This window comes from Bufo bufo, chromosome 2 (assembly GCF_905171765.1).
Source record: "Bufo bufo chromosome 2, aBufBuf1.1, whole genome shotgun sequence".
In the NCBI taxonomy this organism is placed as follows: Eukaryota; Metazoa; Chordata; class Amphibia; order Anura; family Bufonidae; genus Bufo; species Bufo bufo.
Window position 1 is genome coordinate 777,494,382 of NC_053390.1, and position 144,179 is coordinate 777,638,560.

At 45.1% G+C, this 144,179-nt stretch overlaps 2 protein-coding genes across 3 annotated transcripts; both read left to right on the plus strand.

Moving 5' to 3' along the window:
• The first annotated feature begins 3,225 nt into the window (after positions 1-3,225).
• MAN2B2 (mannosidase alpha class 2B member 2) lies at positions 3,226-64,519 on the plus strand. Of its 2 annotated transcripts, none has more exons than XR_005776409.1 (19): positions 3,226-3,365; positions 9,263-9,409; positions 11,036-11,141; positions 12,805-12,977; positions 14,668-14,783; positions 16,052-16,229; positions 18,653-18,848; positions 20,916-21,106; positions 24,927-25,080; positions 25,895-26,016; positions 36,763-37,010; positions 38,256-38,447; positions 39,432-39,684; positions 40,531-40,641; positions 40,724-40,916; positions 45,925-46,068; positions 47,782-47,893; positions 57,975-58,092; positions 63,967-64,015. XR_005776409.1 is itself a non-coding variant. In XM_040419118.1 (19 exons), exons 1-19 carry the CDS (start codon positions 3,246-3,248, stop codon positions 64,053-64,055), a joined length of 2,955 nt encoding a protein of 984 aa, XP_040275052.1. In that variant the 5' UTR covers positions 3,226-3,245; the 3' UTR covers positions 64,056-64,519. The 2 variants fall into 2 exon arrangements, 1 of the variants encoding a protein (XP_040275052.1); XM_040419118.1 differs by having other exon boundaries at positions 45,925-46,062; positions 47,784-47,893; positions 63,967-64,519.
• A 27,493-nt stretch (positions 64,520-92,012) lies between these two features.
• Positions 92,013-135,598, plus strand: LOC120991812. The gene is made up of 5 exons (XM_040420572.1): positions 92,013-92,076; positions 95,737-96,117; positions 116,885-116,986; positions 126,995-127,078; positions 135,425-135,598. The coding sequence occupies exons 1-5, from the start codon at positions 92,034-92,036 to the stop codon at positions 135,541-135,543; spliced, it is 729 nt and encodes a 242-aa protein (XP_040276506.1). The 5' UTR covers positions 92,013-92,033; the 3' UTR covers positions 135,544-135,598.
• The last annotated feature ends 8,581 nt before the right edge of the window (positions 135,599-144,179 follow it).

Below are 144,179 nucleotides of genomic sequence, written 5' to 3' on the forward strand. Positions count from 1 at the left end.
ATGAATGATTATCTCTATTTCAGTATAGCACACAACACCACTGAAATCAAGGGGTGCCCAAAATCTGGACCCCACAGCAGTCTTCCCATGTTGCAGCAGCTGATAGGAGGACAGAGCATGCGCTGTGCTCAGGTCTTGTGGGGCCCATTTAGTGAAAAGTATGTGCCCTATAATGTTGTGGGGCTTGGGCCCTCCAGCCAAGAACAATTGTGGGTGGGAGCCAGACAGGCTTTATGAGCAGCCTAATGCTATACCTAAAATAGACAGCGGGTGCCCCTATTTATCTCGCCGTGGGTAAGCCACTGAGGGTGTCCTGATGACGGCCCTGCTTATATGGAAAATTTTCAGCCAGGGCTCAACCCTTTCCTTTACATAGTAAAGTATAACTCTCCTAGTAATATCACAGCTCTGATAACTGCACTGTAGGGGTACGTCCGCATGGGTCATAAACGCTGCGGATTTGCGTCACGTTTCAAGGTGTCAGCAACGTGTATGAGATTTTAAGAAAATAAATCTTCATTGCAAAATGAACTGTGGTACAGAAGTCCACAGCATGTCAATTTCTGCTGCCGATTTCCTCCGCGGACTATACTTTTGCAATGCAGAGGGTGCTATCCACAACTAATTCTGGGAAATTCTGCTGCGGAATTGTTTCAAAATCTGCAGTGGAAATTCTGGCGTATCTTCTGCCCTGTATAGTTGTGCCCAAACTGGTACTATGAGGGCACCTGTACATCACGTGACAAAGACAGAGTGTTATCCGCTAGAAGTAAGCAAAATGAAAGTTCTGATTAAACGACAGCAAGCAGAGATTTTGCAAATTGATACACAAATGATGTTAGAAAATTGTAAATGTTTTCATTATACATTTATTTGCTGAAACCAGAATACGTCTTTTAACCAGCCATAGCATCCGTTAAGGTCAGGTATTTCTCTCCTTCTCTATAGGGAAATGTTGCGTAAAATAGTGGTAAATAATGGCGCACACCTGTTTGCGCCATCATTTACGACTTGTCACAGTTCATGCCACTTTTCCAAACTGATGAAAAAAGCTGGTGTGAACTATAGCTAAATTCCATACCAGCTCTTAATAAATTTGATGCTGCTCACCCCAGTGCACAGGGGACCAAGATGGCCGCATGAAACTCCAGTCTTGGTCAATTTCCTCTATATCCTCCTCCGAACCAGATATCCTATTAAATGGGTTATCGAAGACCTATAATGCCCCTCCATATGCCAGGGCCCCTCACACAGATTGTACTTACCCTGCTCCCCGGCACCTATATTGCCTCTGATGCCGGCATGGCCGCCGCTGCATCACGTGGATTAAAACACCCGGCGATAGGTGGGGGGGGGGGATAGCCAATAGCAGGCCACGACGGGAACGAGCCTCCCTAACATCGTGGGTGATGCTAGAGAAGCTCGGTCCTAGATGCTGCGTTGGCCGTGCGGGGATCAGAAGCAATGCGGGTGCTGGGAAGCGAGAGAAGTACTATCTGTGTGAGGGGCCCGGGCATACGGGGGGGCACTATAGGTCTTGGATAACCCCTTTAAACCTTACTGATAATAACAACTACCTGTGAAATGAGAACAAATATTACTAAAAATTGGATATGCATATGCCCTGTATATGTGGAGGGTGGGCCCTCAGACCCATTTCCTCTGGTGGTCCCGAGGAATACCAGTCATGTGCTGGCGGTATGGAACAAAAAACAAACCCCTTTTTATGGCACTTTTTTTGTTCAGTCAAAAAACAGCACATCTGTGTGTGAGGCCTCAGGCACACGACCGTTGTTCTGGTCCTGCGGCTCGGATGCGGACCCATTTACTTCAATGGGGCGCAAAAGATGCGGACAGCACTCCGTGTGCTGTCCGCATCCGTTGATCCGTTCCGCGGGCCCCGCAAGAAAAATATAACATGTCCTATTCTTGTCCGTTTTGCGGACAAGAATAGGCATTTCTACAATGGGCCGCCTGTTCCGTTCCGCAAATTGCGGAAGGCACACGGGCGGCTTCTGTGTTTTGTGGATCCGCAATTTGCGGACCGGTCGTGTGCCTGAGGACTGAAGGAAAAATAAAAGTGCCAGGAAATCGGTTGAAAACTGCACCTGCACGTATAGCCTCTATAGGTGGCCATAGACCTGTAACAGCTCTTCATCCCAGCTCATCTATACACATACACGCTCGGTTTGGCCGAGCATGTATGTATTTTCAGTATGGAGAGAGAGAGAGAGAGAAGAAAGACGCTGTCAGTGACCTCGGTTGATAGCTTATCTCTAGGGATGAGCGAATTTCATGTTGTGAAGTTCATTTGCGTTTCGTTTGGTGGTAAAAGCAGAATTGCCTTATGGATTCCGTTATCACGGACCACAACGCAATTCTATGATGGAATGCCTTTAGAGGGATTCCGTTATTCATTCCGTCATAATAGAAGTCTATGGGCTGCAAAACGGATCCGTCCCGTTTCCGTTATGCATTCCGTTTTAGAACAGTGATTTGGCTGGGAAAAAGTCGCACGTGACTTCCATTAAAGCCAATGGCAGAAAAGTCACACACGGCCTGTAGCAACGTGTGACACAACGTCCGGATTTTTCGCGACTGTTGCATCACTGCGACACCACTGACAATCATTTATACAAATGTTGCTCTAAATCTGCAGGGTGTCAGCATATGCTGTCAGTTTCCACTATGGATTTTACTACACCTTTTGCAATGCAAAAAAAAACCATGTAATGTAATTTTTCCTGTGTGGACGTTCCCCGGGACATAAATATCACACACATTGGTGGACATTTATCACAACTGGCTCAGTCGCCCCTTAACAACCAATCAGATTCCACCTTTCATTTTTCAGAGCTCCGTTGGAAAATGAAATGTGGCATCTGATTGGTTGCTGTGGGCAACTAAGCTAGTTCTACTTTACACCAGTTTTGATAAATCCCCCCTTTAGATTTTCCACAGACTCAGTTAGAATTCACCTTCATTTGAAGAATAAGGTCCATTGAAGTCGTTTTCTTGCTGGGCTTTGCTCATGTACCTGATTTATTCCCCACAATGCTTTCCTTTCTGTTACCTTTTATGGTTTAATAGGGACTCTATCCTCCTGGTGCTCTCGTTTCCAGAATATACAGTGGCCCTCACCTTGGAAATATCACAGAAGCCAATCTGAAGGGAAACGCGTTTGAGTTCTTTTGTCTCCTGCGGCTCGCCGTCCACACCCCCGGCTTCCGGGTTCTGGCGGCAGAATGTGGCCGCTGCTGCTCGTCCTCCTCTCCGTGTGTGGAGCTGTCACCTCTGCAGACCCCATTCATGTCTTTGTCATCCCCCACAGCCACATGGACGTCGGCTGGGTGTATACAGTGCAGGTACAGGCCGTGTATATACATCCAGTATATGTTATCACTGGGCAGTCAGCTGACACCAGCCTCAGGTCACGTGACTCAGGGCACATGACGTGGGGAGATGTTATATATATACTGCAGTACATGGCTGAAGTGTGCCTGCTGGGAGTAGTAGTGCTATACATGGCAATCTCTTAGTTTTGGTATACTGGGAGGCTTCTAATATACTTTATGCCAGTGCTGGACCCTCATAATCAATTTGTAAGGTGGCGATTAGTGTCGAGCGAATCGAACCCCACGAAGTGGACTTCAATCCGAATTTCAGGGAAAATCTGATTTGCGCACAAAGCCAAATTTCCTCATGCTTCGTGGTAGTGAATTGCTTTTCCCTGAATGGCGGTAAAAAAATCAAAAAGATCATACTTAACGCATCTGTTTGAAGATCTTAAACGAAATCCCGTGCGTGGTCACTAGAGATGAGCGAATTTCATATTTTTGAAATTTGTTCGTGCCTCGTTTGGTGGTAAAAGCAGAATTGCGTTATGGATTCCGTTACTGCGGACCATAACGCAATTCTGTGACGGAATGCCATTCCGTTATACATTCCGTCATAATGGAAGTCTATGGGCTGCAAAACGTATCCGTCCCGTTTCTGTTATGCAGGAGAGGACTCAGGATGAGGAGAGGACTCCCCTGCATAACGGAAACGGGACGGATACGTTTTGCAGCCCATAGACTTCTGTTATGACGGAATGAATAACGGAATGCCTCTAAAGGCATTCCGTCACAGAATTGCGTTATGGTCCGTGGTAACGGAATCCATAACGCAATTCTGCTTTTACCACCAAACGAGGCGTGAACGATTTGCTAAATATGAAATTTGCTCATCTCTAGTGGTGACGTACAATGTCACCACGGGCCGCGTGAGATTTTGCGCAAGATATTCAATCAAGACGGCGGCAGCCAGCTCTTTACAATCAAATGGATGAGGTAAGTATGATTTTATAAATTTTTTAAAACATTTACACTGTATTATCAATGTCAGCTATGAAGGTGGTATCTGGGGGGGATGGGGCGACTTACAAAGAAATGCGTCACAAAGCTAATTTGTTGTAAAATTCGGCAAAGCAGCCGAATCGAATTTTTGAATACTTGGCTCCTCACTAGTGATGATTGACCAATCCTCCACCCCTCGCCCCTTACAAGAGATGTCTACTTTATTTCCTGTGCTTTGGCCATGTACGTCCCGGGTGCTGGGCCTTTGGCAGTTCCCTGCTGATTGTGTGATATATGTGCCCATCATAAGGCAGGCATCGGGGCTGCACTGTTTTGGTCACGGGTGCAGAATGTGGTGCCACATGAGCTGTCTCGGGTGCTACGTGTGGAAAGGAGCGTGCACACATCCGATATCCATGTTTTGCGCATCCTTAGTTTGCAGATCACAAAACACTTGTGCATGAGGCCTCACTCTATAAGGGCTCATGCACACGAACGTATTTTCTTTCTGCTTCCGTTCCATTTTTTTTTGCGGACCATATGCGGAACCCTTCACTTCAATGGGTCCGCAAAAACGGACATTCCGTTTCCGTATTGCAAAAAAGTAGTACATGTCCTATTATTGTCCGACAAATCACGGTCCGAGGCCACATTCAAGTCCGCAAAAAATACTAAACGCACACGGAACACATCCGTATTTTGCGGATCCATACTGTAGAAATGCTATGCTCAGCCCATATTGCTCATGTGTTTGGTGATTAATAAGTTACTCTTTACGTTTCCGATCCTTAAAAAAACGGATCAAATACGGAAACCATACGGATATGTTTTGTGGAATAGCGGAACGGAAGAGGACTTAAATCAGAGGGGAAAAAAACGTGGATACGAAACAACAAAAACGGACCGCAAAACAACAATGGTTGTGTGCATGAGCGCCCCTACTAATCTGCTGACATACTTGAGGCCCCCATACACATTAGAATATTGTCAGCTGAGAATGGTGGGTTCAGCCAACACTTTAATGTATATGGGGGACCTCTCAACTCTGCCCCGACAAATGAGGAGTATATTCGCCCTCTCCTTTTGTTCTCCTCGGAGATAGACAAGCCTTCGTCAGAAGTGTCTGGCAGCAGCTTTCTCCACTCTCCTCCTAGAGTACACTTACATATTCGGCCGATCCCTTGGTATTACCGTCTAGGACAAGCTGGGAGTGGAGTCAGTTAGCTGGGGGTCTGACTGTGGTCTCAGCGAGCGCTGCGACTGCTTCCTCTGATGTCACGTCCATCAGTCCCATTATGCAGCTCAAGCCCAATCAAGTGAATAGGAATGAGCTGCAATACCGAGCATGGCCACTGTACAATGTATAGCGCTGTGCTTGGTATAGTATGAAAAGGCATTGGTGCTGGGAGTCGGACCCCACCAATTCATATTAATGACCTATCCTTAGGACAGGTCTTCAGTATTTAAACCCCTCTGAGCATTGTCTTATATAGCTGCTCAGGATATAATTAAAGGGGTTGTGTGCGATCAGGCAACCTTTTAATATCAGAGCCCCATGAAAAAGCGAATTTTGTTAGATTAAAGGCTGTGTACACCTTCGGAAGCAATTTTTGTTTGTGATTGCATTTTACTCATTTTTGGCTAAAAATCATGTTTCCAATTGGTCTTTATTAAAAATATTGATCCATTCTGTCACAAAAGGTTAACTGTTTTTCTAGCTGTGTGACTGGTACTTTCACTTTGTGTCGGCCATCTAATAAACCTTATCTCTAATCTACTAAGAGGTCATAAACGCTTATTAGTAAGATAAGAACTGAGCTATAATGAGTGTTAGGAGATCGGAGATGAGGAGCCGTCAGCTGAAACAGAGTGAAAATTCAGATCCTGCTACTAGAAAAACTCAAGGCTGCACAGAGAAAGGGGCTCAACATTTTTAATAAAAACAACTGAAAAAAAGATTTTTAGCTCAAAATGAGTACAATGAAATAATTAAAAAAAATTCCTCCCAAGGGCTCATGTACACAAACGTATTTTCTTTCCGTGTCTGTTCCGTTTTTTTTTTTGCGGACAGTATGCGGAACCATTCACTTCAATGGGTCCACAAAAAAACCTGGCAGTTACTCCGTGTGCATTCCGTTTCCGTATGTCCGTATTTCCGTTCCACAAAAAAATAGAACATGTCCTATTATTGTCCACATTACGGACAAGGATAGTACTGTTCTATGAAGGGCCAGCTGTTCGGTTCCGCAAAATACAGAATGCACACGGACGTCATCTGTATTTTTTGCGGACTGCAAAATACATACAGTCGTGTGCTTGAGCCCCAAAGGTGTACAGTAGGTGTTTGTGAGATTGTGTTTTCAGCACGACAGCGTCGCGCTGATACTCGGCGATGTGGTGCCGAGATCTCGCACTCACTGGGATAGCGACAGCACATCCCAGCAAGCGCGTCATAGAAGCGACGGGAGATCCAACTTGGATTCCCGCCAATTCTACACGTGTGCGGCGTTTGTTATGAATCCTGAGGGGGAAGTCCCCGCCGGATTTTAAATAAAAATCCGGCCTGGGTCCCGCCCTCAGGAGCATACCGGGCCCTTAGGTCTGTTATGGGTTGTAAGGAGAGCCCCCCCTACGCCGAAAAAAACGGCGTAGGGGTCCCCCTACAATCCATACCAGACCCGTATCCAAAGCACGCTACCCGGCCAGCCAGGAAGGGAGTGGGGACGAGCGAGCGCCCCCCCCCCCCTCCTGAGCCGTACCAGGCTGCATGCCCTCAACATGGGGGGTTGGGTGCTCTGGGGCAGGGGGCGCACTGCGGCCCCCCCACCTCAGAGCACCCTGTCCCCATGTTGATGAGGACAGGGCCCCTTCCCGACAACCCTGGCCGTTGGTTGTCGGGGTATGCGGGCGGGAGGCTTATCGGAATCTGGGAGCCCCCTTTAATAAGGGGGCCCCCAGATACCGGCCCCCCACCCTAAGTGAATGAGTATGGGGTACATCGTACCCCTACCCATTCACCTGCAAGAAAAGTGGTAAAAACACAAATAAACCACACAGTGTATTAAAATATTTTATTTTTCTGCTCCGGAGGCCGCCCCCTGTCTTCTTTATTAGCTCTTTTACCAGGGGGGGGCTCTTCTTCTTCCGATATCCCGACGGGTCTTCTCCGCTATCCGGGGGGGTCTTCTCAACTCTCCGGGGTTCTCCTTCTGTCTTCTCCTTCTGTCTTGTTGTCTCCTTCTGTCTTCTGTCTCCGGGGGGGGCTCTTCTTCTTCCGATATCCCGACGGGTCTTCTCCGCTATCCGGGGGGGTCTTCTCAACTCTCCGGGGTTCTCCTTCTGTCTTCTCCTTCTGTCTTGTTGTCTCGGCGCACCCCGATTCTTCGTCTTCTCTTCTTGTTTTCGCCTCTCTCTGTTGTTGACTCGGCGCACCCCGGTTCTTCGTCTCGCGAGACTCGGCGCACCCCGATTCTTCGTCTCGCGAGACTCGGCGCACCCCGATTCTTCGTCTCGCGAGACGAAGAACCGGGGTGCGCCGAGTCAACAACAGAGAGAGGCGAAAACAAGAAGAGAAGACGAAGAATCGGGGTGCGCCGAGACAACAAGACAGAAGGAGAAGACAGAAGGAGAACCCCGGAGAGTTGAGAAGACCCCCCCGGATAGCGGAGAAGACCCGTCGGGATATCGGAAGAAGAAGAGCCCCCCCCGGAGACAGAAGACAGAAGGAGACAACAAGACAGAAGGAGAAGACAGAAGGAGAACCCCGGAGAGTTGAGAAGACCCCCCCGGATAGCGGAGAAGACCCGTCGGGATATCGGAAGAAGAAGAGCCCCCCCCTGGTAAAAGAGCTAATAAAGAAGACAGGGGGCGGCCTCCGGAGCAGAAAAATAAAATATTTTAATACACTGTGTGGTTTATTTGTGTTTTTACCACTTTTCTTGCAGGTGAATGGGTAGGGGTACGATGTACCCCATACTCATTCACTTAGGGTGGGGGGCCGGTATCTGGGGGCCCCCTTATTAAAGGGGGCTCCCAGATTCCGATAAGCCTCCCGCCCGCATACCCCGACAACCAACGGCCAGGGTTGTCGGGAAGGGGCCCTGTCCTCATCAACATGGGGACAGGGTGCTCTGAGGTGGGGGGGCCGCAGTGCGCCCCCTGCCCCAGAGCACCCAACCCCCCATGTTGAGGGCATGCAGCCTGGTACGGCTCAGGAGGGGGGGGGGGGGGGGGCGCTCGCTCGTCCCCACTCCCTTCCTGGCTGGCCGGGTAGCGTGCTTTGGATACGGGTCTGGTATGGATTGTAGGGGGACCCCTACGCCGTTTTTTTCGGCGTAGGGGGGGCTCTCCTTACAACCCATAACAGACCTAAGGGCCCGGTATGCTCCTGAGGGCGGGACCCAGGCCGGATTTTTATTTAAAATCCGGCGGGGACTTCCCCCTCAGGATTCATAACAAACGCCGCACACGTGTAGAATTGGCGGGAATCCAAGTCGGATCTCCCGTCGCTTCTATGACGCGCTTGCTCTCCATCGCGGCAAGCCGCGATGGGGCTCGTATGTGCTCAATCTCGCCGAGAAATACAGCGAGATTGACACAAAATCGGGTTCACCTACTGTACATAACCTTTAAGCTGTGGTGTTCTGATCATTTGAAATGTAATAAATGGATGGACCGACCCTTCAGAGCTCTAGGTCTTAGAGGGAAAGGGGGTCTCGAGCAACATAAAAGCATATAGAATCGGGTTGAAAAAACTGGTCTATTAGTGATAACCTTGGTCTCGGTCAGTTTTCTTTCCAGCCCTTACTCCGCTGTGGCTGTTCTGCGACGTCTTCCACTCAGGTGACTACATCGGCAGCCCTTTGCACAGATTTTCTTTATTTCATATTTTTTGGTAGTAATAAAATACATTGATATCATTCCAGGAGAGCATGCATGCCTACGCTGCCAACGTTTACACGACAGTAGTGGAAGAGCTGATAAAGGCCAAGCATCGCAGGTTTATTGTGGTTGAGCAGGAATTTTTTCGCTTGTGGTGGGATACGGTGGCCGGAGAATTTCAGAAGCAACAGGTGAGCCGGTGATAGAGAAATGCTAACGAACGGGCCTTCTACATGAGAGGAGGGGGAGATTTATTAAAACTTTGCCTAGAGCAACCAATCAGACCTTTCATTTCCCAAAGGAGAAAAGGTGCAATCTATAAGAAACGGAGTCAGTTTTCCCTTACACCAGTTTTGACAAATCTCCCCCCCTGAGTCTCTTATGTTACCCCTGAAGGACTGATTTATACAGCTTTCATTGAACGCCATAGCAATGCTGTCTTCATTAATCTCTTCAGCTCCCCCTAGTGGTGGCCGCAGTTGAATGGAAATACGGTACTTGCAGCCCTGTGACAAAAAAAAACGCTGCCCCCTATTAGTTGATTTTCAACATAGAATTTGGGACCTATTTAGTTTAGATGTTAAATTGTGGTTCCTACTGCCGAAAGCAGAGCTCCTTGTATTTGACGTTTTTTAGAGGGTAACCTGCAATTAAGAAATAGTTCAAACTAGACAACCCCTTTAATCTTTTATATATATATATAACTATTTACGGACCACCGGATGACTTAAAACATGTGAGCAGTCCACGTAAGTGCCTGCATGTGCGCGGACATTGTGAAGCTGCAGGAGCGGGAAGCCAGCTATCGGTGACAGTCGAGCTTGCAAAAGAGCGGTCCGAACCTCTGTTTAATTGACTCTTAGGCATCATGCACACGGCTGTTGCCTGGCCGTGCCCGTGTTGTGACCCATTCAATCCGGAAGGTGCGGAGTGCTTCCATTGGTTTTCTGTCTGTGCCTCCGCACCGCAAAAAAATAGAACTTGTTCTATTTCTTTGTGGTGCGGATGGATCACGGAACCCATTCAAGTTGAATGTGTCTGGATCCGTCTGCGGCAGCCATGCGGATGTTGCCCGTGCATGGGGGCCTGCAAATTGCGGTCCCCAATGCATGCAATGGCTGTGTGTATTTTGTATACCATTCAGGAAGCAGCCATGACACTTCCTGAGTAGTCCCCATATCTGCAGGGGCTGCTAGGTCTTACTAGATCCAGATCAGCTCTGCAGTGAGTCTTCAGAGGCTATATTATTATTTTTTATTGCTGATTTACCCTCTGACTGTTGATGTATTAGACCCTGTTACTATAGAAAATTGGCGATAAAAATATAATGTAAAGTTAATAATCTCTCCTAAGGCCTTCTCTGAACTTATGGGGGTGCAATGTGTAAAATTAATGAATGAGTGGAAAAAAAAAAACTACTAAAAAGAATACCACTACCAGCCCAAACTGCAGCTTGTAACCCCATCTTCGAGGACCATAAACTATATATCCCTCTATATAAAAATGAAAAGGAAAGAGTACACAATAAAATAAAAAATAAAGAAAGAAAAAATGTGAAAAAACCTTTTCTCTTTCATTTTAGAAAAAAAAACGTAAAAGTACTAAAATAAAAATGGCATAACAATAAAGCTCAATGTAACTGAATGGAAAAATGAGGCTTTCAGACACGCATATATGAAAACAGAATGAAGGATTGGTTCATGACCCACAACCTCTGTCCATATGCCCTGTCAGCTTGTATGGACGTCATATATGAGGGGTATATATTCACACATTAGGCACTCTACCCTATATAATATTTCCTCTGGTGTTTGCAGGTGCATCAGCTGGTACGGGAGGGACAATTGGAGTTCATTATTGGGGGGCAAGTGATGCATGATGAAGCCGTGACCACAGTGGATGATCAGATCATACAGCTAACAGGTACTCACTGTATACACCATGGAAGAGATTTATCAAAACCAATGGAAAAGTTGCCATCACAACCAATCAGTTTGCTGCTTTTATTCCTCAGAGAGCTGCTGAGAAATGAGATCTGCAATCTGATTGGTTAGTAGGGTCCTCCTGGGCCTTACTACAAGATCAGTTACAAGGCCCCGGCCTACCATGTGCCATTTATAATAGTGCTAATTTCTTAGGGTACTTTCACACTTGCGGCAGGACGGATCCGACAGGCTGTTCACCCTGTCGAATCCGTCCTTCCGCTATTTCGCCGTGCCGCCACTCCGTCCCCATTGACTATAATGGGGACGTGGACGGGGGCGGAGCTCCGGCGCAGCACGGCAGTGCACGGCGAAAGGCCACCGGACTAAAAGTCCTGCATGTCTGACTTTTTAGTCCGGCGGCCTCTCACCGTGCTGCGCCGGAGCTCCGCCCCCGTCCCCATTATAGTCAATGGGGACGGCGCGGCGGTCCGGCGACACGGCGAAATAGCGGAAGGACGGATCCGACAGGGTGAACAGCCTGTCGGATCCGTCCTGCCGCAAGTGTGAAAGTAGCCTTATGCAGCAGTAGAGCCATTGGGCCTTCTTAGGAAATAGGGATACAGTGTGACCGCTTCAGTATCCCACCCTTAGGATCTGCATCTACCTCTAGAACAGAGCTCGAAAAATGTAGGAGAGCAGACCGCGCAGCCGGCTTTCATTAATTTCTATGGGAATCCTGAAACTAGCCGAGTGGCGCATAGAAATCCCATAGAAAGTCCCATAGAAATTATTGGGAAGGGCACCACGTAAGCGCAGCCACCGCTCCATTCACTTCTATGGGGCTGATGGAAATAGCCGAGCCAGTGCGGCAATGCAGTCCACTCTTCTTTATTTTGCGGGCTCTGTTCTAGAGATAGGCGCACCTAGCGATGTGCCACTCCTGGTTTTGGTTTCAACAACTGCATAAAAATCCCACATGTGTGGCCAAACCCTGAAATGATAACATTCTGGCTGTCTGCAGCCACCACTAGAGGGCACTCAAAGTCAATAGGGACCGTGTTAATACACAAGCATTACGGTTCCGATGGTGACGTCTGCTGGTGGAAACACTGTATAAACGTCCAGCAAAGATTTACAAGGGAGAGAGGTTAAAGGGACGATCCTGAGAATAGGTCATCGATATCAGAACAGTGGAGGCCCAACTCTCAGCACCCCCACCTTTCAGCTGCTGGAAGGGTCTATGGCGTGTGACGTCATCAGTAGGCTAGGTCAACAATATTTAATTACCGTAAAACCAAATAAACCCTGCAACCCTTTTATATTCCCCTAGGCAGAATTTCAGAATTGATATACAGCATGTATCTAGGCAGGAGCATACCGAAATTGTGTTAAATGAAGGGGTCTTCAAAATCTGGACACGTAACAAAACATTGTGCCTGGGATGCGTATGTCAGTGCCGTCCTCTGGTCTCTGATGGGCCTGTGTCTGCACTAGGCTTCACTGACATTGCATCATGTGGCTACTATGGGCATTGAGGTCTGGTCCCTATACAGGCCTGGCGGTGAGGGTCCTGCTAGTTTTCACTGTTTTTGCAGCCAGGTTATTATGTAGCTGTGCTTGGAAACTAACGAACATTGAATAATACATATGTCTGTACACAGAGGGCCATGGATTTTTGTATGAAACATTTGGAGTAAGGCCCCAGTTTTCTTGGCACGTGGATCCCTTTGGAGCTTCTGCCACCTCACCTACCATTTTCTCCATGTCTGGATTCAATGCCCACCTTATTTCCCGCATTGATTATGACAGTAAGGCTGCCATGCAGGATTCCAAGGTATGAATGTAATGATGTTATTATTATTATGTCAGGGTGTGTATTAACCTATATACAGACAAATGCATTGCAATCGGATTACTAACTTTCTCTCATAAATTAACATCCTTTAATTTGGCAAACATGGTACTTTGAAGGTGTCGGATTATCAGACGTTCTGGTTTATTGGACATTAAAGGGGTTGTCCACACCTGTGCTGTAGATTGCCTGTCCTCAGGATAGGCCTTCAATATCTGACTATATACGGTATATCTATTGGCTCGGGTCTGACACCCTGTACCCCCACAGATTAGCTGTTCTAGGGTAGTTTGCAGAACTACACAGCTCCGTCCATCAGTAGAAAAGTATTGGAAAAACCCTTTAATTTGTGCGCTTTTAATGGTCACCCAGCGGGTTATGTTGCATGGGCTGTCATGGAGGGTGGTCTAAAGAAATAGCTGTCGGCTGAATGAGTGTTTGATCGGTCACTGTCTAAATATTTTTATGTTGTCTTTTTTATGTATTTTGCCCCCTTCTGCTTATGTTAGGCCAGAACATTGCCCCCTTGTGGCTGCTGTTCACACTTCAGAATGTCGCCCCCTTGTGGCTGCTGTTCACACATCAGAATGTCGCCCCCTTGTGGCTGCTGTTCACACTTCAGAATGTCGCCCCCTTGTGGCTGCTGTTCACACATCAGAATGTCGCCCCCTTGTGGCTGCTGTTCACACATCAGAATGTCGCCCCCTTGTGGCTGCTGTTCACACATCAGAATGTCGCCCCCTTGTGGCTGCTGTTCACACATCAGAATGTCGCCCCCTTGTGGCTGCTGTTCACACATCAGAATGTCGCCCCCTTGTGGCTGCTGTTCACACATCAGAATGTCGCCCCCTTGTGGCTGCTGTTCACACATCAGAATGTCGCCCCCTTGTGGCTGCTGTTCACACATCAGAATGTCGCCCCCTTGTGGCTGCTGTTCACACATCAGAATGTCGCCCCCTTGTGGCTGCTGTTCACACATCAGAATGTCGCCCCCTTGTGGCTGCTGTTCACACATCAGAATGTCGCCCCCTTGTGGCTGCTGTTCACACATCAGAATGTCGCCCCCTTGTGGCTGCTGTTCACACATCAGAATGTCGCCCCCTTGTGGCTGCTGTTCACACTTCAGAATGTCGCCCCCTTGTGGCTGCTGTTCACACATCAGAATGTCGCCCCCTTGTGGCTGCTGTTCACACATCAGAATGTCGCCCCCTTGTGGCTGCTGTTCACACATCAGAATGTCGCCCCCTTGTGGCTGCTGTTCACACTTCAGAATGTCGCCCCCTTGTGGCTGCTGTTCACACATCAGAATGTCGCCCCCTTGTGGCTGCTGTTCACACATGAGAATGTCGCCCCCTTGTGGCTGCTGTTCACACTTCAGAATGTCGCCCCCTTGTGGCTGTTGTTCCCCTGATAACAGCAGTTACTGGACTGTGTGTGAATAGCTATGAGGATTCTTCATGTGTATGTGGTAGTCTTTTATGTTCCCCTGTGCAGGTCTCTCGTGGGTTCCTGGGCTAGGGGCCAGTTTTTTCTTCTGAACTAGTATTTTTTTCTGCATGATTTATTAGTTGTTTGTTGTAAATGCCAGGACTGAATCCTCACAACAAGCCCTAATCTCCAGGGTACAAAGCACCATTATCTGTGCGGATCTTGCATTATTTTCTCTTTGCAGAAGCTGCAGTTTGTTTGGCGAGGCTCTCGCTCCTTATCTGAGAAGCAGGAGATCTTTACGCATGTCATGGACCAGTTCAGTTACTGCACCCCTTCTTACCTGCCGTTTACTAACAGGTACAGTCGTATAAAGAATCAACTTAATATTAAAGGACACTTTTGGGGAAAATCATTGCATTCTACTCATCTTGGGCCTAAAATAATTTTTTCAATTAGTCTTTGTTAGAAATGTTCAACAGTTTTTCCGCTACAGCTTTCAGTTTGATTGCATTTACACAGAATCTGTCCGGGAACTGCTCTGACGGCTCGATCTGTAGCCCTTATCTCTGAACCTCTGACAGATCATAAACAAAAGTTTAAGCCATATTTTCCGTTTGGTAAGAATTTCGCTTTAATGTGTGCTTATGATCTGTCAGGGGTTCAGAAATAAGGGTTACAGATTGAGCCGTCAGAGCAGTTCCACGACAGATTCAGGGTGAGGCAGAGAGCATTAGTCTGTAAATGCAGTGAAAATTCTGCAGAGGAAAAACTGTTGAACATTTTTTTTTAACAAAGATCAACTATAAAAATGATTTTTAGCCCAAAAATGAGTAAAACGGAATAATAAATAATTGCCCTCAGTGGTGTCCATAGCCTTTAAATTTGCTGGGTGTATCACTATCAGATGAGTCTGTAGGCCAGATCCTAAAATTCGTGGCTAAGCCTTTGCTGTCCTAGCCCTGTAACAAAAAACCCTGGCCAAGGCAAGAATGGCTTGTTGTCGCCCTCCGTGACACCCATCACCCAGAAGACTCCTCACCCCACCACCCCCTTGTGCCCCACAGCTACACCTCTGCAGATCCTGGACATCTGTTCTGACAGGTTTATGGCCAGTCATGTTTATTGAGGCATTTTCGTGATATTGGGCTCCAGACGTCCAGCTACAGGTTGTCCTTACACCACTGTTCTCAAAGTCTATCATGGTGTACAGCGAGGCTGGAATGGAGGGCTACCCTTTTTAGCAATGAGACCAGCTTTTGTCTTGGATGTAGTGATAGTCAGAGATTGGTCTGGAGACCATGTGGGCAACAACATGAAGAGGCCTTCACAAGAGAACATCACACCAGTCCTACTCCCGGAATTATGGTTTGGAGTGGCATAATGTATGATAGTGGACCCCTCTAGTCTTCATTTCAAGATGTTTTCAATAATTTGTTTCCATTTTTGCCTATAATTAACATGTCTATCGATGTGATTTCCATAATTCCGCAACTTTTCCTTCTTGGTCTTGCAGTTTCAATGTTGAGGAGTGTATTATGGATTTTCAGATTTCTAAGACAGAAAACAAAAACGCCCAGGCCACATGATGCTAAATTTATGGTAACTGGCTCCTCTCACTTCTCTAGATCCGGATTTTATTGGAATGGAGTAGCTCTGTTTCCTGATCCACCAAAGGACGGTATTTATCCTAACATGAGTCTCCCAGTTACAAGTGACAGCATTCACCAGTATGCAGAAACCATGGTGAAGAACATAAAGATGCGAGCCGCCTGGTTTAGAAGCAATGATGTTTTGTGGCCCTGGGTAACTATGGTTCCTGTAGGCTTCATTTCAAGCAAGTTATATGCTTCGTATTAGATGTTATGGGGAATGTATTAAGACTGGCATTCTTATGCCGGTCTTAATAGCTGTTGGTGTACAATGCACCAGAATTATTACCCTTTAATAATGGTGTAGATTTCTGGTCTAATGTGTGCCAGTTTTCTGCCTCCTTCCATCCATGGCTTGCCTGCTTTATGTAAAAGTGGTGAGGGAGGTGAAAAAGGGTAAAAAGTTGCAATTTTGGTGCAAAATAGCATCTATGCCAAAGTTTGCTACTTTTGTACATCAGAAAACTGCATGGATAAAACACGAATAGACTGACAAACTCAAAATGGCTGTTCAGACCATAGACATTTATGGCGAATCCTTAGGATACATCATAAATGCCTGATAGGTAGGGTCTCACCTCTGTGACCTTCAGTTTTCGGGAGTATGGGGCAATCCCATAGTGGCTGGAGGCCAAGAAATGGAGAAAAAAATCAAAGCATTTTATGTCCAGTGATACCTGCTGTTAAATGCACACTAGATGGTGTCCAACCAATGGTTGTCCTGCTTGTTTACAGCCTAGAACCAAAGATGGACCTTTTTAAAGTTACCATATTTTTCGGCTATAAGACTGACTTTTTCCCCCTCAAAAATGGGGGGAAAGTGGCAGTTCGTCTTATAGTCTGAATGCTAATGACCGCTTCCATTATGGAAGTGGTCATTAGCATGCAGGAGGCGCATGTGCTCTGCTGGCTGTACTTGCCTCCCCTGGTCTTCTTTCGGGTCCCGCTGTGGTGTCCTGTGGAGACCGTGCACAGCAGCAGGACGTAGTGCACATAGACGCACACTATGACCTGACGCTGTGCGCATCAGATCAAAAAACAAAGCGGGACCCGGAAGAAGCGGTGCTGTGAGTCCTGGCTATGAGGCGCCATCCAAAGCAAGCAAGTACATTTTTTTTTTTTTTAAACATCGGATCTGAGGTCTTAACAGGGCTGGGGGGTCCGATCAGAGGCTGATATGGTCGGATTGGGGGTCTGATCTGTCTAATGGGGGTTGGTTGTTCTGATGTGGGCAGATCTGAGGCTGATGGGGAATGGGGGGTCCAATCTGAGGCTGAGTGGGGCTGGTGGGCTCTGATCTTAGGCTGGTAGGGTCTGATCTGAGGCTGATGGGGGCTTGGCGGTACCATCTGAGGCTGATTGGGGCTGGGGGGTCCGATCTGAGGCTGATTGGGGGTCTGATCTGAGTCTGATGGGGCTAGGGGGTCTTATCAGGGGGCTCATCTGAGGCTAATGGAGGCTGGGGGTTGGTGATATGAGGCTGATGGAGGTTGAGGGGTCTGGCTGAGGTTGCTGGAGCTTGAGGGTTTGATTTTGGGGTCTGATCTGAAATCTGATAAAGAATGGGGGTCTGATGAGGGTCTGATCTGAGGTCTGATAAAGAATGGGGGTCTGATTGAAAATATTTATTTTCTTATTTTCCTCCTCAAAATCCTTGTAGTCCGAAAAATACGGTACCTTGATTAAATAATTAAATTTCTCTGGTAGATATAACAATATGCTTATTGGAATAATTTTAAAAACGTCCCTGTGTAGAGCAGAAGTCATGGTTCCATCAGTTAAAAAAGTTCTCCAGGTCCTACAGAAACACAGCACTTCCAGACCACCACACTACCACCACCATGTTTGACTGTTGGTGTGATGTTCTTATGGTGTTAGCTTTAAACCAGATGTAACAGGACCCATGTCTTCCAAAAAGTGACCCTTTGACTCATCAGTTGATAGACTATTATCCCAAAAGTGTTGAGGGTCATCTAGGTGTTTTTTGGCAGATGAGAGACAAGCCTTTGTGTTCGTTTTGGTCAGCAGTGTTTTGACGTTGCATCTCTAGCATCGATACCATTTGTTTCCCAGTGTCATTCTTTTTTTGGGGGAATCGTGTACATTGACTGAAGCAAGTGAGGCCTGCAGTTCTTTAGATATTCATCTGGATTCTTTGGTGACCTCTTAGTTGAGTCGTCAATGCGCTCTTGGTGAAATATTGGTAGCCACTACTGGGAAGATTCATCACTGTTCCACGTTTTCTCCAATGGCTCACACTGTGAGAAATATGCAAAGGTAAAAGGGAAGGGGAAAATACTTTTTACACAGCACTGGATACACCTGTACAGATCTGGATTTGTCATTGATCGGTTTCTTTTGTGCACTGTGTTAACTCCCAACTCGTCTCCGACATTGACCAACATCTATTCCACATTTGATCAGACACGTAAATGACCACTACACCCTCATAGCCACCTATACCACCAGCTGGGCACATGACAGGTTTGCTGTATGCCGTATAGATGGACGCCTCCTGTAACAACAGTATTTGGTTAATCTGATGTTGGTGTCTTTTTTCCACGGTTGCCATTACAGGGGTGCGACAAGCAGTTCTTCAATTCTTCTGTCCAGTTTAATAACATGGATTTATTACTGGAATATATCAACAGTAAAGCAGAGTTTGGAGTGACTGTACAGTATGCAACGGTTGGAGAATATTTTACTAATTTATACAACAGGAATATAACCTGGGAGATTCGAGGTAGTCAGGATTTCCTCCCTTACTCTTCAGGTGTGTAAGCAAGCTCAGAACTCGGTGGATGGAAGATAGATAGATAGATAGATACAATAAACAGATACAGTGGGATGCGAAAGTTTGGGCAACCTTGTTAATCGTCATGATTTTCCTGTATAAATCGTTGGTTGTTACGATAAAAAATGTCAGTTAAATATATCATATAGGAGACACACACAGTGATATTTGAGAAGTGAAATGAAGTTTATTGGATTTACAGAAAGTGTGCTATAATTGTTTAAACTAAATTAGGCAGGTGCATAAATTTGGGCACCACAAAAAAGAAATGAAATCAATATTTTGTAGATCCTCCTTTTGCAGAAATTACAGCCTCTAAACGCTTCCTGTAGGTTCCAATGAGAGTCTGGATTCTGGTTGAAGGTATTTTGGACCATTCCTCTTTACAAAACATCTTTAGTTCATTCAGGTTTGATGGCTTCCGAGCATGGACAGCTCTCTTTAAGTCACACCACAGATTTTCAATTATATTCAGGTCTGGGGACTGAGATGGCCATTCCAGAACGTTGTACTTGTTCCTCTACATAAACGCCTTAGTGGATGTTGAGCAATGTTTAGGTTCGTTGTCTTGTTGGAAGATCCAGCCCCGGCGCAGCTTCAGCTTTGTCACAGATTCCTGGACATTGGTCTCCAGAATCTGCTGATACTGAGTGGAATCCATGCGCCCCTCAACTTTGACAAGATTCCCAGTCCCCGCACTGGCCACACAGCCCCACAGCATGATGGAACCACCACCATATTTTACTGTAGGTAGCAGGTGTTTTTCTTGGAATGCTGTGTTCTTTTTCCTCCATGCATAACGCCCCTTGTTATGGCCAAATAACTCAATTTTAGGGCTCATTCAGACGGCCGTATGCTGTCCGCAAAAATACTGAATGCTATCCGTTTTTTTGCGGATCCGCAAAAAAACGGATCTGCAAAAAAACGGATAGCATTCAGTATTTTTGCGGACCCATAGACTTCAATGGGGCCATGTCCTGATTTTCACGGACAAGTATAGGACATGTTTCATTTTTTTTGCGGATCCGCAAAAAAACGGATAGCATTCAGTATTTTTGCGGACAGCATACGGCCGTCTGAATGAGCCCTTAGTTTCATCAGTCCACAGCACCTTATTCCAAAATGAAGCTGGCTTGTCCAAATCTGCTTTAGCCCACCTCAAGCGGCACTTTTTGTGCTGTGGGCGGAGAAAAGGCTTCCTCTGCATCACTCTCGCATACAGCATCTCCTTGTGTAAAGTGCGCCGAATGGTTGAACGATGCACAGTGACTCCATCTGCAGCAAGATGATGTTGTAGGTCTTTGGTGCTGGTCTGTGGGTTGACTCTGACTGTTCTCACCATTCGTCGCTTCTGTCTATCCGAGATTTCTCTTGGTCTGCCACTTCGAGCCTTAACTTGAACTTAGCCTGTGGTCTTCCATTTCCTCAATATGTTCCTAACTGTGGAAACAGAAGCTGAAATCTCTGAGACAGCTTTCTGTATCCTTCCCCTAAACCATGATTGTGAACAATCTTTGTCTTCAGGTCATTTGAGAGTTGTTTTGAGACCCCCATGTTGCTACTCTTCAGAAAAAATTAAAAGAGGAGGGAAACTTACAATTGAGCCCCTTAAATACTCTTTCTCATAATTGGATTCACCTGTGTATGTAGGTCAGGGGTCACTGAGCTTACCAAGCCAATTTGAGTTCCAATAATTAGTTCTAAAGGTTTTGGAATCAATAAAATGACAACAGTGCCCAAATTTATGCACCTGCCTAATTCTGTTTAAACAATTATAGCACACTTTCTGTAAATCCAATAAACTTCATTTCACTTCTCAGATATCACTGTGTGTGCCTCCTATATGATATATTTAACTGACTTTTTTTATCGTAACAACCAACGATTTATACAGGAAAATCATGACGATTAACAAGGTTGTCCAAACTTTCGCATCCCACTGTATATGTGAGATGGATGTTGGATGGATATTAGTAAGATAAATGTGACATGGATGGTGGATATTTCTCGAATAAGTATTAAGTACGGACTGTTTTTAACTTGTAGATGTATTTCAAGCCTGGACAGGATTCTTTGCATCCCGAAATGTCCTTAAAGGGGTAGCGCGCAGAGCCAGCTCACTGCTGTATGCGGGGGAGTCTGCATTCACTCGGTATCTGATGAAGTATCCATCTGGTGCAGTCTGCAAGATGTGGGCACTGGAACAACTGCGGGCTCTCAGATGGGCTGTCTCAGAGGTAAAACTGAACATAGAGTTTCCCACAATAGATGTGTTACCTTTCCATGTTGTTCTAGTGATTGGTTGGCATCCAAGCAGTGGGACCCTTGGTGATCAGAAGTTTGTCAAGGATCCTGAATCTAGGTGTTAAGTGTCTGTTGTGGAAAAACAGTGTACGGTACCTCCAGTCAAAAATTAAAATGTGACATTGCTTCTGAATCCACACGTGTAGCAAATGTGTGAATTCTTTCTCTAATTGTTCAAGATATGTGTGTTTAACTTGATATTTCATTGCAGCCTTGGTCTACCAGTCTTCTTCTCAGTCTACAAGCCTGTGCCATTAAATGTGAATGTTTTTAAAGATGATTTCCAGGATTTATATATTGATGACGTACCGCATCCTTAGGATAGCTCGTCAATATTAGATCGGCATGGGGTCCAACTCCTGGCACCTCGACGATCAGCTGTTTTCAGAAGCTGTGTGTGCCTGAATGGGAGCGGCACTGTAGTAACCACATTGGTTGGCCGAGTGCAAAAATGTCATTAGTAAGTCCTCCCCTTCCTGAATATTCTACATAGTAACATAGTACATAAGGCCAAAAGGGTCGGCCTGTCATCCTGCAAGTTGATTCAGAGGAAGGCAAAACAAAAAAAAACTGTGAGGTAGAAGCTTATTTTCCCCACTTTAGGGGCGTAAAAAATTCCTTCCCGACTCCAATCAGGCAATCAGAATAACTCCCTGGATCAACGACCCCTCTCTACAGTCGTGGCCAAAAGTTTTGAGAATTACATAAATATTGGAAAAGTTGCTGCTTAAGTTTTTATAATAGCAATTTGCATATACTCCAGAATGTTATGAAGAGTGATCAGATGAATTGCATAGTCCTTCTTTGCCATGAAAATTAACTTAATCCCAAAAAAAACTTTTCACTGCATTTCATTGCTGTCATTAAAGGACCTGCTGAGATCATTTCAGTAATCGTCTTGTTAACTCAGGTGAGAATGTTGACGAGCACAAGGCTGGAGATCATTATGTCAGGCTGATTGGGTTAAAATGGCAGACTTGACATGTTAAAAGGAGGGTGATGCTTGAAATCATTGTTCTTCCAACGGGTGGACAAACAAAAACCCACTAATTCTGACAAACTCCAAGAAGTGATTATGAAAGAATGGGTTGCTATCAGTCAGGAATTGGCCCAGAAGTTGATTGAGAGCATGCCCAGTCGAATTGCAGAGGTCCTGAAAAAGAAGGGCCAACACTGCAAATACTGACACTTTGCATAAATGTAATGTAATTGTCGATAAAAGCCTTTGAAACGTATGAAGTGCGTGTAATTATATTTCACTACATCACAGAAACAACCGAAACAAAGACCTAAAAGCAGTTTAGCAGCAAACTTTGTGAAAACTAATATTTGTGTCATTCTCAAAACTTTTGGCCACGACTGTAGGAGCTATAGCCTGTAATATTATTACACTCCAGAAATACATCCAGGCCCCTCTTGAATTCCTTTATTGTACTCACCATCACCACCTCCTCAGGCAGAGAGTTCCATAGTCTCACTGCTCTTACCGTGAAGAATCCTTTTTTATGTTTGTGTACAAACCTTCTTTCCTCCAGACACAGAGGATGTCCCCTCGTCACAGTCCTGGGGACAAATAGATGATGGGATAGATCTCTGTACTGACCCCTGATATATTTATACATAGTAATTAGATCTCTTTCAGGGTACTGTAGTTGCCCCATTCCAGTCATTACTTTAGTTGCCCTCCTCTGGACCCTCTCCAGCTCTGCTATGTCTGCCCTGTTTACAGGAGCCCAGAACTGTACACAGTACTCCATGTGTGGTCTGACTAGCGATTTGTAAAGTGGTAGGACTATGTTCTTATCACGGGCATCTATGCCCCTTCTGATGCAACCCATTATCTTATTGGCCTTGGCAGCAGCTGCCTGACACTGTTTTTTGCAGCTTAGTTTGCTGTTTATTAAAATTCCTAGATCCTTTTCCATGTCAGTGTTACCAAGTGTTTTACCATTTAGTATGTACGGGTGACTTGTATTATTCCTTCCCATGTGCATAACTTTATATTTGTCTGTGTTAAACCTCATCTGCCACTTATCTGCCCAAGCCTCCAATCTATCCAGATCCCTCTGTAGTAGTATACTGTCCTCTTCAGTGTTAATTACTTTACACAGTTTAGTGTCATCTGCGAAAATTGATATTTTACTATGCAAGCCTTCTACAAGATCATTAATAAATATATTGAAGAGAATAGGGCCCAATACTGACCCCTGAGGTACTCCACTAGTGACAGTGACCCAATCTGAGTGTGTACCGTTAATAACCACCCTCTGTTTTCTATCATTGAGCCAGTTACTTACCCACTTACAGACGTTTTCTCCCAGTCCGAGCATTCTCATTTTATATACTAACCTTTTATGTGGTACAGTGTCAAATGCTTTGGAGAAGTCCAGATATACGACATCCATTGATTCGCCGCTGTCAAGTCTAGAACTTACCTCCTCATAGAAACTGATTAAATTAGTTTGACATGACCACGAAGCCATGCTGATATGGCGTTATTTGCTTATTTCCGTTGAGATGCTCTAAGATTGCATCTCTCAGAAAACCTTCAAACAGTTTACCCACAACAGATGTTAAACTTATCGGCCTATAGTTTCCAGGCTCTGTTTTTGGACCCTTTTTGAATATTGGCACCACATTTGCCATGCGCCAATCCTGTGGGACATTCCCTGTCAGTATAGAGTCCGCAAATATCAGAAATAAGGGTCTGGCTATGACATTACTTAATTCCCTTAGGATACAGGGGTGTATGCCATCCGGTCCTGGCGATTTGTCTATTTTAATCTTTTTAAGTCGCTGTTGTACTTCTTCCTGGGTCAGACAGGACACTTTTAATGGGGAATTTATTTTTACATTCTGCATGTCATCGGACAGTATATTTTCTTCAGTGAATACATTGGAGAAAAAAATATTTAACGGCTTTGCTTTCTCCTCGTCGCTCTCTGCGACTCCCCCCTCATTACTCTTTAAAGGGCCGACACCTTCAGATTTATACTTTTTAACATTTATATAATTGAAGAACATTTTAGGGTTAGTTTTACCCTTTGTCAATTAATCTCTCGGTCTCTAGTTTGGCCGCTTTTATTTGTTTTTTACATGTTCTATTTTTTTCCTTATAGTTTTTCAGTGCTTCCGTGCAACCCTCCTGTTTTAGTGATTTATATGCTTTCCTTTGTCGAGTATCATCTCTTAGGCGCTGTACTGCACTGCTGTGGTCTCCATATTATACTGGCACACGGACAATATCTATATCGAGCTTATCTGCGGTTTGCAGACTGCAAAACAGATACCTAATAACACCCTGTGTTAAGCCATGCTCCCTCTTTATCAGTGTAATCTTGACCGATATTTCTAGTTGTGAAAGGTGGCTAGGCTAACCGCTTGCCCCATGTTTAAAGCGGCCCCGATGGCCACTACACAGCTTACAAAGCTGTGCTCTTCTTGTGCCTGGTTCTGGTGCCGCAGCTCCTGAAAACAGCTGATTGGCAGAAGTCAGACCCCTACCAATCTGATATTGATCACCTTTCCTAAAGTCATCAGGTTAGTTCTTGAAAATCCCTTTAAAGGTCATTCGGAGTGTGGAAGGGAAGTGAAGGACTCAACACAGGAGAACATAGAAACTCCATGCAGATGTCACCCTTTGATTGGATCCTAGCTCAGAACCCCAATGCTACTAGACATCGTCAACAGTTTGTTGATAGACAAATGAATAATAAGCCATAGTGCACATGATATTTGGGTTCTGTTTTTCAGGTCCAACATCATGATGGCATCACAGGCACAGAGTCTCCAAAGGTCAGAGATATGTACATAGCGCACTTACATGAAGGAATGACTGGTGTACGAAAACTGATGGAAGCCATCGTTATGGACCAGTTCAGCTATGAGAAGACTGAATATTCTGAAGGTATTTTTAATCTTTAGTTTTATTAGTGAAAAAGTAAATTCTACCAACAGATGAGTCGTACAGTTTAGGTATTTTATTAGTCATTCATTTCTAAAAGTGTCGTACCCATAGTTACATAGTTGATACGGTTGAAAAAAGACATAAGTCCATCAAGTTCAACCAAGCGATAGGTGGGGATGCGAATCCCAGAATGAAGTGAGACTCGGATTTCTACACGTTTTCATAAGTATTAATGTCATTTACTTTTAAGAATTCGTCTAAACCCTTTTTGAAACTGTCCACTGTTCCTGCTGTGACCACGTCCTGAGGAAGTGTATTTATATACTTATATTAAAAAGTATCTTAGATTCTTGCAGGGTGTTCTTATGATGCATTGTGCAGAATGACCCAGCCAGTGCACACAATAAGTACGTCTAATGGAAATTATGCAGTACCGCGAATATCTTACAGGGTGCAGAAAGTCCTAGTATACCAATTTTTGCAGTTTCTTCTTATTTTGGGGTTTTCTCACTATGGTTACTTGTCTGCTCATCCCCATCCACATTCTTGGAATTTCCTGGCTGTCTCGCTGTCAGACCACCACTTATTTATGTGGCTGCGCCAGTTCATATAACACAAAAAGTCTATGTGGTCATCTGTAGTATGCAGAATCAGGACAGGTGTGTGAGTATATACTGTATTCACATAGCTTGCCTGATACTATGTGATACAAAATATCAGAATAATATGGAAATTATTATAAATCAAAAAATTATTCAGTGTATTTATTTGTAAAATACATTGTCCTTATGTACCCTCTTCTTATGTCCTCCAGGCCTCATACATATTACTGTCTATAACCCATTGGCATGGAACATGACCACATTTATTAGCGTGGCGCTGAATACCTCCGTCACAGCTGTGTACGATGAGCTCGGTCAGCTTGTGCCAGCACAGGTATGGATTCTTCATATACAGATAATAAAATACATTAGATATATATAGCAGCCAGACTGCTGGTATAAGGCAACTTCACACTACACAACCGGATTGTTGTTAATGTCTCGAAAGCCAGACTGCTGTTATAGGAGGAGGTCCTGACTACACAACCAGACTGCTGTTATAGAGGGAGGTCCAGACTACACAACCAGACTGCTGTTATAGAGGGAGGTCCAGACTACACAACCAGACTGCTGTTATAGAGGGAGGTCCAGACTACACAACCAGACTGCTGGTATAGAGGGAGGTCCAGACTACACAACCAGACTGCTGGTATAGAGGGAGGTCCAGACTACACAACCAGACTGCTGTTATAGAGGGAGGTCCAGACTACACAACCAGACTGCTGTTATAGAGGGAGGTCCAGACTACACAACCAGACTGCTATTATAGAGGGAAGTCCAGACTACACAACCAGACTGCTGTTATAGAGGGAGGTCCAGACTACACAACCAGACTGCTGTTATAGAGGGAGGTCCAGACTACACAACCAGACTGCTGTTATAGAGGGAGGTCCAGACTACACAACCAGACTGCTGTTATAGAGGGAGGTCCAGACTACACAACCAGACTGCTGTTATAGAGGGAGGTCCAGACTACACAACCAGACTGCTGTTATAGAGGGAGGTCCAGACTACACAACCAGACTGCTGTTATAGAGGGAGGTCCAGACTACACAACCAGACTGCTGTTATAGAGGGAGGTCCTGAACAGAGGTAACAGAGCAGTGGTCAGAGTGTTTGGGGTAACTGACAGTACAACCAGGCTGCTGTTATAGGGGGGTCCTGACTACACAGCCATACTGCTGTTATAGGTGGAGGACCAGACTGCTGTTATGGAGGTATGTCCAAACTTTAGGCCCGTTTATACAGGTGTAAATAGGGAATATGCTGTTTTATAATGTGAAGACTTTGAGGGGTGAATAATTGCGTGAATGATAGTTTGTGCACATACTAACAATATGTAATGATCTCCATGTTAGCGTGGTTCGTTAACGGACAGAAAATCTGCCCCTGTACAAAGACTGTATGTCTGATTGTGCTTTGATGCCTAAATCAAAATGCTGGATGTTCTACCACATCCAAGAGTGAATTAACCTTATGGATATGTCCTGTAACATTGAGATCCTCATGTGAGAGCAGCATTATTTGCATTGCTTATTCTCCATTAATATGTATTATATTTTAGCTTGACTTGGCACAGCTTATACACAAACCAGATCATTGACATCTCGTTTATGGATTTGTCTTCAGTCGTGTCCAACTTCCTACCACATAAATCAACTTCCTTTTGTGCCTGTCACACTTCTGTTTTTACATTTACATTCTGCATTGTTGTACTTACAGGTCTACTGATGGTTATCGGTGTAAAAGTTTCATTGATTCTGAAATAATTTTTGTAGTTTTACTTTTTCCATTTTGGAGGAGGATGTATACTGCTTTTACTTGTCTGATATTTAATAGTGTTTTCATTGTATGTACAGTAAAATGTAGTGTGCGCACTGGCTGCAGTCCAGTGGAAAGATGTGTTACAACTGTGGTTTTAATTTTTTTAATGCCAAAGTCTTCCCTATTTTAGTAATTAAGATAACGGTTCTTTAAGAAACAATACCAAAAGCAAAAGGAAAAATAATGCAGTCGGTTTTTTTTTTTTTTTTTAATAGAGAGATTGGGACTGCATTGCATCCTATTTTATAAAGATGTTGGAGAGAAGAAGAATCAGGCTGTTGAAGTTCAGCATGCCCAATCCTTTTGTTGTCAGGGGAGAAAAGCCACCACCAGAGGTATCTGGCAACGGCTTACTCTCTTCTCCCCGTACAGAACACATGCATACTTGGCCAACAACTGGATGGCTTAAAAGGCACAGATTTAAAATATGCAATTTACTATTTTTCTGCTTATTGGCATTTCCCCTCAGTAAGCCTGCAAAGGGTCCATGTGCTGTATTCTAAATGATTAGGTTTTAATATATTAAAGGGGTTTCTGGGTGTTTTATACTGATGACTTATCCTCTGGATGGGTCATCAGTATCTGATCGGTGGGAGTCAGACACCTGGAAACCCCTTCCGGTCAGCTGTTTGAGAAAGCAGCGGCACTCTCTGCTCTTCCTAGGCCAGTAACGTCACGTTCATCGTTCACATGGCCTAGGAGCAGCTCAGCCCCTTTCAAGTGAATGGGGTTGTGTGCGATACCAAGCACAGCCACTATACAATGTACGACGCTGTTGTCACGACCGCTATCCCAGCAGCAGTCGTGTCGCACCAGACAGAGGGGAAGGGGGACCCTTATCTACGGATGGGAAAAAGAATGGCCACCCCTGACTAACCCTCAGCTGGCACCTGTCTGCCCTGATACCCTAGACGGGGTGTGAACCCGTGCGGCGAGCAGGATGCCTAAAACCCTCAGTCGCCCTAACTAGACCGGACTGGGGAAAGGCCGATGGGAGCGCTAGTCACCATCACTCACGTCTAGGAAAACAACAGGGGAAGACAGCAACAAACAATCTATGGCAGTGATAGACTTATCCAGTCACGAGCAGAGAAGGCGATCCCAAACACGACAGTCCACGCCGGACAAGAGCTCCACAGCAACACCATCAAACGATCTCCTTCCAAGGTCAGAGTAGCACTGGTAGTAAGGACTATATCTGGCAATGACTGCAAGTGAAAGTGAAACTAATATAGTAGCTGGGAGTGGCAGACAGGACTCACCTGAGGAGGATGCCTACAAACTCCCAGTCAGGACAAAAAGGTTCACAAGGCAAAACCCAGATGACATACCCTGAACCACGGAGCAAACTCACCAGCTATCGCGAGTAGCAAGTCGCTGCGACCTTCTCCTCCCAGACCTGTCTGGATCAGTCACAGTCATGACAGCTGTGCTTGGTAAGCTGCAAGAAGGCAGCAGCACTCACAGGAATGCCACTGTGTCATGCCCCGCCCTGACTATGTGCGGAGGTCGGCCAGAATAGCAGCACGAGTTTAGTGTTTTGTTTTGGAGCCGTGCTGGATCCGCCTCTCATCAGGTGCACTGGGTGGGGTCATTAGTTTAAATAGCACTCCATCCCAGTGCTCTGAGCGGATTATAGGAATCACTTTGGTCTTGGAAGCCAGGAAGGAAGGTTCTCGACTCCAGCTCAGAAAGATAAGTGTGGTTTCATGTTTGGTTGTTTTGTGTCATCTCTCCCATCCAGGTTCTGTACTAGCAGGCTGCTTCTATTTCCCCTTTTCACCAGCTCAGGGAATTTCGGGTGTTTCAGCCTAGGCACGGGGACACATCATACCTACCACCAAGGTCTGCATGTGGGCTGAGCAGTGCAGGGAGAGAGGTCAGGGATTAGCTAGGAGGTGACCCTTCCCCTGCCTCTCGCCTAAAGCCTGGTTGGTTGTTTATCTGTTAGTCTGAGTGCACGTCCACCGTGACATTATAATCCGCCCAAAACTTTGACTATCATTGCTCAGCGGTTTTGTGATGGCGTCATTTGAAGCATTAGTTGACCGCATGCAGGGGCTATCCCTAGAGGTTGCGGAGCTACAGTACATGGTTCGGTCGCACAGTGTCAGAATGCTCTGGCATCAGGAGGAGGTCAAGTTTGTGTGGAGCCTAAAGTGGCTCTTCCTGATTGATTTTCAGGGGGTACGGATGACTTTATCCGTTTTAGAGAGTCCTGCAAATTGTACTTTCGGCTGCGTCAGGTGATGAGAGTCAGAGGATAGATATAATTATTTCTCTGCTTAAAGGGGACGCGCAATCCTAGGCCTTTTTCTCTGCCACCTGGTTCTCGGGAGCTCCTGTCGGTGGAGGAATTTTTTAAGGCTCTGGGATTAATCTACGATGACCCAGATCGGGTCTCGATGGCAGAGTCGAGATTACGTAATTTGTTTCAGGGGGAACATACTGCAGAAGCTTACTGTGTTGAGTTTAGGAGATGGGCTACTGAATCAGAGTGGAATGATCCCGCGTTACGTAGTCAGTTTTGTCAGGGGTTATCTGAAAGATTGAAGGATGCCCTTGCTTTTCATGAATACCCAGACTCTTTGGAGAACGCCATGTCTTTAGCAGTACGGCTAGATAGACGTATCAGAGAGAGGTATAGGGCTCCCCCTGCGCAAGGTATCCCTTCTGTGAGTGGGTTTGTCTCTACTGCCTCCCCGGGTGATGTTACAGGTAACGCGGGGGTAGCGGAGGTACCCATGCAATTGGGTCAGGTTTCTTGCCATTCTGATAGTAGAGGCTTTAGGAAATTGCACAAACTATGTTACTATTGTGGAAAGAGTGGTCATTTTGTTTTTGCTTGTCCTTATGTTAAACCGCAGGTGGTAGAGAAAAAGAAAAAAAAAACTTCACTGACACTTAGTAGCATGAATGGTGTGGTGGAGCAGGCAGGTATGCAAGCTCCCTGCAGTTCCCGTTTTCTCCTTCCAGCTATGGTGGCGCTGGAGTCAAGAAATGTTTTTGTTGAGGTGTTCCTTGATTGTGGTGCTGGGGTAAACCTAATTGACTTTCTTTTCCTTCAAAATCTAGGACTAAGTACTTGCACTTTAGAGAACGAGATTCGTGTTTTTGCAATTGATTCTTCCCCTCTTTCTCAAAGGAGCCTTACTCACATTGTTCATGGTATTCACTTAAGGGTGGGTGATTCACATGTTGAAATTATTTCTTGTTTTGTCTTGAAGGATTTGCCAGCTCCTATAGTTTTGGGGTTGCCATGGTTGACTAAACATAACCCGATTATAGACTGGCAAGCGAGACAAATCATCGGTTGGAGTGAGTTTTGTTCGGATAATTGTTTTGGCACATCTATCTCTGGTGTGTCCATTACGGCTTTACCTCAGTATCTCTCAGATTTTGCGGATGTCTTTTCGGAGGGTGGGGCTCAGGAACTGCCCCGTCATCGTGACTATGATTGTCCAGTTAATCTCATCCCAGGGGCTAAGTTGCCAAAGTCTCAGCTTTACAACCTTTCTCAACCCGAAAGAGAGGTCATGCGAAAGTATATCGCCGAGAGTTTGGCAAAAGGTCATATTAGACCATCTAAGTCTCCAGTGGCAGTAGGTTTGTTCTTTGTGAAGAAAAAGGATGGATCACTGAGACCGTGTTTGGATTTCCGGGAATTGAACCGTATTACAGTCCGGGATCCGTATCCCCTTCCTTTGATCTCTGACCTTTTTGATCAGATTGTTGGAGCCAAGGTGTTCTCCAAGTTGGATTTGAGAGGGGCCTACAATCTGATCAGAATCAAGGAGGGGGATGAGTGGAAAACGGCCTTCAATAAGCACGAGGGTCATTTTGAGAACCTGGTTATGCCTTTTAGGTTGACGAACGCGCCAGCAGTATTTCAGCGATTCGTCAATGACATTTTTCATCATTTGGTGGGGAGGTTCGTGGTAGTTTACCTGGATGACATTTTAATTTATTCTCCTGATCTGAAGACCCATCAGGATCATGTGAGACAGGTTTTGACGATCTTTCGGGAGAATAAATTATGTGCCAAATTGGAGAAATGTTTGTTTGCGGTGCAAGAGCTTCCGTTCTTGGGATATCTGCTTTCTGATTCTGGTTTTCGTATGGACCCCGAGAAGGTCCGGGTGGTTCTGGAATGGGACCGACCAGAGAATCAGAAAGCCTTGATGCGGTTCTTGGGGTTTACGAATTATTATAGAAAATTTATTTCGAACTATTCTACCATAGTAAAACCTCTCACTGATATGACCAAGAAGGGCGCCGACGTCTCTGTCTGGTCGGATGAGGCATTGCAGGCCTTTTCGGCTATTAAGGAGCGTTTTTTGCGTCTGCTCCCATTCTGGTGCAGCCAGATGTGTGTCAGCCTTTTGTAGTGGAGGTTGATGCATCAGAGGTGGGAGTTGGAGCGGTGATGTCACAGGGTTCATCCCCTGGCAAGTGGGTCCCGTGTGCCTTTTTCCCCAAGAAGCTCTCGGTCACCGAGAGGAATTAGGATGTTGGAGATAGAGAGTTGTTGGCTATCAAGTTGGCCTTTGAGGAATGGCGTCACTGGTTGGAGGGGGCGTCTCACCCCGTTACGGTATATACAGACCATAAGAATTTGGCTTACCTGCAATCTGCCAAGCGTCTGAACCCTAGGCAGGCCAGATGGTCACTATTTTTTACCAGGTTCAATTTTGTGGTTACCTTTCGCCCAGGGGTCAAGAACGTCAAGGCAGATGCCTTGTCTCGCAGCTTTCCTGGGGGAGGTGACTCAGAGGATCCTGCGCCGATTTTAGCGGATGGGGTGGTGGTCTCCGCTCTATACCCTGAATTGGAGATGGAGGTGTTGGGAGCCCAGGAGGGGGTCCTGGTTCTTGTCCCCCAGGGAGGTTGTTTGTTCCTGAGGGCCTGCGATACAAGGTGTTCAAGGAACATCACGATACTGTCCTTGCTGGACATCCTGGTGGTAAGTCCACCTGTGATCTGGTGTCCCGGAGGTTCTGGTGGCCAGGGTTACGTAAGAGCATTGAGAATTACGTGACAGCCTGTGAAACCTGCGCTCGGTCAAAGGTTGCTCATACTCGACCGGCTGGTTCACTTCTTCCATTGTCTATTCCGTCTCGTCCTTGGACGCATTTGTCTATGGACTTTATTACGGATCTGCCGAGTTCCTCCGGGAGAACAGTATTTTGGTGGTAGTTGACCGTTTCAGTAAAATGGCTCACTTTATATCACTAACTAGTCTGCCTAACGCTAAGACTCTTGCGCAGATTTTTGTGGATAATATTGTGAAATTGCATGGTATGCCTTCGGATGTGGTCTCCGATAGGGGCACGCAGTTTGTCTCCAGGTTTTGGAGGGCGTTCTGCTCTCGGCTTGGCATTCAACTTTCATTCTCTTCGGCTTTTCATCCGCAGTCGAATGGTCAGACGGAGCGTACTAATCAAAACCTGGAGACCAACTTGAGGTGCTTTGTGGCTGAGAATCAGGAGGACTGGTCCTCATTATTGTCCTTAGCAGAATTTGCGTTGAATAACCGTAGGCAGGAGTCCACGGGTAAGTCGCCATTTTTTGGCGCATACGGTTTCCATCCTCAGTTTGGTACCTTTTCTGGGACTGGTTCCTCTGGGATGCCAGAGGAGGAGAGATTCTCTTCTGCCTTATCCTCCATCTGGCGGAGGATTCAAGGGAATTTGGAGAAGATGGGTGAGAGGTATAAACGAATGGCTGACAGGAGACGTGTGACTGGTCCGGACCTGTGTGTGGGTGATCTTGTGTGGTTGTCCACTAAAAATATCAAATTGAGAGTGCCATCTTGGAAACTGGGTCCAAGATTTATTGGTCCGTATAAAATTTCTGCGGTGATCAATCCTGTAGCGTTTTGGCTGGATCTTCCGCAGACTTGGAGGATCCATGATGTGTTCCACAGGTCGTTACAAAAAAAATACGTGAGACCGGTGGAACCATCGCCATTGCCTCCTCCTCCTCTTCTAATCGAGGGAAACCTGGAGTTCGAGATCTCCAGGATTCTCGACTCTAGAATTCTTCGGGGTTCCCTTCAGTACCTGGTGCACTGGAGTAGGGTTGGACGATATCAAAAATATTCCCACGATAACGAAGAAATTTATCGCGATAACGATATATATCGCGATAAATGCCCATTTAGAAGAAAAAAACATTTGGGGCCACAAGGAGACATTATACTGTATGGGGGCAACCACAAGGAGCCGTTACACTGTATGGGGGCAGCCACAAGGAGATGTACACTGTATGGGGCAGCTACAAGGAGACGTTACACTGTATGGGGGCAGCCGGGCAGCCACAAGGAGACGTTATACTGTATGGTGGCAGCCGGGCAGCCACAAGGAGACGTTATACTGTATGGGGCAGCCACAAGGAGACGTTACACTGTATGGGGGCAGCCGGGCAGCAACAAGGAGACGTTATACTGTATGGGGGAAGCCACAAGCAGACGTTAATTGTTATACTTTTATATGTCATTTTTCACCATTTCCGGTATCTGTAACTAGTCAATTGACTTCTAGTAACAACAAAAACATTACAGGGTTAATTCTGTACCAGAACGAGTGGTTTATAGTAGGGATGTCCCGATACAATTTTTTTTTTAGACCGAGTACCGATACTCTTATTTAAGTACTCACCGATACCAATTATAACAATTAAATAAATAACACATTTATTTTGTGACCACTGACCAACCAAAAGTCCAAAAAACAGCCCCCAGCCTCTGATCAGCCCCCCCAGCCTCTGATCAGCCCCTGATGTGCCTCCCAGCCTCTCCCTCTTATCAGCCCCCTCTGGTAACTCCCCCCCCCTAGTATTAATCATTGGTGGCAGTGGCCACAGGGTCCCCCTCCCCCCATCATTGGTGGCAGTGGGCAGTGAGCCCCCCCCCCCCCCCAGTATTAATCATTGGTGGCAGTGGCCACAGGGTCCCCCTCCCATCATTGGTGGCAGTGGGCCCCCCCTCCCCAGTATTAATCATTGGAGGCCACAGGGTCATCCCCCCCATCATTGGTGGCAGTGGGCCCCCCTCCTTCCCTAGTATTAATCATTGTAGGCCACAGGGTCATCCCCCCATCATTGGTGGCAGTCGGCCCCCCCTCCTCCCTCCCCAGTATTAATCATTGGAGGCCACAGGGTCGTCCCCCCATCATTGGTGGCAGTGGGCCCCCCCTCCTCCCTCCCTCTCCAGTATTAATCATTGGCGGCCACATGGTCGTCCCCCCATCATTGGTGGCAGTTTGCAGTTCCGATCGGTTACCATGGTAGCCAGGACGCTACTGAAGCCCTGGCTGCCATGGTATGTTAGTGAGCAGCATTATACTCTTCTTCTGTCTGTGCGGCGCATTGCTAAGGCTTATAGCATTAGCAATGCGCCGCACAGACCTATGAGAAGAAGGAGCGCCCGGCGGCCACGACGCACGTGAGTATAATGCTGCTCACTAACATACCATGGCAGCCAGGGCTTCAGTAGCGTCCTGGCTACCATGGTAACCGATCGGAGCCCCAGCATTACACTGCTGGGACTCCGATCGGAACTGCAAACCTCCACCAATGATGGGGGGACGACCCTGTGGCCTCCAATGATTAATACTGGGGAAGGAGGGAGGAGGGGGGCACTGCCCACATTCCCGGCACCCGACCTCTGAGAGGACGCTGTGATCACCTGAGGGGTTAATTGTGCGGATCACAGCGTCCTCTCAGAGGTTGGGTGCAGGGAATGCGAGTCACAGAATTCCTTCCCTCCCCCACGCCGGCCGAACTGCTGAGAGCGCCGCCGCAAGCGGCCAGCAGGTATCGGGGACATTTGCACGAGTACAAGTACTTTGCAAATGTCCTGTATCGGTTCATGCTAGGGCGGGCGGCCGCAGATTTATGACGTCACGAAATACCGCAGTATTTAGGAAACGGCGATATCGCCATATCGCCGTTTTTTTTAATACCGCGGTATATCGTGATACCGGTATATCGCCCAACCCTACACTGGAGGGGATACGGCCCTGAGGAGAGGACATGGGTTCCGGCGCTGGATGTCAACGCCAGCCGACTGGTGAGGGCTTTTCATAGGTCCTATCCGGATAAGGTTGGTCTGGGGTGTCCGGAGGTCACCCGTAGAAGGGGGGGTACTGTCATGCCCCGCCCTGACTAGGTGCGGAGGTCGGCCAGAATAGCAGCACGAGTTTAGTGTTTTGTTTTGGAGCCGTGCTGGATCCGCCTCTCATCAGGTGCACTGGGTGGGGTCATTAGTTTAAATAGCACTCCATCCCAGTGCTCTGAGCGGATTATAGAAATCACTTTGGTCTTGGAAGCCAGGAAGGAAGGTTGTCTACTCCAGCTCAGAAAGATAAGTGTGGTTTCAAGTTTGGTTGTTTTGTGTCATCTCTCCCATCCAGGTTCTGTGCGAGCAGGCTGCTTCTATTTCCCCTTTTCACCATCCCAGGGAATTTAGGGTGTTTCAGCCTAGGCACGGGGACACATCATACCTACCACCAAGGTCTGCATGTGGGCTGAGCAGTGCAGGGAGAGAGGTCAGGGATTAGCTAGGAGGTGACCCTTCCCCTGCCTCTCGCCTAGAGCCTGGTTGGTGGTTTATCTGTTAGTCTGAGTGCACGTCCACCGTGACACACTGCCATCTCAAAACAGCTCATCGGCAGGGGTCCCGGGTATCGATTAGATACTGAGGTACTTAGGTACTCTTATTATGGACAAGACATGGTAATTTATAATGTCCTCAAATGGTCACTAACCTTTCACACAACTTTGACTAAATCAATAGTACAAACGACCATAAGAAACTTTGTAATATGTCTTATCAGAGAAAAATACCTTGTTCTACAGTTATCATCTGTTTCTTCCCCGTACCTCCTTTGTAAAATTAGTTGGTCTCTGATATATATGAGACATGTCTTCTCACTGTAGGATCAGATTACATCTTTTCTTACAAGTTTATGGAGAGGGAGGGGTGGTAAGTGAGCTGGAGCTGATTGAGACACATAGCCAGAGAGACTGCCAGCTGGATTGACAGTTTCCACCCAAGCCTAAGATTTAGCATACAGTGGAGAAAGCCGCCATGAAAAAACCCATGTAATGGTCAGAAATATTGTTGTTCCTACTGATTGATTAATGCCAAGTCTGTTGAAGGATTAGGTACGATGTAACACTGGCTTCTGAGGAGCACTTGTGTCATGAAGCTTTACATTTCACATACTCATTCGGCCTGACCATTTTCTTTCAGATCCACAACTCCAGTGATCCCAGTCATGCTTTTGATCTGTATGTGCTTGTTGTGCTGCCGGGTCTGGGCTATAGGAGGTATTTTATAAAGTCAGAGAATGCAGAGCCGCGTAAGGAGACAGTTCACATGGGGAGACAGTCATCACCTAGCAGAAAAAACAGCAAAAGCAGGATGATGCCTTTGTCCAACGACTGCTACACTCTATGGATAGACCTGAGCACTAACATGCTTGTCAGCATAACAGATAGGTGAGATTATTTTCTAGATTCCTAATTTTAGGGGGATTTTTCTAAATGAAAAAATTAGAGACAGTTCTGTCTAGGACGGAGCGAGTACATAAATGTTGACCTTGCTGCTAACTGCGGACCCTCTGGCTAGTCCTGCTGCTACCCTGTCATGGTATTGCTGCTCTTGTACAGCTGTAGTTTCGGCAACAAATTATTTCTTTTTTGTGAAGATGCAATGTACTATACAGTCACAGGCTCATGGCTGCGTATGAGTATCTAGCTCAGATAAAATAGTATTCACCCTTAGGGCAATGTGACTCTACTATTGCACCTAACTTTTATGTCCAGTGTCCTGTTAAAACTGCAATGAGCTTAGGCAGGGTTTACATCATGTGTTTGTCCTATGTTTAACATATATGTTGGGAGTAAAAAGGTTGCTAAAGTGTAGTACACCATGCTTTTACATTCTGCCGGGTCCAGCAGAACATATACTGCAGGATGGAAAAGCCTAGTGTACTATATGTTTTATTATTATTATTTTTTTTTTAATTTACAACGGAGATGTATGGTGACGTATGCCACCGTATGGCATCCGTCAGATGCCATACAGTGGCATCAGTCGCCATGCTTTCTTACATTTTCCCTAGCTTATACACAATCCCTTATCAGTTAATACCAAACAGGGAAACTCGCTACAGCGTCATCAGGGGTCACAGAGCTTATGAAGGCACCACTGGTGCAGTGAAACATGTTGACATGTTGGAGGAACTTAAAGGGGTTATCCTTGAAAAGATATTGATGATCTATCCTCAGGATAGGTTATCAACACCAGATGTGCGGGGGTCCAGATCAGATATTGATCCCGCCTCCCAGGCCGGAGACATCACCACAATTTGGTCACGTGGTCTAGTTGCAGCTCAGCTCCATTCAAGTCAACAGGGCTGAGCTGCGATACCAAGCACAGCCGCTGTACAATCTACAGCATTGTGCTCGGTAAGTGCTATGGGAAATGAAGCATTACACAGTGGCCATTCAAATCAATGGGCTATCCGTGTAATGCAGGACAGGTCAGGTCCTCCAAAGCAAGAAACTCTCTTTATAACTGCTGTCCACTCTGGTCAAAAGAGGAGCGACCCGAACAGAGGACCCTTCTAATTCCCTACTAGAGAATATGAAAATGAGTTTTCTAGACTGGACAGGTCATCCAGTGCCTGTTAATGTTATTATACATGGTTAAAGTCTTCTATTAACTATTATCATCTGCAGGGAGAGGAATTACACAGTCCAGACTGCCCAGGAATTTTTGGAATACAATGCAAATGGGGATACTGGTGCTGGGCCAATATCCGACAACTACATGTTTTTTACAAATGGATATGCTGCTTCAGTAGCCAAGTCTGTAGGGCTGGAGATTGTGACTGGGACACTAGTGACTGAAATCCGACAGTACTTTTACAGGTAATGCTTCTGGACAATTGGATAAAATGTACTCATTATCACCAGTGGTGAACATGGAAGACCCATAGCCGAGAAACATAGGCGCAATGTCTAGGTGCACTCACAATAATAAATGTGAGCTATTGAGTTAAATTAAACAATTCTATCACCACTAGGGGCAGCGCACTGGCATACTAATTCATTATGGAGTTAAATGGGAGCTGTATAGATCCTTCTGCAGTGAGCTCCCTCTAGTGGCGGTTGTAGGCTATCAGAATTGTATCATATAAAGTGGTTTTGCTTGATGGGGCTATCTTAGGGCATAGGTCATCAGTGTATGATCAGCAGAACAAAATGCCAGTGATGATCCCTACATAAGACAGGTTTCACACATTATTCCTTTTGGCATTTTTAGCTTTTTCTACAGGCTTTGTCTTTCCAGCATTTTTCCACATTTTTTTATTTTATTTGGGGTATAAGGTCTATATTTAACTATGACAACGCTTTTGCTTTGTGTATTCCGTTTTTTCAGGTGTTTTTCCCTTAGGCATTTCTATGTTAGTTGTAAAACACCTGAAAAAAAAAAGCCTGTGTAAAATTTTACAATAAAAAATTCAGCAAAAATGGCGAAAAAAACCCACTCAAAATAACCTGTGTGAAGAGAGCTGAAAAGTGTATGATGTATAGTACATGGAGAAACTTAGAAAGTTGTGTATAATTCAAAGGATCTCACTTGGAAGCCCCCCTGTAAATCCTGTGTTGACCCCTTCCTTTCACCCCTTTTCTATGACTTTTGGGCTATTTCTTCTTTTTTTTTGCTAACGGTACAGTTGGGGATACACACACATGCATGCAACACCCAGTAGCAAGGGCATAGGCCTAACTAGATGTGGGCCCCCTGTTTCTAAGGGCCCTGTAGCATGGGCTGCCATTATACTATGTACTTCCTTGATTAGGATTGAACATATTACATGTGTAACTGATGCTTTCTCACTTTTATTACAGGGATATCAGCCAGCAGAGTTACATGTATGCCATATTCTCCAGACTTTACCATGTCCCCGATGGCTACGACAAGATGCTGGCTTGTCGAGCCATCGAGCAGCAGTACCGAGTTGGCCCTCTGGAGCTCAATCGTGAAGCCATCATCAGAATACAAACCAATCTTCAGAACAGTAAGAGGATTTACACAGATGACAATGCGTACCAGATGCAAGCAAGAGAATTCAAGATCTACAATAGCAACACAGTGGCAAGGGTAAGAGCGGTAGATACAATGAGAACACAAGCTCCGTTCTTACAATGCCGTGCCCTTCTTCATGAATGCTGGGTCAACCAATACTAAGACCATACAGAAGAGCAAGATAACTAGATGTCATAATGCAGGAACCCCAATTCCAATTTCTCATGAAACAAAATTCAATACAATAACACAATATGGAGCAAAATAGGCAATACAACCACTGGGTGGCCACACACAGGCTCATGTAGCATAGACACTTTGTGACATCTTTCCCCCCCCCCCAAAGATGGTCAACTCAAACTACACATATCTTAGTTGAAACACAGAGAGAAAATGCACCAAACCGATAAACCACTGACTATACTGGCAGGTAATAAATGCAGGTATAAAAAGCTGAGACTTTCGCCAATATGTTCCTATCAGGAAAATATCGGAGCCCATCATGCACCACGTCACGGTCACTCAGCATGGCAGAGGGTCCTAACCGCTGCTCTATGGTGTGAACAAGGTCTGGGGGTGATATGATTCAGCTCACTGCCAAGCCTCCACACAAAAGCCCAGCATGAATACTGTGGTAGTACAATGTGAATGAGGCCAAACTGTGAGCCACACCTATACCAGACCATGTGATGGAGGTTACCAGGTGCAGAAGAGTGTTGAAACACACTCCAATCTAACAAGACAAAAACACAGAAATATAGTGGCAATTCTGGAGGAGCTGCTCAGCCCCAAACACTGTGGCGTGTCTTTCATTGGGGGAGCAGCCCGACTGCATGTGGACCGCGTATCTTAGTTGAGTCAAGAGGAAGGGTAAAAAAAAAAGACACATCTGTAGCATCAAAGTTTTTGTCTTTTTTTCAGAACTTTTACCCAATGGTCCGTACAGCATATATTGAAGATGAGAAGACGAGACTTGTCCTGCTATCTGAAAGATCACATGGAGTCTCCAGTCAAGATAATGGCCAAGTGGAGGTACCATGAGACACTTAATAAAGCACTTAACTTACACTATTGGTGGGGTTTATATTAGTTTTATCAATTCTTTGTCTTTTAGATTATGTTGCATAGAAGATTGTGGAACAACATGGAATGGGACCTGAACTACAATCTTACACTGGATGATACCTCAGTAGTCAGGCCCACCATCTGGCTCATGGTAGGATCCAAAGAAGTTACGGACTCTTTGCACCAGAGATTGGGGCTATGTTTGGAGCATAAACCATTGGTGATGATAAGTCCACATACAGGTGCCTTTGTTATTTTTGTTGTTTTGTGTGTGTATCACCCACATGATTATTTTTCTAAGAAGCTTTCTGGTCAGATATACACTCACCTAAAGAATTATTAGGAACACCTGTTCTATTTCTCATTAAAGTGAACCTTTCACCTGGATTTCACTTACTAAACTATCAAAAGTACCTTATAGATCAGGGGTACTCAACTAGTTTTATTAAAGGTCCACATACCAGGGTCTGCAGTCAGGTGAAGGTCCGAGCTGAACGCCAACAGTAAAGATGCCATGCGATCATGTGATCCATGCGCGTGGGGCGCTCTGACGTTATAGTGGAGCGCCCCGGGTAAGTCCCAGAATTACTAATGGCCACATTAGTGCCCCAGTAAGAATAATGTCCCCATTAGTGCCCCCAGTAAGAGTATTGCCCCCATTAGTGCCCCCCTTCTCTGCTTTTGCAAAAAAAAATAATAATAATTTGCATTAACCTGGCTGTGGTGAACATTCGCTGCTGACTGCAAGCTCAGGACCGGTGCTCTAACGTGATGGCGTCTTGTAGGTCCTGTCCTGAGCTTCTAGTCAGCAGGGAGTGTTCTCCACAGCGTGAGCAAATGGAGGTGGAGGTACCGTAATACAGTGTGTCTCAACCAGTGTGCCTCCAGCTGTTGCAAAACTACAACTCCCAGCATGCCCGCACAGCCAAAGGCTGTCCAGGCATTCTGGGAGTTGTAGTTTTGCAACAGCTGGAGGCACACTGGTTGGGAAACACTGCCGTAATATATATATTTTTTTTACTAGCACAAGTAGCGGTGGAGGTAAAGGCTGTACTAATGGGCGTTCCATGATGGAAGCGCTCATTAGTAAGGGTACTTTCACACTTGCAGCAGGACGGATCCGACAGGCTGCTCACCCTGTCAGATCCATCTTGCCACTACTTCGCCGTGCCGCTGCTCTGTGCCCATCGACTATAATGGGGATGGGGGCAGAGTTACGGCGCAGCACGGTGAGAGGCCGCCAGACTAAAAGTACTACATGTCCGACTTTTTCGTCTGGCGGCCCCCTCAATATAATAAACATTGGTGGCGCAGTGTGCCCCCCCATCACCTCGATATAATAAACATTGGTGGCGCAGTGCCCCCCCCCCCCTCAATATAATAAACATTGGTGGCGCAGTGCGCCCCCCCTCAAAATAATAAACATTGGTGGCGCAGTGCGTCCCCCCTCAAAATAATAAACATTGGTGGCGCAGTGTGCCCCCCCATCACCCCGATATAATAAACATTGGTGGTGCAGTGCGCCCCCCCCCCTCAAAATAATAAACATTGGTGGCGCAGTGCGCCCCCCCTCAAAATAATAAACATTGGTGGCGCAGTGCGCCCCCCCTCAAAATAATAAACATTGGTGGCGCAGTGCGCCCCCCCATCACCTCAGTATAATAAACATTGGTGGCGCAGTGCGCCCCCCCTCAATATAATAAACATTGGTGGCGCAGTGCGCCCCCCCTCAATATAATAAACATTGGTGGCGCAGTGCGCCCCCCCTCAAAATAATAAACATTGGTGGCGCAGTGCGCCCCCCCCATCACCCCAGTATAATAAACATTGGTGGCGCAGTGCGCCCCCCCTCAATATAATAAACATTGGTGGCGCAGTGGGCAGTGCCAATGAGGGTTAAAAAATAATTTACTCACCTCCTCCAGTTGATCGCGTAGCTGCCGGTCTCCTGTTCTTACTTCTTTCTTCAGGACTTGTGGTGACATCACTGTGCCCATCACATGATCCATCACCATGGTAATGGGCCATGTGATGAGCTCAGTGACGTCACCACAGGTCCTGAAGAAAGAAGTAAGAACAGGAGACCGGCAGCTACGCGATCAACTGGAGGAGGTGAGTAAATTTTCTTTTATTATTTTTAACCCTCATTGGCACTGCCCACTGAGCCACCAATGTTTATTATACTGGGGAAAGGGGGGGGGGGCGCACTGCGCCACCAATGTTTCTTATACAAATACAGGAGGCGGGTGCCGGAATCAAATAGCCGGCACCCGACCTTTGTGACAGGGGGCTGCGATCAGCTACAATTAACCCCTCAGGTACCGCACCTGAAGGGTTAACTCAACTGCAGCTGATCGCAGCTCCCTGTCACAGAGGTCGGGTGCCGGCTATTTGATTCCGGCACCCGCCTCCTGTATTTGTATTACAGGTCAGTTTTCTTCATTGGTGGCGCAGTGGCCACAGCCCCTCCCCTCCTCCTCCTTCCTCTTCTTATTGGCAGCGGCGGGGACAGCAGCAGCACAGGGGGGAGGGAGAGACTCCTCCTGCGCTGCTGAGAACTCTTATCTCCTGTGCCCGCCGCTGTATTGAGCAGAGCTGCCAGAGTGTGCAGGAGGAGGAGCGCTACATGTGGAGGAAGCCCTGTCTCACTGCGCTGTGGGACAGGCGGAAGTGCGCCGGTAAGCTCCTCCTCCTGCACGGTACAGTGTGCAGGAGAGGAGGAGCGCTCTGAACGATGGCCGGGGTCCGGACAACTGGCGGCCGCGGTCCGTATTTGGACCGCGGTCCGCCAGTTGAGTACCCCTGTTATAGATCATCCTCATTGTGTTAGCACACGGTCTTGTCCCGCTTTTCTGTGATGTATATGCATGGAAAAATCGCTTTATAAAGTACTCTTCTACCGTGACTTGTGGAGCTGGAGAAGTCAAGGGGGTAGCCCTTCCCTCACTCCAGGCTGTAACTCCCCTGCCCTAACCCCGCCTCTCTGCAGTCTAACTGACACCCGGCTCAGTCGCCGGGACCGCGCTTGTACAGGCGGCGCATGCGCCGTCGGACTCGAGCGCGATCCTGTAACTGAATCGCGCATGCGCCGTCCCCGATGCCTGCCTGTCTTCTCTTCCTCACGCGCGATTCAGTTACAGGATCGCGCTTGAGTCCGACGGCACATGCGCCGCCTGTACAAGCGCGGTCCCGGCGACTGAGCCGGGTGTCAGTTAGACTGCAGAGAGGCGGGGTTAGGGCAGGGGAGTTACAGCCTGGAGTGAGGGAAGGGCTACCCCCTTGACTTCTCCAGCTCCACAAGTCACGGTAGAAGAGTACTTTATAAAGCGATTTTTCCATGCATATACATCACAGAAAAGCGGGACAAGACCGTGTGCTAACACAATGAGGATGATCTATAAGGTACTTTTTATAGTTTAGTAAGTGAAATCCAGGTGAAAGGTTTGCTTTAATGCAATTATCTAGTCAACCAATCACATGGCAGTTGCTTCAATGCATTTAGGGGGGTGGTCCTGGTCAAGACAATCTCCTGAACTCCAAACTGAATGTCAGAATGGGAAAGAAAGGTGATTTAAGCAATTCTGAGCGTGGCATGGTTGTTGGTGCCAGACGGGCCGGTCTGAGTATTTCACAATCTGCTCAGTTACTGGGATTTTTACGCACAACCATTTCTAGGGTTTACAAAGAATGGTGTGAAAAGGGAAAAACATCCAGTATGCGGCAGTCCTGTGGGCAAAAATGCCTTGTGGATGCTAGAGGTCAGAGGAGAATGGGCCGACTGATTCAAGCTGATAGAAGAGCAACGTTGACTGAAATAACCACTCGTTACAACCGAGGTATGCAGCAAAGCATTTGTGAAGCCACAACACGCACAACCTTGAGGCGGATGGGCTGCAACAGCAGAAGACCCCACCGGGTACCACTCATCTCCACTACAAATAGGAAAAAGAGGCTACAATTTGCACGAGCTCACCAAAATTGGACTGTTGAAGACTGGAAAAATGTTGCCTGGTCTGATGAGTCTCGATTTCTGTTGAGACATTCAAATGGTAGAGTCCGAATTTGGCGTAAACAGAATGAGAACATGTACCCATCCTCTGATGGCTACTTCCAGCAGGATAATGCACCATGTCACAAAGCTCGAATCATTTCAAATTGGTTTCTTGAACATGACAATGAGTTCACTGTACTAAAATGGCCCCCACAGTAACCAGATCTTAACCCAATAGAGCATCTTTGGGATGTGGTGGAACGGGAGCTTCATGCCCTGGATGTGCATCTCTCAAATCTCCATCAACTGCAAGATGCTATCCTATCAATATGGGCCAACATTTCTAAAGAATGCTATCAGCACCTTGTTGAATCAATGCCACGTAGAATTAAGGCAGTTCTGAAGGCAAAAGGGGGTCCAACACCGTATTAGTATGGTGTTCCTAATAATTCTTTAGGTGAGTGTATAGCAGATATATAGTTTTGTGGGAAAAGATTCAGTAAAACTTGTAATTGATGCATTGATATCTCTTCTTTTTCTAACTTCACTTGTACACGGGTGAGGGGTTATCAGTGATAGTATTCTCTGTGTAAGTGTGTATACAGAGATAACTGTCAGTCACTGATGGCTGTACACGGGGAGGTATGATCAGTGATTGATAGTATTCTCTGTGTTAGTGTGTATACAAAATAGCTGTCAGTCACTCATAGTTGTACACGGGGAGGTGTTATCAGTGATTAGTAGCATTCTCTGTGTTAGTGTGTTTACAGAGATAGCTGTCAGTCACTGATAGCTGTACATGGAGAAGGTGTCATCAGTGATTGATATCATTCTCTGTGTAAGTGTGTATACAGAAATAACTGTCAGTCACTCATAGCTGTACATGGGGGAGGTGTTATTAGTGATTGATAGCATTTTCTGTGTATGTGCGTATACACTACACCCTTACACTGTTAGCAGTGATTGGACAGTATCAGACTATGTAGGGAGACCTCCCAGATATCATCTAGGTCCCTCAGCAGCCACCCCTTTGCCCCCCTGGGGGTCGTCCTTTCATTCCTTAAGTATATATACAGGCTCAGATGTATTTAAACTATGTCCCATGCCTCCAGAGTAAACTATAGATATGTGTTGACTGTGTGTATAGGGTAATGTGACCCTGGTGCTGAGGTAAATGGATGGATTTTTCTCTTTGTCATTATTGGAATGTATTCAGACTTGATCTTCTAATGAGTTACTATTCATTATTTTTTTGCCAGGGTGTGGAAAAGCTGAGAATCGAATGGTGGATGATGTTCCAGTCACTTTGCCACCCAATATTAAACTTCAGATCCTAAGTATTCCCGGATGGAAATATTCTTCAGACCACACAGAGCATATACATAATGTGCATAAAGGTATGATATTTTTTAGTTGGCGAGTGACTAAGAGGTGGGGCATTACAAAGGGGGACGGGTTTTACAAGCATTCTGTCCCAACTGCAGACAGAACAGGGGGGATAGGCTCCAGCTGTAGCCAGTTGTCTTTCCGTTGGACACAAGACTGTGCAAAGTAGGAGAGGGGACATGGCTGAACTCCTGAGAAAAAAATATATACAGTACAGACCAAAAGTTTGGACACACCTTCTCATTCAAAGAGTTTTCTTTATTTTCATGACTATGAAGGCATCAAAACTATGAATTAACACATGTGGAATTATATACATAACAAACAAGTGTGAAACAACTGAAAATATGTCATATTCTAGGTTCTTCAAAGTAGCCACCTTTTGCTTTGATTACTGCTTTGCACACTCTTGGCATTCTCTTGATGAGCTTCAAGAGGTAGTCCCCTGAAATGGTCTTCCAACAGTCTTGAAGGAGTTCCCAGAGATGCTTAGCACTTGTTGGCCCTTTTGCCTTCACTCTGCGGTCCAGCTCACCCCAAACCATCTCGATTGGGTTCAGGTCCGGTGACTGTGGAGGCCAGGTCATCTGGCGCAGCACCCCATCACTCTCCTTCATGGTCAAATAGCCCTTACTTTCAAAGTTTTCCCAATTTTTCGGCTGACTGACTGACCTTCATTTCTTAAAGTAATGATGGCTACGTGTTTTTCTTTACTTAGCTGCTTTTTTCTTGCCATAATACAAATTCTAACAGTCTATTCAGTAGGACTATCAGCTGTGTATCCACCTGACTTCTCCTCAACGCAACTGATGGTCCCAACCCCATTTATAAGGCAAGAAATCCCACTTATTAAACCTGACAGGGCACACCTGTGAAGTGAAAACCATTTTAGGGGACTACCTCTTGAAGCTCATCAAGAGAATGCCAAGAGTGTGCAAAGCAGTAATCAAAGCAAAAGGTGCCTACTTTGAAGAACCTAGAATATGACATGTTTTCAGTTGTTTCACACTTGTTTGTTATGTATATAATTCCACATGTGTTAATTCATAGTTTTGATGCCTTCAGTGTGAATCTACAATTTTGAAAATTTTGAAAATAAAGAAAACTCTTTGAATGAGAAGGTGTGTCCAAACTTTTGGTCTGTACTGTATGTTTTTAATGCTTCACTTTCAACAAACTTTGCATTAATCAATAGTAAAGTGTGTGTACATGAGGAATAACACTATTTCTGGACACAGTTTTGCTCTGTGCATGGCGAATGTCTACTTTGCAGTGCTCCCAGAAAGTAGAGGAGAATCTGCTTCCTAACTGTCTCACAGTCACGCAGAAGCAGTCCCAGAATAATGGAGGATGTTACAGAGAAGTACTCACATGGGTAATGCATCATTACACAATTCTATTTGAAATCAATAGGCTTTCTATATTATGAATGGATAAGCTGAGTCCTCCAGAGTGAGAACCACTCATTCCACTGGCCGATTGATGAAGGTCCTGAAGTGTCACTAGATGAACTTTATAAAATGTAATAGTAGTTTAGTGCTGATCCCTGCCCCGACTATCCTACCGTAAATCTAGGGATGTCAACTGTTTACACAGTTATGTTTAAGTTTTTAACTTTAGGCTTTTTAGTTGGAGTCCCCTTTAAATATATTTTCCCGTAAATCGTTTATGAATTTGGAGAATAAATAAGTGATGCGATTTCACCCACAGAATTTCCATCTTTTTACCTTAGGTAAAACACGAGATGATGCAGATTTTAGCCGGATACTGTTAAGATTGCAGCACCTGTATGAAGCCGATGAAGATCCCATACTCTCCAGGCCAGCTTCTATAAATATCAAGGTATTTAGGGTATATCCCTAAATGTATTCAGCCGTATACACTGGGGCAGATTTATTTAGGTATTTACGGCTTTTTCTGGCATAAAAAGTTGCAAACTATGGTACACGCCATATTTGTGGCATGATTTGCGACTTTTTAGCCTTCTCACAAGGGGCGGCATTAGCTGGAGGGGTGGGGCCAGCCACAGCCCACCAAATTTTTTTATATTTGCATCAGAAGTTGGCATAGGTTACACCAAATTTATCAAGAGGCCTGTGTGTCTTAATAAATTTGAGGCGTCCATTTGTATCTGACCTCTGTGGTTCCAACAATTTTAGGTTGCCACTGACTCCTGGGTGGCAGTGCATTATTATCCAGCCCCTGAATGTAATATAGACCAGTAAATGTAGTCTATGTCATGTGACTGTGATGCCCCTTCTCACTTAGTAGTGTATGTAGTTAACACTCAATGCCATAATAGTTGGCCACAGTGATGGCTGTCAATCCATTGATTGCAGGTGCCAGCTGTATTATACTGCAGACACCTAGCTTTTACTGCTGGAATTGGAGAAAACTCAGATTCCATCACTTTAAACCTTCAGATGTAGCAGTCGGTAGCGACCACAGCATCTAGGCAGAAGAAGGGAGCTCCATCTGTACCGATTGGGTTTGCAGGGTGCCGAGAAGTTGTCATGGCAGCCGAGGGCATCTGGTGGCCCCCGGGCCTGCCATGTTCCAGTCGCTATTACACGCTGCCTCTGGCGGGATGTAACAACAGACTGTCTGTCAGAATGACTATGCACTGTAATACAGAAGTACAGAAGTATTACAGTATATAGTACTAGTGATCAAATAATTGCAGGTTCAAGACCCCTAAGGGGAGACTAAACAAATTTTAAACCCCCCCTCTTTTTACACACACACACACACACACACACACACACGCACATTTGTGTATAAATACAGGGAGTGCAGAATTATTAGGCAAGTTGTATTTTTGAGGATTAATTTTATTATTGAACAACAACCATGTTCTCAATGAACCCAAAAAACTCATTAATATCAAAGCTGAATATTTTTGGAAGTAGTTTTTAGTTTGTTTTTAGTTTTAGCTATTTTAGGGGGATATCTGCGTGTGCAGGTGACTATTACTGTGCATAATTATTAGGCAACTTAACAAAAAACAAATATATACCCATTTCAATTATTTATTTTTACCAGTGAAACCAATATAACATCTCAACATTCACAAATATACATTTCTGACATTCAAAAACAAAACAAAAACAAATCAGTGACCAATATAGCCACCTTTCTTTGCAAGGACACTCAAAAGCCTCCATCCATGGATTCTGTCAGTGTTTTGATCTGTTCACCATCAACATTGCGTGAAGCAGCAACCACAGCCTCCCAGACACTGTTCAGAGAGGTGTACTGTTTTCCCTCCTTGTAAATCTCACATTTGATGATGGACCACAGGTTCTCAATGGGGTTCAGATCAGGTGAACAAGGAGGCCATGTCATTAGATTTTCTTCTTTTATACCCTTTCTTGCCAGCCACGCTGTGGAGTACTTGGACGCGTGTGATGTAGGGTTGTTGCGGGTATCGAAATTTCGATACCCAATCGATACTTTTGTCCCGGTATCGATACGATACCGGGATTTCCGTTTTTTCGATACTGGGCTGCGCTTCTGCGCAGTCTAGTATCTCTGAACATGAGCGCGCTGCTATCGGCGCGCTCATGTTCTCTCTCAGCAGCACGGGGAGAAGGAAGCTGTCCTCCCTCCCCCTGTGCTGCTGCCGCTGCCACCAATGAGAAGAGAGGGGCGGAGGAGGGGCGGCAATGAGAAGAGAGGGGCGGAGGAGGGGCGGCAATGAGAAGAGAGGGGGTGGAGGAGGGGCGGCAATGAGAAGAGAGGGGCGGAGGAGGGGCGGGCGCACTGCGCCCCCAATGATAGGATTACTATCGGAGCGATGGGAGGAGACATCAGCTTCACTAGTGGGCGTTCCTTTTCCCTGCGCTGCGATTGGACAGCGCTACAGCCAGGGAGAAGGAACGCCCACTAGTGAAGCTGATGTCTCCTCCCATCGCTCCGATAGTAATCAGCAGCATGTGGAGCAGGAGAGGAGACAGTAATGGGGCACTGCGGGCGAACGGAGCGGCGCCCAGGACTAAATGGTGAGTGCTGAGACATCGCTGGGCGCCGCTCTGTGTGGCCTAATAGTGAAAGTCTGGACTCATATACAGTAGTCAGTCTTTAACACATACAGGAGGCGGGTGCCGGCAGCAGAATCGCATTGCCGGCACCCTGCCCCTGACAGGGAGCTGCGATCAGCGGCAGTTAACTGCCGCTGATCTGCTAGTACCCGCCTCCTGTATAAAGGGGTAAAATCATTGGTGGTGCAGTGTGCCCCCCCCCCCCCCTCAATCCCCCCATCCCATTAAAATCATTGGTGGCACAGTGCGCCGGCCCCTCTCAACCCTCCAGTATTAAAATCATTGGTGGCAGTGGCCACAGGGACCTCTCCACTCCCCCTCATTGGTGGTGCAGTGGCAGCTTCTGATCGGAGCCCCAGCTGTGTAAGCCTGGGGCTCCGATCGGTTACCATGGCAGCCAGGACGCTACAGAAGCCCTGGTTGCCATGGTAACATCCCTGATGCTGTGTGCACAAAGCACAGAGCAGCAGGGACAGTGTGGAGTCCTATTCACCCTGATAGAGATCTATCAGGGTGAATAGGAAAAGGGATGAAAGATCCCAGGTTCTAGCCCCTAAGGGGGGAAATAGTTATTAAATAAAAAGTGAAAAAAAAAACACTAAAATATGAAGTATAAATCACCCCCCTTTTCCCAATTTCACATATAAAATATATAAATAAACATATTACATCGCCACATCAGAAAAGTCCAAACTATTAAAATATAAAAAAAAAATCTAGGTGGTGAATGCCGGAACAGAAAAAATAAAATAAAAACTGCGCGATTCGCCATTTTTAAAAATGAGGAATGCACGTGGCTTTTTTTGTTTATTTTTTTCGCGTGGTATCGAATGGTATCGAGTATCGCAATACTTTTTCATGGTATCGAAACCGAATCAAAAATTTGGTATCGCAACAACTCTAGTGTGATGGAGCATTGTCCTGCATGAAAATCATGTTTTTCTTGAAGGATGCAGACTTCTTCCTGTACCACTGCTTGAAGAAGGTGTCTTCCAGAAACTGGCAGTAGGACTGGGAGTTGAGCTTGACTCCATCCTCAACCCGAAAAGGCCCCACAAGCTCATCTTTGATGATACCAGCCCAAACCAGTACTCCACCTCCACCTTGCTGGCGTCTGAGTCGGACTGGAGCTCTCTGCCCTTTACCAATCCAGCCACGGGCCCATCCATCTGGCCCATCAAGACTCACTCTCATTTCATCAGTCCATAAAACCTTAGAAAAATCAGTCTTGAGATATTTCTTGGCCCAGTCTTGACGTTTCAGCTTGTGTGTCTTGTTCAGTGGTGGTCGTCTTTCAGCCTTTCTTACCTTGGCCATGTCTCTGAGTATTGCACACCTTGTGCTTTTGGGCACTCCAGTGATGTTGCAGCTCTGAAATATGGCCAAACTGGTGGCAAGTGGCATCTTGGCAGCTGCACGCTTGACTTTTCTCAGTTCATGGGCAGTTATTTTGCGCCTTGGTTTTTCCACACGCTTCTTGCGACCCTGTTGACTATTTGGAATGAAACGCTTGATTGTTCGATGATCACGCTTCAGAAGCTTTGCAATTTTAAGAGTGCTGCATCCCTCTGCAAGATATCTCACTATTTTTGACTTTTCTGAGCCTGTCAAGTCCTTCTTTTGACCCATTTTGCCAAAGGAAAGGAAGTTGCCTAATAATTATGCACACCTGATATAGGGTGTTGATGTCATTAGACCACACCCCTTCTCATTACAGAGATGCACATCACCTAATATGCTTAATTGGTAGTAGGCTTTCGAGCCTATACAGCTTGGAGTAAGACAACATGCATAAAGAGGATGATGTGGTCAAAATACTCATTTGCCTAATAATTCTGCACGCAGTGTATAAGCCATAGTTGGTATCACTGCATGCGTAACGACCCAATCTATTGAATCATCTAATTATTTAACCCTCACGGTGAATAACGTAAACAAAAAGAAAAGACAATGTCAAAAAATTTATAAAAACGACAGCCCACTAAAAAACAAGCCCTCACACAGTTCCGTTGGCAGAAAATGAAAAAAGTTACAATATGGCAATACAAAGTAATGTTTTACATATGAATTTGGTATCTATATAATCATACTGACCCGCAGAATAAAGTTAATGTCATTTTAACTGCGCAGTGAGCAGCATAAATGTTTTTTTAAATAAAAGTTATACAATACATGAGGTAATCTAGAATAGTGGCATTCAAAAAATACAACTCATCCAGCATAAGACAAGCCCTCATATGAGTATCTCGATGAAAAAATAAAAAAGTTATGGCTTTTAAAATCTGAAAATGAAATAAAAAAATAAAGTTGCTGTGTTCTTGAGTGCCTATTGGGTATTGAGTGGCCTATTGTACTATAAACTTTAGGTTATAAAATATAGAAAATCACACTCAACAATTTCGACAGATTGTCTTTGGTTATTGATGTTTGTATGAAAGTACATGGTGGACTTTGGGAAAAACAGGTAAAATCCGAAGCCCTGCGGGAAATATTCTAACACCTGGTGTTGGTGAAATTGTTCTCCGTTTATTGGTCTGCATATAGTGCACACTGTAGTAGAGTAAGGCTCTGTTCACATAACATTTCTGGAGTACCGTCTCTGTATACTTAGGGCAAGCTCCCAGTGCGTGTGCTGAACATACATGTCCATAGGCCCCGTTCACCTGACTTCAGCGTAACTATCAGAGTAGGAGACATAGCAGCTAAGTAATGGTGATGACTATGGATGATGGAAAATTGAATGTAGTGCTATTTTAATTGGTATCCCTGTGCTTTGACTTCACTATGTGCATTATCCATGTATTAAGACATCACTGTATCCCTGTGCACATTATCCCACAATTGCGACATAACTGTGTGAATTACCCCTGTACATTGACATAAATGTGCACATAATCCAACTAATGTGACATCACTGTGCACATAATCATATTATTGTAACATCATTGTGTGCATTATCCCTATACTGTGACATCACTGTATGCATTATCCCTTTACTGTGACATCACTGTATGCATTATCCCTTTACTGTGACATCACTGTGTACATTATCACTGTACTGTGACATCACTGTGTACATTATCCCTGTACTGTGACATCACTGTGTACATTATCCCTGTACTGTGACATCACTGTGTACATTATCCCTGTACTGTGACATCACTGTGTGCATTATCCCTGTACTGTGACATCACTGTGTACATTATCCCTGTACTGTGACATCACTGTGTGCATTATCCCTGTACTGTGACATCACTGTGTGCATTATCCCTGTACTGTGACATCACTGTGTACATTATCCCTGTACTGTGACATCACTGTGAACATTATCCCTGTACTGTGACATCAATGTATGCATTATCCCTTTACTGTAACATCATTGTGTGCAAAACCCCTGTACTGTGACATCACTGTGTACATTATCCCTGTACTGTGACATCACTGTATACATTATCCCTGTACTGTGACATCACTGTGTACATTATCCCTGTACTGTGACATCACTGTGTACATTATCCCTGTACTGTGACATCACTGTGTACATTATCCCTGTACTGTGACATCACTGTGTGCATTATCCTGTACTGTGACATCACTGTGTGCATTATCCCTGTACTGTGACATCACTGTGTGCATTATCCCTGTACTGTGACATCAATGTATGCATTATCCCTTTACTGTAACATCATTGTGTGCAAAACCCCTGTACTGTGACATCACTGTGTACATTATCCCTGTACTGTGACATCACTGTGTACATTATCCCTGTACTGTGACATCACTGTGTGCATTATCCCTGTACTGTGACATCACTGTGTGCATTATCCCTGTACTGTGACATCACTGTGTACATTATCCCTTTACTGTAACATCATTGTGTGCAAAACCCCTGTACTGTGACATCACTGTGTACATTATCCCTGTACTGTGACATCACTGTGTACATTATCTCTGTACTGTGACATCACTGTGTACATTATCTCTGTACTGTGACATCACTGTGTACATTATCCCTGTACTGTGACATCACTGTGTGCAAAACCCCTGTACTGTGACATCACTGTGTACATTATCCCTGTACTGTGACATCACTGTGTACATTATCCCTGTACTGTGACATCACTGTGTACATTATCCCTGTACTGTGACATCACTGTGTACATTATCCCTGTACTGTGACATCACTGTGTGCATTATCCCTGTACTGTGACATCACTGTGTACATTATCCCTGTACTGTGACATCACTGTGTGCATTATCCCTGTACTGTGACATCACTGTGTGCATTATCCCTGTACTGTGACATCACTGTGTACATTATCCCTGTACTGTGACATCACTGTGAACATTATCCCTGTACTGTGACATCAATGTATGCATTATCCCTTTACTGTAACATCATTGTGTGCAAAACCCCTGTACTGTGACATCACTGTGTACATTATCCCTGTACTGTGACATCACTGTATACATTATCCCTGTACTGTGACATCACTGTGTACATTATCCCTGTACTGTGACATCAATGTATGCATTATCCCTTTACTGTAACATCATTGTGTGCAAAACCCCTGTACTGTGACATCACTGTGTACATTATCCCTGTACTGTGACATCACTGTATACATTATCCCTGTACTGTGACATCACTGTGTACATTATCCCTGTACTGTGACATCACTGTGTACATTATCCCTGTACTGTGACATCACTGTGTACATTATCCCTGTACTGTGACATCACTGTGTACATTATCCCTGTACTGTGACATCACTGTGTGCATTATCCCTGTACTGTGACATCACTGTGTGCATTATCCCTGTACTGTGACATCAATGTATGCATTATCCCTTTACTGTAACATCATTGTGTGCAAAACCCCTGTACTGTGACATCACTGTGTACATTATCCCTGTACTGTGACATCACTGTGTACATTATCCCTGTACTGTGACATCACTGTGTGCATTATCCCTGTACTGTGACATCACTGTGTGCATTATCCCTGTACTGTGACATCACTGTGTACATTATCCCTTTACTGTAACATCATTGTGTGCAAAACCCCTGTACTGTGACATCACTGTGTACATTATCCCTGTACTGTGACATCACTTTGCACATAATCCCTACTATTGTGACATCACTGTGTGCATTATCCCTGACAGGGACAGCGTGTACCAAAATAATCATCTTTTACAAATGCTGCTGAATATGGCTATGATGTAGTTTTGCTATGGGGCCCCATTGTTACTCCCCTGTAAAATAGCATGATTGTAACAAACCACAGGCCACTGTATTAGGTACTTTCCTATATAGAGACATACAATAATAAAACGGTGTGCATTTGTATATAACAGTGGTAGCCTATTGGTGATCGCTGCCACTGATTGCCTGTATAATGACTTCTGCCAGAGGTGGTACTTCTCCCCCATGTATTCTTCCAACAAAAGGATATGTGAACAGATCTCGAGAATAACAAAAAACCTGTTAAAATTGACTTCAAGGTAGAAGGAGCCTGTCTGTCTCAGCGCTGCACATGTAAACTATGCAAATGCGACAGGATTTCATCCAACGAACATGTCGGACAATCTGCCGAACAGTCTCTGAAATCTGCTGCAGCAGCAGAAGGCGTCCACCGTGCAGAGCTGCGGAGACTTCTTATGTAAGGCTGCTCTTTGTTCTGCCAATCCCTTCTTCACTGAGGGATAATTCGTGTATCTGCCTTTGGGAGAATACTAGGTGATATTCTCCAATATCGCGTCATTAATGAAATCCCTCATGTACGTCACTAAGCTATGGACTAACATTGTTTATGGCCATCGATAGGTGTCTTCTCCACAGCATACTTACCAACACGTATATCCAGTATCGCAGGACATTTGTGAGCCCCATCTACGCAGGTGCACCCCTATATTTCAAACCACACCCCACTTATAGTCTCGACACCCGGGACCCCCGCCGATCAGCTGTTTGAGAAGTTTAAACAAACTGCAGAACCACTTTAAGCTACATTCTTATCAGTAAGATCTATACTGAGTGTTTAGGAGGTCAGAGAGCAGAGATAAGGTGCCCGTCAGCTCCTAGTCTGATGGGAAAGACCGAAAATCCACAGGGTGCTACTAGAGCATGTCCGCTCTATACAGAAAAAAAAAAAGACTGCATATTTGTAATTGCGGACAAGAAAAGGCATTTTTTATGAGAGTGCCAGCGATGTGCGGTCCGCAAAATGCGGAACGCACATTGCCGGTGTCCGTGTTTTACGGATTCGCAAAACACATACGGACGTATGAATGGACCCTTAGTGTGAGTAAAAAGGAAACTGAGACTGCAGAGCAGCGTTTTTTGGTACGAGGAGCATTCAGATGAATGCTTGTTACTGACAATTGTCCTCAGGCCGTGTGAAAGGGCCATAACCCCTGTGGATCAACTGTTATTGTCTGGGGCAGAGACCTCTTCAGGGTAAAAAAAAAAGGGATGACCGTGAAGTATGTGATTTATGTTCAGACCACCAAATATTTGCAGCGGCTTTCCTTTTAGAAGGTGATGCAGTGGTGGTCCTGAACATGAGACCTCCCGGATTAGGCTACTTTCACACTATCGTTTGGTGCGGATCCTTCACGGATCTGCATAGACAGATCCATTCAGATAATACAACCGTCTGAATCCGTTCAGAACGGATCCGTTTGTATTATCTGTAACATGGCCTAGACGGATCCGTTTTGAACACTATTGAAAGTCAATGGGGGACGGATCCGTTTTCTATTGTGTCAGAGAAAACCATTGACTTACATTGTGTGTCAGAACGGATCCGTTTGGCTCAGTTTCATCAGACGGACACCAAAGCGGAGTGGAGACAGAACGGAGGCAAACTGATGCATTCTGAGCGGATCCTTTTCCATTCAGAATGCATTAGGGCAAAACTGATCCATTTTGGACCGCTTGTGAGAGCCCTGAACGCATCTCGCATACGGAAAGCCAAAACGCTAGTGTGAAAGTAGCCTTAGCAAACATTGGCACTCCAGCTTTTCAGAAACTACAACTCCCAGAATCATCCTTTTAACTTTTATGGGAGCTACAAGAACAACCGAGTAAGTGCGCATGCTGGGAGTTGTAGTTTCACAACAGCTGGAGTGCCGGAGGTTGCCGATCTCTGCTGGATGATGTCTATATGTCCCTCTAGTGGAGACAGTAACCTCTAGTGCTGGTATAAGTCTTGACATCGGATCTCCATTCTGTTGAAGTCTTGAGATGCCTCCTTACAGTCGTGTGTGTGTATCTGCTGTCATAGCACAGTTTGATTCGTCAACATGACAGATGGTTGTAATTATTCCCCCCATCACACTTGTCAGTATTACTTTTGGAAAGCATATGGACAATTAACCATTTCCTCATAGGCTAAAATCACCTAAAAGTTTATTTTTGAGAAGTTTTGAAAATCTTCTGTCGCTGCACAGTACACAGGAGAACAACATAATGACAGAAGTGGGACAAATTTTAGGCATAGGGGCACCTGTCACAGATCATAAGTTTCCCCCCTGCTGTAACCCCCAGCAATCTGCTGTTATCTGTGGGAAACCTGGCAGTAAGCATTCGGTTTCTCTGCAACGCCACCACATGGCAAAATGAAGCATTACACAGTGTCCTTACGAGTGGATTGGTCGTTGTATAAAGCAGGACAAGACAGGTCCTTAAGCACCAGAGATGATCTCTGTAACTGCTCTCCATTCTGGTGAACCCACCCTCTATGGTGAATGAAGATGGGTTTTCTAAACTGGGAGCTCTAAGTCTATTCCAGTATGACTGGCACTTTTTTGTCTATTCGGTTTCATTGCCTGATTGTTCATATTGGGACTTGCATACTAAATTATGTTTTATGTTAGCTTCTTCTTAAAGGACTGGGGTCTGTGAGATTGGTGGAAGAACGCTCTCTTACTGGAACCTGGGACCTGACCACCATGGAGAGATGGAAGTGGAAGTCCACGCCGAGGAAAGACACTGGTGAGTGGATAAATAGCATTGGTTAGTATTGATGCATTAGCCCCTTGGATACAGAGGTTTCTTCGATTTAGCGTTTTCATTTTCTTCCCTGTCTTAATGGAGCCATAACCTTTTTATTTTTTCAGTTTACATAGCCGTAGGCTGGCTTGTTTTTTGCAGGACTAGTTGTACTTTCTAATGCCACCATTTAATATGGCATACAATAGTAGTGGGAAGCGGGGAAAAAAAATTCCAAATGCGGTGGAATAGGGCAAAAAGCTGAATTCCACAACAGTTTTATGGGTTTTGTCCCTACGGCCTTCCCTATACAGCCAAAGTGACCTGGGCCCTTTATTCTCTGGGTCAGTATGGTTACAACAATACAACATATGTATAGGTCTTTTGTGTTTTAATACTGAAATGACTGGCTTAATTTGCAGTTATCCTATGTTGGCCTGCCACCTTCAGGCCTCCATAGGAACTGCATCTCTAATACGCTGGGTCTCTTTAGACCGGCTTCCCCAATTGCCGCATGGGGGAGTTGGTCCATTTAGATGCCGTGGTCCTGCTTCTAAAGGGTTAAATGCCTGCTGGCCGCAGGCATTAGCCGTGGGCCTCTGCTCTTTGAAACAGAAGAGACCTGCCGGCTATGGTGTACGTTGCACTCAAGAGCCAGCGCCATATTTAAACACCCTCCCAGGGCTATACATGTACCACGCTGGGAGGGGTTAGGACCACTCTGCAATCTATCAGCGTTGGTCGTGCTCGTACAATATAGGAAAAGCACCGCATCTCTGGTGGCCGGGACTGCTGGAGTGCACATAGGCGCGCATGCACAGCAGCTCCCGGCCATGCCATGTCTGCGCTGCATCGGTGGATGTAACCCCTGGAAATGAGCAGTGTCTAATGCGAAGGAAAAATGAGTCAAGCCAGCAAAGGAGGCAGTATGGACAATCACAATACATTAGTGAGTGCCTGGTATTAACCTTGTCTACATGATAAATGCTATTTGCTGAAGTGAGAGACAACCCCTTTAAGACAGAGACGTGGGACAGATATCGGGGACAAGCATATGTACAAACACTCATTTCCAACAATTGCCCGGTGTAAAAAGACCGCCAATCATCCAGTGAACGAGTAAATGCTTTCATGCGGCACCTAAAATCCGTGTTCATCAGCAGCACATCACCCTGTGTAAATAGAAATGAAACGGTATGGGGACGACTGATCGTAGTAGCGTTCATCCCCATACGCCCCCGATCATTGCTGAATGTAAATGCCGCTAACGAGCAGAAGGTGATCAAGAATGAACATGCACTCTGTTGACCTATGGCGTACTTGAACCTTGCGCTATCAGCTCATCATAGTCTAGGAAGATGTTATCTGTAGAACGTTGTTATTCACACCTCCACCCATCCACTCCTTTGTTTGAAGCCCCCTCTTTCCTTAGATCAAAGAGCAGTACACTGTAACACATTGGCAGCACTACAATGTACACTTATAGTGGGGCCCTTCCTCTAACATTGCAACCAGATGAGCTCCTCTTATTTCTGTTCAGCTACATTGACGAGTCAGTCATTCAGGAGGTCACGTTATCCCAGCCGGGATCGTAGAATCGACGGAGTGACGGAACGGACTTCTCGAAGTGTCTTCTCTCCACAGCTTAGCTGAAAGAGGATTTAATTTTGTGCCTTCTTGCAAGAAAATAGCATCAGTATAGTAATATTACCTGGACTGAAGCAGAACAAAGCTGGTATAATATCTGGTGTAGATATTCATGGTTGTAGCCCCTGTAACTACTATGGATACAGATGTATGGACAGAGTATAACCGTGGCGTGGAGAAAGCTGTCCGTACAGATGGTGCTTGCTATATCTGTACCACATTGTCATTCGTTGTTGCCCCTAGCTATCTCTGGGACCCCCGTATAGAAGAACTGTTTTCTCTTCGACGCTCATGGTAGAGAGGAGTATGTATCTCCATTGTACAGTAGTGGTGTGTGAGTGGCAAAATGCTCAACTGTTTCTGCAGCGCCCATTAAATTCTTTGATGGAAACTAAGATTGTTTCCATCCACTGACAGCAAGCTGAGAATATTGGATGGTTTGCAGGACGTCTCCTTAAGGTACGGCCACACGGTCAGGTTTCTTATGCAGTTTTGTAAGCCAAAACCAGGGGGGGAATTCAAAAAAGAGGAGACATCATATCTGTCCTTTATATTCTGCCTCCTTGCAGAAATCTGACTGTGTGGCCATATCCTTAGTCATACCAACCCTGGGCATTTACCGCTAGACCAGTGGTGGCGAACCTATGGCACGAGTGCCAGAGGTGGCACTCATAGCCCTCTCTGTGGGCACCCGCACCCTGGAAGAAGTCTATGGTGTACCAATATGGCTTAGACTTCTCCTGACATGTATCAGCGCAGGGCGCACTATGAACGTAGAATGGAGGCAGGCTATTATAGCTAAATAATGAAGTACATGGACGATATACGATATTATTATTCATATTAAATTACTGTGTTGGCACTTTGTAATAAATAAGTAGGTTTCGGGCTGCAGTTTGGGCACCCGGTCTCTAAAAGGTTTGCCATAACTGCGCTAGACGGTACTGTAAGCAGGCGATAATCTGTGGTTTCCTGCCTCCGAGTCCTGACATGCCAACATCTACTTTGAAGAGCAAAGAATGCACACATCTCACCAGCCATGGCGGTCACACTTGGCACGGGATGGCAAATTCCTACATTTAGAGTCTCTGCCATTGAGGACATGTTTGTCCCTGGTATATGAGGGAACAGATCCCCAGCAAGTTTGGATTTAAAGGGGTTTTAACAATTTTGTAATCTACTATCAGGGAATTTATCACTTCTTTTACACCAGAGAACTTGCCTTAAAAAGTCACAAATGTTGGTTGATGCCTCGCTGCCTTGCATGTTTTTATAATTTACACAGAAATTGCGTAGGCTTATAGCTCAGATGTTTGCAAACAGGAGTAGATGTTGTCTTCTGGTGCATGGACAGCAAGAGAAGCGCCTCATTTATGAAGAGGTTCTTCTTAATAAATTGGGTGCAACCCACTCCAGTACGATGATCCCACTCCATTCGTGATGAATTCCCCTCCTCTTATGTTTCAGTTCTTCAGGATCTTCACGATCCGTGCCGTCAGTGAATGAGGACACTAGTCCGGCCCTCCGCTGAGAAGTGGATTCAGTTGTATAAATGTGTAGTCAGCAGCTCCACAAATCTCACTGATGGTTTGTTACAATGTATCAGTTTGAATCCAGGCTGTTTAGCTCACAGAGCATTGCCTAACTGGATACAAATGCATTTCCTTTTCTTGAAAATGTTAAGAAACTTAAACACAAAGTATATATAGATAGCTGCCAGAACTCTCCATCTATTCCAGTGATGAAACTTTGTGAATGTAAAACCAGTAAATCCATTTCATGTAAGGCTACTTTCACACCTGCGTTAGGTGCAGATCCGTCTGGTATCTGCACAGACGGATCGCACCTATAATGCAAATGCTTAGATCCGTTCAGAACGGATCGTTTGCATTACCATGAAAAAAAAAAAAAAAAAAATTTTTTTTTTTTTTTTTTTTGTTCATGATAATGCAAAACGGATCCGTTTTGACTTTACATTGAACGTCAATGGGGGACGGATCCGTTTGAAAATTGAGCCATACTGTGTTATCTTCAAACGGATCCGTCCCCATTGACTTACATTGACATTGACTTAAGTCTGGACGGATCCGTTTGCCTACCGCACGGCCAGGCGGACACCCGAACGCTGCAAGCTGCGTTCTGGTGTCCGCCTGCTGAGCGGTAGCGGAGGACAAACTGTGCCAAACTGATGCATTCTGAGCGGATCCGTCCAGCCCTAATGCATTCTGAGTGGATGCGGATCCGCTCAGAATGCATCAGTTTGGCACAGTTTGTCCTCCGCTCCGCTCAGCAGGCGGACACCTGAACGCAGCTTGCAGCGTTCGGGTGTCCGCCTGGCCGTGCGGAGGCAAACGGATCCGTCCAGACTTAAGTCAATGTCAATGTAAGTCAATGGGGACGGATCCGCTTGAAGATGACACAGTATGGCTCAATTTTCAAACGGATCCGTCCCCCATTGACTTTCAATGTAAAGTCAAAACGGATCCGTTTGCATTATCATGAACAAAAAAAAATTTTTTTTTTTTTTTTTTCATGGTTCGGGGCCGCTTGTGAGAGCCTTCAAACGGAGCTCACAAGCGGAGCCCCGAACGCTAGTGTGAAAGTAGCTAAAGGAGCACTCTGGGCAAATCTGATGCACTGCGCGCCAACACAGAGGTCCCAGTGTCCTGTTCCAACCTCTCAGACCCTGCATTAGGCAGAACACTGTTCAAAGGGCATTTCAACTAAACCTGGGTAAAGTATACCAGTAGCGACATATCGGAGATTTTGATCAGTAGGTGCCCGAGATACTAAAACGGGAGATAGAAGCGCTGACACCGCGCTGAAGACGGACATAGTAGAAAGCCAATGAGCCCGTCTCCAGCAGCAAGGAGACTGAATACTTCTATCTCCTCATTTTAGCAATCACTGGGGGGTCTCAGCGCTCAGATCCCCATTGACTAAAACCTTTGACATATCAAAAGTTTTTTTTTATATAAGTACGGGTACATTTTAAAGGTGCAATAAAACAATTCAAATGGGATTGTAAGCTCTTACACGTAGGGCCCTCATTCCTCTCGTAACTATTGACTATTTATGACTGTTTGTACAGGAACCCCTGAACTGTAAAGCGCTGCGGAATATGTTGGCGCTATATAGAGATGATTATTATTATTATTATTTCCTTTCTTAACCATATAATCGTTATTTATGTGTGACAAGTCAAATTATTTAAATGTTTCTTCTAGTGAACAGTACAGAACTACGGGGGTCATTTATTATCCAGAAATCCGTCTATATTGGGTGTACTTCTGGCGCAGATTGTGGCACAAGGGTTATTTGCAACACAAACTGCGACTTTTCCCACACTCACGCCAGGTCTAAAAAAGTGGCGAGGAAGGAAACAGGCGTTAGGCCCGTCTCATTCATCATTTTTTACACCTGTTTTAGGCGTAGAAAATGGTCTAAATGTAAGACAGCTCAGAAGCGTTCTTACATTTAGAACTAGCGCTGGATGCGCCGAAGTTATGGAGAGGCCGGAGACTCTTCATAACTTTGGCGGATCCACAACCTGATATAGGGCTTCTTAAGACCGGCGTCTAAAACGCAGGTCTTAATGAATGACCCCCTGCGTTCTTATGTTTTGTTGCTTTTGACCAGAGCAGTGCTGGTCAAATTTTAAAGGGGTTATAAAGCTGGACAATCCCTTTAACTAATATTATAGTAGGGGGAAATAAATTTTACAATGGGATGTACAGCAGTTATGAAGCAGGAGCAACTGAATTAAAAGCTTTTTTTTTTTTTTTTTACAGTTTAACAGAATAGAAAATGGCTACTTTTACATTGTTTTGTACCTAACTTTGTGGCTGTCTGCCTTTTTCTGCTGTAGAGAGGGTTCCCAGCCCCGTTATCATCAAAATCATAAACCACAGCAGTGGGTTTCTTTCATCGATTTTATTTTGCAATGTACTTTGCGGCAAAAGTTGTGCAAACGTTTTCGGCCGTGTCTGGCCTTTGTCAGGCACTGTGCCGCTGGAGGGAAAGGAGATGTGGTGCAGTGATGGGAGCCTATGGCCGCCAGGATGTACATACGTGCATACGTGACGAAGGCCAGACACGGCCGAAAACGTTTTGCACAACTTTTGCCGCAAATCATTGCAAATAAAATCGATGAAGAAACCCATGCTGTACTTTTATATTGTATTATTATGGCTTGAAGATCAGTTGATAATTTTGTTTTGTTTTGTTTAGATGAGAGAATACCTATGAAAAGCATGGAGGACTTTACAGTTGTTGTTTCGCCGAAGGAAATAAGAACTTTTTTTGTATATTTTCAATAAGCACTAGCTCCTGTAGTAAGCAGAACATAGTTATTATATGATTGCTTTTGTACCAACCTGTTCTGCAGCCCAGATGATGTAAATGGGTATCTGGTGGTCTTCACTGGTAGCATTGACCATTGATGACCTGGTGGCAATGAAGCTTTTCTGTGGCCTTGATTATTTATTATTTCTCCTACTTTTAAGGGCTCATGCACACGACGGTTGGCTGTTTTGCAGTCCTCAAATTGCAGATCCGCAAAACACGGATACCGGCCCATAATAGAACGTCTGGCCCATAATAGAACTGTCCTATGCTTGTCCGTAATATGGCGAATAATAAGACGTTCCATTTTTTTTTTTTTTGTGGAACGGCCATCCAGACATACGTAAACGGAATGCACACAGAGTAAATTCCGTTTTTTTTTATGCGGAGCCATTGAAGTGAATGGATCAACATATGGGCCGCAAATCAAACAGCACGGGGAAAAAAATATGTTCAGGTGCATGAGCCCAATGAGATGTATTATGTTGTAAAAAATGCAATAAATTGTATATTATGTCTCTCAGGTGTTGAAACAAATGTTTTTACAATTGCATTTTTCTTCTAGAATTTCTTTTTTAGATTATAATGATTAGATAGAATGTCTCTAATGAAGCTAAACATATTGTGGGTTCATTTATAAAACTGAATTTTTAAATAACCTCAGGTCACCATTTTATGCACATTTCCTCATATCGTTTTCATTTGGGGGGTTGCATAGGCAGCTCACACCGGGAGTTTGTGATATTTCAAGTTTCAGCTGATTCTTTCATTTACTGATTTTCTGCCTTTGATACATGACTCTTAAAGGAAACCGGTCACATTGGATATGCTGTCCAATCTGCAGTCACCATGTTATAGAGGACCTGGAGCTGAGCGGAGTGATATAAAATGCATTTGAAAAGTCTTCAGACCTTTAATTTTTTTATTCATTTTGTTATCTTGTGGCACAACATAAAAATTTTCACCATCATTCTGCACTTGGTAAGAAAGGTGACCAAGAACCACAGATCCTGTGTGCAGATGGGAGAACCTTCCAGAAGGTCAACCATCACTGCAGCACTCCACCAATCTGGGCTTTATGGCAGAGCGGCCAGAAAGAAGCCTCTCCTCCCTAAAAGACATATGAAAGCCAACGTGGTGTTTACTAAAAGCACCCATAGGACTCTGACTGCGACAAGCAAGATTTTCTGGTCTGATGAAACCAAGATTGAACGTTTTTGGCCTCAATGTCATCTCCTCCTACCCAATACCATCCCTACGGTGAAGCATGGTGGTGGCAGCATCACGCTCTGTTTTTCAGCAGCTGGCACAGGGAGACTGGTCATGGTTGAGGGAAAGCTGAATAGAGCAAACTACAGAGATAATTCTTAATAAAAACCTGACCCACATGCTCTGGACCGCCGACTGGACTGAAGGTTCACCTTCCAATAAGACAATGGGGCAGATTTAATAATAGTTTGCACTGTGTAAGAATACAAATCACAGTCTTAAAGGGAGTCTGTCACCACATTTGAGCATATTAGACTGATCAAATAGCGTTATATGTGCCACCCAGAACTTAAAAACCGGTACCTTTGTGTATCTAATGGAGTTTTCTTTCAGCCAAAAATGAACTTTTAAGATTCTGTAAATGAGCCCTCTCAAGTGCCCAGGGCGGCGTCTCAATCATCCGAGCCCCAGGCAGCACCTCCTCAACGGCACATAACCCCGCCCTCCGTGTGCCTCTGCCCGCCCGTTTACTCTCCTCCAAGCGCCCGCTACGAATTTAACCGCGCAGCCGCAGTGGAAAAGGAGAGAGGAGGAGAGTAAACGGGCGGGCAGAGGCACACGGAGGGCGGGGTTATGTGCCGTTGAGGAGGTGCTGCCTGGGGCTCGGATGATTGAGACGCCGCCCTGGGCACTTGAGAGGGCTCATTTACAGAATCTTAAAAGTTCATTTTTGGCTGAAAGAAAACTCCATTAGATACAACAAAGGTACCGTTTTTAAGTTCTGGGTGGCACATATAACGCTATTTGATCAGTCTAATATGCTCAAATGTGGTGACAGACTCCCTTTAATATTTGAAAAATTTACTATTCTGGCTCATGGACGTTTTTAAGTTTGGAATATGGTCAGACCTGCTTCAGATTTACACTAGAATTTCATTTATGCAGCAAAAATTTTTCCACGTGCCAGAATTTTTTCTGCACACCTTAAATTTGTCCGTGCGCCATAAAATATGTCCATTTGCCAAAAAAACTGTCTAGTCTGGTAGTGAAGTTTCACTCAAAAAATGCACCAAATGCAGATTTTTGGCGCATGGAGGTGCGTTTAGGCAAGTCCCCTTTTCCTGTGAAGCCACACCCCTTCCCCATAATGCCACCTTGTCAGACGAGGCATAAAATGCTTAGAAAAGAGTGTAAAACAGTAAATGTGATGCAATGCATTACCAATAGTAAATCTGCCCCACTGATTGAAAGCACACAGCCAAGACAGCTCAGCAGTGGCCTCGGGACAACTCTGTGAATGTCCGAGAAGCGGCTCAGCCAGAAACCTGACTTGAACCCAATGGAAAATCTCTGGAGAGACCTGAAAATGGCTGTCCATTGACGGTCCCCATCCAACCTGACAGAGCTTGAGAGGAAAATCCCCAGATCCAGGTGTGCAAACCTTGCGGCTTCGTACCCAAGAAGACTGCCAAAGGGGCTGAGTAAAGGGCCTGAATGCAAGATTTTAGTTTTTCTTTTTCGAAAAATTAGCAAAGATTTCTAAAATTATGAAACTCAATTTGTTTTATTTATTTTAGCATAAGGTCGCAACATAAAAATGTAAAAAGGTCTGAAGACTTTCTGAATGCACTGTATACTTTCCTGAATTACAAAGTATAGAAAACTAATAAATGAATATCAATTCTGTGGCCACGGACAGTTCAATAGCTCATCAGGGTAAGATGGTGGCATGCATCATGTCAGTTTTCGAGACTTCTTTTGGGTCGCAGAGGGGATTTAATGGAAGGGCACGCCGACCTCCTATGTCAGGTTTGTATGAAGGTTCTTAAAGTGACTACTATATATCTGTGTGGCTTCCTGTGCCAGATACAGTGTAACCACAACTGTACGAAAGGAACTAATAAAGTCTACAGCCTCTGACAGACATAACACAAATATGCTGAAAATTGGATTGTAAGGCTACTTTCACACTTGCGTTTACATTTTCCGGTATTGAGCTCCGTCATAGGGTCTCAATACCGGAGAAAAACGCTTCCGTTTAGTCCCCATTCATTGTCAACGCGGACAAAATGTAACCGAACAGAACGGAGTGCGCCAGAATGCATTCCCATACAGGAGAGCAAACCGCAGCTTGCTGCAGTTTTCTTTCCGTCCTGGGATGCGGAGCAAAATGGATCCGGCATGACCCACAATGCAAGTCAATGGGGACGGATCAGTTTTCTCAGACAGTGGTTTCATTGACTTTCAGTGGTGTCAATGACAGATCCGTCCTTACTAATGTTAAAAATACGGATGCAGACGGTTGTATTATCAGTAACGGAAGCGTTTTTGCTGATCCCTGCCGGATCGGGCAAAAACGCAAGTGTGAAGGTAGCCTAAACTTCTCCCTATATACTTGCTGAGTACAAACATGCCACCTTTTCTAAGTGACCCTAGAGGACACACATTAAGGACATTCCTTTCTGAAAAATGTATATTGAATGCTAAAAAATGACAAATTGAAATGAAAAAAAGCATTAAAAAATGTAAAAAGTTATGGCTCTCTGAGGTCCACCATCCTTCTCCACATTTTTCCAATGCTATGTTCACATCCCTTGTACATCTCCTTCTAAAGGCAGCCAAAACGGATTTCCCCTTTGCTGTAAACATCCTTTCTCTGGAGGATCGGTTTCAGGAAATTTCCTGTGTCCAGTGGATGGAAAAACGGATTGCTTTCACCCCCTCAGGCTTCCACACCTTACATGTAAGCTGGTAGGAATGGGTCAGTTTCCAGTCCTAATTGACACCATCTTGATGCTTTGTGCTCTCCGCCCCTGGCATCAAATTTGTATCCATCTTTTCATTTACGTTTCCTTTATGTCTCTGGATCCCTTTCCTAGCATTTTTAATAGAATGTTTTTTGTTTTTTCTTTGCATTGTACCATTCCAAATAAATGTTTTGTATTCCTGTCAATGTAGCGTCAGGAGGGCTTGCTTTTTGCCAGTCGGGTTATAGTTTACAGTCGTACAATTTTGGGGTAAACAACAGAGATTAACAGCACAGCCATAGACCAAATATAGGGAATAGGGGCACATTTATTAACGCCAGCATTTTAGACGCCGGTCTTAATGAAGCCCCATAGCTGGCAGAGGATCCGCCAAAGTTATGAATAGGCGCCGGCCTTTCTCCATAACTTCGGTGCATCCAGCGCCAGTTCTAAATGTAACACAACTTCTGAGCTGTCTTACATTTAGACTTTTTTCTACGCCTAAAACAGGCATGGAAAATGGTGAATGAGACGGGCCTGACAGCCCTTCCCCGCCCACCCCATGCTCACACTGTTGTGCCGCCATCTGTACCTGAAATACGCCTAATTTAGGAGTATTTCAGTATAGAAAATAACCCCCTAGTTCCTTAGACATTGTCCGAGGCTCCGACAGTCACAGAAAAAGTAGAAAAACAGCAGACCTCTCAAACATTGGTGGCGTACAGTATCACCAGGATATGCCATCATTGTAAGATAGGTGCGGGTCCCACTTAACTGGGAATGGGGCCCCCAAAGTGAAAGAGATTGCACAGCAGAAGCGCCACCATCCTCTATTCACTTCTACGGGAGTGCCAAAAATAGTTGAGCACTGGATCGGCTATTTCCGAAACTCCGATAGAGAAGAATGGAGAGGTGGCCACGCTTGCGCAGTGCGCCCTTTATTCACTTTTTTGGGAGTTCCACTAACCGTGCGCCCATTCAGCTCTTTTTGGAACTCGCATAGAAGTGAATGGAAAGCATCTAGCACATGCACAGTGCTCTCTCCTTCACTTTGGGGGTCCTGTTCTGGAGATAGATGCAGATCCCAAAGGTAGGACCTGCACCTATCTGATGTTGGTGGTATATACTAGTGATATGCCACCAATGTGTGAGATGGGCCAACCCCTTTAAGCATGTAGTGAACTTTAGAAAGCTTTATTCATCAAACATTGCAATGTTTCGACCTTTCTAAGGGTCTATCTTTGGGGTACGTATAACACATTCAATAACTTTTATTACATTTTTACGGGGTTTTAAACAGCAATTTTTATTTGTTTTGTTTTTTTCAGAATGTTTGCATCATTCATTGTGCTGTATAAATAACATTTATACAGGACTTTTTTGTTAGAAAAACAGGTTACAGTTTTAGAAAATTTAAATTCTTTAGTATGTTGGAATGTATCAGCATGGGGACGTAATTACGTTTTCAAAGCATTTACTGTAATTAAATGGTATTTTCTGCATTCTGTGGAGGAAATGACAGCCAGGAAATGTAACTTTACGAGCCTCCTCTTTTCTTTTGAACAAAGCTAATATGAAGGGTCAAATAAAAAAAAAATATTAAAAAGTATATTTTTCGTAAGCGAGGAATGAGTCATTACTGCTTCCCCAATGCTGAGGCTCAAAACTAACTTTGTTATCCAAAGATACTAATAGGAAAGGAACCAACTTACGAATTTGAAAGTAATACCGCTTCCGTTATTTCAGTTGTTTTGCTCCTATAAGGCTATATTCACATGACAGTGGAAAAAAATGCCAATTAAAAATGGCCATTCTGCAACCATGTTAGCATCCATTTTCCGACCGTTTGTCCGTTTTTAATGGCCATTTTGCATCCAGATGAATGTCATTTTTTTCATTTTTCTTTATTTAAATCCCATATACATAATGTTTCCCATAGTGACCCCCAGCAGTGACTCCTCCAGAGTGGCCCGCAGCAGTGATAATGTCCCCCAGATTGGCCACCAGCATTAATAATGTCCCCCAAATCACCCCCAAGAGTAATAATGTCCCCCAGAGTGGCCTCCAACAGTAATAATGTCCCCCAGAGTGGCCCCCAGCAGTAGTAATGTCCTCCAGAGTGGCCCCCAGTAATAATATGCAGGGGTTTTTTATGTAAAAATTTTTTTTTTAATTACTCACCTCATCACGCTCATAGAGCAGGTCCTATAGCATCAATAGAGGAGTGACTGTCTCTGCGTGTGAAAGTGGATGAGGTGAGTAATCTTTTACATTTTTTTGTTTTAACTCCTAAAAGGTCATTTTCCACTAGTGTACCCATTTTTAATGGCCGTTAGGTGGGTGCACACTATCTAAAAGCCGGCAAATCTTGTGGATGGTGCAAAAGCTGTCCAATGTCTCCTGGGGAGCAGCCATGTGTAAACTTAAACTCACTCCCAGCATTCATACTTCTAATGAGGTGCTGCGTAGTGTCACATAAAAATGGGGGGTGTCCCATGATAAAGGGGCATGTCAAAGACATCATAGCAACCAATTTATAAAAGTGGGTGAACATATCCTAGAGTTGGTTGTCCAGCCAAACTGAGCAATTTTTGGCGATTGGTCTTGGCCAAGAAGATGACTGATTGGTCAGTGCTCTAGCGTTCCACTGTGGCGATGAGAGAAGCTTCCAGAACAACACTTATCTGAGCATCACACCAATTAGGCTTTTATGGTAGAGTGGCCAGAATGATGACAGGCGCCCCTCAGTAAAAGGCCTCATGCACACGACCGTTGTTTTATTCCGTGTCAGTTGTTCCGTTTTTCGTGATTTTCTGCGGACCCATTGACTTTCAATGGGTCCGTTGAAAACTCGGCTAATGCACCGTTTGTCATCCGCGTCCGTGATCCGTGGTTCCAGTCCGTCAAAAAAATATAACCTGTCCTATTTTTTTCACGGAAAATTGTTCGCGGACCCATTCAAGTCAATGGGACCGTGAAAAAACGCGGAGGCACACAAGATTGTCATCCGCGCGTCCGTGTCCGTTTTTTCACTATTATTTGCATGGCAAACTTGACTTAGACTTTTTTTTTACTTTCCTTCATGTCTGGTGATCCTCCAAAAATAAAGGAAGACACACGGAAACAAAAACGGAAACAAATCACCGAAAAACAGAACCCCATTTTGCGGAACGGAACACAACAACGGTCGTGTGCATGAGGCCAAAGGCATATGGACGGCAGAAAAACAAGATTATTTGGTCTAGGGAAACGAAGATTGAACTTCTTGGTATGAATGCCAAGCATGATGCCTGCACTACTCAGCACTTGGACAATACCATCCATATGATGATGCTATCAAAATGTGTTTGAGCTGCAGCATCTAGGAGACTAGTGAGGATTCAGGGGAAGATGAATGGAACAAATTACAAAGAGATTCTCCCAGGCTGTAGCGCTGGTCAATCGCAGCGCTCAGCTCATAGCCTGAGAGGCTTTTTTTCTCTCTCAAGCTATGAACTGAGCGCTGCGATTGGCCAGCGCTACAGCCTGGGAGAATGAGACGCCGGCAGGTTCCCCTGGGTGGAGCCTAACTATGAATATACCGGAGGCTATACCGGGAGAACGGAGCGGCGCCCAGGGATAACAGTAAGTGCAGGGAGATCCTTGGGCGCCGCTCTCCATGTCTGTATACTTAGTTTAGATGTTTTATTCTAGGGAAAGGTCCTCTTTAAAGGGAATCTGTCAGCTCCGAAACACCCACCAAACTAGAGCAGGCAGTGTAGATTGCAAATGATGCTGAGCCTAGCAATGTAAATTTTACCTTCATACTCACTTGCGTTCCGTCACTGTGCCCCGACAAACCAGCAGTAAAATGCATTGACAGGACTCCTCTTTGAGTCCTCTCCATTATATGTGTGAGACAGGAGTCCTCTCAGTGCATGTTACTGCTGGATTGCAGGAGCACAGCATCTGAACGCAAGTGAGTATGAAAATACAAATTACATAACCGGATTCTATGTCACTTACACTATACACCGCTTACTCTAGTTTGGACCTGACAGATTCCCTTTAAATTAGTGTTTATGAGGTCAGGAGATCAGAGATAAGGCTTCACATGAGCTGCCAGAACTCAGGAGTGACAGTCTGCAAATAGACAGAATTTTTTTTAACCCCATGCATCACACAAGCTGATGAAAATTTTTAATACCAATTTAAAAAATAATTTTTAGCCCAAAATGGGTAAAATGCAATCATAAAAAAATTGCCCCGAAATTGTCCATAGCCTTTAAGTAGAGCACAGTTTTTACTGATTGCCTCTCAAAGCCCCTTTCAGCTTCTCAATACATTTTTGCAGAATTTAAAGTAAATTTTTATTTTGATGTGTAAAATTGTTGAAGAGATTGTACCGTTGTTGCAGAAATGGACTAATGAGATTATCATTTTAACATAGAGGGAGCCTGGCAAATTTTGGCCTCCTTCAACACTCGCTACTGTGCAGAGCTGTAATAGGACACCAACAGAGGCATTTCAGGCTCTTCTGTACCTCTTCATATGAAATTTGTGGCATAAAGATAAAGTTTTTTTTTAATGGATTTTTTTTTTATCAATCACCAAAAAATTCTAGTATCCTTCTAACAGTCCCCATTGGTCCTCATAGCTTATGATTGTCCGAGCTGCTCTGTGACAGGCTGATTTGCTTATGATGTCTATTTCTGAGCCACCAATGGGGGAGCAAGGAAATAGGTAATAATTATCAGATTGATGGGGTCCAACCATTGGGAACCCCACCAAACATGAGAATAAGAGTTTGGTGCCCATTTACTGGGCTATTGAGCTTAACCAAATTTCTTTTTATTCAAAGAATAAAGTACATCTTACAATCACATACCATCGTAGTATTGATGAAAAGGTATTATTACAAACCTTCTATGGAAGTGACAATTATTACATATCAGTGCATCATATGGTGTCCAAGATGAAGCCAAAAATGTAACAGACAATAAAAGTATAAAACAAAGGGGAGGAAAGGAAGGGTAGGGGGGGATGTTAAGAGTTTTTCCAACTCCGTCAAGTAAACCTTCTATAATTCTTCCAAGGTGACCAGATTTTAAGAAAGCGGATTGTGTGTAGGATTCCCAATGGGCCAGTTCTTCAAATCTATAGATCTGATCCACCTTGTCTCTCCACATCGAAACAGTAGGAGGTTCAGTCTCTTTCCAAAGCAGCGGAATCAGCAGTCTCGCCGCCGTAATAAGCATAGTGGGGAGATCAGATCTACAGGGAGACAGCGAATCATTGGGGCACCAAAGTAAGATCAGTTTGGGATCTAGCTTAACCTGCGTAACACATACCACATTGATCAATGCTTCTATGTTTGACCAGAAAGCCTTGATCCTCTCACAATGCCACCAAATGTGTGACAGGGAGCCTGTATCCTTTTTACACCTCCAACACTCACTTGGAATGTCTGCATTAAGCCTATGCAGAAACTCTGGGGATTTGTACCATCTTGTAAGCAGCTTATATGAGTTCTCTTGTATCCTAATACAGCGGCTAAAGCCGTGGGAGTGTGAGAGGACAAAAGCCCTTTCCGGTTCTGAAAGGCGGATGGACAGTTCCCTTTCCCACGAATTGAGAAAGTGTAGCTCAGGAGGGGAGGATGAGAGTAATTCTTTATATATGGTAGACAGTGGTTTGGGGATCCTACGGGTGTCTGATAGCCTTTTATCCAACCAAGAGGGAGGGCTAGAGGTAGTTGGGAGTGGTAGTTTGATCAACTTAATATCCTTCTGCAGGGCAAATCCCTGGAGGAAAGGGGCGTTTTTGATTTTGGGGTCATTCAAGACTAGGGTCCAATCCAGGTTCCCATCTGGGGTCCGGATCTCACTTAAAGGAATCTCAGCTAAGAGAGGCCAAATGCCTGAAGGCTTCTTAGCTTCCGGGTGAATGTAAAACTGCAAGGAGGAGAGTGGAGTGCCTGGTATTGGAAATGTAAGCACCTTGGCTTTAAATTGCTTGGCCCATTCAACCAATAGGCTCTTCCAAAGGGGTGATAAGGAGGAACTACCTGGAGAACAGGGGGAAAGCCCCCAAAGGATCTGCTTCATTTTGGTGGAAAGCAGAGAGCGCTCTAGACGCACATATGGAGCACTATAGGCGTTATTGAGGAGAGATAGACCTCAGAATAATTGAAAGGCCGCATAGTAGGAGCGCATGTCAGGCAGACCAAAACCGCCAAACCTCTTCTCTCTGGTCAACACCGAATATGCAATTCTGGAGGGTTTATTACCCCACAAAAAGAGAGAAAAAACTCGGCGAATGTCGACAAAAAATGAGTGCGGCAGCCAAATAGGCAAAACCTGAAGTACGTACAGAAATTTAGGGGCTATAAAAGTCTTGAGGTAGTTCCTCTTTCCACACCAAGAGATGAACGGAGGTTTAATAGAATGCAAATGTTTCCTAACTGATGAGAGTAAGGGGGCATAATTAACCACCTCCGGACCGCCAAACGCAGGATCGCGTTCCGGAGGTGGCAGCCCTGCGCAGAGTCACGCATATATGCGTCATCTCGCGATGGCCGAGATTTCCTGTGAACGCGCGCACACAGGCGCGCGCGCTCACAGGAACGGAAGGTAAGAGAGTTGATCTCCAGCCTGCCAGCGGCGATCGTTCGCTGGCAGGCTGGAGATGTGGTTTTTTTAACCCCTAACAGGTATATTAGACGCTGTTTTGATAACAGCGTCTAATATACCTGCTACCTGGTCCTCTGGTGGTCCCATTTGTTTGGATCGACCACCAGAGGACACAGGTAGCTCAGTAAAGTCCCACCAAGCACCACTACACTACACTACACCCCCCCCCGTCACTTATTAACCCCTTATTAGCCCCTGATCACCCCATATAGACTCCCTGATCACCCCCCTGTCATTGATCACCCCCCTGTCATTGATTACCCCCCTGTAAAGCTCCATTCAGATGTCCGCATGATTTTTACGGATCCACTGATAGATGGATCGGATCCGCAAAACGCATCCGGACGTCTGAATGAAGCCTTACAGGGGCGTGATCAATGACTGTGGTTATCACCCCATATAGACTCCCTGATCACCCCCCTGTAAAGCTCCATTCAGATGTCCGCATGATTTTTACGGATGCACTGATAGATGGATCCGATCCGCAAAACGCATCCGGACGTCTGAATGAAGCCTTACAGGGGCATGATCAATGACTGTGGTGATCACCCCATATAGACTCCCTGATCACCCCCCTGTAAAGCTCCATTCAGATGTCCGCATGATTTTTACGGATGCACTGATAGATGGATCCGATCCGCAAAACGCATCCGGACGTCTGAATGAAGCCTTACAGGGGCATGATCAATGACTGTGGTGATCACCCCATATAGACTCCCTGATCACCCCCCTGTAAAGCTCCATTCAGATGTCCGCATGATTTTTACGGATGCACTGATAGATGGATCCGATCCGCAAAACGCATCCGGACGTCTGAATGAAGCCTTACAGGGGCATGATCAATGACTGTGGTGATCACCCCATATAGACTCCCTGATCACCCCCCTGTAAAGCTCCATTCAGATGTCCGCATGATTTTTACGGATGCACTGATAGATGGATCCGATCCGCAAAACGCATCCGGACGTCTGAATGAAGCCTTACAGGGGCGTGATCAATGACTGTGGTGATCACCCCATATAGACTCCCTGATCACCCCCCTGTCATTGATTACCCCCCTGTAAAGCTCCATTCAGATGTCCGCATGATTTTTACGGATGCACTGATAGATGGATCGGATCCGCAAAACGCATCCGGACGTCTGAATGAAGCCTTACACGGGCGTGATCAATGACTGTGGTTATCACCCCATATAGACTCCCTGATCACCCCCCTGTCATTGATCAACCCCCCTGTCATTGATCAACCCCCCTGTCATTGATCACCCCCCCTGTCATTGATCACCCCCCTGTCATTGATCACCCCTCTGTAAGGCTCCATTCAGATATTTTTTTGGCCCAAGTTAGCGGAATTTTTTTTTTTTTTTCTTACAAAGTCTCATATTCCACTAACTTGTGTCAAAAAATAAAATCTCACATGAACTCACCATACCCCTCACGGAATCCAAATGCGTAAAATTTTTTAGACATTTATATTCCAGACTTCTTCTCACGCTTTAGGGCCCCTAGAATGCCAGGGCAGTATAAATACCCCACATGTGACCCCATTTCGGAAAGAAGACACCCCCAGGTATTCCGTGAGGGGCATATTGAGTCCATGAAAGATTGAAATTTTTGTCCCAAGTTAGCGGAACGGGAGACTTTGTGAGAAAAAAATTAAAAATATCAATTTCCGCTAACTTGTGCCAAAAAAAAAAAATTTCTATGAACTCGCCATGCCCCTCATTGAATACCTTGGGGTGTCTTCTTTCCAAAATGGGGTCACATGTGGGGTATTTATACTGCCCTGGCATTCTAGGGGCCCCAAAGCGTGAGAAGAAGTCTGGTATCCAAATGTCTAAAAATGCCCTCCTAAAAGGAATTTGGGCACCTTTGCGCATCTAGGCTGCAAAAAAGTGTCACACATCTGGTATCGCCGTACTCAGGAGAAGTTGGGGAATGTGTTTTGGGGTGTCATTTTACATATACCCATGCTGGGTGAGAGAAATATCTTGGTCAAATGCCAACTTTGTATAAAAAAATGGGAAAAGTTGTCTTTTGCCAAGATATTTCTCTCACCCAGCATGGGTATATGTAAAATGACACCCCAAAACACATTCCCCAACTTCTCCTGAATACGGCAATACCACATGTGTGACACTTTTTTGCAGCCTAGGTGGGCAAAGGGGCCCATATTCCAAAGAGCACCTTTAGGATTTCACAGGTCATTTACCTACTTACCACACATTAGGGCCCCTGGAAAATGCCAGGGCAGTATAACTACCCCACAAGTGACCCCATTTTGGAAAGAAGACACCCCAAGGTATTCCGTGAGGGGCATGGCGAGTTCCTAGAATTTTTTATTTTTTGTCACAAGTTAGTGGAAAATGCTTATTTTTTTTTTTATTTTTTTTTTCATACAAAGTCTCATATTCCACTAACTTGTGACAAAAAATAAAAAGTTCCATGAACTCACTATGCCCATCAGCGAATACCTTGGGGTCTCTTCTTTCCAAAATGGGGTCACTTGTGGGGTAGTTATACTGCCCTGGCATTCTAGGGGCCCAAATGTGTGGTAAGGAGTTTGAAATCAAATTCTGTAAAAAATGACCTGTGAAATCCGAAAGGTGCTCTTTTGAATATGGGCCCCTTTGCCCACCTAGGCTGCAAAAAAGTGTCACACATCTGGTATCTCCGTAATCGGGAGAAGTTGGGGAATGTGTTTTGGGGTGTCATTTTACATATACCCATGCTGGGTGAGAGAAATATCTTGGCAAAAGACAACTTTTCCCATTTTTTTATACAAAGTTGGCATTTGACCAAGATATTTATCTCACCCAGCATGGGTATATGTAAAAAGACACCCCAAAACACATTCCTCAACTTCTCCTGAATACAGAGATACCAGATGTGTGACACTTTTTTGCAGCCTAGGTGGGCAAAGGGGCCCACATTCCAAAGAGCACCTTTCGGATTTCACAGGTCATTTACCTACTTACCACACATTTGGGCCCCTAGAATGCCAGGGCAGTATAACTACCCCACAAGTGACCCCATTTTGGAAAGAAGAGACCCCAAGGTATTCGCTGATGGGCATAGTGAGTTCATGGAAGTTTTTATTTTTTGTCACAAGTTTGTGGAATATGAGACTTTGTATGAAAAAAAAAAAAAAAAAAAAAAATCATCATTTTCCACTAACTTGTGACAAAAAATAAAAAATTCTAGGAACTCGCCATGCCCCTCACGGAATACCTTGGGGTGTCTTCTTTCCAAAATGGGGTCACTTGTGGGGTAGTTATACTGCCCTGGTATTCTAGGGGCCCAAATGTGTGGTAAGGAGTTTGAAATCAAATTCAGGAAAAAATGAGGAGTGAAATCCGAAAGGTGCTCTTTGGAATATGGGCCCCTTTGCCCACCTAGGCTGCAAAAAAAGTGTCACACATCTGGTATCCCCGTACTCAGGAGAAGTTGAGGAATGTGTTTTGGGGTGTCTTTTTACATATACCCATGCTGGGTGAGATAAATATCTTGGTCAAATGACAACTTTGTATAAAAAAATGGGAAAAGTTGTCTTTTGCCAAGATATTTCTCTCACCCAGCATGGGTATATATAAAATGACACCCCAAAACACATTCCCCACCTTCTCCTGAGTACGGAGATACCAGATGTGTGACACTTTTTTGCAGCCTAGGTGGGCAAAGGGGCCCATATTCCAAAGAGCACCTTTCGGATTTCACAGGTAATTTTTTACAGAATTTGATTTCAAACTCCTTACCACACATTTGGGCCCCTAGAATGCCAGGGCAGTATAACTACCCCACAAGTGACCCCATTTTGGAAAGAAGAGACCCCAAGGTATTCGCTGATGGGCATAGTGAGTTCATAGAACTTTTTATTTTTTGTCACAAGTTAGTGGAATATGAGACTTTGTAAGAAAAAAAAATAAAAATAAATAAATCATAATTTTCCGCTAACTTGTGACAAAAAATAAAAAGTTCTATGAACTTACTATGCCCATCAGCGAATACCTTAGGGTGTGTACTTTCAGAAATGGGGTCATTTGTGGGGTGTTTGTACTGTCTGGGCATTGTAGAACCTCAGGAAACATGACAGGTGCTCAGAAAGTCAGAGCTGCTTCAAAAAGCGGAAATTCACATTTTTGTACCATAGTTTGTAAACGCTATAACTTTTACCCAAACCATTTTTTTTTTACCCAAACATTTTTTTTTTATCAAAGACATGTAGAACTATAAATTTAGAGCAAAATTTCTATATGGATGTCGTTTTTTTTGCAAAATTTTACAACTGAAAGTGAAAAATGTCATTTTTTTTGCAAAAAAATCGTTAAATTTCGATTAATAACAAAAAAAGTAAAAATGTCAGCAGCAATGAAATACCACCAAATGAAAGCTCTATTAGTGAGAAGAAAAGGAGGTAAAATTCATTTGGGTGGTAAGTTGCATGACCGAGCAATAAACGGTGAAAGTAGTGTAGGTCAGAAGTGTAAAAAGTGGCCTGGTCTTTCAGGGTGTTTAAGCACTGGGGGCTGAAGTGGTTAAGAGCAAACAAGTCCTTTGCTTGAGCCGGGACATGTACTCCTAAAAATACTATGTCTTTTGTGGCCCAGTGAAAGGGGGTAGTTCTCTGAAGGGTCTCTTTCACTGAGTCCGGACAGGTGATATTAAGGGCCACTGACTTACTATAATTGATTTTAAAGTTAGAAACATAGCCAAACTCCTCAAAAAGAGACAAAAGCCTAGGGAAGGTTGTTTCAGGATTAGATGTCATTATAAGTAGGTCATCAGCAAATGCGGCTGTCAAGTGGGTCTGAGAATTGATGGTAAGGCCCCTAACAGCAGGGTCCTGCCGGATCTTACACAGCAAAGTCTCCATCACTATGACGAATAAGGACGGTGAAAGAGGACATCCCTGCCTCGTCCCATTAGAGATGGAAAAGGAGGGGGAAAGCGTACCATTTATTTTGAGTTTGGCAGACGGGGCCGAGTACAGAGTAAAGATCGCAGATATGAACGAGTCTGGAAAACCAAATCTCGACAGGGCCCGCGACATATAATGCCATCCAACCCTGTCGAAGGCCTTCTCTGCGTCCGTGCTCAACAAGGCCAAAGGCGTGGATGAGCTTCTAGCCCAGTCCATAAGATGGAGCAGGCGTATCGTGTTCTCACAGCCCTGTCTGCCACGCACAAATCCTTGCTCGCTATCAATAAGATCCGGCAGGATCAGCTGAATACGCTGCGCTAATATTTTGGCCCACCACTTGACATCCGCATTTAGCAGTGAGATAGGGCGATAACTGCCACATTGGAGGGGGTCTTTGTTTTCTTTGTGGATTATAGTTATGTGAGCTTCTAATGTTTGGAGGGTAGAGATCCTCCAGACAGGAGAAAGTTACAGAGTGTCTGAAAATGAGGGGTCAAAATGTCCCTGAAGGCCTTCTAATACGATATGGGAAGTCCATCTGGACCTGGACTCTTACCTGATGGTATGGAGGATAGGACCTTGTCAATCTCTTCTCTTGACACAGGGGCGACTAGCTGAGAGGCCTGGAGGGGGCTAATGGAGGGGAGCTGTAGAGTTGATAGGAACTCATCTGTGGCTTGCTCAACCAAAGTGGAACCAGGCCGGTCTGGGGTGGGAAGGTTATAAAGATCAGCGTAAAAAGCGCTGAAAGCTTTTGCTATGTCATGGGTCGATTTATGCTTGTTGCCTTTTGCATCTAAAATTGCAGGGATAAATGAATCCGCGTGGCGTTGCTTAGCCATGGCAGACATCAGTTTATTCCCCTTGTTCCCATGGGCATAAGCTTTAGCAGATTTAGCATTAAACAGGTTTTTCAGTTCCGTCCAGGTCTCCACCAATTCAGCAGCCACAGCCTGAGCCTGGGTTTGCTTATGAGTCAGTTCTAGACTTGCTATGCGGGACAACAGGTCATCTACAGCCTTGGAACGCAGTCTTTTAACATGCGAGCCCAGGGCTATTAGTTCCCCTCTAACCACTGCTTTATGGGTTTCCCACAGAATGGAAGGAGAGGGAGGGGGGTCTCCCGTCGTATTAAGAGAGAAGAATTCAGACATAATCTGCAAGATTTTAGTTGCATTAGCAGGGTCAGAGATCAAGGTGTTATTAAGATGCCATATAGACACCCGGAGAAATACTGGAGCGTGGTCAGATAGCGTGACGTTCCCAATCCTCGTATCTACCACCTGAGGAATATGGGGGGAGGATAGAAATATATAATCCAGCCTATGGAAGGACTTTTTTGCATTGGAATAGAACGTGTAATCCCGACTAGAGGGATGCATAGTGCGCCAAACATCTATAACCCGCAGTTTCTCCAGCGCAGTCTTCAGACGGCGTAGAAGTTTGTGGGATAACTCAGATCTCTGGGAGGACGACTCAAGGCCAGGCTCCAGGGTCACATTAAAGTCACCTACTAGTATAAGCATATAAGCATGCCCTCACTAAAAGCTGATAATTGAACAAGAGTCCGAACGAGCCAGGGGATCTGACCCCTATTAGGGGCATATATGTTAGCCAGGGTGACAGGTGTGTCAGCGATGTGCCCTTTCACGAACAAGAAGCGACCGTCTGTATCTGCAAGTACAGCGGAGTATTTAAAGGGCAGACGCTTGTGGATGGCCACGCTGACACCCCTGCAAGCTGAGGCATATGAGCTGTGAAACCATTGTGAGAATACTTTTGGGGACAGTTTCGGGAGTTTTCCCGTATTAAAATGAGTTTCTTGAAGAAATGCAATCGAAACATCATCTTTCTGTAACAATGAGAGCACCTGAGACCGCTTACATGGCTCGTTCAGACCCTTGGCATTCAATGAGGCAACTACAATAGAGGCCATAGTAAAGACAGAGGAGGCCAGTCGGCCCAGAGCAAAAGGACATCTAGTCTGGAAAGCAACGGACGGAGTAAGGAGGCGGAGGAGGGGAAGGAGATTAAAGGGAAAGTCAAAGGAAAAATAAAAGGCATAACAAATAAGACGTAGACACTATACATGTAACAAGGCATGTCTCCCCATAGACGGGGAGCTCGTGGTCCCACCCAGCATCTGACATGATGGAGATCCTTTTTAATAGCGGCGGACAGCCGGGATCTATCAGAGGGGGGCTCCTGTGGGGCCACTAGGGGGTTTAAGGAGGGGTGTGGGATAGAGGGATTAATCAGTAACATTACCGACATAAAGGCAAACATATAACCCCAGCAAAGTTATCAGTGCTAACATTGCATCCAATCACAGCAAATCCCAAAGCCCATGGAAACGGGGCAATGGGCTAAGACCCTGATCAAGGCCACAAATAGGTAACAAACAGGCAATAAACAGCTCGAGCAGAGCAAACAAAGATCCTTCAGCCTGAAACTCAAAAAATGTCCCAGGACAATGGACTCAATAGTGAACAGACATAAGCGACATCAGCTTCTCACAGAGCAGAGTCACGTGACAGCAACTTGAGAACGGCCTTTTCCTTGCTTTTCTCGTCTGGATGGCGAGACTTGCTGCCATGAATCCACACCCGGAGGGAAGGGCAGGGGATCCCCTTGATCAGCCGGCATCCAAGAGGGAACTGCGATGGGTGCAATCCCAAGAGGGCCCCATATAGCTTTAAGGTCTCCCGGGGTCCGCACCGTGTACTGCCTTCCATTTTTCAAGATGGCCAAGCCGAAGGGATAGAGCCACCGGAATGGCGTGGCTGTGGCTTTAAGGGCCTCCAGGAGTGGCCTTATGATGCGCCTCTTGGCCAAGGTGGAGGGGGCCAGATCTTGAAAGAACAGGATGGGGGTCTCACCATACATGATGCGATCCGCCTCTCTTCCCACCCTAAGCAGTGCCGCAGTATCCACATAGCTGAGGATGCCACATACTACATCCCTCGGCGGCTCACCAGGTTTCGGCTTGGGCCTCAAAGCCCTGTGAATGCGCTCAATCACAATCGGAGCTGCTCTTTCAGCACCTAGCAAGGAGGAGAAAATTTCGCATGCTGCCGAATTAAGCGCATCGATCGCGATATTTTCAGGAAGACCGCGGATGCGAATATTTGCGCCGCCGGCTCCGATTTTCTTGATGCGCAATAGTTCATCATTTAGCAAGTCTCTTTGAGTTTGCAGGGCCGCGCTCGTCTTACCCTCATGCACCAGGATGGCTTCCTGTGCGAGCTCCAGGGACTCCACTCGATTACCAATGTGTCGCAGGTCTCCTTTTATTTCCTCCAAATCCTTCTTCAGAGGTGCAAGTGCAGACTCCAGGATATCCCTGAGGACTGCTTTGGAAAGTGAGGAGCTTTTTCGCATAGGTCTGCAAACTGATACATCAGAGGCACTTCCTGCCTCTGAACCTTCTTCTGCATCAGAGAGCTGCCGCGCCATCTTGGACACTTCAGCAGCGGGGGTCCTGGATTGTTTCTTGAGATATTTATCCATCTCAGGCTGTCTGGAACGAGCCCCTGTCGGCTGTGGAGTCTCAGGGTGACGATCTTTACCTAGTTTCCCCATTTGCACAATGTAAGTAGCCAGTAAAAGGGGTTATAATAACTGCCAGGGAGAGGAGCTCAGGAACCAGCAGGCATTCAGCTCCAAGGTCAGGCTCCGCCCCCTCTGGGCTGTTGAGCTTGCACACTGCCGCTGTATTCAGTGCCCAGTTATTTCCTGCAGCCTCATAGTGAATGGGAGCTGAGCTGCAATATGTCGGCATGGTGGTCACATAGTGGACAGAGCCTTCTGCGTCTGGCTTTGTCACCTGTTAGGCTTTAAATCTTTATTTAACCCTTTCACTACCGAGCCACTTTTCATCTTAAATCCCAGGCCGGTTTTTGCAAATCTGACATGCGCCACTTTATGTGGTAATAACTTTGGAACGCTTTTACGGGCTCATGCACACGACCGTATGTATTTTGCAGTCAGCAAAAAACGGATCCGCAAAAAATACGCATGACGTCCGTGTGCATTCCGTATTTTGCTAAACGGAACAGCTGGCCCCTGATAGAACAGTACTATCCTTGTCCATAATGCGGACAATAATATGACATGTTCTATTTTTTTACAGAACGGAAATACGGACATACGGAAACTGAATGCACACGGAGTAACTTCCATTTTTTTTTTGCAGACCCATTGAAATGAATGGTTCAGTATACGGTCCACAAAAAAAACGGAATGGACACGGAAAGAATATACGTTGTGTGCATGAACCCTAAGACAGATAGATAGTAATACCTCATAAAATAGTTATGAATCAACACTCCACATATGTATGCTTTATGTTGGCATAATTTTGTAAATGTCATTTTATTTTTTTTAGGATGTTAGAAGGCTTTGAATTTTAGAACCAATTTTTAAAATTTGCACCCAAATTTCCCAAACCATTTTTTTAAGCATCAATTCAGATATAAAGTGATTTTGAGGGGCTTACATAATGGAAACCACCCATAAATGACCCGATTTTAGAAACTCCACCCCTCAAATTATTCAAAACTGATGTTACAAACTTTGTTAACCCTTGAGGTGTTCCACAAGAATTAAAAGAAAATGGAAGTGAAATTTAAAAATTTCACTTTTTTGGTAGATTTTTTTATGTTAATCAATTTTTTTCTTGCAACACAGCAAGGGTTAACAGCAAAATACACCTCAATATATATTACTCTGATTCTGCAGTTTACAGAAATACCCTGCACGTTGTGGTAAACTGCTCTATGGGCATGTGGCAGTGGTCAGAAGGAAAGGAGCGCTATATGGATTTTGGATGCAGATTTTGCTAGAATGGTTTTTAGGCACCATTTTGTATTTGGAGAAACCCTGATGTACCCCTACAGTGGAAACCCTCAAAAAGTGACCCCATTTTGGAAACTACACCCCTTAAAGAATATATAAGGGGGGTACTGAGCACTTTGTCCCCCTAAGCGTTTTACGGAATTTGGAAACACTTGACTGTGAAAATAAAAAGTTTCATTTCTTCCAATAAAATGTTGCTTTAGCCCCAATTTTTTTATTTTCACAAGGGTTAACAAGAGAAAAAGCACCCCATTATTTGTTACCTATTTTATTCTGAATAAGTCAACACTCCATATGTGGTGGTAAACTGCTGTAGGGGCACATGGCACGATTCAAAACAGAAGGAGTGCCATAAGGCTTTTGCAGGGCAGATTTTGATGGATTGATTTACGGGTGCCATTAGTTTTCATTTTTTGAGTGATTGTCTGTCACTACCAGAGCTTTGGGACGTTCTCACAGCTCTGTTTCTCCACCCCTGTGATGATGTCACTACTAGAGCTGGGAGGAGTTCTCACTACTCTGTTTACTTTTGGTTTCTTTCACCACAGCTGTTCTTCATGTGTTTGATTTCCCTCTCCTTATATCACCCCTCCTCCTATGATAGGATGTGGATTATAGTTCTCACTTCAGTTGTGGCTCTTGCTTTGGTTTCTTCACTTGTGGCTATCAGTCCACTGGACCTGTGTTCTGCTGCAGCTAGCACTCCGGATTTTGCCAGCCTGTCCTTGGATCCGTCTTCTCTGCGGCTACAACACCTTCAGCTAAGTCTGCAGACATTGTTGTATTCCTGTTTGTTTTCTGACTGGATCTGAGGTGGCCACGGTTCCCTCCATATACTGAGTAGGGCACTGGTGGCCGTGCCCCTTCCACTATTGTAGGGGTTACAGTGGTCATTAGTCTTAGGCACGTGGGCATGCCTCGTTCCGCCTTTTGGATCCGGGCATGTGCTGTAGCAGAATAGGGAAAGCGTTGAGGGTCGGACAGGGGTCACCCTTTATCCTCCCTAGTTCTGGGTCCAGTCAGTTGCTCTGTACTGTGAATTACTATCGTTGCTCACATACACCCGTGACATTATAATCCACCAAAACCGTCCTTTTTTGACATGGATCCGCTTTCTGACCTGGTTGACCGCATGCAGGGTCTTTCTTTGGAAGTAGCGGATCTCCGTCAATCTATGACCCAGCTTCAAGCATTGGGCCCTGCTCCGGCTCATGGAGTCTGTTGCGAGCCAAAAGTCTCACTTCCGGAGACGTTCTCCGGGGGCAGTGAGAATTTTGTTCGTTTCAGAGAGGCATGCAAACTCCATTTTTGCTTGTGTCCTCACTCTTCTGGTAATCAAGAGCAGAGGGTGAGGATTGTCATCTCCCTGCTCAGGGGTAATGCTCAGACTTGGGCTTTTTCGCTGCCATCAGGGGATCCCTCCCTTCGATCCGTGGGGGATTTTTTGTGGCCCTGGGGCAGATTTATGATGACCCGGATCGTGTTGCTCTGGCCGAATCTAACCTACGTGTTTTATGCCAGAACAAACTGTCTGCGGAGCTTTATTGTTCTGAATTTCGGAGATGGGCAGCTGATTCGGGTTGGAATGATGCTGCACTCCGGAGTCAGTTCTGTCATGGTCTCTCGGAGAGATTAAAAGATGCGTTTGCTTTCCATAAGAGACCAACGTCCTTAGAGTCTGCCATGTCATTGGCGGTACGCCTTGACAGGCGTCTAAGAGAAAGAAACGAGACCTCTCTGTCCAGCCATTGTCAGTCTAGGGGCAGTGGTGCGGACTCATTCAGTGTGCAGGGGCCTCATCCTGTCTCGCTCCCCTCTGAGGAGGAGCCCATGCAGCTAGCTCGACTTGCCCCTGATAAAAGAGGATTTAGTCCTCAGAGTATGGTCTGTTTTTGTTGTGGGGGCATAGGTCATTTGGCAAATGTTTGTCCGTCTAGGAGATTCTTGAACCGTACTAAGAGCGATAATAAGAGAAAAATCTCAAAAGGTAGATCATCAAGTTCTGCTTCATCTGCTACTTTGGGCAAAGTTGATGTAGGATTTGATGCTTTTCCTCTGACCTGCAGTTCCCGTTTTCTCCTGTCTGCCAGGGTGGCACTAGAGAGCAAAGTCATTTCTTGTGAGATTTTTGTCGATAGTGGAGCGGCCGTCAATCTTATTGACACTCAATTTGTAGCCATGCATGGTTTTCAGGTTTGCACATTAGATAAAGATATACCTGTTTTTGCTATTGACTCTGCTCCACTCTCACAGAGATCTCTGAAGGGCATTGTTCACAATATCCGGCTAGCTGTAGGCACTCATGTGGAGGATATATCTTGTTTTGTCCTTAACGGATTGCCGTCTCCTCTAGTTTTGGGGTTACCCTGGCTCACTAGACATAACCCCACTATTGATTGGCAAGGAAGGCAAATAAATGAGTGGAGTGATTTTTGTAGAGAGAATTGTCTCACAGCGACTTTTGCAGAGGTGTCTACTAAAACGGTGCCATCATTTCTCTCTGATTTCTCGGACGTGTTTTCCGAGAGCGGTGTTCAGGAGCTACCTCCTCACCGGGAGTTTGACTGTCCCATTAACCTCATTCCCGGCGCCAAGCTGCCAAAAGCACGCCTCTACAATCTCTCACAACCGGAAAGAATCGCAATGCGAACTTACATCTCCGAGAGTCTCGAAAAGGGGCATATTCGTCCCTCAAAGTCACCTGTGGCCGCGGGTTTTTTTTTTGTTAAAAAGAAAGATGGCTCTCTGAGACCTTGCCTAGATTTTAGGGAGCTGAACCGTATCACGATTCGCGATCCCTATCCCCTTCCTCTGATCCCGGACCTCTTCAATCAAATTGTTGGGGCCAAGGTGTTTTCCAAATTGGATTTGAGAGGCGCGTACAACCTGGTCAGGGTCAGAGAGGGGGATGAATGGAAAACGGCCTTTAATACCCCTGACGGGCATTTCGAGAATCTCGTTATGCCTTTCGGCCTGATGAATGCTCCGGCCGTCTTTCAGCATTTTGTTAATAGTATTTTCTATCATTTAATGGGGAAATTCGTATTGGTATATCTTGATGATATTTTGATTTTTTCCCCTGATGTTCAGACCCATCAGGATCATCTTTTTCAGGTTCTGCAGATTCTGCGGGAAAATAAATTGTACGCCAAGCTGGAGAAATGTCTTTTTATGGTATCGGAGATTCAATTTCTGGGTTTTCTCCTCTCTGCTTCTGGTTTTCGCATGGATCCCGAGAAGGTCCGTGCTGTACTTGAGTGGGAGCTTCCTGAGAATCAGAAGGCATTGATGCGCTTTCTGGGTTTTGCGAACTATTACAGAAAGTTCATTTTGAATTATTCCTCTGTTGTCAAACCCCTCACTGACATGACAAAAAAGGGGGCGGATTTTTCCTCTTGGTCGGAGGAGGCGCTTGCAGCCTTTTCTAAGATTAAAGAGAATTTTGCGTCTGCTCCCGTCTTGGTGCATCCCGATGTTTCCTTACCTTTTATTGTTGAGGTGGATGCTTCCGAGGTGGGTGTGGGTGCGGTTTTGTCCCAGGGCCCTTCCCCTGCCAAGTGGCGACCCTGTGCCTTTTTCTCTAAAAAACTCTCCCCGGCAGAGAGAAACTATGATGTGGGAGATAGGGAGTTGTTGGCCATCAAGTTGGCTTTCGAGGAATGGCGCCATTGGTTGGAGGGGGCCAGGCACCCTATCACCGTTTTTACCGACCATAAGAATCTGGCATACTTGGAGTCGGCCAGGCGTATGAATCCGAGACAGGCCAGATGGTCTCTGTTCTTCTCCAGATTCAATTTTGTTGTTACATTCCGACCTGGGATAAAAAATGTGAAGGCTGATGCTCTCTCTCGCTGTTTTCCGGGAGGAGGAAACTCCGAGGACCCGGGTCCCATTTTGGCGGAGGGGGTAGTTGTTTCTGCTCTATATTCCGATTTGGAGGCCGAGGTCCAGGCTGCCCAGACTGAGACACCTGCCCGTTGTCCTTCTGGGAAGTTGTTCGTGCCTCCTGAGCTACGTCACAAACTCTTTAAGGAGCATCATGATACGGTTCTTGCTGGTCACCCCGGGAGTAGAGCCACGGTGGATCTCATTGCTCGGAGATTTTGGTGGCCGGCTCTTCGTAAGTCGGTGGAGGGTTTTGTGGCTGCTTGTGAGACGTGCGCTCGCGCTAAGGTCCCTCGTTCACGGCCTTCAGGTTCCCTTCTCCCGTTACCCATTCCTTCCCGTCCTTGGACACACCTGTCCATGGACTTTATCACGGATCTTCCTCGTTCCTCGGGGAAGTCGTGATCCTGGTGGTGGTGGACCGTTTTAGCAAGATGGCTCATTTCGTACCTTTCCCTGGTTTACCCAATGCTAAAACGTTGGCGCAAGCTTTTGTCGACCATATTGTTAAATTGCACGGCATTCCCTCTGATATTGTTTCCGATAGAGGCACGCAGTTTGTGTCCAGGTTCTGGAAGGCTTTCTGTTCTCGCCTGGGGGTTCGGCTGTCCTTCTCTTCTGCTTTTCATCCGCAGTCGAATGGTCAGACTGAGCGCCTCAATCAGAATCTGGAGACATATTTGCGCTGTTTTGTTTCAGAGAACCAGGAGGATTGGTGTTCATTTCTCCCTCTTGCTGAGTTTGCTCTGAACAACCGTCGTCAGGAATCTTCTGATAAGTCACCATTCTTTGGTGCATATGGGTTCCATCCGCAGTTTGGTACATTCTCGGGAGGGGCTCTTTCTGGTTTACCTGAGGAGGAGAGATTTTCCTCGTCTTTGTCTACCATTTGGCAAAAGATTCAGAGTAATCTTAAAAAGATGAGTGAGAGGTATAAGCGTGTGGCTGATAAGAGACGTGTGCCTGGTCCGGACCTGAATGTGGGTGATCTGGTGTGGTTGTCTACTAGAAACATTAAGTTGAAGGTTCCCTCCTGGAAATTGGGTCCCAAGTTTATTGGGCCTTATAAAATCTTGTCAGTCATCAATCCTGTTGCCTTCCGTCTTGATCTTCCACGGGTTTGGAAGATACATAATGTATTTCACAGATCTCTCTTAAAACCATATGTCCAGCCCACGGTACCCTCCTCTTTGCCTCCTCCTCCGATTTTGGTTGATGGCAATCTGGAGTTTGAGGTTTCCAGAATTGTGGACTCTCGCATGGTCCGCGGTTCTCTTCAGTACCTCGTTCATTGGAAGGGTTATGGTCCTGAAGAGAGGATGTGGGTTCCGGTGTCGGACATTAAAGCCACTCGCCTCATCAGGGCATTTCATAGGGCTCATCCTGAGAAGGTGGGTCCTGGGTGTCCGGAGTCCACCCGTAGAGGGGGGGGGTACTGTCACTACCAGAGCTTTGGGACGTTCTCACAGCTCTGTTTCTCCACCCCTGTGATGATGTCACTACTAGAGCTGGGAGGAGTTCTCACTACTCTGTTTACTTTTGGTTTCTTTCACCACAGCTGTTCTTCATGTGTTTGATTTCCCTCTCCTTATATCACCCCTCCTCCTATGATAGGATGTGGATTATAGTTCTCACTTCAGTTGTGGCTCTTGCTTTGGTTTCTTCACTTGTGGCTATCAGTCCACTGGACCTGTGTTCTGCTGCAGCTAGCACTCCGGATTTTGCCAGCCTGTCCTTGGATCCGTCTTCTCTGCGGCTACAACACCTTCAGCTAAGTCTGCAGACATTGTTGTATTCCTGTTTGTTTTCTGACTGGATCTGAGGTGGCCACGGTTCCCTCCATATACTGAGTAGGGCACTGGTGGCCGTGCCCCTTCCACTATTGTAGGGGTTACAGTGGTCATTAGTCTTAGGCACGTGGGCAGGCCTCGTTCCGCCTTTTGGATCCGGGCATGTGCTGTAGCAGAATAGGGAAAGCGTTGAGGGTCGGACAGGGGTCACCCTTTATCCTCCCTAGTTCTGGGTCCAGTCAGTTGCTCTGTACTGTGAATTACTATCGTTGCTCACATACACCCGTGACATTGTCTTATGTGTGGGCTAATTTTTTGCAAGATGAGGTGACATTTTCATTGGTACCATTTTGGGGTACATAAGACTTTTTGATCGCTTGGTATTTGTGAGGCAAGGTGACAAAAAATGGCTGTTTTGGCATATTTTTTATTTTTTCATTTTTTACAGCATTCACCTGAGAGGGCATATAATGTGATATTATTATAGAGCAGGTTGTTACAGACGTGGCAATACCCAATGAGTCTTTTATTTTTGTTAAGTTTTACACAGTGAAAGCCTTTTTGAACAGAATAAAATCTTGTTTTTGTGTTGCCATTTTCTGGGAGCCATTTTTTTTGTATTTTTTGAGCGATTGTCTTAGGTGGGAGCTCTTTTTTTGTGGGATGAGATGACGGTTTGATTGGTACCATTTCGGGGTACATAAGACTTTTTAATCACTTTTTGTGACAAATGCCTGTTTTGGCATAGTTTTTTTTTCTTTTTACGGCGTTCACCTGAAAAGGTGGATCATATGATAATTTTATAGAGCCGGTCAATACGGATGCGGCGATACCTAATATGTTTTTTTTTCTTTTTTTTTCTTTTTTTTCCTATTTTTTACAATTCTTTTTTTACTTTATTTTGGGAAACTTAACTTTTTTTTTCCCTTTATTTTTTGTCCCACTCTAGGACAATGCATTACAATATTGTAATGCATTGGCTGTAAGTGTATTACTTACTGTAATACACTTACAGCTTCCTGCCTGTGAGATCCAGGGGGCTGGATCTCACAGGCTGTCATGGAAGGCAGCCACGATGCCTAAGGAAGTCATTGGGCTGCTGTCCAAGCCATCGGGTCCCCGTCACAGCAGCGCGGGGACCCGATGGGTGCTCCCTCTCCACACATAGCACATGCTGCGATCAGCGCTGACCGCGGCACATCTAGGGTTAATGCGCCAGCATCGGCTATCAGTCACTGCCGGACCCCTGCAGCTGATCAGGCGGGCGCAGCTCATGCACCCACCCGATCAGCGCGTCGTAGTACTACGGCGCTGGTATTTAAGTCACAGTAGCCAGCGCCGTACATGTACGGCGCTGGTACTGAACGGGTTAAAAAAATAAAGGTTTCACAAAAACATATACGTTTTTTTTTTTTTTTAAATGGACACAAAGGTATTGAATTGTATGTACATCTGTCAAATGCATGCGGTTAAAAAAAAGGGTAGATAACTACAAAATTGCATACGTTTGTGTACATTTTTTTTACTTTATGTCCAAACGTATCCATTTGATGTACTGTACAACATGGGGCTCACATGTTTGTTTGTTTTTTTTGCAGGAACCCAATCGTCTGTTCATTAGTGCCCTTTATTCTTGACTTTGATACATTGGAGCAAAACATTCTGCCCAGTAATAGCATTTTCATATACAGTATGAACCTGTCTAGAAATGTATTATAGCACAAAATATAAACTCTACTTGTACAAAGATATGTAAAGTCAAAAGAAGGAAAAAAAAGGTTATGTATGACACCAGGAAGGAGGTGGTTACATGGGTTGATCAGAGCTGCATCTACCTCTGCATAGAGAAGACTGGAAGGTGAAGGCATCTCACCATGGTCATCCAGCTCTACGCTACTATCTATCTGTTTCTCCAAAGTAAGTGTTTTCTCTTGTGTTTCTTCATTGTTCTTGAGGTTAATCTATCATGACAGGAAGTGATTCTGCATATTTAATCCAAATTTAGTTAGGATTGTCAGCCTGATGGAGTTTACAGATTTAGGCCTCTTGCACACGAACGTTGTGCATCCGTTCCATGCATTGGGGACCGCAATTTGCCGTCTCCGTTGCACGGGCAACTTGAATGGGACCGTGATCCGTCCGCACCGCAAAAAAATAGAACAAGTTTTATATTTTAATAGTACAGGTGTTTTCGACACCTATAATGTTTTTTTTTAATTGTTTATTTTTATTTAAATTTTAGGGAAAGGGGGTGATTTGAACATATATATAATTCTCTAATAAACTCTTTTACTTTTTTAAGTCACCTTAAAATTAGCAAAATCATTAGATTGCCAATTGTGTCCTGTGATGGATATTTGTCCATCACAGAGCACAGCATTCAGTATATTAAATGCAGTGCTGCCACCTGCAGGCCTGTATTGGAATATACCAGTGATCGACATGGGAGCTCAGGCAGGCTCTGGGCTAACAGAGGAACATAACAGCTTCCCCAATATCAGCCAGGCAGCCTGTAACATGCGCGTGAGCACTCAGCTCAGATGCTGTGGTCACATTTGACCATGGCATCTGAAGGGTTAAATGTCAATGACATTACCCCCGAGCCTCTGCTGTTTGAAACAGCAGAAACCCAGCAGCTTTTTCCTATAGTGTGCAAGCACGACCACCACTGCTGGATTGCAGGGTCATCTGTAACCATGGAAACGAGCAGTGTGTAATGTGATGGAAAAATAAATCCAACCAGCAAAGGAGGCAATATGGACAATCACAATACATTAGTAAGTGCCTTGTATTAACTTTCTCTACATGTTTAATGCCATTTGCAGAAGTGAGACAAACCCTCTAATGTGACCTCAATTAGATGACTGCCTACACTATTTACCGAAAAGGAAGCTCACTTTCTTCAGCTTACATGCTATGTCATATATTAATTGAAATGATAATCTAGTTTTATACAAGTAATGTTTAAGGGGTTTGTCAGGGACATTTTATTTATTCAGCCCACTTATTAAGACTTTTGTATTACTTATTACAATGACCCCCTGGAACAGAGCGCCGCTGCATATAAGCATTGCTTCTGAGCTCCCCCTCCCAGTCTGTGTAATGTACGGATTCCTTGAACTTCTAACAGATAATAGTTTGGTCATTTAGCATATAATAGAGCAAACCACAATTTTATTTCCCCAATAGATTCCCTTTGTATCCATGACAAAGAACTTTCAGAAGCCCCTGTGCAAAATGAAAGTCATGTACATAATTCTATGGGTGCTGTAACAACAGGCATCCATAATACAGTAGTGTAAAACATTCCTTTTATGTATGAAATAGTTTAAATGGTCACTGTATTTATATCAAATTTTGCATAAATCACTAGTACTGGTGAATAAGAAACTTTGTAGTATATCTTATCAGAGAAAAATGCTTCTTTCTCCATCCAGCAGCTCCCTCCTCCCTCCACTCTCCATAGACATCTATGGGCAGCTGTAACCTCATCCTCTGATAAGATATATTACAAAAGTTTCTTACATTCACCTGTACTTTTGATTCATTCAAAGTTTTCTGAAAGTAATTCACCACCAAAGCTGTACAAAAGCCAAATTTATAGAGATTACAATGAAAGCCTCAGGCACATGACTGCATTACATATCATGTGGTATGGAGCTGTAATAAAGTGACCATAGACTGCTATGGGTTCATATAGTACCTTGTACTTTAAATGGAATCTGTGAGAAATCTTTGCGGCTCAATTTCATGCCTTAATATGAAGGTAAACCCATGTTTTTAGAGGAGAATGTGCTGCCTTACCAACTACCAGGGCTTATTGGTCGTACCTTGGAACTGTAGGTGGTCTGTGTGCCACCCTCCGGAGTCCATGTACACAGCATTGCCATATGTGTGGGTTCCCGCTCTACTGGTATTGGTTCTTCATATGCTTTAAAGACAAATAACGAAACAAAAACTTTCCAGATAGTAAGGACTAGCATTGCCTACCAACACTGTATTGTAAAGCATAAGGAAAGAAAAAACTGGATTAAAGGGGGTTTCTCATAAAGACAACTAGAGATGGACGAAGTATAAAAAATTTTGATTCTGCTGCTTCACCGAATTTTACAAAATAATTTGCTTTGTGACAAATTACTTCATCACAAAGCGCATTTGTTTGTAAGTAGTAGGTGCAATGACAGGAAGCAGTGATTGCGCCGCTCCCCATCATTGTACCCTTTAGATGCCGCGTTCATCGCTGATCACGGCATCTGATAGCAATAATACAGTGTAAAATAAAAATAATAATAATTAAATCATACTTACTTAATCTATTTGTTAGCGATGGTCTGTCCGCCGCCATCTTGATTGAAGATCGAGCTCGAAAGCTTGCGCTGCCCGTGGTGACGTCAAGATGGTGGCGGCCGGCCTGTTGCGAGCAAATGGATGAGGTAAGTATGATTTTTTTTGTTTTTTACTGCCATTCAGGGAAAAATTCATTCGCTACCACGAAGCACGAGGAAATTCGACTTTGAGGCAAATCGTGGACTTTAATTCGCGCAACACTAAAGTCAACCCCTGTGTCCTTTTATTTAGGGCATATTATGAGCCAAAATGGAAAGCTGTTATATGAGGGCATCTCCTGTTCTGGCAAACTCAAGCTGTCTTTATATTACGTGGATGTTTGTTCATCTGAATGGCAGCCATGTAATGCTACAAATACATACATGACCAAAATCAACTGTTTGCTAGGGTTCCAGTATTGGTACCCCCAGTGATTAGTTGATCACGGCAGTCGACAAAAAGTTTAGTGGGGGTCCCTATTCCACCTCTAGTGCTCCTTGTGACTCTCTTTATCCCAGCCACATATAGGACATGTGAAACATAGAAACATAGATGATTGGAGAGAAAAAAATATCACCTTGTCCATCTAGTCTGCCCTTATATTATTTCCTCTTTATCTTAGGATAGACATGTGTTTATCACAATCATGTAGATTTCCCAACCACATCTGCTGGAAGTTTGTTCCACACGTCAACCACTTTTTCGGTGAAATAATATTTTCTGACATTGCTCCTAAACTTACCTCCAACTAATTTCAGATTGTGCCTCCTTTTTCTTAGCTTCTTATTGAGAACACTTCCCTCCTGAATCTTTTTTTAAACCTTTAACATATTTAAAGGATTTGATCATTTCGCCCCTTTCCCTTCCTTCCTCGAGGCTGTGGGAGTTATGGAGTTAGGAACTTATATGCTAGGTAGGCCATCAGGGGACTCCTATTTCCTGAAAGGTGGGGATCCACACTTCCTATAAATAGTGACTGTCAAAGTATAAGAAGAAAATGCTGGGGTCCATAGAAACTTTAAAAAGTTCTTTGACACTACAACTTCCACTATTCCCTGGAAATGAATATGACAGGAGTTATAGCTGAAAAAACTTTCATGGGAAGTGAGCGTAGGTGGTGGGGGTTCCTAAGCTGGTAATAGCCAGCACATGTTTCTTGGACTCTGCTTATTAAGACCTCTGCTGTACTTAAATTTATGAGCTGATACTTGCCCTAAACTAACATTTCTTCATTACTTGCTAATTACACAGGTATGGCCCTAGGGGAGATATGTATCACACAAGATCCAGCTTTAAATGTGTCTTATTTGGATATTGCAAGAATAAGCTGCCACTGGAACAGTGATAAGGGTCAACAGTTCAGAGTCGTATGGAGGAAGCATATTTCAAGTCCTGGAGAAGAGAATGGGACCGAGTTATGTTCTGTTTTGAGGACTGAGAACAGCAGCAATTCAGAAGTAAGAAGTAAGATAACTTGCAATGCGACCAATAATTCTTCACTCCTGACCATACATGGGGTCACCAAGGATGATGGTGGGAAGTATGTCTGTGAGGTTACTAGAGAAATACCAACACTGAAGAAAGGAAGAGGGGACGGGACACAATTATATGTCCAGGATGATATTAGAGCTGGTAAGTAGATATAATTGTACATTATTAATAGGGACCTGTCACCTAGATAAGTGTGGTTTGAAACGCGTAATCATCTTTTCCTATGTGCTCCTGCTTTTTAGACATGTTGGAATACAGTTTTTTCATTTTAATACTTTGTTGGCAAGTACAGGATATCATTGTTTATCTCTAAAGTTGCTCTGATGGGACTACGCCTATAATGGTGTACTCCCATGTCAGACATTTATGGCATATCCACAGGTGTGGGTCCTCTGAAACAATTGCCTATGACCCCTGTTTAGATGTCATCTATCTGGAAACAAAAAAAATGAACAGTTTTTTAATACTAGAAAACTTGTTTAAAATCCTATTCTTAAACAGATGCTGGAATTGCAGCCCATCTTTGTACACCTTTTTATAGTGCTCACTCAGAGGCATTAGGCTACGGTGCCATGTTTTTACTCTTCTCGATAATAAGTCTTACATGGGTGTCCCGTACTGGGAATGTGCTGGTGCTTGGGTATCTAATGATAATGAAAGCTTGTGTCCAGGTCTAATGGCTGAAATCAATAGAGATCATAGCATCAAAGGAGTTTAACTAAGAGAAAGGACTACCTCTACGGGGCATAGCTATAGGGGGTGCAGAGGTAGCAGTGCCGCATAGGAAAACACTGGTATTATAGAAAGTGCATGCAGGTCAAGTTACACCTCTGGCTGGAGGGAAGGGGTTAGGTCATGAATTTGGACTGAGTGGATTGCCATTTCAGTTTTTGCCTCAGGCAGCATGAAGGCTATATACTTCCCTGCCCCTGGCCAAAAAGCACTGAGAGAAGGGGAGGCCCAAGCTAAACTCTTGCACCATGGCCCATGAGCCTTTAGCTATGCTACTGTCCCTCTATTACCCCATTAGCGTCCCTGCAAAGCAGTTGATGGATACTGATGGTTTTTAATGGCAGAAGGAAACTGACTGTGAGGGGCTCCCTCTGTCACCCAATCCTGGTTCATGATTGTGGGGTGCTGATGCTTGCCACAGCAGCCATGGGCCTAGAAATGGACATAGGATTGCCATCTTAGTACACTTGTTAGGGTGTATTAGAATGCCTGTCAGAATTATGCTGCCAGGCATAATACAGTGCAATACAAAATTACTGCAGTGTATTATATGAGCGATCAAGTGATAACGTCTCCTTGTTGGACTAAAAAACAAAAAGTAAAAATACATTTAATACATTGTTTAAAAAAAATTAAAATCTAAAAAACAAAAATTGCAAGAAATATTTTCCCTCATGTAAAAAAAAAAAAAAAACACAAAATTGGCACAATCACATATTTTTTTGCTTATTGCACCTGAAAAAAAGGAATAATAAGCGATCAAAAAGTTTCATGTACCTCAACATGGTACCAACGAAAACTACAAGCTAATCCTGCCCAAAGCAAGCCCTCACAAAGCTCATTCGATGCAAAAATAAAAATGCTATAGGTTTTCAATGTTGCAACATAAAAAAAAAAATACAGCTTGTCTTGCAAAAATAAGCCTTCACACAGCCTCGTTAAAAGCAAGATAATGATGTATAGCAAAAATAGCATGGTACCATGTTACCAAGAAAGGTCTATGTGATGTTAAATACTGTGCGTCTCACAGTCATTCATTTGTATAAGCCTGAAGAAGGAACCCCTGTGCTCTGAAAGCTTGCTAACATAGGGGGACATTTATTAAGACCAGAGTTTTCAACGCTGGTCTTAAGTCCCTCTGTGCTGCTGGAGGCGCGGGCCTGTGCATAAGTTTGTCGATTCTTCCTGCAGGCCATTCAACTTTACACCAGCATCCTCGCTGGTGTAGATTTAAGCCATATTCCACGACAAAAACTGGCGTGGAAAATGATAAATGACCCTGGCCTGCCTGCCTGCCCGCCCATACCACACCCCCTTTTCTCACCACTTCACCAAAGTGGTGTGAACAGGGAAAAGTCGCAGATTTTGCTGCAATATAGCCTGCGACAAAATCTGCGACTTATATACTCCACTATTGTGGCAGACATATGTTAATAAATGTCCCCCAAAATTTTTCTGGTTAGCCAATAGAAGTATCACTGCCATAATACTTTTGTCTGCAGAATAGAATGTCTTTTAAACGGCACAGTGAATGCCGTAAAAATATATTTTAAAAAAACTATTATGGAATTGCTGTTTTTCACTCTTCCAAACAGTCAATGAGTTAAAAATACAGAAAATGGTACAAGTGAAAAATTTAACTCACCCCACAAAAAACAGGCTGCTATGCCAACAGAAAAAATGAAAAGGTTGTGGCTCTCAGAACATAGCATTACAAATATAAATATTTAAAATCAGTATTTATTGGGAAAAAGTAGCAAAAACATACAAAAATGGTAAAAATTTTGCATTACCATAATCGCATCAACCTGCAGAATAAATATCTCAAATTTACAGTGTGGTTGACACCATTGCAATTGAAGAAATGCCATTGTTTTCCATTCTCTTCCAGATAGAGTACATTTTCTTTCAATCCATTATTTGTAACCTCAAAATGGTGCCATTGAAAAATACAACTTGTCCTACAAATAAACAAGCGCTCATGTGGTCATGTTGATGGCTGGATGAACAAATAAAAAATTGCAGTGTAATAAAGATCAAAACTGGCTGCGGCAAAAAGTGGTTGAAAAAAAATGTTTTCTATTGAAAATTCTTTATTATAAAGAATAAAAAAAGACTACACATAATTAGTATTTCCACATATGTATTGATCCAAATTATAAAATTATATTAATTATCCCACAAGGTACATCTCACCTGTCTACATTGTGGATGCCCTTGGTGGATTCTACCCACATCAGTCTCTTTAGGCTATGGTTACACAGCGACACAGTCACAAGAAATCCAATATGGCTGAATTTCTCACGACTGTCGCGGTGATCCCATTTATTTATATGAGATCATCTCTACTCAGCTATCCTGGCTGCGACAGCTGTCGCGTGATCAGTGTCACCATGTAGCTCTGACCTTATCCCTCTCTGCTTTCCAGAAATCTCGTCAGTGTGCAATAAACTCTCCTCTATTCAGGATTTACTCCTTTTTAACTTTCTAATTCTGCTGGCTCACAGAAACATGGCTTTAACAGTCCGACACCACTTCCCATGCTTCTTTAAGGGTGGGTTCACACTAGTGTTATGGAGTCCGTTATGGATTTCCGTTATAACGGAACATAACGGAATCCATAAGACGGAAGGACGGATCCGTTTTGCTGCCCATAGACTTGCATTATGACGGAATGCAAAACGGACGCCTTTAAAAGGCATTCCGTTTGCTCGCCGTCCTAATAGAAGTCTATTGGAATCAAAACGGATCCGTCTGGTTCCCGTTATGCAAGACGGAAAACAAAGTCCTGTCAACAGGACTTTGTTTTCCGTCTTGCATAACAGGACCCAGACGGATCCGTTATGTTTTTCCATAGACTTCTATTAGGACGGAGCAAAACGGAATGCCTCTTAAAGGCTTCCGTTTTGCATTCTATCCTATGGATTCCGTTATGTTCCGTTATAACCCTGTTATAATGGAAAGCCATAACAGACTCCATAACGCTAGTGTGAACCAACCCTAACTCATGGTAGTTCACACTTTTTTCTCATTCACATTCCTCTCTTTTGCGGTCCACATTCTCAGACTTCCTGGGCTTACCCTGACAGTTTCTTGATCACTATTCTGCCTGTGTTCCTCATTTCCTATCTTGTGGCATGCCAACTCTCTTTTTTTTTTTTATTATTGCATTGTACTCATTTGAGCTAAAAATCTATTTTTTTTCAATTGGTCTTTGGTAAACCCCACAATTATCTCTGAACTCCTGACAGATCATAAACACTCATCATAGCTCAATTTATATCACACTGATAAGAATATGGCTTAAATATGTGTTTATGAGCTGTCAGGACTTCAGAGATTAGGACTATACATTTATCACACATTTTGTATGGTGATACGAGACAGCACATGGTTGGTTTCTTTTACTGTCTATAAGTAGAAGTTATGCATAAAAACAAGCAGAACTGATATAGGTAACTTACATTTTGGTAATTCTTCTTGCCTGTTAACAAACTGATAAACCGTAATAAATAATTTGCCCATAATTTTCCTGGGGTTACTAGTTGGTTGGCCATTGATTGTCTTATTGATTATCTCTTCAGCTTGAGGTCATGGACTGCTGCCCTTACATTCTACTTTAAAATGTTTCATACACCTTAGAATTTACTGTTACCTTCACGATCACAAGACTCCCAGACCCTGAGGCAGCAAAATATCCCCAAACCAAGACGCCTCCTCCATCGTTGGAACGAGGTTTTGGTGTTGGTGTGCAGTTCTCTTATTCCTCCAAACATAGCTGTGTGCGTTGGTGCTAAAATCTCATTTTGTCTTCTCTATCTATACATTTTCCCAGAAGCATTGTGGAACATATACACTCACCTAAAGAATTATTAGGAACACCATACTAATACAGTGTTGGACCCCCTTTTGCCTTCAGAACTGCCTTAATTCTACGTGGCATTGATTCAACAAGGTACTGATAGCATTCTTTAGAAATGTTGGCCCATATTGATAGGATAGCATCTTGCAGTTGATGGAGATTTGAGGGATGCACATCCAGTGCACAAAGCTCCCGTTCCACCACATCCCAAAGATGCTCTATTGGGTTGAGATCTGGTGACTGTGGGGGCCATTTTAGTACAGTGAACTCATTGTCATGTTCAAGAAACCAATTTGAAATGATTCGAGCTTTGTGACATGGTGCATTATCCTGCTGGAAGTAGCCATCAGAGGATGGATACATGTTCTTATTCTGTTTAAGCCAAATTCGGACTCTACTATTTGAATGTCTCAACAGAAATCGAGACTCATCAGACCAGGCAACATTTTTCCAGTCTTCAACAGTCCAATTTTGGTGAGCTCGTGCAAATTGTAGCCTCTTTTTCCTATTTGTAGTGGAGATGAGTGGTACCCGGTGGGGTCTTCTGCTGTTGTAGCCGATCCGCCTCAAGGTTGTGCATGTTGTGGCTTCACAAATGCTTTGCTGCATACCTCGGTTGTAACGAGTGGTTATTTCAGTCAACGTTGCTCTTCTATCAGCTTGAATCAGTCGTCCCATTCTCCTCTGACCTCTAGCATCCACAAGGCATTTTTGCCCACAGGACTGCCGCATACTGGATGTTTTTCCCTTTTCACACCATTCTTTGTAAACCCTAGAAATGGTTGTGCGTGAAAATCCCAGTAGCTGAGCAGATTGTGAAATACTCAGACCGGCCCGTCTGGCACCAACAACCATGCCACGCTCAAAATTGCTTAAATCACCTTTCTTTCCCATTCTGACATTCAGTTTGGAGTTCAGGAGATTGTCTTGACCAGGACCACACCCCTAAATGCATTAAAGCAACTGCCATGTGATTGGTTGACTAGATAATTGCATTAATGAGAAATAGAACAGGTGTTCCTAATAATTCTTTAGGTGAGTGTAGGTGATCTTAGGCATATTTGAGATGGGCCGCATTGTATTTTTTTTTCAGAAATAGCCTTTTTTGTAGTGTCCTATCATGATCAACATTCTTGTTAAATGTTTCTAATAGTAATCATGTCTACCAAGGTTTTTGCACTTTCTAGAGTCTTCTGTAGGTCTTTTGCTGTTATCTTGGGTTTTTCTTTCAGGATTGTCTATTGTCCTCTTGGAATGATCTGAACAGGACACCACCCACTATTATGGAGAGTAGCAACAGCCCTGAATAGTCTCCATTTAAAGATTGTCTAAACAGGGATCAGTGTACACCCAGGCCTCTTTATAACACGTCTTCTAGGGGCCAAAATAGGCCTTGTCAACTCAATTGTGGATGGAAAAAGCATTATAGAAGTTTTATATAAAATATGCATGGGTTTTACTCAGGCACTTGGATGCTTTAACTGCATATAACTTAGCTTGTTATGCAATGAGATGCGGCCTAAATTTGAAAAACCACATACTGTAGAACAGGGTTCGGCAACCTTTTTTGTATGATTTGGCTAAAAACTTATATATGTTTAAATTAAATTGAGCCTTTATTTCTGAAACGTTTCTGATGGGATTCAAACTCACACCATTCTACATTACAGCCCAGAATGTTAACCACTACACTATAGAACTGCATGGCCAGTTACTAAAAAGATACGAGACTTCTGCTGTATAGGAATACTTACTACTCTTAACAGCAGAAGTCTCTCTATATATATATATATATATATATATTATTATTTTTTTTAATTACTGGCCATGCAGCTCTATAGTGTAGTTGTTAAGATTCTTGGCTGTAATGTAGAAGGTTGTGAGTTCAAATCCCAGCAGAAACTTTTCATAAATAGAGGCTAAATTAGATTTAAATACACTGGGTGTCCCCAAGCACTGACTTCATATATGGATAGACATAGCTATATATGGAGTCAGATCAGGGACTCCTAAGCCAAACTAGAGTCCCGACACCCTCCCCTCTTCAGAGCAGGGGGTGCCTGGTTTAATGCTCAGGTTCTCCCATTGACTTCCATTGTGCTTGGGTGCTCTGTAGAGCACCAGAGCACACGAGCACTTTGGTGCTCGACAATTGCTACTAATAACCCTTATCTCTAAATTACTAGAAGGTCATAAACACTTATTTAAGCCACATTCTTATCAGGAATTATTTAAGCCACAGTCAGTAAGATAAGAATTGAACTATAATGAGTGTTTATAAGGTCATAAATCAGAGATAAGGAGCCGTCAGCTGAGCTGTCTGATGGAACAGAGTGAAAATTCACATCCTGCTACTAGAGAAAATCAAGGCTGCACAAAGACAGTAGTTCCAAATTTTTTATAACGACCAACTGAATAAATGATTTTTATCTCAAAATATCTTTTAAACTTCTGATTGTGAACAATCTCTAGAAACACTGTTCTGTTGTCAGGACAGCAATGCAAGTCTGTTGTCAGGACAGCAATGCAAGTCTGTAAATATTCTCTTTAGGATACAGTTCAACTGTTCTTACACCAGGTGCCCTCTATACTCGATTACTTACATTGAGTTGTAATCCAGTGTTTGTACAGAGATCACACTTTTGCTCTCTTGCAATCCACTTCCTTGGTTCTAGGGCTGGCATACAGCTTATGTTCTGCTCTGTACGGTGTCTTTAACTTGCAGCCCTCTGCACTGCTCTTTGTCTCTCAATTCAGCAAGTCACACTTTCCAAATCTGTAGATACCTCTGTTTCTGCTGGTTCTCAGTGCAGGACTGCTTACAGATTGGTAGTGTCTAAACTCCATGCGCCGTAAGGACCTTGTGATGTCAAAGGGTCACATGACATTGGAAGCCTTGATCCCAAACTCACCATGTCACTCACTGTAATCACCGTGATTAGGATCAGTTAATATTATTTTTATATTATATTACTAATCATTACTACCACAGCACCTTGGATGTAGATCTTAGCTTCCTGCTACATCCCGTGGCTGCTTCAAACCCATGTGACTTTAGCATGTGACATGACGCTGTGACATCACAAAGTCCTTAAGGCACCTAGAGTTCAGACGCAACCCTTAGAGAGTCTCTCTCTACTTCCTGTGTTGCGCACTTCTAAAACTTCCCTAACTTTCTCCTGAAGTTTGGTTCCACCTCCCTCTTGCAGACACACAGTACCTGGCAGGTTCTGCATGCAGGGGGAGTGCAGACTCAGTATTTTCCAACATGTCCCAAAGGTTCCAGAGGCTTGTTCCCCATAATCCCCCCCATCCACCCCCAGCAATCACATGCAAGCTTACCATCATTTCCCATCCCCCCCACCCCAAAGTTGTTAGAAGCTTGCTCCCCATTGTGTCTAGGGTGGTCAAACATCCGGTATTAGGCCGGACAGTCCGGTTTTTAGACTTCTGGTCCTCTGTCCGGCGCAAGACCAGGACGGACAGTCAGGAGTCCTCCTTTTTAGTGTGGTACAGGGTCAGGGTCCATTTAGGTTTATCCATGGCAGGGGCAGGCAGGCAGCACGTCGTCCGCACAGTGTGCTGTATGACATGACGTCACAACGCCATCCAGAGCTGCCTGCATCGTCGGAGAGAACTGTTATCTACAGCAGGCAGGACGAAGCGCGGGTGCCACTGCCAGCATTGACGCCGGTCTAGCGCCGCTCTCTGCCTCTTCCAGTCTTCCGTTCCTCTGCCTGGCCCTGACTCACTTATTGTGTCCACACACAACCCAGGTACTTAAACTGACAATGCCCCTGGCCTGCCCTAGTTTATCAACATGGTTGTGGCATGTCTTGTATATAATTATATTTTACTGTCCGCAGGCCTAGAATAAGTCATACATCTTCTTGTATTTAGTTATATGGAGTATGCTGGTATAACTTGGATATATCTGTATATTATTATATATGTACAGCTGGTATAAGTTATACATCTTCTTGTATATAAATGATATGGACCCTGCTGGTATAACCTGGGTATCTCCTGTGTAGAAATATATATGTACAGCTGGTATAAGTTATACATCTTCCTGTATATAGTGATATGGAGCATGCTGGTATAACCTGGGCATGTAGTATGTAGTACTATTGTGCGCCACTATCCCTGGTATGTTGTCCTCCTTCTCAGAATGTGATGACCTCCTTTTTGGGGCTCTGCAAGTGGCCACCCTAATCGTGTCCCTATCCTCCCCAGCAGTCACATGCAGGCTCACCATCCTTCCCCATCCCCAAATTAATCACAGTGCTTTCTTCCAAGCTCACGATCATCCTTCCATCCTCCTGCCCCCTTTCCCCCACAGCACATTACATTCTTTTAATGATCTATTGTATTTGAGCAGTGGAGAAGTAGTAGTGGTATGCAGCCAGTACTGAGCATCACATTGCTGTTGCTTATCCACAAAATATGGCCTGCGTGCCATCTTTGGCACATGTGTCGGGGGTTGCTGTAGAAGTTCAAAAGGTTCTAAAAGATTTGGAGATATTTATTAATAAAGTACAGTATATTAGATTATTCTTAAAATTGTAAGGATCTATAGTGCTCTTACCTACCCTATTATTCACATACTTGTCCTGCCAGCAAATATGTGCAATAGGAGGGGGGTTGCAATGCAAAATCTGTAACAGTGCCCCCTATTACACATCATTTATTGTAGCACTGCCCTCCTCATATGGGCTCCAGGGTCCAGGTTTAATGCAACGTCTGCACCTTCTGTACTTATGCTTCTATACCAATGGCAATGAGGAAGATACAGAGACACTTCCTTGCTTAAGACTCAGTTTCATTCATCTGTATGAGGCCTGCAGAAATCTATGTGCTTGCCACCACAACAACCCCATTCAAATAAATTGAACTGATTTTCAGTCGCAGAAATTTCTGCAACAGTTCTTGTAGTTCTGGGCTTATCTCCACCTTTTTTATCATCAGTGATACCCCATGAGGTGAGATCTTGCATGGAGCCCCAGTCCAAGGGAGACTGACAGTCGTCTTTAGCCTCTTCCATTTTCTAACAATTGCTCTAACAGTTGATCTATTTTCACCAAGCTGCTTGGCAATTGCCCCTTAGCCCTTTCCAGCCTTGTGGAAGTCCACAATTTTGTCTCTGGTGTCTTTTGACAGCTCTTTGTCTTGCCCATGGTAGTAGATGGCGTCTGACTGACTGTGGGGTGGACAGGGGTCTTTAAAGAGCTCAGACAGGTGCTACTAAGTTAGATTAATGAGTGGAGTAGAGGTGGACTTTTTAAAGGCACAGTAACAGGTCTTTGAGAGCCAGAATTCTTGCTGTTTCTCAGGTGTTCAAATACTTATGTTCAGCAGTGCAAGACAAATGAATTCTTTAAAAATCATACAATGTGATTTGCTGAAATTATTTTTTTCATTCTGTCTCTCAGAGTGGGAATGCACCTACAATGTGAAATTCAGACCCCTCCATGATTTCTAAGTGGGAGAACTTGCAAAATCGCAGGGTGTTCAAATACATCTGTTCCTCACTGTATATATATATATATATAAAAATATGTATATATATATATATATATATATATATATATATATATATACTATGTGGGAATTCGCTCTGGTAGTTGGGATAAGCGGGTGCAGTACAGAGGCAAAGTTCAAGTTCGTAATTCAAATGTCTGTGTTTATTCACACATAAGGTCAAACATAAAACACTCTTTGCAAGGTTGGTGTTTGTTCACACCAAGTGGAAAATGTCACCTTGTCAGCGGTTCTGCCTCCAGCAGTCAGGCTTTAGGTGGCCTGCTCTCCCAATGCACAGGTCTCAGCTTTTCAGCCCAGCACAGAGCTCAGTTCCCACACCAGCGATTGTCAGAGCTCCTCTGTCAGAAATAGGTAATCACCCCCAGCTGACACTGCTGGCTGGGTTTTTTATAGGCCAGTCAAGACTCGGCCTGGAACGTGGGGAGTAGTCACCCACCCATAACTTTTGACTACTCCCAGTAAGAGCCGTCCCGGATCAGCTATACAGCCATACTAAAATAGCAAAGTGTCAATCTGCATTAGCTGCCGCTGACACCAGAAAGTACCGGCTCTTACTTCACCGAGGCCAGGAACCTCGGTGACACACACCTTCCGTCAACGACGGATCCTTGCGAATTCCTACATACCTCCCCATTTTGTTCAACCCTGAGGGGGTGAACACTTGCCAGACAGTGTACCCGGTACAGGGCATCCACGTTTCCCTGTAAGCGGCCTGCCCTGTGTTCCACTGAGTACTTGAAGTTCTGTAATGACAAGAACCATCTGGAGACCCGAGCATTCCTCTTTTTGGCCTGGCTCATCAACTTGAGAGGGGAGTGGTCGGTCACCAGACGGAACTTTCTCCCCAACAGATAATAGCGGAGCGACTCGAGTGCCTATTTGATGGCCAGGCACTCTCTCTCCACTATACTGTACCTAGTTTCGGCTAGGGTGAGTTTGCAGCTCAGGAAAACAACGGGATGTTCCTCCCCATTGATTTCCTGAGAGAGTACAGCTCCGAGGCCTACTTCAGAGCAATTTTCCAACAACCATCTTCTGGTATTGCACCATTTTGCTCGTCCTCTCCACCAGAGGAATGAGAAGTTCTCTTTGTAGCAGGGGTCGAGAAGGGTGAACACCCAGTAATCCGTGTTATCTAAAATGCGTATAACGCGAGGATCGCTGGAAAGGCAGCCTAACATGAAGTCAGCCATGTGTGCAAGAGTACCAACAGGCAAGATGTCGATGTCGACATCAGGATGGCTCTCCATCTCCTCATCATCCTCCTCCTCCTCTTCTGCCCATCCACGCTGAACAGATGGAATTAAAGTTCCATGGGTACTACCCTCTGGTAGCAGAGGCAACAGTCTCCATCTCCTCCTCCTCCTCTTCATGGTCCAATTCGCACTGAGAAGACTAACTGTGAGTGGTCTGGCTATCACCCTGTGTAATGTCCTCCCCCATTTCAGGAGCAGCGATCGTTTGAGTAGACACAGCAGTGGGATGGTTATGCTGAGAATAGCATTATCGCCACTAACCATCTGTGTGGATTCGTCAAAGCTTTTTAAAACCTCACAGAGGTCTGACATCAATGCCCACTCCTCGCTTGTGAATAGTGGCAGTTGACTCGCAGTTGACTCGAAAGGCGATGACCATGTTGAAGCTGGTATCCCACAACTGCCCTCTGCTGCTCACAAAGCCTGGCCAACATGTGGAACGTAGAGTTCCAGCGTGTGCTCACGTCCCACAACAGTCAGTGAGCTGGAAGTCGCAAGCGCTGCTGCAGCGTTGACAGACCGGCTGAAGCTGTGGACGACTTGCGGAAATGAGTACACACGCAGCGCGCCTTCACTAGTAGCTCTGGCAAATTGGGATAGGTTTTGATAAACCGCTGAACCACTAAGATTAAGACTTGGGCTAGGCATGGGATGTGTGTCAGGTTGCCGAGCTCCAAAGCCGCCACCAAGTTACGGCCATTGTCAGACACAACCATGCCTGGTTGTAGGTTCAGTGGCGAGAGCCACAGCTCGGTCTGGTCCCTTATACCCTGCCACAGCTCTACGGCGGTGTGCTGTTTGTCCCCTAAGCAGATCAAATTCAGCATGGCCTGTTGACGCTTACCCACAGCAGTGCTACACTGTTTCCAGCTAGCAACTGATGGCTGACTGCTGCTGGAGGTGGAAGTGGAGGAGGAGGCGGTGGCGGAGGAGGAGAAGTGGGGGTTGGAGCCAGTAACATAGCTGCTGGTGGACACCCTGATGGACATAGGGCCCGCAATCCTGGGGTGGGTAGCACCTGTGCCATCCCAGGTTACAACTAACTCCCTGCCTCCACAACATTCACCCAGTGTGCGGTCAGGGAAATGTAGCTTCCCTGGCCACCAGCACTTGTCCATGTGTCTGTGGTTAAGTGGACCTTCCCAGTAACTGCGTTGGTCAGAGCACGGGTGATGTTCTGGGACAGATGCTGGTGTAAGGCGGGCAAGGCACACCGTTAAAAATAGTGGCGACTGGGGACTGCGTACCGAGGGACGGCCGCCGACATCATGCTGCGGAAGGCCTCAGTGTTCACAATCCTAAATGGCAACATTTCAAGGGCCAGTAATTTCGAAAGTTGCGCAGTTAGTGCTATGGCCTGTGGGTGGGTATTTGCGTTTGCGTTCAAATGACATTTGGATGCTGCGCTGGGACAGGGAAGTGGATGTTGTTGCTGATGGTTCATGCGAAGGTCCAGGTGCAGGGCAAGGGGCATCCGCTTAGTAAAGTAGATGCAAGCATTATATATGGACAAAGTCCTCACTCTGATATGATAATATCTGAGACACTTAGTCAATATATTTTGATCAAAACACATCTAAGCCCGATTAGGTGGCACATATGGGTGTGCTTGCTCCTCCTCCCATTGGTTGCTTGACGCACATGGAGGTGACTAGGAGCAGCACACCATATGTGCGGCGTCTGCGCTCCTGAACATAGAAGCCCAATGACTTAGGTAGGTTTAGCGTAGGACCCGTCTGACCTGAGACCACCTTGGCGCTTGGTAGGCGGGCTTAGATGTGTTTTGATCAAAATATATTGACTAAGTGTCAAAGATATTATCATATCAGAGTGAGGACTTTGTCCATATATAATGCTTGCATCTACTTTACTAAGTGCATTATTATCTTATTTCTGTGATTTTCTTCAATAATATGGCCAGGGACATCCGCACAATTGTATATCATACCGTGCAGGATGTTTTTTATCTTAGTTTTTTCTGTGATTTTTTTTGTCGAGGTGCATCCGGGTCTGCGCCTTCGACAAGGGATTGGCCAGTAGTGCGTAACACAGGGGAAGAGGAGGCAGCGGTGTGACCCGCAGACCCAGATTGTGGACCCAGGTGTTCGGCCCACTTGTTAGGGTGCTTGAATGCCATGTGGCGGATCATGCTGATGGTGGTGAGGTTGCTAGTGTTCATGCCCGTCTTATTTTGGTACGGCACAGGTTGCAAACTACCACTCTTTTGTCGTCTGCACTTTCATCAAAAAAGTGCCATACTGCGGAACACCTACCCCTTGGCAAGGTAGATTTATGCATAGGGCTGCTCGGTGTAACGGTTGCGGGCCTGTTTGGTGTGGCCGACTTCTCCCTTTTGCAACCCCACTGCCTCTTCCAGCCTGTTGCGGTGCTGCGGATCCCTCCCCCTCTGTAATGCTGTCCTCACTCGGCTTTTCACCTTCCCATGTTGTGTCAGTGACCTCATCGTCAACCACCTCTTCCACTTTCTCACTCTGCTCATCCTCCTGACTTGACCTAACCACAACCTCAGTGATTAACAACTGTGTCTCATCATCATCCACCTCATGAACGAATGATTGCCGTTCACCACCGTCATCTTCTTGAGACTGTGAAGGCTCAAGAGGTTGGAAATCAGGGCACAATATCTCAGGTCCCTCTTCAAGCGTGCTGGGCGCGAGGGCCAAATGTAATAGTGGCGCTGGAAAGAGCTCCTGGGAATATCCGAGTGTGGGATCACTCGCTTGGCAAGCTTCTCCATGGTGGGAGGAAGGATGATCAGAGTGAGGATTCGGTTGACCAGACTCTTGGCTACAGAGACTTGACTTGGTGGAAGAGAGGGTGGTGCTTAACCGACTGGAAGCATTATCTTCAGCAATCCAACCGACCAACTGTTCGCACTGGTCCAACTTGGACAGTGTTGTCCTGCGCTGCCCAGCTTAGGGTACTTTCACACTTGCGGCAGGACGGATCCGACATGCTGTTCACCATGTCGGATCCGTCCTGCGGCTATTTCGCCGTGCCGCCGGACCGCCGCTCCGTCCCCATTGACTATAATGGGGACGGGGGCGGAGCTCCGGCGCAGCACGGCGGTGCATGGAGAAAGGCCGCCGGACTAAAATTACTGCATTTCAGGCTTTTTAGTCCCGCGGCTTTCGCCATGCACCGCCGTGCTGCGTCGGAGCTCCGCCCCGTCCCCATTATAGTCAATGGGGACGGAGCGGCGGTCCGGAGGCACGGCGAAATAGCCGCAGGACGGATCTGACATGCTGAACAGCATGTCGGATCCGTCCTGCCGCAAGTGTGAAAGTAGCCTAAATTGGACATGAAGGTACAGTGGATTTTTTTTTTCTGGTGCACTGGCAGCAGGCACAGTTTCATTGTGCCCAGGGCCACGGCCTCTGCGTGCACCATCAGCATCACGCCCACTTCCCGTCCCTTAGTGCTCGCCTTCTTCATATTAATGGTTTTGTCACTAGATGTGGCGCAGATTTTTTTACTGTACGCTAAAGACACAGTTTTCGGATGCAGGACAGTATATATCACAGAACACCACAGAATATGGACACTATTTTAGGCCCAGATTATTGGAATCTGCGGTACAGACACTGTTTTCTGATGTAGTTTCTATTTCTATTTCTATTTTTCCCTATATCTGGGCCTGACAACCACACAAGCTATTGAAGCGCAGATCACACAATTCACAGATTACACTGTTGACAGCAAAAATGTGAATAGATTATGGGGAAAAAAAGTGTTTTCTGTATTATAATTTTTTCCCTATATCTGGGCCTGACAACCACACAAGGTGTTGAAGCACAGATCACACAATTCACAGATTACACCGTTGACAGCAAAAATGTGGACAGATTATTGGAGAAAAATTGTTTTCTGTATTTTACATTTTTTCCTATATATGTGCCTGACAATTACACAAGGTGTTAAAGGAAAGATCATGCAATTCATGGATTACACAGTTGACAGCAAAAATGTGGATAGATTATGGGGAAAAGAAATTGTGTTTTCTGTATTTTTATTTTTTCCCTATATCTGGGCCTGACAACCACACAAGGTGTTGAAGCACAGATCACGCAATTCACATATTACACCGTTGACATAAAAAATGTGGATAGATTATGGGGAAAAAATTCTTGTTTTCACTATAATTCTTCCTATCTCTGCCCCTGACACACAGAAGGTATTGCTGCACAGATGTCACAAGTCACTGCAGACACCTTCTATATAGCAAAAGAATCGCTATTTCGCAAAGTATAAAAAAAAAAATCGAGTACTACTTTGCATAATTAAATTGCTGCCACCACACACAATAGTCCTTAAAAGGACTTTTGGGTCTTTGAAACGTTATTCACTAGAATATATTGCGATCACAATCTCCCTACACTATCTGTCCCTTCCTAAGCGCAGCTCTCCCTGACTCGCAATGAGCCGAACCCGCGTCATCGGGTGCTATATAGCACCCGATAACGCGTTCCGGCCAGCCAATCACTGTAATGCCAGTAGCCAACATGGCTACTGGCATTACAGTGATGACAGTACTTACCTGCACGTTTATTGGCTGCTTAGCAGCCGCAAAACGTGCGGGGAGGAGACTTGAGCATGGCGCTCGAGCACATGTGGTACTCGGCCGAGTACCGCCATGTGCCGAGCATAGCGATGCTCGAGCCGAACGGGTATTAGGCCGAGCATGCTTGCTCATCACTACTCCCTATCTTTCCATGGTTTTAGTAAATTCACATGGTACACCTGCTCCGGCTTTCGCTGCCCCGGCTGTTGTACCTTGTAATTTACCTCTCCCACTTTCTCGAGTACCTCGTAGGGCCCCTGCCACCTAGCTAAGAACTTACTGTCTATGGTTGGTACCAGTACCAAAACCCGATCACCCGGGTTAAAGTTCTGGACCCGAGCCTGCTGATTATAGATCCTACTCTGGGCTCGCTGCGCTGCCTCCATATGCTCCCTGACCAGAGGCAAAACTGTCTCCATCCATCCTTGCATCTGGGTGACGTACTCAATAACACTTTTGTGCGGTGTGGGTTGTTGTTCCCATGCTTCTTTGGCTATGTCCAACAGACCATGAGGGTGTCTGCCATATAGCAGTTCAAAGGGCGAGAACTGGGGCACTTCTTGCACTGCGAACATGAGATAGAGCAGAAAAAGGTCCCAGTCCCTCCCATCCTTAGACACCACTCTTTTTAACATGTTTTTTAATGTTTGATTAAATCTTTCTACCAGGCCATCCGTTTGCAGATGAAAAAGGGGAGGGTTACCACCTTTAACTCACCCTTAGCCCCTTTACCCAACCTTGATTCATAACAAAACACACCAACAACTGTGTCACTTTATTGCTGGGTGGTGATCGGCCACAGCTTCTTTATTAAAGCGGCAAACCTTAATAAACCGCAATCTCGGAGCGGTATGCCAACCGCTGGACTCCCAGCGGGCAAGTACGCCATCTGCTACCACCATATCTCCACTGTACTTAACTGCCACCAGCTGTGACTTCATAAACTTTACCAGAATTCGCAGCTCTCAAAAACTGTAATCATTGGAGCGGTATCCAACCGCTGGACTCCCAACGAGCAAGGCTCTTGAGAATAGAAAAAACAAACAGAATAACCAAGTATCCATAACTGATCATAACCTTGCACTTCGACCCACCTCCCAAGAATAACCGCAAAGGAAGGGAGGGAGGGCCAATTTGCTTCCACTGGCAAGAGGAAGTGACCGGAACAGGGAGGGGATATATGTTAGGGATGTCCCGATACCAGTATCGGTATCGGGACCGATACCGGGCATTTGCACGAGTACATGTACTCGTGCAAATGTCCCCGATACCACTGCCGATACCTGTGCGCCGCTTCTATGTGTCCGTCCGCGGCCCCTGCATCTCGCACAGCTAACAGCTTCACAGGCAGCAGCAGGCAGTGTAATTGGAGCCTAAAGTGGAAGCTAGGCCCGCCCCTCCCCGCCCTCCAACCAATCAGAGGCAACCAGCACTGACTCACAGCACAGGGACGCAGAGAATCGTCTGACAGTTTATTAGTTAAAAGAATCCAATGAGTCACAGACGTGTCACCGAGTCCCTGCCAGACCTCCTGCTCTGCGGCTCCCTGTAAGTCTGTCCGGGGGGAAGGGGGGGCATTATTAGCATAGCATGTAGTGGAGCTGTGTGTGTACAGGGTGCATGTAGCAGAGCAGGAAGTCTGGGGTGACACAGTCTCTGACTCATTAGATTCGTTTTAACTAATAAACTGTCAGACGATTCTCTGAGTCCCTGCAATAACTATAATTACATCACAGTCTGCTCCACTGCATTCACTGCAGCAGAGCTGTGTTTGCCAGGAGCGAGTCCCTCTAAAAGTGATAGTGTCTGTCTTCTATGGCCCTGGTCCTTCCCTTCCTGCCTGCAAGCTGCACATTGATCTCTAAAAGCAGGCATTAGGGCAAGAAGAAATATACATTACTGTATGATGGCCACAAGACTATTATACTGAGGAGGGGGGGCTTCAAAAATTGTTGTCCTGACTCCTTACAGTAGCGTCTCCTTGTGGCCGTCCCATACAGTATAATGTCTCCTTGTGGCCCCCATACAGTATAACATCTCCTTGTGGCTGCCCCCCATACAGTATAACGTCTCCTTGTGGCTGCCCCCATACAGTGTAACGTCTCCTTGTGGCCGTCCCCATACAGTATAATGTCTCCTTGTGGCTGCCCCCATACAGTATAACGTCTCCTTGTGGCTGCCCCCATACAGTGTAACGTCTCCTTGTGGCTGCCCCCCATACAGTATAATGTCTCCTTGTGGCCGCCCCCATACAGTATAATGTCTCCTTGTGGCCGCCCCCATACAGTGTAACGTCTCCTTGTGGCCGCCCCCATACAGTATAACGTCTCCTTGTGGCCGCCCCCATACAGTGTAACGTCTCCTTGTGGCCGCCCCCATACAGTGTAACGTCTCCTTGTGGCCGCCCCGATACAGTATAACGTCTCCTTGTGGCTGCCCCCATACAGTAGCGTCTCCTTGTGGCTGCCCCCATACAGTGTAACGTCTCCTTGTGGCTGCCCCCATACAGTGTAACGTCTCCTTGTGGCTGCCCCCCATACAGTATAATGTCTCCTTGTGGCTGCCCCCATACAGTATAATGTCTCCTTGTGGCTGCCCCCATACAGTATAATGTCTCCTTGTGGCTGCCCCCATACAGTATAACGTCTCCTTGTGGCTGCCCCCATACAGTGTAACGTCTCCTTGTGGCTGCCCCCATACAGTGTAACGTCTCCTTGTGGCTGCCCCCCATACAGTATAATGTCTCCTTGTGGCTGCCCCCATACAGTATAATGTCTCCTTGTGGCTGCCCCCATACAGTATAACGTCTCCTTGTGGCTGCCCCCATACAGTATAATGTCTCCTTGTGGCTGCCCCCATACAGTATAACGTCTCCTTGTGGCTGCCCCCATACAGTATAACGTCTCCTTGTGGCTGCCCCCATACAGTATAACGTCTCCTTGTGGCTGCCCCCATACAGTATAACGTCTCCTTGTGGCTGTCCCCCCATACAGTATAACATCTCCTTGTGGCTGCCCCATACAGTATAACGTCTCCTTGTGGCTGCCCCTATACAGTATAACGTCTCCTTGTGGCTGCCCCCATACAGTATAACGTCTCCTTGTGGCTGCCCCCATACAGTATAACATCTCCTTGGAATGTTATAGTTCTGTTTTTGGGCCTTTTGGTTGGTCAGTGGTCAGAAAATACATGTGTGTGTATTTTATTGTTAAAATTAGTATCGGTAATTGGTATCGGTGAGTACTTAAATAAAAGTATCGGTACTCGTACTCAGTCTTAAAAAAATGGTATCGGGACATCCCTAGTATATGTAACCTACAGGATTTCCTGCACCGCCCCCATCCAATCTAAGGAGGATCCCAGTCAATTAACCCTTAATGGCCCTAATCTGCCACCTACTTCACCATAACCGTGACTGGGCCAGACTCCCTAAACGCCCTAAGGGGAAAAAGGGGGAGGTGGGAACCATCAGTCCCTGAGCACCCTCCGTATACAGTCCGGCACTTGCCACGTCCGTAGCTGTTTTATGTGGAGTGACTTACAGAGTTCCCTCATGACCTTGGACATAAAAGGGGTCTCTTGGTCAGTCACAACCTCTTTAGGTAGTCCCACTCGGCAAAACATCTCCATTAACTCCTCAGCTATGAATTTGGCTGATGTATGTCGCAATGGCAACACCTTCAGGTACTGAGTAGCGTAGTCGAGGATGACCAAGATGTGTTGGTGCCCTCTAGCGGACTTCGGGACTGGGCCTATGAGATCCATAGCGATTTGCTCGAACGGGACCTCAATAATTGGGAGAGGCACCAGGGTACTCCGAAAATGTGGCTGGGGGCTATTTATCTGGCAGGTTGGGCAAGACTTACAAAACTCTTCTACCTCTCTGAACACACTGGGCCAGTAAAACCGCTGTAGTATTCGGTCCTGCATTTTCTGCCACCCCAAGTGACCCCCAAGAACATGTTGGTGGGCAATTTCCAATACGAGCTTGCGATACGCCTTGCTCACCCCGTTCCTGGTGAATGACAAAACGGGGAAGCATCGACTCGGCCCCAGGTTTTTGTGGTTCACCATCAATTATTACCACATTCTCCCAGGCTCGGGATAAGGTTGGGTCCCGGTGTTGTGCGGTTCCAAAATTTTCATTGCCATGTAGCAGTGTAGTTGTCCGACTTATTGTTGTGTAGCCCTAGCCTAAAGCTGATCTACAGTAGTGAAGAAAAATGGCTGGGTTGTTATGGAAACCTGGAGTAAAACTGTGTGTATGTGGAGACTAAGGGCCTGCGAGCTTCTATTGGCTGATAAGGGACATGTGACCATGTGTATGGCTGTTGGGATATGAAGAGAAAGACTTGCAGGCTTGTATTGGCTAATGCAGGTCATTTTTTGGGAATATCTCAGGAACGGTACGTCCTAGAGAGCTGAGACTAAAATCTTCCCGGACACCTGATGTACCGGTGTTCCAAATTTGGTGAAGATCGGTCCAGCCGTTTGGTCGTGCATAAAGAACAGACAGACAGACGGACACTCATTGTGTACCGGCATGTTACCTCCACAGTATTCTTTCCCAGATAGTAAGTGATATGTGTACCAAGTTTAGTAGAAGTTGATCTTCTACTCGTTTTTGAGTTACAGAGCAATATGTGTGTAGCAAAAACAGTTGGAGCATACAAACTCCATGCAGCTGCTGTGTAGGGGCGAATGACCCCAACAAGATTTCTTTCCAGGTAGAAAGGGATGTGTATAGGTGTACAAGTTTCGTTGAAATCGATGGTTGCATTTTTGAGTGATCGCGGAACATACATACATACATACATACACACACACATATATATATGTCCTTCTTTATATATATGTATATATATCTATCAGAATGTGAAATTACTGAAATAATTTTTCAACAATTATTCATATAATGTTTCTTTGTTTCAGTTTTCATTCCAGATATCAAATTTTTGTACCTGACCATCCTTCTCATTATTCCCATACTGATAATTGTGTGCTGCCTGTACTGCAAAAGGAAGAAGAAAAAAGGTAACTAATCCTAAAATATGGTTATGGTTTATCTCATCTTCATCTCTTCCATTTTAAAGTGAATGTCCAGCCACACTGTGGAAAAAGTTTAATTGGGATTCTAGATCTCCTTTGTGGAGCCTGCAAAACTAGAGCCTATAATGTCAGTGTAAACAGAATGTAACTTAGAATAATATAAAGAGTTCCAATGACAGAAAAGTATTTTATTTAATTATTTAAACAAATTAGCAAATTTATAAGAGAAAAATAAACACATTTAAAACCAAATCACTATTAAAAGCATACAATACCTGATGGTGTAGAAATTGCCCACTGTGCTGAAGCTACCTTCTTCAATGTGGGTTTTTCAGAAAAGATCTAATATTTTAACTAAGAAAGAGATGTCAGTCATTGTTGCATTGTGCTAATACATTGCAAAGCACTGGCCAGTGTGACAAACTCTTGAAGGACACACATACGGTAGTGGCATTAAGTAAACCACAGTCCTGAGAACAGACCTAATAAGACATTGTGTGGGTTATGTTAGATGTGCAGCTAAGTGAACCACAGTCATGAGAACGTAGAGATGATTAGACATCATGTGGGTCATGTTAGATGTGCAACCGCACATTACATGTACCGGGTCATTAAAGTTCAATTTTAATTTGGATTTTACTTACTGATGTAGCCCAGATATAGAGTATAGCGGAGCACCTCTGAATGACACAGATGATATTAGTTTATTTTTTGGCACAACAATTTTTTAAGCGGTCTTGGCTGAGGGCAGGTACCGTATAATACTACAACAGGTCCTACAAAAAGTGAGTCTTGGCTTTTGCCCAACCTACTGCGGCCCTCTTGAAGTCTACTCCCTACCAGAGTCTGACCCATAAAATTTAAATGACAAGCTTGCACTAGCCACCAAATGTAGATGCTGCTCTGTGGGCTTTTGTGGCCTTACACCACTACCCTTCACAGATTACCAACTACTCAAAGTTGGGAACATGCAGAGTGACCAACACATTATTAGTCCAAGTCCTAGTTGGAAAAGGGTACAGTCTCTTTATAGGATCGCTCATCTTAAAGTGGTTATGCCACCATACAGCACATGACAATGTCCTTCTAACCAAGTTAGAACCAGCCCTAACTGTACCTCACATGGATCCAGAGAGCTTCTCATTCATTATTTCAATTACTCTGCTAAATTCTCTTCAGTCTGGCAGCTCAGGGGTGTGGGTCCTTTCTGCTACAGCTCAGGGGGCATATCCTTTCTGCTGTGGCTCTCTTCAACTGTAACTGTCAGAGCTTCTAACTGTAGTGACAGTGCAGAACCTGAACTTTCTACTTTACAGGAGAAATAACTCTTCATCAATTGGCCTATCTTCCAAGAACCCCCATGAACTTGTCATGACCAAACAAGCGACCTCACTCTGCTGGACTTGAATAAGCAGGCCTCTCATTAGGCCTCATGGCAGCCAGTCTCTCACTATCTCCTGGCCTAACTCAATAACTTTGGGCTGGTGCTTCCACATCTCACAATGACCTAGCAATGGTTCCCAAACAGCCACTCTCTCACAAATTTCATTCCCAGTGCCAACACATGGGCCTACTTGTGCAGCCACTCTCAGTAACTCTGGAACCTCTGGTTTCTCACTGTGGCCCACCAACAGTCTTATGGCTACTCTACTGGACCACAATGGACCACTTTACTCAGGCAGTGGAGGGCCCACGTGTGAAAATTGTGAGTAAGCCCATTCATCTCAAACTTAAGTTATTCGTCACTTATGGTCTCCTTTGTAAAGAAACAGCATTTGTGTCAACAGCAAATCAGTGGAGCCCACCTTTTCCTAGCTTTAAAAGGGAATGGCTTATGGGAAGACATCCCCTGTCCATATGCCCTATTAGGTTATATGGGCTTCAGGAGTAGTGATGGACGAACATTGGCCGGGGTGATTCACGAACGTGATCAAATGTTCGTGAACCGCAAGTTCGCGGCGGGCCTCATTCACTTGAATGGCAGGAGAACCTAAAAAACCTTCAGGTCATATTTGCAGCCACCAAATACTTACTAGAAGTGCATAAATCATCCCACAACATGTGCAGTGACATACCATAGTGGGATCAATGGCAAAAATTCACACTACAAATATGTATTTTAATCAGCGGCCATTTTTATGCATCTTAAAGGGAAACTCTCAAAAATGTGCCCTGCTGGAGCCTAGAGATTTTTTATTTTTTTATTTTAGGCCACGGGAGTACAGGCCCCAAACATTAGACATTCACCGGACAGAAAATAACAATTGATAATGTGGCTGGAGGTATATTAGACGGTCATTGGATATCAATTTTATTGCAGGCCAGTGGACTACAGGCCCCAAACATTATTCATTCACCGTACAGAAAATAACAATTGATAATGTGGCTGGAGGTACATTAGGCGGTCACCGTATAACAATTTTACTGTTGGCCAGTTAGATTACAGGCTCCAAAAATTATGCATTCACCGTACAGAAAAGATCAAGTCATTATGTGGCTGGAGGTATATTAGATGGTCATTGTATATAAATTTTACTGCAGACCAGTGGAATACAGGCCCCAAACATTAGGCATTCACCGGACAGAAAACATCAAGTGATTATGTGGCTGGAGGTACATTAGGCGGTCACCGTATAACAATTTTACTGTTGGCCAGTTAGATTACAGGCTCCAAAAATTATGCATTCACCGTACAGAAAAGATCAAGTCATTATGTGGCTGGAGGTATATTAGATGTTCATTGTATATAAATTTTACTGCAGACCAGTGGAGTACAGGCCCCAAACATTAGGCATTCACCGGACAGAAAACATCAAGTGATTATGTGACTGGAGGTACAGTACAGACCAAAAGTTTGAACACACCTTCTCATTCAAAGAGTTTTCTTTATTTTCATGACTATGAAAATTGTAGATTCACACTGAAGTCATCAAAACTATGAATTAACACATGTGGAATTATATACACAACGAACAAGTGTGAAACAACTGAAAATATGTCATATTCTAGGTTCTTCAAAGTAGCCACCTTTTGCTTTGATTACTGCTTTGCACACTCTTGGCATTCTCTTGATGAGCTTCAAGAGGTAGTCCCCTGAAATGGTTTTCACTTCACAGGTGTGCCCTGTCAGGTTTAATAAGTGGGATTTCTTGCCTTATAAATGGGGTTGGGACCATCAGTTGCGTTGAGGAGAAGTCAGGTGGATACACAGCTGATAGTCCTACTGAATAGACTGTTAGAATTTGTATTATGGCAAGAAAAAAGCAGCTAAGTAAAGAAAAACGAGTGGCCATCATTACTTTAAGAAATGAAGGTCAGTCAGTCTGCCGAAAAATTGGGAAAACTTTGAAAGTAAGGGCTATTTGACCATGAAGGAGAGTGATGGGGTGCTGCGCCAGATGACCTGGCCTCCACAGTCACCGGACCTGAACCCAATCGAGATGGTTTGGGGTGAGCTGGACCGCAGAGTGAAGGCAAAAGGGCCAACAAGTGCTAAGCATCTCTGGGAACTCCTTCAAGACTGTTGGAAGACCATTTCAGGGGACTACCTCTTGAAGCTCATCAAGAGAATGCCAAGAGTGTGCAAAGCAGTAATCAAAGCAAAAGGTGGCTACTTTGAAGAACCTAGAATATGACATATTTTCAGTTGTTTCACACTTGTTTGTTATGTATATAATTCCACATGTGTTAATTCATAGTTTTGATGCCTTCATAGTCATGAAAATAAAGAAAACTCTTTGAATGAGAAGGTGTGTCCAAACTTTTGGTCTGTACTGTATATTAGACGTTCATTGGATATCAATTTTATTGGATATCAATTTTACTGCAAGCCAGTACAAATACATGTCAAATACATATGTTTAAAAGAACTACAAATATAAAATTGGATTAAAAACATGGCTAATGAAATCCCCCCTCTTGAAAAAAAAAACAATGGTAATAGGCAGTGGCGTAACTACCGGGGAAGCAGGGCAAACAGCTGCTTCGGGGCCCGGGCTGCCAAGGGGGCCCGGCGCCCCGGCAGCATGTGTGACAGTTTATTTTCAAGTTAGTTAAATATCGATTCTTGTCTTAATGTTCAGGGCCCCTTCACAGCAGCAGCGGCTGACCAGGCCCCCTCGCTAACGTGATCTAATCTTACTGTCTCCTAAAGTCTCTGGGATTCGAACCCACAACCTCCAATGTCTGAGTGTATCAGAGGCAAAGCATTTACCCTCACAGCCATAAAGGCTGCATTACAAGTGATTGAAAAAATATGAGACTTCTACTGTTATAGCTGGCTAAGTGTACATATATACACATGACAGCTGCCCCAACACACCGAGCACTGCTATATCTCTATATGACAGCTGTCCCAGCACACTCAGCTCTGCTATATCTCTATATATGAGCAGCTGTCATGTGTATAGATGTACACTTAGCCAGCTATAACAGTAGAAGTCTCATATTTTTTCAGTCAGCAGCAAGGCAGCTCTAATGGTCTTGAGGTTAACTGCTTTGCCTCTGATACAGAAGGTCGTGGGTTCGAATCCCAGCAGAACCTTTTCTGAAATACAAGCACTGACTTCATATATGGACATACAGGGCGGGACACAGGAAGAGGCTGCATCGCTGACATGGAGGTAAGTAGAAGTGTTTATATATTTTTTTTAATACCCGACTGTTACTGCCATGGGGGGAGCGGGAGGCACTTGATACTGGCACATGGGGGGAGGCACCTGATACTCGCACCTGGGGGGGAGGGGGGGGGGGGTTGGCACCTGATACTGGCACATGGTGGGGGGGAGAGGGGTTGGCACCTGATACTGGCACCTGGGGGGGGGGGGAGAGAGGCACCTGATACTGGCACATGAGGGGGAGGGAGAGAGGCACTTGATACTGGCACTTTTTTTGTGGGAGGGGGGAGATGGCACTATGATACTGGGACATGTGGGGGGGGAGGAGAGAAGCACTTGATACTGGCACATGATGGGGGGGCATCTATGGGGACACTTACTGGCACATTATTGGGGGGCATTATGGGGGACACTAGGCTGGCAGCCTATCAGAGGCCGGACACTGAGGGGCATCTACTGGGGCACTATATATGGGGCATTTTATACTGGTACATTATGGGGGGCACTAGCAGGAAGGGGGGAGAGGAGCACTATGGGGGAATTTACTGGGGGCACTATATAGGGGTATTTTATACTGGGACATTATGGGGGCACTATGGGGACATTAGCTCAACTGGGGGCATTACAAGGGGGTATTTTTGCACTGTAACATTATAAGGAGAATTATTACTACGGGGGGGGGGGGAGCATTATGGTGGGCTTTATTACTCCCACATGGTATGACCCCCTAGTAGCAGCACCTGCCTCTCCCGTCTTCGACCCCTCTGCCCCTTCTCCAAATCCTTATTATGAAATCTTTCTCATTAGGATAAAGCACAACATCAGCTCCGCCGAGCCCCCCAGCCAAGTGTTGAAGTGGTGTCCGAGATCCCCAAGGGCCAAGTCAAGTAACTGTAAGTTTTCATATGAAATTTGTTTATGTTATACACATATAGCCTACACTGTGCCACACAATATACAGTATACCGCTACACTGTGCCCGACAATATACAGTATACCGCTACACTGTGCCCGACAATATACCGCTACACTGTGCAAAAGGAGTGGGGTTTACACAGGAGGAGGGAGGTGCGAAGCGCGCTGGATGGGCCCTTACAAATATTTGCTGTGGGGCCCAGTCACTTCTAGTTACGCCCCTGGTAATAGGTGAAATTCAATTAAATGTGGTCGTCACAGGTGCTAAATTCCTCCGAGATCCATGCCTCATTCATTTTTAGAAATGTGAGGTAGTCCCCCTGTCGTGAGCCAAGCGAGTGCGCTTAGTGGTCACGATCCCCCCTGCTGCACTGAATGTCCTTTCGGACAGGACAATCGACGAGGGGCAAGCCAAGAGTTCCATGGCAAATTGTGCCAGGTCTGGCCACAGGTCAAGCCTGCACACCCAGTAGTCAAGAGGTTAGTCTCTTCTTAGAGCATCCACCTGTTGGTCTAGGCGTTCCCTGAGGCTGGATCCGGGGGGGCGGCTTTCGATGGGTTGGCTGCAAGAATGATCTCATATCAGAAGTGACCAACACATCTTCAAACCGCCGTCTTCTTGCATGCGCAGTAGGATTGGTACCCGCACCTGTTTCTCCGTGGGTGGAAATTCCTCTGCCAGCGCCCGCAACAGCAGAATGCAGAATCTCTCAAAGCAAGGCCTGGAAATGCTGCATTCTCACAGTCCTCTGTGATGCTGGTAACATGTCCGCCATTTTGTGTTTGTACCGGGGGTCTAAGTACGTTGCCAACCAGTACTGGTCCTTGCCCTTTATGCTTTTTATACGGGGGTCCCTCTTCAAACACTGGAGCATGAAGGCCCTCATTTGCACTAAATTGGAAGCAGTGGAGCGGCCTGGCTCCTGCTCATCGCCCAGGAGAATGTCGTCCTCGGTCTCCTCCCCCATCCACGGACAACACCATGGATCCCAGAAAAGTTTAAAGCCTGCTCTTCTTGCTCCTCCTCCCCCAGGCACCATCCTCCTCTGATTCCTCTTCAGACTCTTGGTGACTTGTCTCAGATAGAGTAGCCTCCCCTGGGAATTCATTCAGCATTGCGACTTACTCATCTTCCTGCTCCTGCTACTCGATGGCTTGATCAATGACACAACGCAATGCACGCTCTAGAAAGAAGGCGCAAGGTATGATGTCACTGATGGCGCCCTGGCTGCGACTGACCAGTTTGGTGATCTCATCAAATGGCTGCAGAAGTCTGCATGCGTAGTGCATAAGCAGCCACTGGCACGATGAGAAAAAAAAAGCTCCCCAGAACCTGTCCTGCCGCAGAGTTTGTACAGGTAGTCGTTAACAGCACGTTTCTGCTGGAGCAGCCTATCAAGCATATACAAGGTGGAGTTCCTGTAGTGGTCAGAGGAGGAAGAGACCGCAAAGCAGGATTTAAGTACAGTACAGCAGACAAGGAGACTGAAGACCCGCTTTATTAAAGAACAAGATGTAACTGCCGGAAAATCGGATTAACAGTATAAACAGGTTTACACAGAATACTTGAACAAGAGTTAGAATAAATGCGTTCTGCAGCATTTCAGGCTACACTCAGCTAATATACTCCTATCTACCCCTGCTACTGAGGGTCCGCTTCTACAGTGCACTAAAGTCCCCTGCTCTATGCCCTACCGCGTATTAGCACCAGTTCACACTCACAGTTCTGGAGTTATCTAATTAGAGGTCTGTGATGTCGTCTTCTCCCACGAGGTGGATGCTTGTCTTATCTGAATGCGTGGTGGCCTGGGTCCTCTGGCTCGTGATTCGATCACTTGCTTTCCTAAGCGTGCGGCTTGCTTCTCTCACTCTCTGGGTTACAGCTGCACCATTTCAGTTAAGAGTCTATCTTGATCTGTCTCAAACACAGACAGCTTCTCAGGACTCCATCAGTCAAGCTCCATGTCCCATCACTAGCCTTTACTTGGCTCCTAACATGGCAGCCATCCTCACAGCTACCAGGGCACACACACACCTCCAGCCAGGACTCAAACCCCGGGAACTTCTGGCTCCTCCTACCTCTTGTGTATCTCAGAAAAAGTTCAGCTTCCTCTTACTCAGAGCCACAGCGGCCTCTAGTGGCTGAAATAAGTCATCACAGTCTATGTAACACAATATTGCAGATATCTGTGCAAAGAACAGTATTCTAGGGGCTGACCCTTATATTCCAGCACGTCGGGCAGTCACTAATCAGACGTCTGACGGGCAAGTGGTGTCGCTGCTGAACGTCAGCAAGGCGAGCCATGGCCGTGCAAAATCTTCTAAAATGGCCAGAGATTTTCCTGGCCTGCCCCAAGACGTCCTGGACCCCGGGGTATTTTGCAAGGAATCGCTGCATGACTAAGTTCAGGACGTGTGCCATGCGCGGCATGTGTGTCATTTTGCCCTGTTTCAGCACGCTCAGCAGATTGGCACCGTTGTCGCACACCACTTTACCAACTGTCAAATTGAGCGGAGTTAGCCACTGTATGGCCTGTGACCGCAGGGCTGAAAGCAATGCAGGACCGGTGTGGCTCTTGGCTTCCAGGCACAACATCCGCAGCACAGCATGGCAATGTCTCACCTGGCACGTAAAATAGGTTCTGGGGAGCTGGGGGGTGCAGCGGAAGAGGCAGTAGCAGTGGAAAATCTGGAGTCAGCCGAGGAGGAGATGGAGGATGGAGTAAGAGGAGAAGAATAAGAGGTGGAGAATAAGAGGCAGGTCTGCATGAAATCCATGGCGGTAACACCAAATACACATGGGTGCCATGGGTTGCATGCTTGACAGCCGTCAGAAGGTTCACCCAGTGGGCAGTAAAAGTTATGTACCTTCCCTGCCCGTGTTTGCTAGACCAAGTGTGTGTGATCAGATGTATCTTGGCACCGACACGACGTCTTTGGGGGGTGTACATAGCAGAGAGTGAGGAGGGTGCTGATACAGAGGATGAGGAGGGTGCAGAAGCAGAAGGCTGAGTGAGCCACTCAACCAACTCTGGTGCGTCCTTTGACATACTGTAATCGCACGCACCTTCTCCAACTTCCAACTTAGGCTCCGGACTGGTGAACCTGCCCGACCCCTACCACCCCTGCGGAATGGCCTTCCTCTGCCTGTCATTTTCAAAATTACCCTGTGACAAAGTCCCTATAGAAGAGCAGTATTTGGGGAAGAGGTATATAGAACCCCTTAATGATTATTTGCTGGAAGCAGATATATCAAACCCCTTAATCAGTTTTTTTGGGGGGCAGCAGGTATATCACACCAGTTGCAATTAGTTGTTCCAATAGCGTTTGTCCCTTTGTATAGCTGCGGTATTTCAGCAGAACCGCACACAACTGCTGTACGTAAAAGTATATTATAAGTATATCACACCCCTTAGTATATCACACATATCGATAGCACACCTATACCAGTCCTTAAAAGGACTTTTGTGGCCCTATTAGCTAGCGTTTGGTGTCCCTAACAGCAACCTCTCCCTACACTGGCAAATGACTGAATGTAAAATGACGGCCAGATCGGGTTTATTTATAGGGTAGGGGGTATGTCCATGTGCTGGAACGTCTCAATTGGCTGTCTTGTCCCACCTGATGCATGTGTCATGGGTCAAATTTCGGCACAAGGCAAAAGAATATGGCGCCGGCAGACATCGCCATATGTTCGCATGTTCGGCGAATCACAAACGAGCAAAGTTTGCCATGAAACGACCACCGGGTGAACCGCAAGGCCATCTCTATTCAGAAGTGGAGCATCTCCAGGGGTCCCTCTATAAGACAGAATAGAAAATATTGGCTCCTGTTCTGGGGGACTCTACCAAATGGCTGCCATGTACTGTAATACTGCATTTATTCCTGCAGCATCCATTGCGAAGGAAGTGCCTGACCGGCTGTGGCATCCATGGCAAAATCTGATGAAATTTTGAAATTTGTTGTGTTGGGATCGGTGCTCCATCCCTGAACAGTGCGTACACCGAATGTCTGCGAGACTTCAGGGCCAGGAGAGAGTACGTCTCCACTGCCTGTGGTGGTGGGGGCAAAGCCTCAGGTGCAACAGCCTAGTTGCACCTAGGGGCTAATTACCATAAAATAAAAACTCTGATTTCTACACAATGGGGCCACATATTGAAATAGGACCAAGAGGATTGCAAAGTGCTAATTTATAATGATGTATCTGGTGATGTGTGCATTTATAACTTTAGCTATGATGTTCTGCCATGTTCATCACATGATGGATACCAGTGGTGCCCAACAGACCTTACAATCAGATTTGTTGGTGTTCCATGAGGGTGTCTTTTATTTTGCTGGGAAGAATAGTGCTGCATGCAGAACTCTTTCAATGCTAAGGAACTTGGGACTAAATAGAGCCTAAAACAGGTATGTGACCAGAGCCTAACGGGAATAAATTAATGAATATATAAAAATTTTTTAGATGCCTTTCGTGATCACATATATGGAAATGTTAAAAGAAACACATCAAGGTCGAGTAAGCAGTCGACTTGCAAAAAAAGTAAAAGTAAGTTATTACGTACAAACTCCTAAATGTCTATAGAGGTTGTTTGGTGTTTAAAGTCAATGTTCCCCTACAGAAACAACATTTTTTAATGTCCCGAAGAGACTAAAATAAATAATAAAGCAACTTTACAAATAGTATAACCTGCTATTATGTGTCTACATCTGTTATGCAGTCCTGCATGTCTCCATGGTAACAGACTACAAACAAACCCTGTGTAGTCTGAACTCCTCTACACCTGTCCACTGCTTCTTACTAACATACATTTTGACGGTGGACATATTGACAGAATATCTTCCTAGCAAAATTGTATAGCTGATGCTCACATGCGTGGTCACCTCTCCATTTATTCTCCTCCTTGAGAAGCCACCAATAGTTGCCTTGCTTTACGAAACAGAAATATCTCCCAACAGGTGGAGATCCCATGGGTGGAGACATCAAAGATATGTACAGTATACGCTATAAATGCCTTTGGTGGATTTCACATGAGTATGTGCTGTCCGTGATACACAGTCCATGTGACAGACACATTTTGGAGGATGATCTTTTTATTACAATTTCTTAAAAATCTCTTCCACTTAAACGGGTTATCCGATAAATTATATTGATGACCTATCCTCAGGATAGGTCATCAATATCAGATCGTGGGGGCCCGACACCTGGGACCCCCCCACGACCAGCTGTTAGAAGACGCCAGCGTGACCGATGTGGCCTCTTCCTGTGACATCACCGTACATCGGTCACATGGCCTAGTTGCAGCTCTGCTCCATTTAAGTGAATGGGGCTGAGCTGCAATACCAAGCACAGCCGTTATACTATGTAGGGTGATGTGCTTGGTAAGCTGCTGGGAGACAGCAGCGTTCACAAGAGGCTCAGTGAGCGCTGCGGCTCCCTAAAGCAGTTGATTGGGGGGGGTGTAAGGACTTAGACCTCCGCCGATGTGATAATGATAGCCTATCTTAAGTTTTGCTATAGGGCCCTATGAGATCTGTGTACACTCGTTTATAGTCATTCTGTCCTTGCTGTAAGGAAAATCATCTCAATGTGCACTAACTGTACTACTTGGTGAGACTGTGGTTGGTCTGTGCGTATGCTCAGCAAACAATGTATGCTGGTGAACTACGTATAGAGGATAGTATGTATTCTTAGTGAGCATTCCATATAGTCTATCCTTATTTGTTCACAAGCAACAGATACCATAGTGTGCCTTATGGGTTAAACGACGGAGAAAAATAACTGAAGAAAAATCTAGAAATCTCTCCTTGGAATTGAACCTGGGAGATCTAAATGCAAAGCTGACCACTTACCTCCAGGCTGTCATATTGAGAAAAGTGTTTTTTTTTGGTGCTCCAATGTGCTAATATATCTCTATAACCCCTTTGTGACCACCAATACGCCTTTTCATCAGTTGGCTTTAATAAATTGTTATAAGTACCCAAAATGGTGCATTGTGATTTTAAAAAAATGTGCGTGGTCACTAAGGGGTTAATCAGCATGATCAACCCTACCAGGCAGTATGCCTGGTTTAATAGGGTTGATCATGCTGACAGAGGCTCTTTAACCCCTTCAGGACCCATCCATTTTTCACCTTAAGGACCAGGCCATTTTTAGCAAATCCGACATGTCACTTTATGTGGTATTAACTTTAAAACGCTTTTACGGATCCATGCCATTCTGAGATTGTTTTCTCGTCACATATTGTACTTCAAGACAGTGGTAAAATTGAGTCCAAACATTTCATTTTTATTTATAAACATATACCAAATTTAGCAAAAATGTGGAAAAATTAGCAAATTTCCAAATTTCAATTTCTCTACTTGTATAATAGTAATACCTCCCAAAATAGTTATTAGTTTACATTCCTAATATGTCTACTTCATGTTCTGATCATTTTGAAAATTACCTTTTTTTTTTTCGGGACGTTAGAAGGCTTAGAAGTTTAGAAGCAAATCTTAAAATTTTTAAGAAAATCTCCAAAACCCAATTTTTTCAGGACCAGTTCAGTTATGAAGTCACTTTCTGGGGCTTACATATTAGAAACCACCCATAAATCACCATTTTAGAAACTACACCCCTCAAGCTATTCAAAACTGATTTTACAAACTTTGTTAACCCTTTAGGTGCCCCACAAGAATGAAAGGAAAATGGGAATGAAATTTCAAAATTTCACTTTTTTTTTTGTTGCAGATTTTACATTTTAATCTATTTTTTCTGCAACACATCAAGGGTTAGCAGCCAAACAAAACTCAATATCTATTACCCTGAATCTGGAGTTTACATAAACACCCCATGTGTGCTCAAAAACGGATGTATGAGCACACAGCAGGCTTCAGAGTGGAAGGAGCACCATATGGGTTTTGGAGAGCGGATTTAGCTGGAAAGGTAATTGAGAGCTATGTCGCATATGAAGACACCCTGAGGTGGCCCTACAGTGGAAACCCCCAAAAAGTGACCCCATTTTGGAAACTACACCCCTCAAGGAATATTGAGCACCTTGACCCATCAGGCGTTTCACAGAAAGGGGTAACAGGACAAAATTCACCCCACATTTTGTTCCTCATTTCCCACCAAATACGATAACACCCCATGTGTGCTCAAAAAATTATGTATGGGCGCACAGCAAGGCTCTAGAGTCAAACAGAAAAATATGGATTTTGCTGACCTAAATTGGCAGACATTGATTTTAGGTGCCATGTTGCATTTAAAAGATTCCTGAGGTCCCCAGAAATGAAAAAGCACAAGAAGTGACCCCATTTTGAAAAGATCACCCCCCTACGAACATTTTAAGTGGTTGAAAGGGTACTTTTCAGCAAACAGGTGTCTTACAGAATGCAGAAACACTTGTTAAAGGATTTCAAAGCACACATTTGGGGAAAAAAAATTACTAGTAGACCCTAATTTTTTTTATTTCACAAGGGGCTAAAGGAGAAAATGCAGTATGTGTTCCCCATTTTCTCCCCATTCAGGAAACACCCCACATGTGCTTGTAGCCTGCTGTATGGGCGCACAGCAGGCAAACAGCAAAATATGGATTTTGCTGGCAGGTCTGAATTGGCAGACATGGATTTTAGTTGCCATGTCGCATAAAAAAAATTCCTGAGGTCCAGAAATTTAAAACTCTAAGGCTGGGTTCACACGGGCGTTGCAGGAAAATGTGCGGGTGCGTTGCGGGAACACCCGCGATTTTTCCGCGTGAGTGCAAAACATTGTAATGCGTTTTGCACTCGCGTAAGAAAAATCGCGCATGTTTGGTACCCAAACCCGTACTTCTTCACAGAAGTTCGGGCTTGGGATCGGTGTTCTGTAGATTGTATTATTTCCCCTTATAACATAGTTATAAGGGAAAATATTAGCATTCTGAATACAGAATGCATAGTAAACTAGCGCTGGAGGGGTTAAATAAATTTTTTTTTTTTAATTAACTCACCTTAGTCCACTTGATCGCGGCCCGGCATCTCCTTCTGTCTCCTTTGCTGAACAGGACCTGTGGTGAGCATTAATTACAGGTAAAGGACTTTTGGTGACGTCACTCCGGTCATCACATGATCCATCACATGATCTTTTACCAGAGTGACGTCACCAAAGGTCCTTGACCTATAATGAATGTTCACCACAGGTCCTGTTCAGTAAAGGAGACAGAAGGAGATGCCGTCATCGCGATCAAGTGGACTAAGGTGAGTTAAATTTTTTATTTATTTTTTAACCCCTCCAGCGCTGTTTTACTATGCATTTTGTATTCAGAATGCTATTATTTTGCCTTATAACCATGTTATAAGAGAAAATAATAATGATCGGGTCTCCATCCCAATCGTCTCCTAGCAACCGCGCGTGAAAATCGCACGGCATCCGCACTCGCTTGCGGATGCTTGCGATTTTCACGTAGCCCCAATCACTTCTATGGGGCCTGCGTTGCGTGAAAAACGCAGAATATAGAGCATGCTGCGATTTTCACGCAACGCACAAGTGATGCGAACAGCCCCATAGAAATGAATGGGTCGGTATTCAGTGCGGGTGCAATGCGTTCACCTCACGCATCGCATCTGCGCGGAATGCTCGCCCGTGTGAAAGGGGCCTAAGAAGTGACCCCATTTTGGATCGAAGACCCCCGTACAAACATTTTAAGGGGTGGAAAGGGCACTTTTGACCTAACAGTTGTCTCACAGAAAAGAATATGTAGTGGTTGTAGTGGATGTGCAAGCGAGCTGGACTAAATCAGAGATATAAATATAAAGTGGAAATATTACAGGGAGCATAAAGGATGAAATTAAATTAATACTCCATGGATTAGTGGTAGATTTTAAAACCCTCCTTCATGCACAGGCCAGGTTCTTCAGGGCAGGTTTCGCAGTGGTAAACAGTGTCTTTCCTTATCCCCCTTTTGGAACACACCCTGCACCTTTTTTGGGTCCTTCCCTTCCTTGCTGTCTTGACCTGGAAAATGTTGCCCTGGTACGACATGGGGAACCATGACTTCCACAAGTACTGGGACCCTCTGCGGCCTGGGTTTGAAAAATTAAGGCCTTGATAACTACCTCTTGGCACTGAAGGAAAGTTCCTGTGTGGCCTGCAGATTGAAATAGCACATACGCATTGCACATTCCCATCTGTACAATGTGTATGGCCAGCTTTTTGCACCACACTTTCGTTTTTTGTGTGGCACTGTAGGGCTTCATAAGTTGATCTGAAAGATCCACCCCTCCCATGTGCCTGTTGTAGTCCAGGATAAAAACTGGTTTGGGGACAGTGGTAGTGGTACCATGTACAGGGGCAGGGGAGCTGGCGTTAGTATGAATGGTGGTCAGTACAAGGATGTCCCTCTTATCCTTGTACTTAACCACCAGCATGTTCTCATGGAGTAGAACCCTTTTTCACCCATTCTCAGTGGTTGCCCAACCAAGGATCTAGGGAGACCTCTCTGATTTTTGCGTACTGTGCCGTAAGCCACAGTACCTCTGGCAGTTAGGGACATGAATAGGGGTATGCTGGTATAATAGTTATCCACATAGAGGTGGTAACCCTTATCTAGCAGTGGGTGCAGTAAGTCCCACATGATCTTCCCACTAACTCCTAGGATGAGGGGGGAAGGCATTTTGGGGGTTCTATCCGTGAATCTTTCCCTTCGTAAATGCAGAACTTGTGGGTGTACCCGGAGCTACTCTCACAAAGTTTGTATATTTTTATGCCATACCTTGCCAGTTTGCTAGGCAGGTACTGGCGGAATCTAACCCTCCCTTTGAAGAATAATAGGGACACATCTACACAGACATTTTTATCAGGGTTGTACACCTCAGCAAACTTGGTGTTGAAGTGGTCAATGACAGGTCTAACTTTGAACAGACGATCAAATGTTGGGTCGTTTTGGGGTGTGCACGGTAAATTGTCGCTGTAGTGTAGGAATTTCCTAATTGAGTCAAATCGCTTCTTGGTCATGATGCTACTGTAAATTGGAGTCTGGTAGAAAATGTCCAAACTCCAATATTGTCTAACGTTTGTTTGTTTTTTACAACGCCCATATGCAGCATGAGTCCACAAAACTTCATCATCTCTGCTGCACTTACTGGGGTCCAACGTAGGGTTCTGAGCAATGAATTGTCGGGTCGCCATTACATTTACAAAGTCTTCAGAGAAGATTTTGAAAAAATCTAGTTCAGTGAAGGCCGCACAGTCTATCTGTATTCTGGACCTGCCCTCAAAATCCGGAATTTGAGGCTGATAATTGTCAGGGGGTGGGGTCCATAAGGGTTTACTCAGGGGGGCTGCCTCCGCTGCTACCCTGGGGCACCTTCTACAGGATCCTTCATCAGTAGATGATGATGAAAAGGGGATAGAGGAGTAAAGGAAAGTGGCATCCTCTTCTTCCTCACTGGCAAACTCAGTATCGGAGGCAAGCATGGCGTATGCCTCTTCAGCTGAGTATACTCGTTTGGGTGGACGGGCCATTTTTATTTTATTGGTGTGTGGCGTGTGAAATGTGAAAACCTTTATTTTGTGTGAGGGGTGTGTATGTTGTGTTTTCACACATGAAGGAGCTTGTAATACATTTGAAATTAAATTTAGAAGAAAACAAAGGAGAAAGAAAATTTGTAAAAAGAAAAAAGTATTTTCTGCACAAAAAAAAATCTTTGCTGTACAAAAAAAGTCTTTTCAGCACAAAAAAAAAACCTTGGAGTGCAAACTGAGCAGACGCGATCAGTAATGGACACTACTGATCGGTGCTCAGTGGTTGCAAAATGCAGGTACACAGACGGTGGGTGCAAAATTCTAAACTGATGTCTATATATATACAGTACAGACCAAAAGTTTGGACTCACCTTCTCATTCAAAGAGTTTTCTTTATTTTCATGACTATGAAAATTGTAGATTCACACTGAAGGCATCAAAACTATGAATTAACACATGTGGAATTATATACATAACAAACAAGTGTGAAACAACTGAAAATATGTCATATTCTAGGTTCTTCAAAGTAGCCACCTTTTGCTTTGATTACTGCTTTGCACACTCTTGGCATTCTCTTGATGAGCTTCAAGAGGTAGTCCCCTGAAATGGTTTTCACTTCACAGGTGTGCCCTGTCAGGTTTAATAAGTGGGATTTCTTGCCTTCTAAATGGGGTTGGGACCATCAGTTGCGTTGAGGAGAAGTCAGGTGGATACACAGCTGATAGTCCTACTGAATAGACTGTTAGAATTTGTATTATGGCAAGAAAAAAGCAGCTAAGTAAAGAAAAACGAGTGGCCATCATTACTTTAAGAAATGAAGGTCAGTCAGTCAGCCGAAAAATTGGGAAAACTTTGAAAGTAAGGGCTATTTGACCATGAAGGAGAGTGATGGGGTGCTGCGCCAGATGACCTGGCCTCCACAGTCACCGGACCTGAACCCAATCGAGATGGTTTGGGGTGAGCTGGACCGCAGAGTGAAGGCAAAAGGGCAAACAAGTGCTAAGCATCTCAGGGAACTCCTTCAAGACTGTTGGAAGACCATTTCAGGGGACTACCTCTTGAAGCTCATCAAGAGAATGCCAAGAGTGTGCAAAGCAGTAATCAAAGCAAAAGGTGGCTACTTTGAAGAACCTAGAATATGACATATTTTCGGTTGTGTCACACTTGTTTGTTATGTATATAATTCCACATGTGTTAATTCATTGTTTTGATGCCTTCATAGTCATGAAAATAAAGAAAACTCTTTGAATGAGAAGGTGTGTCCAAACTTTTGATCTGTACTGTATATATATATAGAAAAAATATATAGGTTGGGCAGCACTGCTATGTATCAAGTACAGGCGGAGTGCCAGCGGCTGAGAAGGCGATCCCCCTTCAGATAATAAGCAGGAAAAATTCCACGGCACCTCCAAGGCGTAAAATAGTATCAAACTTTATTCACCAGACCCGCAACGTTTCGATCCGCTTCCTGGGATCTTTGCAAATGAAAAAAAAATAAAAAATCAGTGCAGCAATACCAGATGTTCTTCTTCTTTCAGGAAAGGGTTAAAATCGCAGTGGTGGTGCACCACAAGTCCCATCAAGCCAACAGCAGCACAGAAAGGCACGTGCAGTCACCAGCTAGAATGGCGGCATGCAGGGAAGTTCAGCCCTTTCCTGAGGAGCTGTAGTGCAGCCAATGGCTGGAGCATTGTTCCAGCCAATCATAGCTCTGGCAGGGGACCCCAAACAACGGTGTCCCCTGCCTCACCTCGGAGGAGACCGGTGCTGACCAGTTCAGCACCGGTCACCTCCCCCTGACCGCCACCCGACCCTCCCCGCAGCTGTATACAGCTTCTGGTGTTGCGATGTACTGGTTTTTATTGACCGCCACTCGCAGTGCTTACCTGGCCTGACTGCCTGCCGCTAAGAGCAGCCATGGTGCCCCGATTCCCCCTCGATCGTTCCCCAGAGCCTGGCGGACCTTGCGCCGCACATGTACGGCGCTGGTCCTTGAGTCACGTCCGTTTGCTCCGTACATGTACGGCGCGGGTCCTTATGGGGTTAAATGCTAAAGCTCTAGTTGCCTGCAGCAACAACTTGTGAGAGCTCTGTGCAGGAGGGTTTTATATAGCTGCCCTTGATCTCAATAATAAATCAGTATGTAGTGGGCTCCCCCTAGTGGTGACAGCTTTTTCTGATAATGAACAATATTATTTTGTTTTGATGTGATTTATTTTTAATATTTTTTTATTAATATTAAATATTTTTTTTATTTTAGGAATTATTACCAGACAAAAGTCTTGTCATCATGTTTAAAATGATGTAAAATATTGAAACTGCAAATTACAAAAGAATATTATATTGCAAATGACAAATAACAGTTCTAATATCACTCTAATAATTTTTTTTTCAATTTTTTTTTTGCAGGTTATGCAAATAAGACCTCAGCATCAAACGTCCCCATAGAAAAGTGTTTCCCTACCAGGGTGTCCAGATCCCCAATTAGAGGTTCCCCAAAACACATCACAACAGTGAAGAAAAAGTGATTTCAGCGGCTCAAAGATGCTCTGAGCCAAATGATAGCACTGGACAAGAATTATAGCTTGTTGTAAATGATCGGGCGGCACTGCGTGGAGATAAGGGTGCACGGTCAACGCGTGTCGCCCCAGGTACTTCAATAAGGAACGAAACCGGCACTCCTTGCGATGCAATAATATATTCTTTATTCACCACTCATAGAAAGTGACGCACGTTTCGACACGTGCAAGTGCCTTTGTCAAACACAATATATGTGAGCAGCAGAGTGCATAAATGTGAACATAGGAGTGTATTTAAATAGCCCGCCCTCGATCACATGACCGGACCATTCGGGTCATGTGATTATGGCATCATGTTGGCAAGGTAACTGGGATGTTTTACAAACACTATCACCAGTCTTATGCGGAAATACAAGTAATAGCCGCGGTAAGTAAATTCTCAATTACACTGCGGAGACACATTGCAGAATTATGTAATTCATATTCTGTAATGTGTCTCCGCAGTGTAATTGAGAATTTACTTACCGCGATTATCGAGGAGATGCGATAATGCCGGTTTAGTTCCTTATTGAAGAATTATAGCTTGTCTTAGGCTACTTTCACACTGCCGTTCAGAGCGGGTCCGTCTGATGTCTGCTCAGACGGATCCGCTCCTATAATGCAGACGTTGGTATCCGTTCAGAACGGATCCGTCTGCATTATAACTTAGAAAAAATTCTAAGTGTGAAAGTAGCCTGAACGGATCCATCCAGACTTTACATTGAAAGTCAATGGGGGACGGATCCGTTTGAAGATTGAGCCATATTGTGTCATCTTCAAACGGATCCGTCCCCATTGACTTACATTGTAAGTCTGGACGGATCCGCTTGCCTCCGCACGGCCAGGCGGACACCCGAACGCTGCAAGCAGCGTTCAGGTGTCCGCTTGCTGAGCGGAGGCTGAACGCCGCCAGACTGATGCAGTCTGAGCGGATCCGCGTCCACTCAGAATGCATTAGGGCTGGACGGATGCGTTCGGGGCCGCTTGTGAGCCCCTTCAAACGGAGCTCACGAGCGGACACCCGAACGCAGGTGTGAAAGTAGCCTAACCCGCCTCAACTCCAGGCTTATTTGAGGCAGGAGAGGCATTAGAGGAGTGCAGAGGTAGCATTCGCTACCAGGCCCACGAGCCTGAGGGGGCCCAAAGATCCTTGTGCCACATAAGAAGACACTGGTATTATAGAAAGTGCATGCTGGGAGGGCTCTGTTATAGATTTTGCACTGGGGCCCAGAATCTTTACGTTACACTTCTTGCCATTTCAGTTTTTGCCTCAGGTAGCAGGAAGGCTATGCTCTTCTGCCCCTGGACACTAAGCACTGAGGGAAGGGATCTCCAAGCTGAACTCTTGCACCAGAGCCCATGTGCCTTTAGCTACGCCCCTGCATGGAGCAATTACTTGTACATAAGACACAGCGACTCAGAGCTTCTGACTTCACAGCCTGTTCTGGGCAGGCTCTGACTGGCCCAGCGGGGAGATGGATTCCTCGGTGGGCCCCCAGTCTCCTGCGCCTGAGATAAGATGGAGGAGTAATTATTTCTCCTTTCTCAGGAGAGATAAATATTGTAATCACTAGGTGGCAGTATTGCACGGTGATGCAGCCTCCTACTGGTGTACATTGTACAGGAAGCCCTGCAGTATCTTCTAAACTTCCTGGCTGCTGGCTGTGAAGGAGGAGAGAACATGTCTGGTGATCCTCCTGCCCTCCCTGCTGTCAGAAAACTGGCTGCTGGAGAGAAGGACTCCTCAGGTGTGTGATAGTAGTTAGCTGTAGGAGACTGTAAGGGGGAAATAGGGGATTTGTTTATAGCAGACACAGATCTATGAATGTGTGCTGCTCTCTGCAGAGTTCAGAGAATGCCTCTGCTTTAGGTGCACCCCCATAAGTTCCCCAGCTCCAGGTGCCTCCCAATGCCCCCACCCTAAAAGCACCCCTAATATTGAATCTTCTTCAGTTGCCCCCTAATACCCCTGCAGCTGCTCCAGGATCCCCACTATTACCCTGCCTCAGGCGACCCTAATGCCTCTGCTTTAGGTGCACCCCCATAAGTGCCCCAGCACCAGATGCCCCCACTCTAAATGCACCACTAATATTGCCTCTTCTCCAGTTACCCCTACTCTAGAGTTCAGAGTGGCATTGGGGGGGAATCTGCCCTAGGTCCCCCCAATGCCTCTGCTTTAGGTGCACCCCCATAAGTTCCCCAGCTCCAGATGCCTCCCAATGCCCCCACCCTAAAAGCACCCCTAATATTGAATCTTCTTCAGTTGCCCCCTAATACCCCTGCAGCTGCTCCAGGATCCCCACTATTACCCTGCCTCAGGTGACCCTAATGTTTCGGCTTCAGTTATGACCCTCCGCTCATGCCCTTTGCTCACGTTGCTCCTCTGGCACCTTTGCTTGGGCTCTGTTAAAGGTTGTGACCTACAAAGGGGGTTGGACTTATGCCAGAAAAATTCTGCACAGTGCGTCATATTCTCCAGTATTGACACATATAGTTTACATGGCGGTAATGATGATATTTCATATTTACAGGCATCACTGCTGCCATGTAAAGAGATACTGGTGGTGGAGTGGTGGAGGATTTAAAAGGGTTGTGCAGGTTTTCAAGTTATTCTCACCACACTACAGGGAGTGCAGAATTATTAGGCAAGTTGTATTTTTGAGGATTAATTTTATTATTGAACAACAACCATGTTCTCAATGAACCCAAAAAACTCATTAATATCAAAGCTGAATATTTTTGGAAGTAGTTTTTAGTTTGTTTTTAGTTTTAGCTATTTTAGGGGGATATCTGTGTGTGCAGGTGACTATTACTGTGCATAATTATTAGGCAACTTAACAAAAAACAAATATATACCCATTTTAATTATTTATTTTTACCAGTGAAACCAATATAACATCTCAACATTCACAAATATACATTTCTGACATTCAAAAACAAAACAAAAACAAATCAGTGACCAATATAGCCACCTTTCTTTGCAAGGACACTCAAAAGCCTGCCATCCATGGATTCTGTCAGTGTTTTGATCTGTTCACCATCAACATTGTGTGCAGCAGCAACCACAGCCTCCCAGACACTGTTCAGAGAGGTGTACTGTTTTCCCTCCTTGTAAATCTCACATTTGATGATGGACCACAGGTTCTCGATGGGGTTCAGATCAGGTGAACAAGGAGGCCATGTCATTAGATTTTCTTCTTTTATACCCTTTCTTGCCAGCCACGCTGTGGAGTACTTGGACGCGTGTGATGGAGCATTGTCCTGCATGAAAATCATGTTTTTCTTGAAGGATGCAGACTTCTTCCTGTACCACTGCTTGAAGAAGGTGTCTCCCAGAAACTGGCAGTAGGACTGGGAGTTGAGCTTGACTCCATCCTCAACCCGAAAAGGCCCCACAAGCTCATCTTTGATGATACCAGCCCAAACCAGTACTCCACCTCCACCTTGCTGGCGTCTGAGTCGGACTGGAGCTCTCTACCCTTTACCAATCCAGCCACGGGCCCATCCATCTGGCCCATCAAGACTCACTCTCATTTCATCAGTCCATAAAACCTTAGAAAAATCAGTCTTGAGATATTTCTTGGCCCAGTCTTGACGTTTCAGCTTGTGTGTCTTGTTCAGTGGTGGTCGTCTTTCAGCCTTTCTTACCTTGGCCATGTCTCTGAGTATTGCACACCTTGTGCTTTTGGACACTCCAGTGATGTTGCAGCTCTGAAATATGGCCAAACTGGTGGCAAGTGGCATCTTGGCAGCTGCACGCTTGACTTTTCTCAGTTCATGGGCAGTTATTTTGCGCCTTGGTTTTTCCACACGCTTCTTGCGACCTGGTTGACTATTTTGAATGAAACGCTTGATTGTTCGATGATCACGCTTCAGAAGCTTTGCAATTTTAAGAGTGCTGCATCCCTCTGCAAGATATCTCACTATTTTAGACTTTTCTGAGCCTGTCAAGTCCTTCTTTTGACCCATTTTGCCAAAGGAAAGGAAGTTGCCTAATAATTATGCACACCTGATATAGGGTGTTGATGTCATTAGACCACACCCCTTCTCATTACAGAGATGCACATCACCTAATATGCTTAATTGGTAGTAGGCTTTCGAGCCTATACAGCTTGGAGTAAGACAACATGCATAAAGAGGATGATGTGGTCAAAATACTCATTTGCCTAATAATTCTGCACGTAGTGTATAGGGCATAACTATATGAATAGTGAGGTCCGATTCTGCAACCCCCACTGATCTCAGGAAAAGGTCCTGCTCCCCCTTTTTATGGTGTGACAGGCTATACATACTCCCTGCTGCTCCATTTATTCTATTTGGGACCACTGGAATTAGCCAGCACTGTACTCCGCCATCCCCAAAGAGAATGGATGAAGAGGCAGGGCATATGCTCGACCTGCCACTCAATCAAGAAGGGGGATTAGTGGGGGCTCCAGTGTTCAGACCCCCACGGATCACTTAATTATCCCCGATCCTGTGGATAGAGGATAACTAGAAAAGTGGACACAGGCCCTCTAACAGGCGAGCATTTCTATTTTAGTTTGACACATATTTTGGGCCAGATTTTTAATTTATATTTTTTTTATTTTTTTTTTACACCAAAAGAAAATCTTTAAGGATAGGGAATGTGAAAAGGTGAAACAGCTATAACACGACAGGTGATAAGTTTCTGATTGGTGGGGGTCTGACTGCTGGGACCCCCATGATCAAGGGAACGTGGTCTTAAAGGGGTTGTCTCACTTCAGTTAATCGGATTTATGATGTAGAGAAAGTTAATACAAGCCACTTACTAATATATTATTATTATCCATTTTGCTTCCTTTGCTGGCTGGATTCATTTTTCTATCACATTATACACTGCTCATTGCCATGGTTACGACCACCCTGCAATCCATCAGTGGTGGTCGTGCTTGCACACTATAGAATAAAGCACTAGCCTATGTGTGCTCCCATGGTCTCGGCCAACAGAGAGGCTGACGCTTTTGCCTAAATGTGCAAGAATGACCACTACTGCTGGATTGCAGGGTGGTCTGTAACCATTGAAACGAGCAGTGTGTAATGTGATGAAAAAATGAATCCAGCCAGCAAAGGAAGCAATATGGATAATATCAGTATATTAGTAAGTTGCTCGTATTAACTTTCTCTACATGATAAATGCCACTTACTGAAGTAAGACAACCCCTTTAAGACCCTTGTGTACATAGATTGGCAGTAATGTTATTGAATGTCTCAGGACCCCTTTTGTCATGATCAGTGGGTGTTCCAGCAGTCAGACCCCCAGCAATATGATATTTATCACCTATCCTGTAGATAGGCGATAGGTCATTATGGTAGGACAACCCTTTTAAATATACTGTAGATTATGTGCAATCTGAGGAGCAGGGGCGTAGCTATAGGAGGTGCAGAGGTAGCAGTTGCTATGGGCCCAGGAGCCTGAGGGGGCCCAAAGACGCTAGTATTATAGAAAGTGCATGCTGGTCCAGTTACACTTCTGGCTGGAGGGAAGGGGTTAGGTCAAGAATTTGGCATGGGAGGAGGGGGTGCCATTTAAATTTTTGCCTCAGGCAGCACAAAGGCTATGTGCCCCCCTGCTTCTTATGCTTAAAGGGAACCTGTCACCTCCAAAAACCATCCCAAGCTGCCAGCAGTACCTGACAGTAGCCAGCAGCGTGTTTCCGAGGATAATTTTCTTCCTGACGGCCGATGCGGCTAAAGCTCAGAAAACGTTCTTTTATCCCCTGCCGGCACGCTTCTCTAGTCATGCTTAAAGTCAAGGGGGCAGTGGCCTCCTTGCTTCAAGTCAAGATAACCATGCCCCCTTCCCTGGCCCTTTGTAAGCTGTGTACCGGGGTGGGCTCCCCAGGATACAGCGAAGTCACAGACAAGAAAAGCAACACAAACTCCAGCTTTTAGTAACAAATAAAACTTTACTAAACATTGACAACCAACATAACAATATAGGAATACACAAGGCAATATTCCCCACCCCTGAGTCCTGTCCTAGTCTGGCTAGCCGACCCTAACTTGGTGGCGTGCACAGCAGAGCCTGAAAAGTCGATACTGTGCTGCTAACAATCCCGGGCAGCCTGCCGAATACAAATCCTACCTATCTAACTAATGGCAGTTACAAGCTCAGTCTCAGATTCTTCAGGTATCACTAAAACAGTGCGATGAACACGACAAAACCCGGGTTCACTGACCTGATCTCATCTGGTAACAGAGGATGTTTCTCATCAGGATAGTTCCAGGCCTGTAAGCACACCTGCGGCTTTGCTGAGTAGATGTCCTTTTCTTTCAAAGCTCCAATCAGCTCTGCTGGAGACAATCCCTTCTCCTGAGGATAGGATCTGGGTACAGAACGGGTGACAGTCCCTCTCTAATATCACCCTGATCACTGCAGGACACTCCAACGCCGTGATGAGACCGGCTTGTGTCTCACACACACCATCCTCCCAAGATGTCTGAGTCTCTCCTTCCTGTTCTTCTCAGAGAAAACAGCCTGCATGAGTCATCAGCACCTTTGCATATTCAAATCCAGCAGTCACTTTAGCTGTGTGGGGAAACAGCGGCCTCTAGTGCCCGAAATGCCAAATGACAGTTCCAATACAATTATGCACAAACATTATACAGGAAGAGCTGTTCCACAATCTCACATGCCACCCCACTGTGCATAGCGCTGTAGAGGCACACCAGCATTGGGCCTCGCTGACCTTCTCAGATTGAGGGGCTCAGAAATACTGGGGACATCAGGCATATTTGACAATGGAGGGGCTGTTGACTGCTCAGCATTGCACCTGGGTGGCAAACCTGCCGCGGCCAGAACCTCTGTGGACACCTGGGCAGGGACAACCCACCATTCCTCCTCTTCTTCATCTGAGGGACTTTCCTCCCTACTCTGAGCGTGAGGAGGCACCCCCTCCACGCACACCGGCTCATCAAAATTGCAACGTCTCAACCTATTACGGTGCAAGTTTCGTGAGGGTCCCCCTGTCCATACTGGCTCTACCTCATAGACCGGAATAGTGGTGTCTACCCTTCTCTTCACTGTGCATGGAACCGCCTCCCACCGTCCACCCAACTTCCCAGACGGCCGTTTGGCTTTGACCATCACCCGGGGCATACCCATCTTTCTGCACTGTTTTTTGGGTTAGGGTGAACCACCTGCCCCAGGCGCTCCTCCACAACCTTGTGAACCGCTCTCAGCTGGTGGTGGTGCTCTTGCACCCATGCGGTGGTACTTCTTGTGGGGGCTCCATCGGGTTAAGCATGTGGAGATCTTCAATCTCCCGTCCGGCTCTTCCAAACATAAGCATATGTGGAGCGTATCCAGTGGTACTTTGTACCCTGTTGTTATAGGCCCACATCAACTCGGGTAGGTACACGGGCCACCAGGCTTTTTGACTGTCTTCCAGAGTCCGCAGCATCTGAAGCAAGGTGCGAGCGTTCGCACGCCCCGTTTCCTTGTGAGTGATACGTAGTGGTGCAGGAGCGTTCAATCCCATACAGCTGGTACAGTTCATTGATTAGAGTACCCTGAAAGCATGCTCCCTGGTCAGAATGTATCCTCCGTGGACACCCGAACACCTGTATAAAGTGTTTACAGACAGCTTCAGTGGCCGACTCTACGGTTTGGTCTCTGGTGGACACAGCCACTGCATACTTGGTAAAGTAATCTGTCATGATTAGACAGTACGAGTGTCCCGAGGTAAAGTATGCAATCTGTACATAATCAATCATCAGAAGTTCTAGGGGCGCTGAGGAGCGGATGGTCTGCACAGGAGCCCGCTGTTCAGTACTCTAACTCAGCCTGCAGGATCGACACTTAAGACATGCCGCGGCCACCATGTCGGCCAGATCTGGACAGTATACCAGCCGTTGGAGCCACTTGAACGTATTGTTGCTCCCAAAATGAGCTCCCAGTTCATGAGCTTCCCTGGCGGCCTCCGGACCTAACGACATGGGAATGGCAATCTGTTGCCGGTACTGCAGCTCTAAATGTAAGTATATTGTCCGGCACAGGAGGCCCTGGGTAATTGTCAGCTTGTCCCACTGCCTCAAAAACCTCTGACCCTCTGGGGTCAGACGGGCTCGTTCTTCTGGCCGAGGCCAGATCTTGCTCCGAACCCATTCTTTTACTTTCCACAAATCCCGGCAGCCATTCTGGACAGAGGTAAGCGTGAACAGAGGTAAGCGACCAAGATCAGGAGTTTCAGTGTCCTCTAACTCCTCATCGGCTCTCTCAGTTAACTGTCCTACTGGAACTCGAGAGAGTGCATCAGCGTTGCCGTTCTCCCTACCTGACCGGAAATTGATGCGGTATTGGTACTTAGAAAGGTCGGCCAACCATCTTTGCTCAAGTGCACCGAGCTTGGCATTCTCCAGGTGTGCCAACAGGTTGTTGTCCGTCATCACAGTCACTTCTGCACCAGCCAGGTATTCTGCAAACCTTTCGGTCATGGCCCACACCAGTGCCAGTAGTTCCAGTTTAAAGGAGCCATAGTTATCAAGGTTGCGTTCTGACTGTCTTATGGACCGGCTCCCATAGGCGATGACTCCTTCCCGTCCATCCTGGACTTGACATAGTACAGCCCCCAGACCATGTAGGC

Coding starts and splice junctions, on each gene's coding strand:
- MAN2B2 (XM_040419118.1), top strand. CDS start 3,246: ATGTGGCCGCTGCTGCTCGTCCTCCTCTCCGTGTGTGGAGCTGTCACC. Junction 14,784..16,051: donor TACCTGCCGTTTACTAACAG/GTACAGTCGTAT, acceptor TCACTTCTCTAG/ATCCGGATTTTATTGGAATG. Junction 25,081..25,894: donor GAAGACTGAATATTCTGAAG/GTATTTTTAATC, acceptor TATGTCCTCCAG/GCCTCATACATATTACTGTC.
- LOC120991812 (XM_040420572.1), top strand. CDS start 92,034: ATGGTCATCCAGCTCTACGCTACTATCTATCTGTTTCTCCAAA. Junction 92,077..95,736: donor TATCTATCTGTTTCTCCAAA/GTAAGTGTTTTC, acceptor CTAATTACACAG/GTATGGCCCTAGGGGAGATA. Junction 127,079..135,424: donor GACTTGCAAAAAAAGTAAAA/GTAAGTTATTAC, acceptor TTTTTTTTGCAG/GTTATGCAAATAAGACCTCA.